Consider the following 125,158-nt stretch of genomic DNA (forward strand, 5'->3'; position numbering starts at 1 on the left):
GCAGTGGCCCTGTAGATCACGCATTTTAGCGCTCACTTTCATATTTCCATCATCTCTCTCTCTCTCTCATATAATATATATATTTATATATAAACAAATTACTTGTGTACTCATTTCTGTAGTATAACTTGTAAGTGTAGTAAATAAATTTCACACAGTTTACATTTTTACGTCTGAAGTTTGGCAAAATTATTTGGGTTGTTTGGACTCATATTTCAAGTTTTAAAAATGTTATGATTGCCCTGTATTTACATTGTTAGAAGTGACCAGAGGTGACCATTTTGCAGTGTGTTTTATAAAAAAAATTAACCCCCCCAAGGCATACATTTTTCATCATTCTCATTCCCGTCTTATTCACCACAGCAAACTACAACCGCCGACAGATATTAAGTCCAAAACCGATCATTAACCCTTGGTTAGGTTTAAAAATAAATACAGCCAAACAGTCAATGAGTCGTGTACTGTATTTGTATATTTATTGCATCCGCCACCCCCCCCCCACACACACACCCCCAATTTGTCTCGCCCGCACTCCGCAAGGGCCTCAGCGTAACGACCGCAGCGGCGCGTGAGGAAGGCGCGTTCGGTCATCGAACCTGCTCCTCTCGTTGCAGAGTTTAGAGCCAAGTCGTCATTGTTACGCGCACAACCGCACCGCAGCGCGCCCGTCGTCGGTCACGGCCCGGCGTGGGAGACAAACTCGTGCCGGTGGGCGTTTGTATAGCTGATCTACAAAATCTACTCTTCACATCACCCCGTTTGCATACCCGTCCGTCTATCTTATAAAGTGCCGGCAACCAATTGAGTCCATTGTGTATTCCGCAGCTTTTCATCTCACAATCGAGGTTCTCTTCCGTAAACTGGCCGAGATGTCCATACATTTTTTTTAAACTTTATTTTACTTTCTAGTTTTACTATTCTATACTCAGTGCTCTAATAAAAACTTATTTGTGAGGTATAATTTTCTTGGCAGCTTGCAGAACGTCCGCCACGTCCACTTTGTCGCCAAACTCCTTCTCGCGGTGCTCCAGAAGGACCCCCTGCGGACCACAATGTGGAGTTTTAACCGGCCTACGGTGGCATTTACGCCAGATCCTTAAGATCTGTCATAGGGTCCGTGTACTAGTACAGGCCTCGTGCACACTAGTAAAACATTTCTGTCTACAAGTACCACAATTGTGTCTCAGCCTTGCTCCCTAGCACTACCGTAGTACCGTAATTCCCGGCCTACAGAGCGCACCTGGTTACAAGCCTCACTCGGTACATTTGGAAAGGAAATACCATTTGGTACATACATGCGCCACAGCTGTGTAAAAACCGCATGTGCCCACATTGAAACTCACATTCAAACATGAGATATTTAGAAAGAAAGATGGTAGGCACCAATGCTAGCGCGTGGGTAAAAAAACAAATTACTGGTAAAAATCAGAGACATAACAGTAACACAGCAGCTAGCGTGCGGCAAAAAAAAAACAAAACAAAAAAAAACTTACCGGTAAAAATCACTGAGACACGCCAGTAACACCGCAGCAACACGTTAGTGTGGCAAAAAAAACAACAACAAAAAAACTTACTGGTAAAAATCAGAGACATGCCAGGAACACAGCAGCTAACGTGCGGCAAAAAAAAAAATAAAAAAATTTAAAAAAAGTACCGGTAAAATTCACTGAGACACGCCAGTAAAAAAGGAGCAACATGCTAGCACAGTGCTAACCCTAGCGTAGCACTAACATGGCCGGTAAAAGTCACTTCCTCGGCACATATATTCCATCGGTCTCTTAGCTTTTCCGCTCGAGTGCCCCCTTGCGGCTTGCACAAATTAGCCTCATCACTGCATAAACCGCAGAGTTTGAAAAACTCGTGGCTTGTAGGCCGGAAATTACGGTAGTTGTATTTCTAGGATTGCAGAAGCCATTGAGAGGAAGAAAAAAAAATTGCCAGTAAGATGTTCTACCACTGCGGACAAACCGCGCACCAGTACCCGGACATCAAGGATAATTAAAATTCTCGAATGGGTCACAATAAAACCATTTGAGCATTTATTCAATATCCAGCTAAACGTCCATGTACAAGTTACACGCTGTCCTTCAATTGAATAATAATAATAATAATAAGGGTACGGAATAAAATTTCTCAAAGGGCTTGTGATACTTCCCGCATTTGTGCTTTCTGCATCCTACCTGTTCTCCTGCTCCGATGACAAAGACGCCCCCCAGGATGAAACCCTCTCCCAACACGTTGCCCTGGTAGCCAGACCTCCAGGCCCGCATGAAGTTCTGCAGCACGCTGAGGCGCAGCAGCCCCACGGCGCCCATTTTCCCCCCGTAGAATTGTTTCTGTTCAGGAAAGATCGCGCGTCATTGGACTGCAAATCAATGACTACATCGAGATTGTGTCTGGAGGAGTTCGCATTCCATATTTTTTTCCCCCATTTTCATTTGAATGACTTCATGATACACTTTTTTCTGTCCCCTTTAAATGCGAGCTCGATGTTGAACTGTTTCGTGAGCCTTCTTGGCGGCGCTTGAGAGCAACTTGCTGACGCCACTGCTGACCTTTTGATCGATGTAAATGTCCCCGGCGAAGTGCGGCCTGAAGTCCTGGATCTCGGTGCCGATGCGCTCCTTCACCACGGCCACCAGGGGGACCCCGAGCTCTTCGAGCTGGGGCTTCAGAGAGGACAGCTCGGAAGCCTCCTGCGAAGAGACCGTTAAGAGTTTCAACGCGTTGCACTCTCGGAAAGCTCAAACGCGCAAGCTCACCTCTCGGCACAAAAATCATCCGGGCCGCCGCACGGCCATGATGACGGCGCCGTTCTTTTCCCACAGACTCTTCGCTTTGATGACCTTGCTCTCTGCAGACAAAACCAAGACACAAAGGCCTTAAATAATCACTTCTGAATACAAACACACAAAAAAAGGCTGCTACAAAGTCTTAACTTCAAGAGGAAAATTTTATTTTTAGAAAAATGATCGGCTTGGAAACTGTTGGGTCTACGGAGTGCCTTTTCCATTTCATAACTGTGGACCTGTAAAATTACTCAGTGATTGGATGTTAATTATTTGTATGCTATTTATTTATTTAATCACTCACATCCAATTTCAGGTTCAATGTGTTGCCATGTCAAAATAATTTGCCCAAAGCCTTCAGAATCAGTAATGTTGCCCAACTGCACATCAACCATTTGACCTATAGGGGGTATTAAACTACAAAAATTGCAAATGTGTGTCACAAGGCGTCAACACTACTAAAGAAAATATGGTCTAATTCAATTTTGTCTCAGGGGGGAAAAATATGTTCCACCCACCAAAATAAAAACATTCCAAAATATTTTCCAATTATGTCAAAAACGAAATTTATCCCCACGAAAATATTGTGTGATTAAAAAATATGGCACGTTGCTCGTCGGACTGGTCCATTTGTTTTTGGAAATTTTGACATTCACTTGGTAAAAATTAAGGTAATCCATATAATAACAATATAATAAGGATAATAAAAGTATTGGGTAAATCTGTACAAAGCTGATAAAAAATAAACAAAAAAATATGAAGAAAATGTCCTGACTTTTTGGGTTTGCTTGTTTAGTAAGTTAAAAGCGGATGCGGTTTGGTTGACATCCCAACAGCGACAACTTCTCTACATTATGACTTTTTCTTGTAAATATCAATACATATTTTTACTTTTTGTTCAGCCCAAGACGGGCAACAAAGTTAAGCGGTTCTTATCATACCGTCGCTGGTAGAGAGCAGGTCAGCATCGGCGAGATGTTCCAGCGAGGCCTCGCCTACTTTGGGGAGCGTCAGGCTCGAGTTGACCAAGAGGATGCCGGCGAGGGCGGCTCCCACGGCGCCGACACCCAGAGACCACATCCCCATCCCGACCAGGTCCGCGGGAAGCACGGACCCCGATGCTGCGCCGAACAGAAAAACACAGATGACAATGTTTGCATGACTTTCAGTGTGATTTTTTTTTTTTTAATTAACACCATTTTGCAATAAATCCTTCAGGCAAGGACATCAAATCAGTCTGGGACTTATCAACGTGACCTTCAACAGGCCACAGAGACAAAACTTGCTTGACTGAAGAAAGAAGAGGAGAAAAAAAAAAGTGTGAAGTCCAACTTGCTGAGAGAAAAAAAAAACATGGCTGGCTTAAAAATCATTGACATTGAAGTTCCAACAGTTTCTTTGATCCAGTCTCCGTCACCATTCACCCGAACTGGGAGGAAAAGCTTAGATCAAAAAATAATGGCTCATTGGCCACCAAAGCTGAAGTCGCCATCCGCCATCTTGATCCTCCCAAAACAACCATACCGACTTGTGCGTAAATCGCCAGTTTCGTGGCTGTGAGAAAACAGTCCACAGGTAAGTTAGAAAGATTTACTTTGACACTGTTAAAGTTTGTTTGTAAAGTTTTTTTTTTAAATTTTGTGATGCGCTTAATTCATTTGAAAAAGGTTTTGTTCACAGTTGTCGTTCACTGTTCACTCTCTGCTTCACCTTTATAGGCCGACAGGTTTTCGTGAAAAAGCGATGTAAATACTTTCCCAAACTTAATCAGTGGATAATAAAGAAAACACATTTTCTGTGAAATTTTTGATGAATTTCATAATACAGAACTCTGCTAATGGAATTTGATTTTCAAATGCGAGGAAACAAGTTTAAATTTTCTGTCTGAAATAGGACGTCGCAGAGACAACAAATGAACAATGCGTTTAGCATGTATTTGCCCATTGCGGGTCCTTATTTCCAAAAATATATCTGAACTGATTGACTACAAATTTAATGTTTTTATGACCAAAAAAATGCTTAGTTTTTTGCTGTTATGATGACAGTGCTTCACGGCAGATTTTGGGGAAAGTTAACGTCACGGAAATCGGGCCCTAGGTAATATGAAAGGTTTGTCGGTAGTCACAGTCTCGTACGTCTTTCCTTTGCACTTATCCTTTTTTGGCTAACCAAAAATCCTTCATGTTACCAGAATTGATAAAATGTCAAGCTCACACAACCAGTTTTAATTCTACATGCCAAACTTTGAGGAAAAAACCCTGCCATAATCCAACCTGTAAACCGCGTCCTCCACATGTTTTGGGAGTACCAAGATGGCAGCCAACTGGCTTCAACCAATCGACACACCGCTCATTTAGATGAGTGGTTTTTTTTACTGCTGCCGGTTTCCCATTTTCCATCATAATTAGTCCCTAACGGTGGCATAACAAAATTACACACAAAAACAGCAAAACACTGAGTGAGGCACATGCATGACGATGTTTTTTTTCTTATTTCCTGTGATTTAAAAAAAACTGACACCAAAGGTTCCCCCCACCCCTCATTGAGTCAGTATTGTTACACGGTTCAGCGCAGAGCAGCGTGGGTAGAACGAAACGGTTAACAGTCACACCGGTTCGGCGACTATCTGAACGTGCCGGGGAGCGGCACGACACATGGCTATAGAATCATTTGCGTGGATCCTTGCCTGGGGTGCGTTTTTCCGGCCCCTGATCGGCTTTGTCTGTACCGCTGTGAAAACGAGCAATCGGGCCTCTTTCAAAGCGCGTGACGTACGAAGGCAATGCCACGCGGACGTAGTAGGGAGGGGGGAGTTCTCGCCTCAACGCTGCCAGCATCGCCGCTGTGAGCGCTTCACTACCAACGCTGGAAAAAAACGACAACAACAAAAAAAAAGTATACCAAATGGATCAGGGGAAAAAAGGGTATCTCCTAAAGTTTAAGCAGATATTAAAATATGTCCCGGCACACCAAATGGTAAGCAAAAAAAAAAAAAAAATCAGCAGAAACAGGTGGTTACACTGATTCACAGCCACGAACAATTTATCCTTCAATGAACATGACACGTTTTAAGAATGCGGAATAAAGCCAAAATACCCGGAACGCCAAACGGTGTTGGTCCTCAAACAGATTAGAACCTGCACCTCCTGACTCAGGGTGACGTCGTCGCTATGACAAGCAGTGCTGCACTTTTATAACGTCCCACGATCAACTACAACTCACTTTTTTTCTCACGGTGACCTCACAATGACACTAAAATGATAGAAAAAGACTGCGGTCAAAAAAAAAAAAAAAAATTATATACTAACTCGTCTCCATTTTTCGTCTCTCGTCAATCACGTTCCCCCGAGATAAATCCCAAAACGTACACGAGGTGTCAAGATGCCGATTTGGAAATGAGGACAAAGAGTAGTGGAACAACTGATAATGAAGGCTTGCTCAATGGTAGAAGGGATTAAAAAAATAAAACACCCACAAAGGCCACAAGGAAGAGCTTAGATTGTGTAATTGTGCCGCCAGTCGTGATGTGTGCAAATTTATAGACCCTCATCGAGGTTATGTTTTGACTGTAGTAATATGAACCAATGTAAAACTGATCTAGTGTAGTAAATCTATTGAAAATATGTTTACTACTTCGCCACAATTAAGTCTTCACAATTTTTCAGTTAATTGACTAATGGACCAGGACTAGGTATCAGAGAGAAGAAAAGTTAACTAATTTGCGTCAAATTAAGGTCCTGGTAATGTAAATATTTTTGATTATATGACTGATGGCATTTAAAGCTGTTTTGTGACCGATAACATTCTTTGCCACGTAGATGCCCAAAGTGTAACATTTTTGAGTGCACAATAATAATATGGAACAGATTAAAAACATTTACAATAATTCATATCAGGGAAAGGGTACTCATTTGAATTTAATGAATCAAATAATAAGTAATATTTTGACAAGGCTGTCAATTACGACGAGTCGCGTCATTCGCTGCAGTTAAAAAACTTCAATCGCCACAGTTTCATCATTTTGTCAGCGCGACAGCTAGCTAACATTTTAACATTGCCCGTAGTCCCAAATAGCATACATTTATTGTGAATCAATTTCATTTTCTTGCTTTGCGAAATCGCACTTTTAAAATTAGCTCAAACCAGAACCGAAAGTGTTAAACCTTTAATAAACTCCTTCGCGGCTGCTAGCAACTCCTTCGCGTTAGCCTTGAAGTCTCTCGAAAAATATAACACACGCACACACAGTACTGGTACTTTTACTGCTTTTCCTTCCGCGTTTATCAGAAATAACTATTTTTATATGCGTGCGGCGAACTGACAAGTTAATTGTTTAGCTCCGGTTATAAAACGTTCAAATGTGCTCACCTGATGGTAAAGACAGATATGATTGAACCTGTTCTGGCGCAGGCGCACTAAGCGTCAGAGCAGGGAGAGGAAACTAATCGAGCGCAGATGGATCGCTCACGAGGTGGATAGATAGATAGATAGATAGATAGATAGATAGATAGATAGATAGATAGATAGATAGATAGATAGATAGATAGATAGATAGATAGATAGATAGATTAGATAGATAGATAGATAGATAGATAGATAGATAGATAGATAGATAGATAGATAGATAGATAGATAGATAGATAGATAGATAGATAGATAGATAGATAGATTCAGTGGGAATGTACAGTAGTAGTCACAACTCATTTATTATTGAATCAGATGTGTTTCCAAAACTTTCACAGTTTGTTCTCCCTCATGGTGTCTGGCTGGCCGTCCGGTTGCTAGCACACAAACATCCGAGCTGCTCCCTCAGAAGAGTTTAAGAGTCAGATCTTCATCAAAGCGCGCAAAAGGCCAGCACGGCGAACCAGAAACGACGAGGTGACAAACTGCCAAAGGTGGCCCGTTTTTGGCAGAATTGGCAGCGACATCATCGCACGCGCAGATTGATGTCAGGTCTAGCTTTTCATGTCATCTCGCATTTTGCGGGCCGTTCTGAGGACGGCTAGCATGTTGACTTTATCGCCAAACTCCTTCTCGCGGTGCTCCAGCAGGATACCCTGAAAAATGACACACAAACCCAAGAAAATAGCATTGGAAAAAATGAACGATGCTACACTGACACATTGAGGCCATCGACGTCTGTGCATTTTCAGTTTTTCGCAGTCGCAGAATTTGTGATCCACACACTCCAAAAATGACACGCTCACGTTAACCACCCAGTCTATCGATGTCATACACAAGAACAGCGACACATAAAAAAGGAAAATAAAGTTAGATTTTCCAGGTAGTGTCACAGGGACACCTGGTACTAGCTCTGAAGTTCGGACTCTGTCAGATCCACCTTCTTCTATTCATATATTTACAGGCAGTAAGAAATGGATGCTAAAAGAGTATCTGCCAGGATCAAGGGCAAAGTTTATAAAACAGTGGTGAGGCCGGCCATTTTGTACGGATTAGAGACTGTGGCCCTGAAGAAACAACAGGAAGCAGAACTGGGAGGTGGGGGAAATGAAAATGCTGAGGTTCTCGTTGGATAAGATTAGAAATGAGCTCATTAGAGGGACAGCCAAAGTTGGATGTTTTGGAGACAAGGTTCGAGAGTGCAAACTTCAATGGTTTGGACATGTCCAGAGGCGAGAGAGTGAGGAAATTGGTAGGAGGGTGCTGAGGATGGAGCTGCGAGGGAATAGAGCGAGAGGAAGACTAAAGAAAAGGTGGATGGATATGCTGTGGGAGGACATGAGGACAGTGGGTGTTAGAGAGGAGGATGCACGAGATAGGCTTCGATGGAAAAAGATGACACGTTGTGGCGACCCCTAACGGGATGAAGACTATTTTACGTTTATTACACTTGCATTATTTGCTTAAATATGACCTTATACATTTAATCAACGGATAAAGTGTTGCCCATTTGCTAATCAGATAAGGATGTGTTTTGGAGCCGGTGGTTGTCCTTGATCTTTGTACGCAAAAAACCGGCTGGCGCCATACTCCTCTCCCAGGCGTTGCCGTGGAGACGAACGACACCAGATTAAGGAGCGGAGAGTTACCATCCCGGCCCAGGATCTGGCTGCGGGGGGGCAGCCACTTCTACCATGGACCCATACATATAAAAACCTCGTGTTACTGGGCAGCTTTTGTCTTCTTCTTTGGCTATCCTGCCAGAAGACACACGTCTCGTGCGCGGCAGATACCTAGATAAGACCCGGACGTCTCTACTGCACATTCCTTTGTAATAAATCCATTTGCTGTTAACTTTTTTTAATCTTTGGTCATATCTTCCTCGACCCGTGAACACGCGTAGGGTTCAAACTCGGAAATCCCTACAGGGACAAACCGAAAGAAAACGAAGAAGAAGAAATGGATGCTAGGTACTTCCCCAGAGAGTGGAAAAAAAAGGACTGGGATGCATTAGTGACAAACAGCCCAAAAAGTCATCTTTTAAATGGGCCATGATGTTCACCTGATCTCCAGGCCCAATGACAAAGACACCTCCCAGCACCAGTCCTTCCCCTCTCAGGTTTCCCCTGAATCCTCTCCGGTAGGCTCGCCACAGGTTCCGCCAGACGCCGATTCGCAGGATCACGGAGAGGAACATCCAGCGCTCTTGAGGCCCGTAGAAATTTTTCTGCGAGGGAACGGAAAAGCGGCTTAAGGGCTCACACTTCCCCACAGCGAATTCCCGTTGCGCGCGATCGCAGACCTGCTGATCCACGTAAACCTTGCCGGTGAAGTACTTCTTGAAGCAGTCCAGCTCCTTGCCCAGGTTCTCTTTGACCACAGCAAAGAGAGGCACCTCCAGGTCCTGCAGCTGGGACTTGAGAGAGGACAGCTCGGCGGCCTCCTGCAAGAATAATCGTCGCGGCGTCACTTCCAATGCAAACGGTGACACAACCCCTCGTACAAACAGTGACACACCTCTCTGCACAGCAGTCATCCGGGCCGTCGGACCACTAAGACCACCGCGCCGCTCTTCTCCCAAAGACTTCCGGCCTGGTGTCTCTCATGAACTGAGGGAGGCACAAAAATACTTTTGCGAAAACTGCTTCTAAACCTTCGTTTCCTTTGTGTCCCTTGAGAATTTTTATTACAACATTGCCCGTAGAACCAGTTCAGGGTGTACCCTGCCTCCTGTCCATTGATAGCTGTAATATGCTCCAGAACTCCTGCGACCCTTGTCAGGATAAGCGGCTAAGAAAACGGATGGATGGTATTGCCCATACATTCGAAGCTTTTGTGATGATTATCATCCGACCATCTTTCCAGTGTGTAGTGCAGAGTACACAAATACCAGTTTTACCCCCACCATTTTCTGACTTACCTCCTCCGGTGGTTTTCAGTTCCGTGGCCTCCAGCAGGCGAAGGTCGGCCCACGTCGGCGAGGTCTGGAACCAGTCGCTGACGGAGCTGACGAGCTCGGCCACGAACAAGCCGACCGCCTTCAGCAGCGTGTTCACCGTCACCATGGCCGCCCTACGGCGCGTATTTCATTCCTTCCGAGATTCGCCGGCAAAAATGGCCCGTAGCGAGATGTTGCTCACCGGGACTGCGGTCGCCCACTAATGAGCGGGGGGGATCTGCGGTTTAAGACCCTCAAATGAGCCCAATCCGCGTGAAAGGCTCGCTTACGTGAGCACAGCATGACAGGAATTCAGGTGCATGACGTGAAACAAGGCTGCCGTTGAGCTGAGCCCTCGGGACCAGGCGCTGGTCACGGCGAGTGGTGGATTTAATATTATGCAAACGCGGGCAATAATCTAGGGCCCCCCAAGATTTTCGGGCAATAATCCGGGGCCGCCGAGATTTTCATGGGCCCCCAAACGTCGCATAAAAACTGATTAATACAATTTCTCAAAATGTAAACCGATTATAATTGAATTCGTCTTAATTCATCCATTTATGTGCATAAACAACAACAACCAGACGCTCTTGCCAGTATCTGGACTGTGTTACCCGAGGAGGTTTCTCATTTAGTTGCACTCAGTGTTCTAGTGTCTCCAGAGTACTGATCTAAATAAAAACACTGGATCGCTCATTGGCCACCAAAACTGAAGTCCCCATCCGCCATCTTGATACTCCCAAAACAACCATGCTGACCTGTGATTAACTGTGTTAATCGCCAGTTTTTGTGCCTGTGAAAAAACATTCCACAGGTCAAGTTAGAAAGATTTACTTTGACACTGTTAAAGTTTGTTTGTAAAAGGTTTTTTTTTTTTAATTTTCAGATGAGCTTAATTCACTTGAACAAAGTTGTGTTTACGGTTGTTGTCGTTCACTGTTCACTCTCTGCTTCACCTTTATAGGCCGTGAAAAAGCGATGTAAATATTTTCCCAAACTTCATCCGTGGATAAGCAAGAAAACACATTTTCTGTGAAATTGTTGAATTTTATAATACAGAACTCTGTAAATGGAATTTCATTTTCAAATGCGAGGAAACACGTTAAAATTTTCTGTCTGAAATAGGACGTCGCAGAGACAACAAATGAACAATGCGTTTAGCATGTATTTTCGCATTGCGAGTCCTTATTTCCAAAAATATACCGAACTGATTGACTTGAAATGTCATGTTTTTAATGACAAAAAAAAAGATCTTTTTTGCTTTTTTGCTAAGTTATGATGATACAGCTTCACAGCGTATTTTGGGAAAAGTTGACGCGGAAATCGGGCCCTAGGTAATATGCAAGGTTTCTTGGTAGTCTTGGTAGTTCTATGTCTTACGTCGCACTTATCCTTTTTTTGGCTTAACAACTTGAATTAAAAATCCTTTATGTTACCAGAACTGAAAAAAATGTCAAGCTCACACGACCAGTTTTAATTGTACATGCCAAACTTTGAGAAACCGTCACCCCCCCCCCCAACATAATTCAACTTCCTTCACTCGTTTTGGGAGTACCAAAATGGCGGCCAACTGGCTTCAACCAATCGACATACCGCTCGATGTGAATGTCCAGTCTCAGTGCTCCAGAGATCTTGACATCGTGCTGACTTGGATCAACGCTGACCCCTGCAGGTACCACGCAGTACTCCACATACGTCACCAATATTGAAATTAGGGCACCAACCGACATACAATGTACAGTACTGTATTACTTACGATTGTGCTCATCCAAATGCTTAATTAGTTATTTATTGATGAAGAACACAATATGCAGTGAATTAAAATGTTCTTGTTTACTTATTTTTTTCAACATTTTTCTTTTTTTAAAGGCAATTCCTCAATTTCCCTCATTTTTACACTACAGGCGCTTGCTAGCTAGCTAGCTCTTCCGCTAGCTGTGTCTCGTCCTCAGGTAAGCTAACTTCTATCTAATCTATCTAATCTATCTATCTATCTATCTATCTATCTATCTATCTATCTATCTATCTATCTATCTATCTATCTATCTATCTATCTATCTATCTATCTATCTATCTATCTATCTATCTATCTATCTATCTATCTATCTATCTATCTATCTATCTATCTATCTATCTATCTATCTAAGTTGAATCCAGCCATTTTAACAAGCTACTAAATTAGCTGTTTTGTTAGGTTACATCATCAAAGTTACTATATTGTGACGTCATCAGATATAGTGTAGTTGCATTGTCAGGGCCACATTGTTATATATGGATTATGTGCACTGTTGAAAAACAGCTCGTCAACGTTTTATAATTGTTATATATATATATATATATATATAATATATATATATATATATAATTATTATTTTATTTTTTTAAAACTAGCTTGTAGTGTAGATAACTTTGCAGGTTGTTGACCCGCAGGGTCCACTTCAGTGCATGGACGTAAAAGCAGCGTCGAGTTTGGTTTCACAAGCAATTTAATACACAAAGTGACCTTTATGATTTTGTTTATTTTTATTTCGTGGGTGTGCTGGTGTACACCCGGGCGCTAATCATCTCTTTTGTTTGCGTGTTTATCCGATTATCCTTTTACTAGTGCTCTGAATTGTCTTCCTATAGGGGGGACGAAGAGTGTACTAGTACACGGATCTCAAGCTACATGTCAAGTATATGAAATAATATTAGCAAATAGCATTAGCAAAAAGCAGTTTTGCGGCAGTCTCAATGAGGAATGCACTTTGGGTCCAAATTGTCTGGGATATACGATAACAATTTACCAGCTGCTGCGCTCCTTCTGCTACATGCACGGGACCCTATAGTAATAAAAATTTTACACAATATTATGTAACATTATATTACATACTCTATATTGTCAAAATAGTCTACGTGTGTTTCGCACAACTTGGGAGGTTCGGGGGAGGTCTTATGTTGGCACACGCACACAAAAATACACACAAACTGCACTTGGACTTCTGGTGGGAGGTGGAGCAGACGGCCAATCACGGCGGAGGATCTGCACCCCACCTCCCGTGCAGCCATTGGTGGACATCCTTTATTGTGCTATTAGTGGAGCCAATCAAAAGAGGACTTGGAGGTTGACGTCCAAGTTTTCCAACAATTTCTTCCCGTTGAAAGTAACGCAAAATTAATTTCACTCGATTTGTCAGCTTTGTTAAGTGCACGGGTTGCCTCTGAAGTAACATTTGAACATTTTGAACTGCTGTAAAAGTGGAAAAAAAAATAGTTGACCGGTGTCTGGCAAATAAAAACAAAATAAATTACAACTAGTTGCTCACCCTTCCATGGCCGTAATGGAGAAGGAGCAGTCACTGTCACCAAGTGGCGTTTTTTAGGTATATATAGACTAAATAAATGTTTGCTCTACTTTAGAATGAAATAGAAGATTTATTTTTTTTGCTTCAAGCTAAGTATAATCTAAAAAATGGAAACAGTTCCATACAGTAATGCAATTGGTTTACTCATTTTTTTGTATTTTTTTGAAAGAAGTTGTTTGTTCTTAAAATACTGAAATTTCTTAAACAGAATTTAAAAAAAAATAAAATCCGCCCAATTGATGAGAATTAAAATTCATGTAGAGTTTTTGCTCAAATATATCTATTTTTTTAAATCCTCAAATTTCATACGCAAATCGTTTTGCCTGGATGTTGTATTCACTATATTCTGAAAATGAGATCTTTTGGGGGAAAAATGCCCAATATAGTACGAGTCTACAGTAGTACATTAGTACAAATGTATTGTAAAAAAGGGGGAAAAAACAGTATATTATTGAAATGAAAAAAATTTGGGTTAATATTTTCCTCAATTTTAGTTTCCATTTTTCATATTTCACCTGAAATTTGGGAGTGCTTACTGGAATGTAACTTTTTCTCTGCCCAAATTTACTACAAATTTTTTTTCAAAAATGCTCCAATTCACCATTATAAATTACCCAATTTTCTATATATTTTTCTAAAATATTTGCAGTTAAAAAATGGCCAATATATAAATTTATATGATATATAAATCCAAGAATCTACAGAAACAACAAAAATATATATATATAGTTTTGCGTCTGAACTCTTTTTTTTTTTTTTACACATTACTCAAAAATAGAGTTTACTTTAGCTTCCATCAAGTTCCCAGTGGCTGATTTGAACCCGAATCAAATGTCCTTCCATTTAAGACGTCAACAGGTTCAGTGCACCACAGAAAATCGACTTTATTACATGATGAGCTGTTTTTTTCCCCTTCTTCTTCTTACATAAAACTTCGCACATCCCTCCATCATAACGCGCAAGCTAATTCATTGTCCGCGGAGTGTGCGGGTTTTTTTTGCGTTGGCGGCGTTAAACTGCGTGTCCTTGAACCCTTGAAGAGGAAAAACAAACATGGCTTTTACAACACGTATGAGTTTTATCTCATACATGTTTGTTGAAGTCAAAATCTGCTCAAACGAGACCGCAACCCTGACCTGAAACGAGTTTTACCCTTTCATAGATTTTGCGTTCGCTCCGACACATTTTGAGGCTGAAGAATTGACGCCTCTCAAACATCGGTCTCATTTTGCAAAAGTGTTTCATTTTTATGCAATAAGAACCAATCCATTCATTTTCTTAGCTGCTTATCCTCACGAGGGTCGCGGGAGTGCTGGAGCCTATCCCAGCTGTCAACGGGCAGGAGGCGGGGTCCACCCTCAACTGGTCGCCAGCCAATCGCAGGGCACGTAGACACAAACAGCCTCACTCACAATCACACCTTGGGGCAATTTAGTGTCCAATCAATGGTGCATGTTTTTGGGATGTGGGAGGAAACCGGAGTGCCCGGAGAAAACCCACGCAGGCACAGGGAGAACATGCAAACGCCACACAGGCGGATCCGGGATCGAACCCGGGTCCTCAAAACTGTGAGGCCAGTTCAGGGTGTACCCCGCCTCATACCTGTTGACAGCTCGGATAGGCTCCAGCACCCCCCGCGACCCTCGTGAGGATAAGCGGTGAAGAAAATGGATGGATGGATGGATGGATACTTTTTTGTCAAAAATTTTGTGGAGTTAAAAAAATAATAAATTTGTGTACATTTTTTTTCCTGCCCAAACGCAGTATTTTTTTTGCATTAAACAATATTGGAAAATATAGATAATTATATATATAGCAAATCAAATTTATTTGTGTAGTGCATTTCATACATGAGGTAACTCAATGTGCTTTAGATTATTAATAGTAAGTAAACTTTTAAAACGGGATAAAAATAATAAAAATGACAAAATATATATTTTTTAAAAAGACATTTAAAGCAGTGTACAGTTCAAGTAATATGATTAAAAAGTGGATATACTCTAAAAAGCATGAGAAAAAAAGAGTTTTCAATCTGGATTATATATTTAGATAATTTTTCAAATGCTCGAATACAGTATAAATGTATTTTTTGACAAATTTATTTCTATTAAAAAACATTAACCCCTCTCTGGAGTTAGTGTGAGTCGTTGCCACCGACTCGTTTAATGTTTGAAAATGCTGTTCAAAGCAACACAAAGGTCGTCGGGGTCTTTATCGTTCCGCTCCGCGTCCCCGCGAGGGGCCCTCACGCGGAGTCGTGTGCGTCAAACTTCACTTTGGACTTTCGACTCCATCAAGTCGCACTCATAAAGACGCCCGAACGTCGTCCGCCCGCCCGCAGCGCACTTCGTATAGACTTCAGCAGACATTTTAGACATTTTTTTTTTTCATCAAATATGAATATATACTCTTTATTGAACGCATAATCCAATACGTTTGTGTTTACAAACACAATGTTGCTCCTAATGGGGGCAAGGAACCATATTTGGTAATTTGAGCAAAATGGCAGTAGAACCATGTGACCTCTCCCAGCCAATCAGGGCAAAATAGTTACTGTCCAATTAAACACTGCACAACCGAGATATCAATGACATGGATACTCTTCTGCGTCACATCCTCCGTGTTGTTGTTGTTGTTATTATTATTATTATTATTAAGATTAAGATAATAATACAGTATGTAATAATGAGTTTTGTAAAGGCTCTGGATTTTTCTTCATATTTATGGTAATAATATGTAAGCAGCAATAATTATTTTTTATATATGTCCATCCATTCATCCATTTTCTTTTGCCGCTTATCCTCAGGAGGGTCGTGGGAGTGTCGGAGCCTGTCCCACCTGTCAATGGCCAGGAAGCGGGGTACACCCTGAACTGATTGCCAGCCAATCGCAGGGCACATAGAGACAAAGAGCCAAACTCACAATCACACCTAGGGGCAATTTCTATCCATCCGTTTTCTTAGCCGCTTATCCTCACAAGGGTCGCAGGGAGTTCCGGAGCCAATCCTAGCTGTCAACGGGCAGGAAGCGGGGTAAACCCTGAACTGGTTGCCACCCAATCGCAGGTCACATAGAGAAAAAGAGCCACACTCACAATCATACCTAGGGGCAATTTCCATCCATCCGTTTTTTTAGCTGCTTATCCTCACAAGGGTCACGGGCAGTGCCGGAACCTATTCCAGCTATCAACGAGCAGGAGGCGGGGTACACCCGGAACCGGTCCCCAGCCAATCACAGGGCACATAGAGACAAACAGCCACACTCACAATCTCACCTATGGGCAATTTCGAGTGTCCAGTTAATGTCGCATGTTTTGGGGATGTGGGAGGAAACCGGAATGCCCGGAAAAAAACCCACGCAGGTACGGGGAGAACATGCAAACTCCACACAGGCGGGTCCGAGATCGAACCCAGGACCACAGAACTGTGAGGCCGACGCATTAACAGCTGATACACCATGCTGCCATTTTTCACATTTAATTCACATTTAATATATTAAAATACAGTAACTTCATTTTCATGGTTTGCTGTTGATGCTAGCTTTGTATAAAAAAATAGTAATAATATATATGTAGTACAGTACATTAAAAAAAAAAAACAAAAAACGTCATCATACTGAGAGTTGTGAAAATATTTTGGTTAGCATATGTAGCTACAGCCCAGGAATAAAATACTGCAAACAGTTCTGTAACAGTATTAAATAAATACCTTAAAATGGATCAATTTTCATCGTTTTTTTTTTTTTTTTACGCTACACACCGAATAACGCGAGTGTACCTAATATTATGTCCGGCGAAGGTATCAGCAACGCGGGTATTTATTGAAAATGTGGGCCAGTCGATAGATAGCACTTATCTTTCACCAGAACCAGAACGAACTTGTCAGGAAAAAGCAAAAATAAGCTCGTTCGTCGTCAGTCATTAACAAACACTTTTTTTTTTTTTTAAACCTCTCCATCGCCATCCAAGACAAATAAGAGGCGGGTCGTCGCCCGTTACGCTTTCAACGGGTTCTGTTTGGCACCGCTGAAGTCTTCTCTGGTTTCATCCGGTTCCAATTGGGCAAAGTCGCAAAAGATACACAAGGGCAACTTATGATACATATTAAAAAAAAAAAAAAAAAGTCTACACACCCCTGTTGAAAACGATGACCAACGAGCGAAATCGATTCCAAGCTTACTTCTAACCCGTGCAACTCAATTGAAAGTCAATTTGAAATCTTTCGACAGGGGAAGTAAAAATACGCAATGTGGTTGCACAAGTGTGCACACCCTCTTGTAACCGGAGACGTGGGTGTGTTCGGAATGAACCAATCAGCTTCAAGCTCACGCGAACTGGGAGTCAGGGCACACCTGCCGGCGTTGCCTCTGATTGACCCCAAATAAACTTCACACTGCGCATACTCGACTTTCGTTTGGGTACTTAGTTACAGTTACTTCTAAACTGCGGGGTTGCTGTGCTCAAAATGAACTAAACTCATGTTAAATGGGGTAGCACGGTGGCGCAGCTGTAAAGCGTTGGGCTCACACTTCTGGGGAGTAGGGTTCAACCCCGGCCACGCCTGTGCGGAGTTTGCAAGTTCTCAACCCTGCCTGCGTGGGTTTTCTCCGGACACTCCGGTTTCCTCCCACATCCCAATAACATCCAATATTAATTGGACACTCAAATTGTCCCTAGGTGTGATTGTGAGTGCGGCTGTTTGTCTCTATGTGCACTGCGGTTGCCTGAAAACGAGTTCAGGGTATTCCCCCGCCTCCTGCCTCATGACAGCTGGGATTGGCTCCAGCGCTCCCCGCGACCCTCGTGAGGATAAGCAGCTCAGAAAATGGATTGTTGGATGGATAAATGTACAAAGAACCACTGTTCAAGAAGAAAAGGTAGAAAGCACTGTTTCATCGTCGTATTTATGTGCATCCGCAACTAATACAGGCGTACTTTCAAGTTTTTTTGTTGTTGTTTTTTTTCATATCACGAGGACGAGCAGGTTGATGATGAGAAAAATGGTTTTGAGTGCGTCCAGAGCAGAGCGGAGCCTGAGGCAAGCAAGAAAAACAGGTGAATGTGCTTTAAACTCAATTATTGCCCCTTTGTGATGTGATGGACACTGGCCTCCAAATATTGAATACTTACTCTTTTGTTGGTGTTAGTGTTGGTGTCTTTTGTAGGCTGAAGAATTAACCGTTATTTTATTTTATATATATATATTACTCCCAATGTAGTAATATATATGTAGTAATAATGTAGTAATAGAACGAATGTAATGTAAGTAGAACTAATGTAGTAATAATAATAATAATAGTAATAATAATGATAATAATAATACTACTATAATAAAATGTTTAAGATAATGAACATACAAAATAAAAGGACAAAAAAATGAAATACGACATTATAATTTAAAATGTTAAATATTGTTTTAGATTTAATTGTAAAAGAATTAATGCACAGATGAAATAAAAAATAACATCAATAATAATACTGAAAATATTAGTTGTCAGTTGATAGACTTTTTAAGGAAATATAAATTAATATGCCCTGAAAAATACATTTAAAATATTTGTTTTAATTAATTGAAATGTTGAGGAAAAAAAGGAATGAATAGACAAAGAACTAATAATAATACATCAGATGTCAATGGCAAAACAGAATGAAATATCCTAACTTATTTATTTATTCGCGGTTAATTAATTTGTGTCCTCACACCCTTCGTCAAATGTCAGATTTTAGTGATTGATAAAAAAAAAGTTTATTTTACAACTTCACATGGTGTCAGACGTCTGCTGACTCCCATTTAACACGAGTTTCGTTTATTTTGAACACATCTCCAGTTTCGAAGTAAGCAAGTGCAATTAAGTAACAGAGTAAGTAACTGTAACTAAGTACCCAAAGCAAAGTCGAGTGTGCTCAACGTGTAGAAAAGCCTGCGAGAACATTTGACGTTTATTTGGGGTTAATCGGAGGCAATGCTGGCAGATGTGTGCCGACTCAGTTACAAGAGGGTGTGTATACTTATGCAACCACGTTGTTTATGTTTTATTCCCTCCGCCTCTTTGAAAGGTTTTTGAGTCGTACTACTTTTAGGTCCCACGAATGGTGACAGGAAAGTTTTCTCGGTCTCATTGTTTTATGCCACAAATGAGGGGTGTGTAGACTTTTTAAAATCGTGAGTCCAAGGTGTGTCTTCATTTGACGCATGATACAAATGTTCGTCCTAAACGGCGTAAAACGTATTTTTCCAAGATTTCTCTTGCGGCCCACGAAGGGTTAATGGCCGCTCACCGCTTGCACCCGATCCCTCCCATCGACCCCCCCAACACCCACCCCCCGCCCCCCATTCTCCTGGAATGGACTATCCCACGGATTCACATGACGCGTGCATATGTGCGCGCGCGTGAGCCCGCGTATCTATATAAAGGCGCGTGCGGGCTCGTACGTGGAGTTCCGTCGTCCCCCCAGAACTCGTGTCGACTGCCTCGCTCTCCCCCAGGGAAGAAAAAAAAAAAAAAAACCCCACCAGACAAGCAGCGGGAATATAAAATTGTCAAAGATCAGGACTACTCGCCTGTGGGAATTCGGGAGACCCTTTCACACGAGCCCCCTCCCCCCCCGACCTACCCCCACCCCCCTCACACACACTGCCATAAGCTGCCCCCGTACCCGTCCCCCCCCCCCCCCGTAAGCATAAAACAAAAACAAAAAAAATGGGTGATCAGCCGGAGGACGGCTCGTTCATGTTCACGTCGGAGTCGGTGGGCGAGGGACATCCAGGTGAGCTTTCGCATTTCACACGCCGATTCGACGTTATTTTTAAAACTCGCTATTTACTCCCGAGGTCCGGCATGCTCGGTGCCCCATTCATTGCACAAGTGTCGGGGGCTCACTCGTATGCTGGGGGGGTGGGGTCGGGAGGGAGGGAGGTGTAAGGTTGCATGAAAAGAAAGCGACTTGGAAAAAAAAATAGTTTTCGCTCTACGTGTTAATGTTTGCGTACCGAAAACACGTTTGTTTAATTCATTGGTTGTTAAATTGCGAATGTGAGTGCGAATGCTTGTTTGTCGCCGTGCGCCCCGCGATTAGCTGGCGACCAGTTCAGGGCGTACCCCGCCTCCTGCCCGTTGACAGCCCGGGATAGGCTCCAGCGCTTCCCGCGACCCTAGTGAGGATAAGCGGCAAGGAAAATGAACGGTGGGACGGAAGTTAAGGTTCGCGTTCCAAAAACATGTTTAGTTCATTGGACGCCAAATTGTGAATGCGAATGCTTGTTTGTCGCCGTGTGGCCCGCGATTGGCTGGCGACCAGTCCAGGGGGGTTGCCCCGTCTCATTCTTCTCAAATGTTTTAAACGGAGTCCCAGCTTTCTTTTTTAGGGTAGAACCACTCCTCAAAACGTTTACTGTCGGTTTGCTACAACTTATCCGGAAATTTTTGGGGTCCAATACAATCACAACGGGTTCCGCTTTTGACGATTCGGGCCACTCTCCAGTTTATTTAATATTTTTGTAATCCACTGTAATATTAAGCACAGTTTGACCAACAACACTCGGGCCTGGCCGGCAATTTAATCATCCGTTAGCATCCCTTTTCAAATCGGCAAAAATCCAATGATATTGTACTTTTTTTTTTTTTTACAAATTAACACAACAAGCCATTCAAACAAAGATTGAAAAAAATCTTTACAAAATCAATGAATGGGTTGGCGAATTTTACAGATTTTTTTTCTGCTATATGTTCTGTTAAATATTCAACCTATTTATTGTCGTTAAGTTATTTTATGCATTTGATTTTTTTTTTAAACAAATCAGCCAATTAATCAGTGATCCAAATTTCATTCTGGCAAATATTGGCAAATAAAATCCACATCAGACGCAGTGCACTTAAATATAGAAAAGAAAGGTAATGTGCCTAAATGATTTATCAAAATGTATAACGTTGAAAAAAGTCTTCGCGATTGAGTGCAGATGTGTTGAATATTAAAGTGAAAGACAACTGAACTGTACTTTCACACTTTGAAATCATTGACCAGATGATGATTGATGGATGGATGGATGTTAAGGCATTGCATTCATTCCACTAGCAAAATCTTTAGCATTTCGCTCAGATCACAACTTATTAAAATACATCATTTGTTGCCATAAACTCACCACGCACCATTCGTAAAACGAGACCCACGGCAAGTAAATTGCGTGCTTGACGACTGACGAAATATATTTATATTCTATTTCACATTTTTGGCTCCCAAGCCACAGTTTGCAAGAGCGCCGACACTCGTCTCCGCGAGGCAGACGCGAACCTGCAATCAGCTGGTCGCATTCGTCGGACTTTTCGGATCGCGACCGTCGCCCTCCCCCTGTGACCCCCCCCCTTTCAAAGTGTCATAATCCTGCCAAAGTCCACGTTGCTACATCCATAATCAGTAAACACAGCGGAGTAAACACCTTGACCCGACTCGCAGATTATGTAACGCATTTGAGCCCAAAAAATTGAATTAACATCCCGATTGATTTTTGGGGCAATAAATCAGGGTAAACACATTGACCTGCTTAACAAACAAAAAAATATATATAGTTATAATAAAATACATACAATAATTATGTAATGCCAAAATGGAATTATGTTATAAATGTATAATTACATATCTGAATTATCGTCCCCAATTTTTTTTTTTTTAATCATCTGTATTTTTAACCAAGATTAGTATTTTGGAAACAGCATACAGCAAAAAAAAAACAAAAAACACAAATTTTTGTTGTGCCCAAAAATATGGATGAATAATTTTTCATTTTATTTCAACATTTTTTAAAAATTTGTATTGATTATTGATATATATTTGATATTGATTGTTTTTTTTTTGCCATGGCAAAATGCCGTTGCAGTACGGAGAAAGGATGGATGTTTCTGATGTAACCTCTGTGTTGGATTGCTTCATCATGGCGGGGTGGGGGGGTTGGGGGTGGAGTTGGGGGGGGGCCACAAAGAGCCAGCGCATTGAGTGTTGTGTTTAGTGTTGTGCCATTGTCCCGCCGCGCCGTGCGACACATTTCCGTTTATTCATTTTTTCCCCCCTGCCATAATCCATGTGCCACTGCCACTTCCTCATCGCTCTCCGATTTGTTTTCAGACAAAATCTGCGACCAGATCAGCGACGCCGTCCTGGACGCGCACCTCAAGCAGGACCCCGACGCCAAAGTGGCCTGCGGTGCGTAAAGCGGAGCGCCGCGAAGACCCCCCCCCCCCCCCCCCACGGGGTTCCATCTTGCACGGAACATCACTGGGATACGCGTGGGGTTCACTTCTCGGGGTTTTAAGCGTCACAAGGGCGACGGACCAGCTGAACTTACAGCTAAACGCTTAGCAGATGTTGCCACATCTCCGCAACGTAAAGGGTCGAAGTCTGAGCGAGAGATTTCTTTAAGATAGTTGTGATAGTGTTGTCCCGATATTTTGCAGTTCGTTTTTTTTTTTTAAAGTATAATTTTTTATGCAATTTGGAAGTATGTTGAACCTCCGTTTATCACGGGCGCTACGTTTCAGACCGACTTGCGAAAATTAAAAATCTGCAAAGTGGGGAGAGATTAAAAACATTTTGCCCCTCCGATATGTGTTGAGTGCATTTCAATGTATGGGAAAACCATTTAAACGTGATAAAAGAGGGCGGTAAAACGTTGGTCTCAGAGTTCTGAGGTCCCGGGTTCAATCCCGAACCCGCCTGTGTGGAGTTTGCACGTTCTCCCCGTGCCTGCGTGGGTCCGGGCGCTCCGGTTTCCTCTCACATCCCAAAAACATGCAATTGGACACTCTAAATTGCCCCTAGGTCTGATTGTGAGTGCGACTGTTTGTCTCTACGTGCCCCTACGATCGGCTGGCGACCAGTTCAGGGCGTACGCCGCCTCCTCCCCATTGACAGTGGCCGGGATAGGCTCCAGCACTCCCCGCGAAACTTGTGAGGATAAGCAGCTAAAAAAATGGATGGATGGGTGTTAAAAGAGACTTTTTAAAAGGAGCATGGAATTAGCGTAGATCAGGGGTCACCAACGAGGACCATATAAGGCGCCCGCGAGGTATGTTCTAAAAATACCACAGGCCACAAATTGTTACTATTATTTGTGCTTTCAATTTTGAATCTGACTTGCTTACGTGAATTAAAAATTGAAAACACCTGTAATGTCATTTATTACAATAAATACAAACAAAAATATTTTATCTTTGCCGCAAACAGGTCACGTAGCCCTTCATACGATCGGTGCTCACGAAGTAGCCCTCGGCCTCGAAAAGGTTGCCGAGCCCTGGCCGTAGATTTTGCTGTTGCGACCCACCAGAGGGAGACATTCACCAGGAAGGGGCAGGAGATGAAAGAGGAGTCGCTGGCTTCAAAGGGAGTGGTTGGCTGTTCGACCCGAAAACGTTTAGCCGAGAAATGGAGTGACGTGCTCGTTTCCCAGCCTTTGTCATTTACCGTATCGCCACATTGGAGTCATTATAAATATTTTTAAAAAATGTTACTTTAGTATGACTGTCAGGACTATCGTACAGTATATAATCAGGGAGCTTCTCAAGACTCACACTTCCCTACCCGGCCCCGCCTCTTAAAGGCACGCGCATGTACACAGACACTACGACGCAAATAGAAAATGTACTCGTGTGTAAAGGATCGGAAAGGGGACGAATGCTACAAAAACAGCGACGCTAAACTGCTGCATCCGATTGTGTACCGCAGAGACCGTGTGCAAGACGGGCATGGTGCTGCTCTGCGGCGAGATCACGTCCCGCGCCAACGTGGACTACCAGAAGGTGGTGAGGGACGCCATCAAACACATCGGCTACGACAACTCCGATAAAGGTGATTCATCCAAACGATACAAAACAAAAGACATTATCACGTTCACGTAAATATTGTCACTGGGGTTGGGTTAATTGTTGATTCAAGTCGATTAAACACGTTTAATGTTAGCTTAACGCAGAGGTGTCAGACTCATTTTTCTCGTGGGCCACGTTGTTGTTCCAGTTTCCCTCAGAGGGCCGTTATGACCGTGGAACAAAAATATTGAATCATCTCATCATATTTACATCATCAATTTACAAACTCGACTTGCGATCAGAAATCGAGGGTGATGTGTTTTTCAAGGGTTAGACACATTTCACACACATGAGGTCACACAAAAATGCTTGTAATATCTCAACTTTATCATTTATGATACATGACAATTTGACATTTTGGTAGATTTTTACAAGAATCATGGAATTGACACTGTAGATTTGGCTTTGCGGGCCACATAAAATCATGTGGCGGGCCAGATCTGGCCCCCGGGCATTGAGTTTGACACCCGTGCCTTAACATATTTCATATTAGTATTCCTGAAAATGGTGTCGAATTTTGTTTTAATGACGAGAGACTTTCGAAGAGAATCGGAAGGTCGAAGTCGGGTCAACCACCGGAGCGTCAAAATGGAGGGCGATATTTTCGTGGCGTGCTTGATAAATACAATACAAAAATTTGTACTGTGAAAAATGTATATTACTTGCAATTCGTGTGATACCGATTGACATGGAATGTCATTTATATTTATTCATATATTTTGTGATTCATTCATACATACATGAGACTTTCGCATATGACGGAATTATGTGATTATAATTCATGCATTAACGTTAAAGGTAAAACTGCAACGTAGGCCATGTCATTTTTTGGAGGGGAGGAGTGGGCGATATGTAATATTTAAACAAATATATTTTGGATGTAGATATCACGCCACCATTCTGAGATTTTTATTATTTTTTAATACAATTGCACTAATTTCCCTCACAAGTGTCGTAACGGCATCGGAACAAAATATTAAAATCTCTTCATATTCTTGTCATTTGTCGATAAGTGTCATGAAGAATTTAAATATTTCAAAACGCAGTACTTGACGTACACAAAACTTAACCGATGCGGGGTAAAATAAAAGTACAAGGAATGCAGATTGATTCAAAATTTGGACCAAATCTTAATAATTTTTGGGATTTTTTAAAAAAATGGTTGTCAGGTTTCGACTACAAGACGTGCAACGTCCTGGTGGCTCTGGAGCAGCAGAGTCCAGACATCGCCCAAGGGGTCCACGTGGACCGCAAGGAGGAGGACATCGGCGCCGGAGACCAGGTGGGCCAACGTCGAGCTCTCCCGCCAAAAAAAAACGCGGCCCGCTTCTCGTGCTTGACCCGGTTGCCGCGTGGTCGTCAAGGGCCTGATGTTCGGCTACGCCACGGACGAGACGGAAGAGTGCATGCCGCTCACCATCGTCTTGGCCCACAAGCTCAACTCCAAGATGGCCGAGCTCAGACGTAACGGCGTCATCCCCTGGCTTCGCCCCGACTCCAAAACCCAGGTGCGCTACTGGTTCCGGACCGGCCTGTGCGACTTTTTAGCCGAACCGCAAACGACATGGCGAGATTGTTTTGGGGCGGGGCGGATATCATTGCTTTGCTAATTTTGGCCAATATTTACAAAACTCTTGTTTTTTGTTTCTTCTTTTTAAATATAATTTAGACCACATTCTATGCTATTTAATTATTATATTTATTCATAGATTTTTAATTATTTTACATTTATAAGATGTATTTTTATACATTTTCTGGACTTATCTATTATTATTGATTACATATTATTACTATTTTATTATTACTATTTTTAAAAAAATTCAGCTTTTTTCCCCCATTTATTCAGTATATTTTAACATATTTTTAGTGCTTAAATGAACTTAAATTTGGCCCGGAAATAAAACAAAATAAGGTTTTCATTGTCAAAATGTTCCAAAAAAAAAAAAAAGAAAGATTATGGACGCAGTAATCATAAATCATGATGAAAGCATGCGGCTCGCACGCTAATGTTTTATCTGAATTACAACTTGAACGGAAGAACTTTATGTCGACGTCGGGCTTCACCAGTCACGTGCTCGTAGTAGACAAACGGACCCGTTTGAATGTGGCGATAAAGCCCCTCGTATAACGACTAATTCATAAAGGCGCCAGCGGTAAACGATGAACGGAGGCATGAATGCGTTTGCGGGGGTGGGTGGACGAGCTGACCTGGTGCCGTCGCCGGTCCCGCAGGTGACGGTGCACTACGACCAGAATGATGGCGCCGTCATCCCCCGGAGGGTCCACACCATCGTCATCTCGGTGCAGCACGACGACTGCATTTCCCTGGAGGAGCAGAAGAAGGTTCTCAAGGAGAAGGTAAGTCACAAGTCTTGGGCAGCCTCACGTCTTTCTTTTGGAGCAGGGTTAATTCAAGCTCAATTTATTTATTTACTATTCTTCTTATTATTATTACTATCGTGATTTCCGGCCTGCAGAGCGCAATTGGTTATAAGCCTCACCTGGTACATTTGTAAAGGAAATACCATGTGGTACATGCATACGCCGCAGCTGCGTAAAAGCCGCAAGTGCCCACATTGAAACGTGATCGATACAAAGCGTTTTCAAAGTTTTAATACCTTAACTTAGCTTAGCTTAACATAGCAACACCACGGTACCACAGCACGAACAAGGCCGGTGAAAAAAATACCGAGTTACCTAGCAGTAACACAGCAGCAACAAGCTAGCGTGACGCTAATGCTTGCGCGGCGGTAACAATGCCGGCTTAGAAAGAACATACCTAAATGACTGAGACATTGAGTAACACAGCAGCAACGCTAACGCTAGTGTGATGCTAACTTTAATGCTAGTGTAACAGTAACAGAACTGGCTAAAAAAAAAACATACCAGTAAAAATCACGGAGACACAGCAACAACACACAAGCACAGCGCTAACAGTAGCGCAGCACTAACAGGGCCGGTTAAAAAAAAAAAACATACCTAAATTATTAAGATGGAGTAGTAACACAGGACCAGCAAGCTAGTGTAATGCTAACGCTAGCACGGCCCCACGTAACTGGCCCAGCTAAAAAAAAAAAAACATACCAGTAAAAATCACGGAGACACGGCAGTAACACAGCAACACGCTAACATGATACTAACGCTAATGCAATGCTAACGCTAGTGCGGCAGTAACAGGTCCGGTAAAAAAAAAAAAAACATACCTAAATCACTGAGATGCGGCAGTAACACAGCAGCAACGCGCTAGCGCGGCACTAACGCTAGTGTGATGCTAATGCTAGCGCGGCGCTAACAGGGGCAGTTAAAAAAAAACATCCTGGTAAAAATCACAGAGACACGGCAGTAACAGAGTAGCAACACGGTAGCACAGCACTAACAGGGTTTAAAAAATATATACCTAAATCACTGAGATGCAGTAGTAACACAGCACCAACACGCTAGCGCGACGCTAGCGCGGTGGTAACAGGTCCTGTTAAAAAAGACATACCGGTAAAAATCACGGCAACACAGCAGCAACATGCTAGCACAGCGCTAACGGTGGCACAGTGCTAACAGGGCGGGTTAAAAAAAACATACCTAAATCACTGAGATGTGGCAGTAACACAGCAGCAAAATGTTAGCGCGACGCTAACGCTAGTGTGACACCAATGCTACTGTGACGCTAACGCTAGCACGGTGGTAACAAGCCCAGCTAAAATAAAACATACCCGTAAAAATGACAGAGACACAGCAGTAACACAGTAGCAACACGCGATCACAGCACTAACATTAGCACAGAGCTAACAAAGTCGGTTAAAAAAAAAAAAAACATACCGGTAAAAGTGACTTCCTCGGCACATATATTCCACCAGTCTCACTCTTACCTTTAATGCTTGAGTGCCCCCATGCGGCCGTTAGAAAAAATGCACAAATTAGCCGCATCACTGCATATGCCGCAGGGTTGAAAGCGTGTGAAAAAAGTCGCGGCCTGTAGGCCGGAAATGACTGCATGATTGCATTTTTCTTAATAAAAAATAATGTCGTAGCTAACGAGGTGACCAATCGTGTGCTCAGGTGATCAACGCGGTGGTCCCCGCCAAGTACCTGGACGACAAAACCATCTACCACCTGCAGCCCAGCGGCCGCTTCGTCATCGGGGGCCCTCAGGTGACTCCCTCCCCCCAAACCTGGCGCACGCCCACTCGCACCCGCCGCTCACGCGTTGTTCCTCAGGGGGACGCCGGCGTCACGGGCCGCAAGATCATCGTGGACACGTACGGGGGCTGGGGGGCCCACGGCGGCGGCGCCTTCTCCGGCAAGGACTTCTCCAAGGTGGACCGCTCGGCCGCCTACGCCGCCCGCTGGGTGGCCAAATCTCTGGTCAAAGCCAAGCTGTGCAGGAGGGTCCTGGTGCAGGTGGGTGTCGCCTCGGGAATTTCGGCTCACGGGACGAACCCCGTGTTTGCCGTGTGAAACTGGTTCTGACCCCGAAAAGTCCAAAGCGAGCGTAAACCTGCGACGGGAGCGCGGGGGTGTGTGCGTTTTAGCGCCTTTGACGCCGGCGTTGTGCGCCCCCCCCCAGGTGTCGTACGCCATCGGCGTGGCGCACCCCCTGTCCATCTCGCTGTTCACGTACGGCTCGTCCAACAAAACCGAAACGGAGCTGCTGCACATCGTCAACAAGAACTTCGACCTGCGGCCGGGCGTCATCGTCAGGTACGTGAGCGAAACGCCTCGCGGCCACACGGGGGCGCCAAAGACGACGGCGGCTTGACTTCCATTTCTTCCATTTGGTGCACATTTCTGAACGGCGTTACGTGTACCTAATATTCAGGGAAGATGATGAATGATCAATTTGGAAAAAACACTGAAAATGTCTAGGGTGGGGGGTCACACCCGTCCTTTGGGCAAGAATTTTTTTTAATAAAACATACTGCTAAATAGTGACCTCTGGTTACTTCTAACAATGTAAATACAGGGCGATCATAACATTTTGAAAAATTAACATATGAGTCAAAACGACCAAAATATTTTTGCCAAACAACAGATGTAAAAATGGAAACTGAGTGAACTTTATATCAAATAGGCTAGAGAGAGATGATGATGATAATATGAAAGTGAGCGATAAAATGCCTGATCTGCAGATAGGCCTAATCGTTGTCAATCATATAATATTTGAGAAATTTACGTCCAACTTACCTTTGCCTTTCCTGGTTTGGATACGCTCCTGGATATTTTTTGCTCCTCGGCTTCAATAATCGATCATATCGGAACACAGAACGCGCAGCTCTTTTTGTTCAGTTGGACATTTTGATACAGTTTTTGTTCCACTTTTTTTCAAGCCACGCCCACCCGAAACTGTTTTTTTTTTTTTTTATCAATTTCCCCGGCACGATCGTCATCTTTTCGCTCCAAGACTTTCGCCGTCCCGGAAAACGCGAAGACTCGCTCGATAACATATGCGTACGTATGTCTATAAGACATACATAATAACAGAATCCTTCTCGATAAAATGTTAACATCAGCGTGAAAATACCGGCAAAACGCTGCCAGAAATCGGAACGTTGCAGTTATTATAAACGGCAAATTTAACGCAAACAGATAGCAATGCTGTTTTCCGCCATCACAGCTGCGACTAATTTCACGCCGAGCGTTGCCGATAGATGGATAGTCAAGCCGACCCCACGCCAAATTTTGTCACCAAATTTACACGTTTCGCAACGACAGTTTCATCTGACAAAACACGGAATTCTGCGAATCTGACGGAAAATTCTCATCCTGAAATCGCAATCGCGTGGAACAATCTCGGCGTTGATGACTCCTCATAAAAATTAATAATAAAAAAAAAAGAATATCTAAAATGGCACAGACACTCATCATATTTGAGGTAATTTAAAAAAAAAAAACCTTGTGAGGATAAGCCGTTCGGAAAATGGATGGATGGAAAACCTAAAGTCACAAAATATATATTTATATTTTACCACATAATTCGAAAAAAAATCTAAATTGTAAACTTTGAAAACTTTTTTAATAATCTCCCAAAAAATTGTTTCGCAGCTCCCAAAACACAAACTCTAAAATGGCACAGATACTCATCATATTTAAAGATTAAAAAAAATAATAATTCAAAAAGAGCTTTTTGTTGTACTCAAGCCAAGTAAGCGCCTTCGTTTCTGTTATGCAAGTCCAAAAAATGAAACGTCTATAAAAACTTTCCAAGTTGCCCTTTTGCATCGTGACATTCTAAAAGCAAATGAAAAAAGATCTCCAAAACCCCAAAAAATAATATTTAATAGTCATAAAAAGGATTCTCAAGGCCTTTTGCTTTTAACTTGCCTTTCTAAAAAAAAAAAAAAAAAAAAAAGGCCCAAAGTGGCAGCAAACATCATCTTTTTTAAAAAATAAATGTTGCTAAGTTGCTTTGTTTTTATTGTATATTTCTACAAGCAAAAATTAAAAATAAATAGCACTAAAGCTTTGTCCGCCAAAACTTACTTTTTTTTTAAAACTTTGCAGAAATGAATAACACTCGACATCATATTTAATTATTTTTGCAGTTCCCACATTTTGTCTTCTGTGTCTTTGTTTTGCTCATTTCCAAAAAGCAGCAGCAAACAGCATCTTTTTTAAAAAATAAATGTTGCAAATAAATAAATAGCACTAAAACGCATCTCGAAAAATGAGCGTTTCAACTCACTTTTGTAAAAAAAAAAAAAAAGTTTTTTAAAGTTTGGGTGGTCGCTTCTCACCTGGTTGCGTCCGTTGAGCGTCTCTCGCTCTGACCTCAATGACCCCCCCCCCCCCCTCGTCCATCCTCCTCGCCCCCCTCCCAACAGGGAACTCCAGCTGAAGAGGCCCATCTACCAGCAGACGGCCACCTACGGCCACTTCGGCCGGCCCGAGTTCAGCTGGGAGGTCCCCAAGCGGCTGCTTCTCTGAGGCGCTCCGCGTCCTGGACCAAAACAACACCAAAGTTATATGAATATACACACATAAATATAAATATATATATATTACAGAATAGGATGATAAAGAACACGGAGAGACGTAACGTGAAGGACATCAAACGGGAGCAAAGACGTCCATCCTATTAAACCGTTGCGTGGTGCTTTTTTCTTTCTTCTTTTTTTTTTTTAAATAAATGAACAATCACAAACTCCTCAATGCTGTAAGCGTACGACCCCCCCCCCCCCCCCCGCGCGAAGGAGACGGATATTTTTTTTTGCTATTCGTGTAATTACCGCTAAAAACCAAAGCTCACCTTCTAGATCTGTGTATGTTTTTCTTTTATTTGTGTGTGTGTGTGTGTGTACTGCCAGAAAGGCGGTCGGTCGCAATCGTCGCGGTGCTCTCACCGAACAGGTCAACAAAACGTTCTCGAACGCGTCAGAACCGCTAGCGACGGGCGCCTGCCTCGAAACGGCGCGGCCGCGCTCGTCGATAAACGGAAAATTCCCCCATCAAATGGCGCAAATGGTCATATTTAATAACGCGCCTCGAATGTTCCTGTAGAGCAGCACCGAGAGCACAGGGTGTCAAAACTCAAGGCGCGGGGGCCACGCCCGGTCCGCCACACGATTTCGTGCGGCCCGCGAAGGCAAATCGTGTACGTCAAACTTCCGTGATTCTTGTTCGAATCTGTCCCAAAATTTCAAATTGTCACATCATAAATGACAAGCGTTTTTTGTGTTACCAAACATCAACAGTAGTGGAAAAAAACCATTACCCTTGATTTCTGATTCTAAAAGTACCGCAATTCATTAATTTGAAGTATCAATAAAGATGAGGGGGATCAACAATTTTTTTTTTAATGGTTTCACAGTCATAACGGCCCTCGTTTGACACCCCTGCCCTAGAGGTTGTTAGATTTTTTTTTTTTTTTTGCTATTTAATTCTTAAAACACTAAAACAACAATAAAAAAAAAAAAACACTAAAATGCTCTAATGCCAAAAACTATTTCAAAATGCCCATAAAAAAGTTGCTTTATGATGCAGGTCATACTTATTAATGTCCTTAAAAATTGTATTTCGCATGCAACCCCCCCCCCCCCCAAAAAAAAAAAAAAAAAATTCAACCGCCTCCTGCCTGAAGACGGCTGGGATCGGCTCCGGCACTCTCGCGACCCTCGTGAGGATAAGCCATTCGGAAAATGGATGGATGGAAAACCTAAAGTCGCAAAATATATATTTACATTTTTCCACACAATTAAAAAAAAGTCTAAATTGTAAACTTTGAAAACTTTTTTAATAATGTCCCAAAAAAATTGTTTTGCAGCTCCCAAAACACAAACTCTAAAATGGCACAGATACTCATCATATTTAAAGATTATTTTAAAAAAAATTAGTTCAAAAAGAGCTTTTTGTTGTACTCAAGCCAAGTAAGTGCCTTTGTTTCTGTTATGTAAGTCCAAAAATGAAACATCTTAAAAAGTTGCCAAGTGCCCTTTGCATCGTGACATTCTAAAAGCAAATGAAACGGGGGGAAAAAAATCCCCCAAGCGCTACAAAATCATATTTAATAATCATAAAAGGATTCTCAGGGTCTTTTGCTTTTATCTTGCCTTTCTAAAAAAAAAAAAAAAAAAAGGCCCAAAGTGGCAGCAAACATCTTTTTTAAAATAAATGTTGCTCAGTTGCTTTGTTTTTATTGTATAATTCTACAAGCAAAAATAATAATAATAATAACAAATAGCACTAAAGCTTTGTCCGCCAAAACTTGCCTTATTTTTTAAAACGTTGCAGAAATTAATAAAACTCGACATCATATTTAATTATTTTTGCAGTTCCCACATTTTGTCTTCTGTGTCTTTGTTTTGCTCATTTCCAAATAAATAATAGAAAAAGTCCTCATGTTTGCTTTCGGGGGCATTATGACCACATTTTCTTTATTTTTTTTTTCTTTATCATTTTATGTCTTAATTCTGGGAAAAAAAATGCTGAAGTGATCCAGTGTTCTCTCTTCTGTCATCTTTTTGTTTATGAAGTATTAACAAGACAATGTAAATAATTAAACCACCCCAAAAACAAAAAAAAAATTAAAAGATGTCAATTGTACGTGTACGGAGTGCTGCGTTTTTTTTTTTGTGCGGGGAAAGAAATAAAAATATGGAACATTTATATTTAAAATTGTTTATTTGTTGAACATTAAGGCATACACACACACAATCATCAAAACGGAATTTACAACCTCGACCTCTTTGGTTTGCTTTATCAAAGTAATAATAAGGCACGTAGGCAGCATCATTGAGTACTGGATATACATATTTAATATTTATCAGTGTGAGGTTTACAGCTTAATTAACTTCTTACGATTGCATGATATCTTTTTGCTAATATTTAAACACTGGCTGAGCAACGCAACCAGCGCACGATACAGAAGTGTTTTTCCATTTTTCATTTTTGTTTGAAAACCGTAAGACAGCAAAATATGCACAACGCGGTGACAGCAGGAGGAGGCGGTGGCGGCGGAACCGAAGTGAGTGGACCGTGTCGTGTCCCAACACTTTCCTGAGTGCAAAGATGAGTCCGTAAACCAGAGCAAATATTGAAGCTAAATGTAAAAAAAATAATAATAATAATATAAAAATAATAAAAATGGTCAGATTAGCAGAAACTGAATTGAAACCCTTAAGAGATCCTTAAACTTTTTTTTTTAACCATTTTTTTGTACATTGAGGCCCCTCGTGGAAAAACATTTGCTGCTTCATGCTTTGAAGAAGGAAAACTGGCACCATCTAGTGGAAAAAAAACAGAACTACAAAAGTGAACAGAAAAAATATGACACTGAGAAACTATTTTAGCAATGTAAGCTTATTTCTGTATTGAGGTGGGAAAATTGTAAAAATGTGGGAAATATTTTACTGCTTTGAATGGGGGGGGAGTGGCGCCGACTGGTGGGCAAAAAAATATTGAATTCTGTAACAAAAGATATGGGCTTTTTAAAATTTATTTCTTTTTATTTAACCACTTATTTCACGAATGAGGACCGCTTGCAGGAAAAAAAAAGTGGAAAAATGGTTCTGCATGCTTTGAATGAGGGAATGTAGCGCCATCTGGTGGATGATGGTTAAAAAATTGGGAAGTATGAATGGTCATCAGTTGTGTACTGGTGAAAAACGGGGGGATGCAACAATTAAATTACCGGAAGTGGCATCTGGTAGATGAAGATCAAATTAATAGAAATCCCAAAACATAAATTGTGTACATTTTTTTGTACCTGCATGCTTATTTCAGTCGCGAGCTAACTTTGCGGGAATCCACGAAAAACGTTTGTGACATTTTTGCTGCTGGGAAAAACAAATCTCGCCGTCCGTTAGACAAATGTAAACATGAACTGGATGTTTAAAATGGGACTTTTTTTTTTTGGTCACCGGGACTTGTGGTCTTATTTTATTTTTATATATAAATATTATACAAAAAAAAAAAGATCAAATATTCCTTGCAATGTATTTTGTAGAAATTACTTTTAGTTACCCCCAGTAAAAAAAAAAAATATATATATATATATAAAATAACATCCTGGCCTTTGGAGGATTTAAAAAAACCCAAATATTAATATGTGACATGTATATTTTAAGCTGGACAAAATGGGAAAACAAAATTAATATTTTCAAAGCAAGAGACATTTTAAGGGGGGTTAAGGCCAATCTTCTGCAATGAATACTTTGACCAGTAGGGGGAGCAAGTGACAACAAAAGCTTTTCCAGTTGAGTCCGCACAGATTTCGTGTACAGTACTCATGCAAAAACAAAAAAATATTTTTTAATTAAATACAAGCGACCGACTCGTGGAATGATGAATACAAAATAATAAGACGCGTTAGAAAAAGACAATAGCTGCATAGGTCAAGTTGCTTGGCACACCTCGGGAGTAGAATCTGACGGACTAAGTCAATCAATGAAGAGCAAAAAAAAAAATGAAATAAAAAATTTGGGCCACAACATTAGGTACACCTTATCTTGCCTTTCATCGTGTCCTTATATGGTCATTTGCATCTTTTTATACCGGCACCTTAACTTTTGGACGTACTGTAATGTACGCCACAATTGGAGGTAAACAAAAAAAAAAAAAAGGCGAGATGACAACCACGGGAAAAGGAAATTGGAGTTGACGTTGAAAACCCGACATTCTACAATACTTTCCTGCCTTGCTGTGTTGAAAGCAGTTGTCAGGCAAGTACCGCGATTCCCGGCCTACAAGCCGCGACTTTTCACAGTTAGCATGACCGCGCTAGCGCTAAACTCTTTCTGTGTACCGAGGCTTATCACCAGGTACACTCTGTAGATCGGGAATTACGGTCGGTACATTTCACCCAACACAGATCAATTATCTGACTGCGGTATGCTGCGTCGCGGGTGAAATTTCACTTAGCCGGGTTGCGGGTGAAAAAGGCACAAGTGGATAAATTGAGAATCCCGTGTTTATTTATTTCTCTTAAAGGCATTCGGTACTACCTCTCAAGGGGGAGAACGGGCTGGTCCTTCTCCAACTTCATTTATACTGAACGGCGAGACCGGGAGACGGTCGGAAAATACCTCCAACGGCGGTGTCGTTATCTGTGTAAGGACGTTCCGGCGTGGGTGTACCCAATGCTGTCTCCGCCAGACTTTCTGTAACAAAATACTGATAAAAAAACAAAAAGTACGATATTGCTTTTGATGAATGCGATAAGGTTACAATCAGGTTTTTGTTATTAGCAACGAGGTCGCAGGCACGCTGATATTTGGCACGCTGTTGACAGTAAAATGGCCGCCGTGGTCGCACGGGACGGCGAGGAATACCGTGTTTAAGGTACGGAGACGCTTACCGCACCATAAGCGGGTCGGGTAACCACCGGCGCCCGTGCGTGGGGACTCTGCGTCGTGTCTTTGGCACAGAATCGGGAACTGACCCAGGTCTGTCGGCAATGTTCGGGCAATCCGCCGCCTGGATCGCGTGGACTCGAACGCGGAGCGCACGCAAAACCAGCGATACGGTTGTCGAGGTGAACAAGTGTCCCCGTTTGCCGTATAAAAGGGGGACCTGTTATCGTGTAAATCGGAAAGGCGGGGCAGGGGTGTGAAGAGCAGAATCGCACCGTCAACAGAACTCTTTGATAATGATCCCAATCTCTAATGCTAACATTTAGATATTTTTGGCTTTGTTTTTTTTTTTTTTTTTTGGCAGACCAACAAGTGTGTAGGGGTGTCCAAACTTTTTCTTCCACAATCCCTCCACCCACACAAAACCCACCTTGAAATTGTTCAACTTTTAATCAAACCTGGTAAAATTAATCCAGTGTAGTTATTATATAGTTACTACTACAACTAGTGGCAAAGAGGACTGTGTCAGATTTTATTTTGCCAAAAGTATCGGTGGCTGGTCTCGGTAGCCTTTAATAGGCCCTGATACATTGAAAAAGGGACCGGTATTGCTGCGAGTGATTTAAAAATGGCCCCCGGTCCCTTGTTTGGACACCCCCGGTCGAAAGCGAGTAGATGACTTTTTTTTGGGCGCTCGTCACCTTGTTCAATGTGAAATGATTTGAGACAAACTCTTCCCAAATTTATCCATCCATCCATTTTCTAAGCCGCTTATCCTCACGAGGGTCGCGGGGAGTACTGGAGCCTATCCCAGCTGTCGACGGGCAGGAGGTCGCCAGTCAATCGCAGGGCACATAGAGACAAACAGCCGCACTCCCCGCGACCCTCGTGAGGATAAGCGGCAAAAGAAAATGGATGGATGGATATTGCATATATACACACATAACAGGTCCCTTCTTTTTTTATGTAATAATATTAGCGTTACAGTTATATACTCATCCGTAGAAGAATACAAAGTGAGTTTATTGCTTCCGTCCTGACCTTCCCCCCTCGCTCGCGGCCGCATTTTCAGTCGTGGCCGTCCAGCAGCCGCTTTGTTGAGCGCAAAATGAAATCGGGTGGGTTGGGGGGGGGGGGGGCCTCGCCGCAATCACCTGAAGAGGAAATCATCCAAGGTCACTTGCTGAGCGCCGGGAGAGGAGAACAACGGATTGGTCTTCGTCTGACGGACGCCGAATAAATGAAGGCTGGTCGCTTGCTTGTCTGGATGGAAAAATTTGGCTTGACACGTGTGCAAAATGCAGAGGGGGGAAAAAAAAATATGCTCTGACGTAATGAGGGAGGGAAAAATCCCGAGTTCAAATCCACACGTGACGGATCGGATGACTCGACTGATTTGACGGCGCCATCTTGGAAGCGTCATCGATCCGAGGGGAGGGGGGGGGCCCTACAGAATGGACGACATGTTTTCGGGTTGGTGCGGCGGCGAGCGCGGCCCCAGCGCGTCCATCTTGTTCTCCCCGGCCGCCGCCCCCGGGGAGCCCCCCCGGGCCAACACCGCCATGGTGGCCCCCGACATGCCGGCGAACTCGAAGGCGAACGTCCCGTAGAAGAGCATGATGGTCACGCAGAAGACCCATTCGAAGATGGCCGACGCGTGCTGCAGGGCGAAACTCTCCTGGCAGAAGAAGACGCCGCCTGGTGGAAAACGCCGTTCAGGAGCGCGGAACGACAGTTGGGGGCGAGCACTAGCGCAATATGACGTTAAATCCTCAACCGCAGATACATATATACTGTGTGTGTGTGTGTGTGCGTATATATACATATGTACAAATGTGTATATATACGTGTGTGTATACAGTATATATACATATCTGTGTGTATGTATACATGTGTATATAAACATATATATACACACACACACAAATATATATACAGTGTATATATATATATATATATATATATATATATATATACACGCACATATTTACACATATACATATGTATACACACAAATATATATATATACATATATATAGCATTATTGGATTATATATTAAAGTCCATATTTCGTATATTGTTTGCCATATTGCAATCCAGTGAATAATATATTTGCGGCTTCATTTCAATTTATGTATTATTGTATTAACATTTATTTATGATCTAAATGAATGAGAATTACTTCATCATTATTATGTTGTAGTATTACATCTTTTGTCTCCGTTAATGACTATTCCATAATGATTAGATACATGAAAGAGACAAATATGACAAAGCCTGTCCACTGCCATAAACCATGATCAAATAATAAACAAATATGTATTCCGCTTGCATATTACTTTGCCTGGTCGTAAATATTAGAAGCTACGAGGCAGCGGGGAGGGGAATCTACAAAGCGACAGCTCTTAACTTGGCGCACTCGTAAGATTAGCGACCATCAAAATGGCAAAAAAAGGGTCTTTGCGAGAAGAAAGCGAAGCCTCCGTCCTTACTGAGCCGAAGTGCTCGAGACGGCGAACGAGCCCCGAAGACGGCCCGACGCCTAATGCGGCCAAAGAGGATACTGAGCACCAGAGCGACGAAGGCCAGCAGGGTCATGCAGAGCCGCAGGTGGGCCACGTTGTACTCGCCCTGCGTCTTGGCCAGCCGGTACGTCAGCGCCGACTGCAGGCACACGAACAGCATGCTGGTGGGGAAGGCGATGCCCGCTCCGACATAGTGGAGAACTTTGGCATAGTCCACCTGCCACACACAGGGAGAAGGCGTTCCATCAGTGTCCATCCATGCTAGTTTCGTTAGCACGTCTGTGGCGATTTACATTGAGCAAGCCGAAACTCGTCTGACAAATTTATTTGCTGATGAGTTAGGATGGATGGATGATGGATGGATGGATGGATGGATGGATGGATGGATGGATAGATGGATAGATGGATGGATGGATAGATGGATAGATAGATAGATAGATAGATAGATAGATAGATAGATAGATAGATAGATAGATAGATAGATAGATAGATAGATAGATAGATAGATAGATAGATAGATAGATAGATAGATAGATAGATAGATAGATAGATAGAAAACTGTTGACGTAACAATATGAAGAGTTTGTTTTCAAAACGCGACCTAGGCATTTTTTTTCAGATTTACAAAACTCGCGCCAAAATTATCCACCTCCGAATGGATAATTTTGGCGCGAGTTTCGTAAATCTGAAAAAAATGCCTATGTCTCGTTTTGAAAACAAACTCTTGATCTGCTAACTTTGATGATGTAACGTTACAAAACAGCTAAGCTAGCTTGTTAAGATGGCTAGATTCAAGTTGCAAGATAGATAGATAGATAGTTTCATGTTTAGTTTAACAGCAAAAGTCTTTGGGCAGAATAACGAGCGCCACACATCACTCCTCGACGAAACCGAGGCAGCTAACGGTAATACATTACTGAAGCTGCTCACTTTTAGTTAGCATGTCTACAAATGATGACATGGGAAACATAAATTTGATTGCGCTCTGACGTGAATTCGCGAAGCGCAGATGAGAGAAGTAGCGGCTCATTTTCTAAGAAATAAGTACCGTCGCTGTTCTAAACCATTTTGATCCGAAATAAAAATTACTCATGTGACTGCAGCTTGCTTTCAGTGGGGGAAAAATGTTTTTTCACCCAAATTGTCCAAATTATCATCTTTCCGAGCTACATAGCAACAACGTGATACAGAGAAACTCACAGTTATTGCTCAGTTATCAAATGTGCCTGGCTCAAGGTGAATGAATGAACAGGATTAACAGTAACAATTGTCGACCTTGCGCATTTTTCTCGAGAACGACGCTCCCGCCGCGGGTTCCGGATGCTAAACGCAGCTGCGCTTTTCAGAATTCAGACGTTTCCCTACACATTGTTCACAACTTGTGTGTCCACCGACGGCGTGACCGTGCGCTTAATTCTACAAGTTCATTAGAGCGACAAGGAAGACGCTTCGGGCTCCCGAGATATTCGCCCGTTGACCCGGCGGGAACATGCTGAACATTCCTGTGCGCGAGGCTAATCCTTGAAGATTTACAGACGGTTGCGATATGAAATGCGGGGCGTGTCGTTTGTCCGCAACAGCCAGAGATGAATCAAAGGTGTTTGCGGCTTTTATGGACAGCGCTTGACAAATTTATCAGGCAATGCAAACGTCACAAAGTGCAGCTTCAAATTTATGAATAATTGTTCAATTTTTGCATTTTGGTTAAAAGAGATCGAACGTACCAATCCCATATACAAAAATGCAAACGCTACAACCACCATTACTACTTGTATTCACACAACTACTCACACCACCATCATTACTACGACAGTACTATCGTAATTTCTCGAAAACAATGCGCAATTTTTCCCCAAAAATATTTTCAGAAAGTCAAGAGAGCGCATTATATTTGGGTATGGAAAATATGGAAATGAAAAATAAAAAAATACAATCACATTGTATAGCCATATACTGGTACATAAAGTAGTAAAAAAAAGATATAGTTTTTTATATATATATATATAGTATATCGTAGGTATAAGGCCCTAGTTTGGACACCACCGGTCGAAAGCGAGTAGATGACTTTCTTCACCACTTATCCTCACGAGGGTCACGGGGAGTGGTGGCGCCTATCTGAGCTGTCAACAGGCAGGAGGCGGGTTACACCCTGAACCGGTCGCCAGCCAATCGCAAGGCACATTGAGACAAACAGTTGCACTCACAATCACACTGAGGGCCAATTTAGTGTCCAATTAAAGGTGCATGTTTTTAGGATGTGGGAGGAAACCGGAGTACCCGGAGAAAACCCACGCAGGCACAAGTACAAGGATTAAAAATACAATGCTAGCAAAATATAAATTGATTATTCCTAACATTTTGAGCATACGGAATGCAACAAATTAGTGGTGCGCGTTGTACATAGGTAGAAGGGGTTTCCTGATTTTTTTTTTTTTTTAGGTCAACTTTTGGGGTGCGCATTATACTTCAAGAGAAATTACGGTACTACTATCACTACTCTTCTTTTCGATGACCTCTCTTTGAGTAGAGACTCCCACAAAGGATGTATTTCTTGACCAGATTGATGGCTTGTCTTTATGTTTACAATACAACGAGAAGTGATACAGCGCATCCGATTTTTTTAATTGACGGCACGCCAAGTTCGCCTCGCAGGAGAGATGAAGTACTACACGATTCATTCGCCGGCGTGTGAATTGAAGCGCAGGCGCGAGCGTTTTACATGTGAGCTCGGTGCTGGCTTTTGTGACTAATTGCGATCATTAAGGGAGCGAAGGTGTAATGATGCAGAAGGCCCTCGCTGCTCTACTTACCGAAAGAGCGCGGGTGTGTGTTGTTTCCGCGCGTTTACAGGACAACGTGATCTACGGGGTGTTAATGGACACGATGATGTATTGGGCAGAGAGGCGGTGCCAGTGAGAGTACAAATCAAATTGATCTGAAATAATAAATCTGCCAAGTGAAGAGACGAATGTATTTCACTGGTGTCTACGTCATTCGTTTTGTTTCGTTCAAAAAATCAATAGCAATTTTATTCAATTCCAAAAATACTATGAGGATTTTTTTTCCCCCACCAAATCTTTAACAGGTGTACACAGTTGTGCCTTGAGTAATGAGGTACCGTAATTAATTTTTTTTTAATCACGCTTTTTGCCAGAAAAGACAGACCATCACTGCTTCATCTGTTGTCATTTCTGCATTTTGTGATGACATTTATGTAACAAGACTTTCTCCCAGATGTCCTTCAGCCTCTTGGTGGCAAACTGAGTCACATCACGTGCGATAGGCCCGCCCAAATACCATATCGTAATATTACAGCCTACTCCAAATTGTTTCCAGTCTTCCAATTATGACACATAATCACACACACTTGCCGTCAGAGGAAAAACAGGTTGTAAAAGTCGACTCGGTTCATCGACTACCAATTACAAATGGAGCTCATTTGAACGCAGTTGCTGACCAAAACACCAGCAGTGAGGCACATAACTGTGAATTAACGTCTTACTGCGTGCGATACATATTCCATACGCTATGCCGAGATGGGATCATTAATGACTATAAGTTTTACCGTCTAATCTCAAGGGATTGCTCTGCAATGTTGTGCGCATCCAATTTTGGTCCCCTTGCCTACTTTGGTTGTCGTCATTTCTCTACATTAGTCAACAAATTAATTTTACTTAGTTGTAAACTTCAGTTTTTATTGACGTACAGTAAATTGTAATGTTTAACATTGTACCGAAAAATACATTTGTACAAATTAAGGGCTCCCGCATCTGTAGTTGAGTAATGAGGTGTACAGTAGATGCTAAAGATAATGCTAGCTTTTGCTAGCTGTCGTTTTTCCATTTTACCATTCCCTGTAGAGGTTGACTGTAAATTTAAACATCAAACAAAAGAAATTATATGTTGTGTACAGAACAAAACCACATAACCAATTCAGTCTAACGAACGTCTGCTATCTTAATGCTATCAAAATTAGCTTCAATGTAGCGGGAATTAACTTTTAAACAAATTCTACCGTGTATATGTGAACACAAGCAGTGGCCGTACAGGCAGGAAGAGCATACAACGATACTCATGAGCATACAGTATAGTATATTCTTCCATCTCTGAGAAAAAAATGATTATTGGATGACGATTACTGCTGCCTAGTTTCATCGTCAAATCTGTGCGCCGTACCGTATCTCTGCGTTATACTGCCCCTGGTGGCCAAGGCGCTCACAACAGGAGCAGCAGCACAATGCCACTGAAGTATCATGATTCAGAAACTTTCATTCTTTATATTCTATTTAGTTATTAATATATGTTTTAATAAAGTACAATACTCTTGGTGTTATTTTGCTGATTGGAAATAACTCACGGGTGTTTCTGGGGGGGCTGGAAGAGATTAACGGCTTTTACTCATTTTAATGCAGAGGAGGCCCTGTAGCTCAGCGGTAAGAGCACTGGTTTGGTAAACCAGGGGTTGTGGGTTCGTATCCCACTGGGGCCTCCACTCCCTGAGAAGGGTTGCGTCAGGAAGGGCATCCGGCGTAAAAATTGTGCCAAACATATATGTGCGTTCATCTGAGATGACACGCTGTGGCGACCCCGAAAGGGACAAGCCGAAAGATACTTACTTACTTACTCATTTTAATGCAGAACGATGGTTTGTGAAAGTGTTTTGAGAGTTAAGAGCTGAGAAAAAGGCTAAAAAAATGAAGAAAATACACTATTGATAATAATTTCACACAATTTAATGTGACAAATATTACAATTTAGGTCTTCAATGACATCCCACCCACCGCTGCGCATACGCACTCAAATTTGATGTATTAGAAAGCAGCAACGATGCTCGAGCAACGTGGTGAAGACGTTCAAAACAGCCCCCCCCCCCGACACTGCCCCAACCGTCGCTCTGCCTGACAGTCAAAGCCCCCGTGGCCACGCCACAGCTGTCCCTCCCCCCGCCAGCCAGCACCTTATGTAACAAACTACAGCAGGCGACAGTGCGGGATATGTCATCACACATCTGCTGCCTTTTTGATCAATGTTTTCCTTCTCGCTGTCCAAATAGTCCCCCCCAACCCCCCCGCCGCCACCCCACCCCCGCACTTTGTTGCGTTCCATGATGGAGTGTCACTATTTATCCACCATCATCATTTACATCTCTATTTCCTTCCTCCGAGCGTGCCGAGATTGTACGCCAAGTTTAAGGGGCCGTGTTTGGTTAAAGATTGAGCCTTTAAGCGCACGGGTATGACCAAAAACGCCCGGCAGTTGTTGCCAGGCTCATGAGTAACTTCCCCCGCCTCAGGCTTTTGCATTTAAAAAAAAAAAAAAAAAAGAAGAAGAAAAAACGTAAGCTTGTCCTGAAAGGAGGGCCCCAAAGGAGAACCAGGAACCAGGTGAGGCGAACAGATCCCACAACCGCTGTACTTCTGTGGAATTTTCTGCACTGTATGTTACATATATTTTATTTCCACTGACTTTACTACAAGCCGCGACTTTTTTCATATGCTTTCAACCTTGCAGTTTATGCGGTGATGGGGCTAATTTGTGCATTTTTTTCGAACGGCCGCGAGGTAAGGTAAGAGTGGGACTGGTGTAATATATGTGCCGAGAAAGTGACTTTTACCTGTCCGGCCCTGTTAGCGCTGCACTTCTGTGGAATTTTCTGCTCTGTATAGTACATATATTTTATTTCCACTGACTTTTTACTTTTTCCTACAAGCCGCGACTTTTTTCACACGCTTTCAACCCTGCGGCTTATGCGGTGATGCGGCTAATTTGTGCATTTTTTTACCGGTCCGGCTCTGTTAGCACTGCGCTAGCGTGTTACTGCCATATCTCAGTGATTTTTACCGGTATGTTTTTTTTGGTTTTTTTTTGCCGGCCCCGTTAAAGCAGCGGTGCTACCGTTAGCATTAGCATTACGATGTTAAACTCTCTGTAAATATCTCGTGTTTCAATGTGGGTTTCAATGTGGGCACTTGCGGCTTTTAAAAGGCTGCGGAGTATGTACAGTATGTACCAAATGGTATTTCCTTTACAAATGTACTCGGTGAGGCTTATAACCAGGTGCGCTCTGTAGGCCGGGAAATACCATAATTAAAATAGCTGAATCAGTTCTACTTTTTTTCAGTATTCTTCTACATAAGTTTTTGTACTTCCACTTAAATACAGTGTACAAGTACTGTAGTTGGATACACGCATGTAAGCCGATTCCCATGAGAGTTTTGCTAAAGCGGCTCATTAAAAAAAAAAAAAAAATGCACTGCCGTTGGAGAAAAAAAAATGTACTGTTGTCTGTTCCTATTAAGGGAAATATGAAAATAACGCAAATCACTTGGGAATGATTAAAAAGAACATTTTTGTGGGGACTTCATTATCAGCGCAGCAGGTCCAACGTGATTGCAAAGTGTGTTGCAACAGCGTTTCCCCCCCCCCCCCCCCCCCCGGCGGGGGCCACTGCATGTTTTTATTTAAAAAAATCAATTCGGTTAATTTCGCAACATTTCCACGTCGTTGTATCTCCTTGTTTCCACATAATCGGAGATGGAAATTTCACGTAACATTCCCGTAACGCGCTCTCCCCCCTCCTCCCCCGAGTGCCCATCTTTCAAGGAAGCGCACAATTGCAGACATTCATCGAGGCACCGGGCCAGCTCTGCAAATATTTAAACTAAGCAAAGATTCCTTTAACAGAACTAACATCTACGGCAAGGGGGACCGCGACAACGCCGTCACGAACGAACTCATCCTCGGGAATGCAAAATAAATTTGCACGAGAGAGGGGATTGCGAAATGCGTATTTAATGCTTAAAAGGAGCAACAGTCAGAAGCTTTAGATTGAGTGTAATTAAAAAAATAATGAGATGAGCATAATCCCTTCCGTTTGAGTGGTTTCAAAAGGTACTTTTGGAGTGTGATGTCAACCAAATGATGTCCTCAAAAGTGCACGAACTCGATGTCTGTGCAGACGCCACATGACTTGGTTAGGTTTCATGTACTTCCAGTTATGAATTTTCAAAGAAGTCCACTTCTATAGTGTTTTTTGTGACGTTCAGGTTTGTTCCAATGTGATGAGTCACTAAGATCGGCGACCGCTTCCCTCTGAGCACATCCTGTTTGAAGCCTCATAAAGTCAATTTTTAGGTGTTATTTTTGCATCATAATGTCACAATACACGAGACGATGAGGACTGCGTAAACCAAATACTGCTAGTCACAAAAGTTGAATTAATATGTTGTATATAATTCATATTTTTGTATATTATATTTGGGGAGTGAGATAAAACTGCTTAGTATCACCGTGTAACAAGCTGGTAACCATCAGGTACAGACGAAGAGTCTCGTGAAGTGGATTTATTTTAGGAAGAAACATTAAAAAAAAAATGTATATATATATATACATATATATATATATTATATATATATATATTTATATATGTGTGTGTGTGTGTCTGCTTATAAGCTCTTGTTAATGAAGTTGTGCATAAAGTTCAGAAACATGGAAAAGTTGTACAGTTTAAATAGTGTCTATAGTGGGTTTTTTGTTTGTTTTTTACAATTCATTATTTCTGAAAATAAGTTTTTTCTCACACCTTGGACTTGTAATTATTCTATATAATAAATCCCGATAAGCCATTTAAATGTAAATAGAAACATCAAACTTAAAAGAGCAATAATTTTTTTTTTTTTTTTTTTTTTGCAAAGTAAAGTAGAATCTACTTTTGGGGTGGGGGGATCAAAATCTCAAGTCTGAAAGGTTACCCAGTGCAATCAGGAAATATTGACTATCAGAAAATGTGAAATGTGAAGAAAATTTCATACACTTGAAAAGTGCAGTTATCTTAAAAGTATTTAATATCTACTTGATCATTTGATGCAATTATTTTGCTTGCATCTAAATAGATGATTCCCACCCCCACCCCCCCACCCCCGCCCACCCCCCCCCCACCCCCCCCCCCCCCCCCCAGTGCAGACAAAGTAAACATTTGTTGGAAAACACTTTCTTTCAGAAAATCTAATCCACAAAATTTAGGCCAAACTCCATTTTGGGCCAATTCAGAATTCTAGGTTTCGCTTTCTGCAGCATTTTTGACCCGAGTGAGCATACCTGGAAGTTGCCCACCATGATGAGCCCGGCGGCACAGATCCAGCCTGTGGAGAGACTCGCCGTGTTGAGGACGCAGTTTTGGTGCTTCTCAATGACGTGGGCGTAGCGGAGCAGCACGATCACCATGACTGTGGAAAGAAGAGACGGATGAAGAGGGACAGCTGGGGGTCGTTCTCGAGCACAGGGGGTCTGGCAAACGCTACCGGGTCGTGCGACACTTGTCGGTTGGGGAATCCAAGCTCTTGCAAGAGCCGTTTTCAAAGTGTTGCACGAGTCCAACTAGCGGTAAGTAGGTTTGCTTTAGAAAAGGGGTGCTCAATGCGCCAGTCGATCGCAAAAAAAATCCAATGCATATTGAGAGTATCACATACAGCTATTCAGTTTGTGGCATTTTACAATGTGATTCAATGAGTGAGGGATGACTGGTTGTTTCATCCAATCGCACAATTCACATAGTTACTGTAAAAAAATGAAAGGAAGAAGCCACTGGTTTCTTTTAGGCAGCACACGGAACTTTCTCTAACAACGACCGCTGCTCCGCCACACACTCTTTTTCCTAGTTTACCTTACACCCCGCTCTTAAAGACGTACACTCATAACTACAAATGTTACAGTACTTATGGAGACCATCGATGTGTTTTATAATGACAACGTCCAAGGACACCCCAGCTTTAGTTAGCAACACAGTCTGGGCAACGTAGAGCAAAGACGAGAGAGACGTGCTGCTTATGTTTACTTTTGATATTAAAGGAGAAAGTTAAAAAAAAGAAATGCTGTCGTTTTAAGATGCAATGACTGTCGGAGTGTGTGAATAATCAAAGAAAAAGTTGTTGAACCGGCCGAGATTTTCTCTTTTCCAAGTGGGAAAGATCTTGTCTGAAGCCAAAGTAGAAAGTTCTGGATGAGATGGTGTGTGATGTTAAAATTCCACCTCGGCACAACCGGATCCAGGATGAAAGCGCAGACAATACAGTGCACAAAAAGCTAATTCTGTATTTTAAATATAGGAAGCAACATAATATTAACCTTAAAATGGTTTGGGACCATCTTCATCCCAAACTTCCAACCCCCCACCCTGTCGCCGGTAGCTCGCGAGGCTTGCTGCTTGAAAAGTAGATCTTGGGTTAAAAAAAAAAAAAAAAAAAAGTCCGGGCACCCCTGCTCTAGAAGTACATAAAAATCGATGAATAATAAGCATCAACCTTTACTTTCACCAGCCTACTTCGCCACTATTTTAATGTTGGTGGTTTTGTTGGTACTTGGAGACCCAAGTATCCTTTGAAGTGGTATTTGGTGTAAAAAGTTCAAGTACCACTGGTCTTATCAGATAATTTAAATAACAGAAACTACAACTGTATGAACACTTTGTTAGGCTTGTGAGTGTGGCTTTAGTTTTAATGTAGACTCAAGCGCAGTTTGTTTATGCCAAGAAACACACCCCACAAAAAAAATGTAAAAAAAAAAAAAAAAAAAAAATCAAATGAAAAATGACAGGATATGGAATTACTCTTGTAAGGCAGGAAAACGAGATGGCGGGAAAGTGTGCGGCACGTGTGGTTGGGGTCCTACATTTAAGATGAAAAGGTGCAGGGGGGGTTGGAGTACAGAACTGTTAAAGGGGGCAGATGACTGTTGATGGGCTAATGGGCTGTGACTAGTGGGCATTGTTGGCGCGCCGACGAGCAAAACCCCCCACGAGCTCCTCTTTGTCTGGAACCTTTGCAGCTCCTCCACTGCTGACGCGGGCTGACCAGCGTCGCGGTAAAAGTGGGCCACCGAGGTGAGGTGGCAGAATGAAAGGGGACAAGGAGCCCCTGGTGTCTTGACAGGGAGCCCATATATTGCACTCGCAGACCAAACTGTTGTCACTGCTTCTTTGTGGAAGCGGAGGGTGGGGGATCGGGTAGGGGTGGGGGTGGGGGGGTGAGGAGCGCTCTCGCCGCCAAACCGGCGTAGTCATGGCAAGCGTGGCCGCGCCGAGGAAGCGCTTCCCTGTGCGAAGTTGACCGCGCTCGCCTCCGCTTTTGGCGGGATGTGGAAATGTCAGCGCAGACATCTCAATGATGGGGCGCGTTACGTAACCTCAGCACAACCTCTGGGGAGGGGGGTGGGGACAATTTATCATTGTCGTGTTAGACTGCAGGTTTACGGAAGCCACTTTAAGTCTCAAGAAGATGTAACACAAAAATAAACGTGTATGTAACCCTGAAAATTTTGATTTTGTAATCAAAATAATGCCACACAGAAGCCACACCCCACTCAATTTACACCTCAATAAATCACAGCACGCTATCTTCACCAAACTGTGCTATCTGACTACAACTGTTTTGTCTTATCCCTTTTGTCCGACTTTGTCATCCTCTGATTTAATCAAGAACAATCTGCCCCAACCATAATCAACAGCAAAGGCGGCTGGTTGCATTTTCTCCAAAGGTGGATGCTGCATATTTCAATTTAAAAATACTTATAGAGTACAACTTCGGTTCTCGAACACAGACCCTTCCAGAAGGCGGTTCGAGAAGCGATCTGTTCGAAAACCGAATTGATGTTTCCCACGTCTGCATACAGAGGCTGCGTTATACACAATAAAAACTCGTGTCGTGGATCAGGTGGTCGGGCCGCGCGTTATGTTATTTCCGGGATTTTTTTCGCGGTGCGTTCAAATTCACGATAACAATGCGCGTCATGGGTCAGCTGGTCGGGCCATGCACGTTGTTATTTCCGGCTTTTTTTCGCAGTGAGTTCAAATTCACAATAACGACGCGCGTCGTGGGTCAGCTGGTCGGGCCATGCGTGTTGTTGTTTCCGTTTTTTTTTCACGGTGCGTTCAAATTCACAATAACAAAGTGCGTCGTGGGTCAGCTGGTCGGGCCGCGCGCGTTATGTTATTTCCGTTTTTTTTCGCGGTGCGTTCAAATTTGCAATAACAACGCGCGTCGTGGATCAGCTGGTCGGGCCACGCACATCCGAAAACCGATTTGTTCGAGAACGGAGGCGTTCGAGAAACGAGTATTCGCTGTATAATACGACACGAGGTGACTGCATTGCTCTCTATTATTATCTATATACAGTATTATCTAGGAATATTCAAATGGTGTGTAGTTTTATGTAATTTAATAACAATGCTTATCTTCCGTTTGCGCTCTTATGACAGTCATAAGTTACAACATTTCCTGTATGGTTAATAAAGGGTTTATAACATGAGCAGTATTGCCTGTCACAACATTGAGTCACTTCCATTATCTCCTTCTTGAAAAATGTATTTTAAAATTAAACTTTGAACAACAAATATTCCAAGCGTCATACTTGAGACTAAGTACGGGAGGCGTACAGGAGTAGTATTAGTGTGCACAATAAAGACATGTGGACCCCCCCCACCACCACCACCACCCCCATACAAAATGACTACCAGCTCTGCGAAATCAAGTGAAAGCAAGCTTTTTAAAGCAGATGTGGACAAAAACAACAACTGCCGTAATCGGGTTCAGTCGAAACACAATGGGCAAAATACACGTGTAAAATACACACTCAATCATTTGATAGGAATGTAAATGGGCATAATTATTCTGTTCACCTCAACAAGCTTGATCTTGTGCGTATTTGTCGGCTATTTTGCGTGAAGTCGCGGCAGAGTGATTTCCGTAACAATCATGGAAAAAGCAGCAGCATCTCCTCGTAAACAATCCCCCCCCCGCTGCGTAAAATGGGAAACATGCTGTTTCGCTGAAGGGATAACTAAGGCAACGGCAGTTTATTGCATTAGATTATGGCATTTCAGTCTCTCTTCTGCAGACTGGCAGGCTGTGGACCTTTTGCCGTCCCTACAAAATTAGTTTTTCATCATTACAGACGAGGACGTTTATACTTGCTGCTGTTCGTCGCTTGTGTAAAATGTCCAAAATTCGATGGAAGATGAAAGAAGTGAGGCATTGAAGATACATGTTTACATTTTTTGTTTGAGTGGATTGATTTCTCTTGAGTCTGGCGGAGTAAACATCATGGTGACGGGTTACAGATTCCTTCAGAATAAAATGTACAGAATCCGTCTAAATAGAACTGTAATTGAACTCCATCTAAAGCCTCTGGACAAGCTCGCTTGGTCTTAACTCGATTTATGGGAATAGAACAGCGACTGTCCGCATGATATAGAAAAGTTAAAAAAAGAAAAGTTGATGATATTAAAAATGGTGGGGCAAGAAATGCATGGCTCCAGATGGGCAGGGCGAGCAAGGCCTGAACAGTAATCAGATGAAGTGACTTGACTTACAATTACAACCTGAATTATAATCGTTCTTCAATGAAATTTTCATAATTTATTCCCAACAGTCTATTCTCATTTCTCTTTGCTGCCCTTCTTTCAGTACACGTGACATAGAGGTTGTTTTTATTTTTTTTTTTTTTTTGGTCAAAACAATTTTAACCGCTTTGTGTTTACATGTTTATCTGCGCAATCTGCACAGGATCTTCAAAATTTGAAGTGACAGAATCAGAAGCTGATCAATCAATCGAGTGACAAAATAACCAGCTTGATGCAAGCATGCTTCGACTCTTTTTTGGAAGAACTGTGCGAGAGTCTTCTTTTCGACTCAAGTGATGTTATACAATAGTGTAATTATGGCAATGGAATGAATAAAATCAGCTATTTTATGAAAAAAAAAATACCGTAATTCCCGGCCTACAGAGCGCACCTGGTTATAAGGCTCGGTACACAGAAAGAGTTTAACGCTAACGGCATGCTAATGCTAGCGCCGCGCTAACGCTCGCGCCGCATAAACCGCAGGGTTGAAAGTGTGTGGAAAAAAGTCGCGGCTTGCAGGCCGGAAATTACGGGAGTGAGAACAACTTGGAAGTCAAGCAAAAATCACAAAAATTGCGCTCAACTTTGTAGATTCTGTGCAACAAAGCAATACGTAATGCGTAACACTTAACACCTTCACGTTTGTATCAGTCAAAATATTATGTTTCCCTAAAGTTTGAAGTTACAAACATTACGTAACCACCTGTTAGACGACAAAGAATGGGACGGATTTTTCAAGAACACACACACACAGAGCTTTGATCACCTTCCAAATGGCGATCCAAACCAGATTATATGCTCTCTAACCTTAGGAAACACTGTCGGGGAATTCGATACGTGTGCTTTGTGTCACGCTCCAACAGCACAGACACTGTCGTGTACAAACCTGCAGTCACGTACCACGTAAAACAATTTAAAATACGGAAAACGGCACAATTGTACAAATGGACTGGACCGGACCTTGCAATTCAACAAACCTGACTGTTCCCAACTACGGGACCCATTTCAACCAAAACAAACTTGCATTCACTCCTGCAGGGGGCATGCAGAGAAATAATATGTGCGTAGTTTTTGAGAAATTTTACGGGCAAAGGGAAAAAAAAATAGGCTTTAGTGCGGCTAAATATTAACTTAACCTACCTCGATGGAGGCATAGCTACAGTACGTGCGCTACGACAAGTATTAACACGGTGTAACTGTAATCAGAGTAAATACAGTCAGAGAGGCTGAAGGAAGAGCAATCCCAAAGTACAGCGGGAGTTCTAAAGTTGAATATCTCTTGGTGAAAGTTTGTTGCTTGTTTCAAAACAATAAATACACTGGTGCCTTGATTTAAGAGATTAATTCATTCCACGACAACGCTCTAATTTAAAAAAAAACACGCATCCCAAATCCTCCCCATTGGAATGTATGAAAATAGCTTGATTCAATTGCAGGTAGGCCTTCATAAAATACCAATACATTTTTTTTATTGTTTTTTTAGATTTAGTACAGTATTGTACTTTATAAAAATATACAGTAAAAACAAATACAATGTAAAGAAAGTTTCTGCATCACGATTTCATGATTTAATTCATTCCGTGGCTCATCTTGACCACAAGCAAGCAGTATACACGCGTAGGTGTATACACAACTGCTCACTGCTAAGTAAGCTGCAGTTATAGTCATTTTTCACTGAGGATAACAAATACCAGTATGAGTACATTGTCTCTCAACATGTTGCTGCACACTGTGTGTTTATACATCTGGTCATTAAAGTATAAAACCACGACAAATAAGCTATCCGTTGATGGGAAACTTGGAAACAGAATCGTTGTGGTTTCGATGCCATGACATTTATGGTAGCATCTGCGCGGTCCCTTTTGTGCGTCACAAAAAGTTTCATATGTACTTTTATGGTCGGCATTTTTTCCTCTTTGTGAAACTCAGAGTTGTCAAAATTGTTTTCATCGTGGATCACATTGTAGTTATTTTTGCCCTTGGTGGACAGTTACAACACTGAACGTGCATAAAGTACACCAAAAATCACTCTTCTGAACGTACTTAGGTTTAACGATTATGGTTCGTCTAAACCGGGGGTCCCCAGACTTTTTTTTACCTCAAGATCTACTTTTGATATGATGATGATACTCCCAATCGTTTTAAGCTTAATGTTATGTTGCCTCCAATATTGAAAATACAGAATTAACGTTTTGTGTGCTGTATTGTCTATGCTTTCATCCTGGATTGTGCTGTGCCAAGGTGGAATTTTAAAATGACCCACCATCTCATCCTGCACTTTCTACCAGATATTTCCCACTCGGAAAACAACTTTTTCTTCGATTATTCAAATACTCTGACAGTCGTTGCATTTTAAAACAACAGCATTTCTTTTTTGACATTCTCCATTAATATCGAAAGTAAACATAAGCAGCATGTCTACCTTGTCTCTGGGTTGGGTGGTGTGGGGTGGGGGTGTAAGGTAAACTAGGAAAAAGGGTCTGTGGCGGAGCAGCGGTCATTGTTAGAGAAAGTTCCGTGTGCTCCCTAAAAGAAACCAGTGGCTTCTTCTTTTCTTTTTTTACAGTAGGTATGTGAATTGTGCCAATGGATGTAACAACCAGTCATCCCTCACTCATTGAGTCACATCGCAAAATGCCACAAACTGAAAATCTGCATGTTATACTTTCATTTTGCATTGGATTTTTTTTTTTTTTTGCGTGCAACGCAGAATATCTGCTAAAAGACTGCATCAGCGGTGCGCAAATGCGCACGCGCGCAGTTTAGAGGGAACATTGGCTAACGTCTTTTTTTGATTCGACCGTGACTACCTCGACGCCCTGAGCACCCCTGGTCAAAACATTGGGCGCAGCAAAGAAAAAATTATGCAAAATCAACTGGTTGTCTAAAATGTTACATTTAGTCTTGATTTATTTTAATAATATAATTAATTGAAAAAAAATTTAGAATTAATTTTAGTTTAGATTTCGTTTCAGGAAAATGCACTATTAATAGTTTGTACTTCGTTTCCTGGTTAAATGACAGTTTTTTTATGACAACTAACTATTTTTGAAAACAAGGAAAAACTGCGGTGTGATGTGGATCACCGGATCTGACACAACCCCCCGCCCCTGCCTCCACAAACCCTTGGCCTTGAGTTTTACATGTGCTTTAGATGCCAACCTTGGTGAAGTCTTCCAGAACTTGGTAATATCACATATGATGATGTTTAGACTCCCAAGTTTTTTTTAACTTTTGCACTACATTTTAACCAAAAATTACAGCTGAGCACCAAAACTGGCTTTTAGTGCATACAAAAAACCCCCCCAAAAAACAGAGGAGAATACAGAACCTCATTAGTTCTCACCAATGCCCAGCTGTGGCTAAAGTGACACGTGATTACACCTCATGAAAGGGTTAACAGCCCCCACAACAACAGAGTCAATGTTGTAAATTATGCGCAATGAATGTAGCTAAATGTATGGCTCAGGGAACAGCCCGGTTCAAGCCAATCAGAGGGAAGAGACTGCCTGTAAATCACGGAATATGCGACTCCTCGTGAATAAACATGGTGAAGAACTGACCACAGCGCCCCACCTCCTTCCCCTCATTCACACAAACACACGCACACATGCACACAGCTGGGAACCATTAAATACATGAGGGCAGTCGGAACCAGCGCTTACCACAAGGAACTGCACGTGTAGGCATACAAAAAAAAACGTTTGGACCGGCACATGATTTTATATCATGTCACGCATAGTCTCCCTGGGTCTGCAGGAGTGCACGCTTTTCCTGCATGTCTACATTTGTTTTTAAACTCGTGATCGGAATGAGGTTTTTTTTTTTTGGGACGTTTATTTGCTTCCTGTAATTAAAAAAAAAAAAGTCACAAAATCTTCAGATAGCGGTGGGTTAGCACATCTGTCTCACAGCTCTGAGGACCGGGGTTCAAATCCGGCTTTGCCAGTGTGGCGTTTGAAAGTCCCCCCCTTGCGCCAGCGTGGGTTTTTTCCGGGTATGCCAGTTTTCTCGCACATCCCCAAAACATGGGTGGGAGGATAACTGTAAACTCTAAATTGCCCATAGGTGTGAATGTGAAAAGTTGTTTGTTAATATGAGCCCTGTGATTGGCTGGCAACCAGGTATTACAAACCATTCATCCATTTTCTTAGCCGCTTATCCTCAGAAGGGTCGCGGGGAGTCCCAGAGCCTATCCCAGCGGTCAACGGGCAGGAGGCGGGGTGCACCCTGAACCGGTCGCCAGCCAATCGCAAGGCACATAGAGACAAACAGCCGCACTCACAATCACACCGAGGGGCAATTTAGAGTGTTTAGAGAACATTGCAAACGCCACACAGGCGGGGCCGGGATTGAACCCGGGACCTCAGAACTGTGAGGCGAACGCTTTCCAGCTGAGGCACCGTGTGCCGCCCCATTACAAACTAGAGACAGAGATATTGTAAGAATGTTAATTACTCCGTAATAACATTATCATCTCTGCTAAGTGGATGTACTGGATTACATTTTGGACACTGGATAAGCTCTTGACACAAGACAATCTTTCTATCAACCAGCGGATTTAATTTTGGTTTAAGGATAACTACAAAAGATTAAAAAAAAAAAAAACAACTGCTAATGACGGTGGTAATTGAGTTTGTGCTAGCATATACATAAATACAGTACATAAATCTTACCCATGAATGATCCTGTGCTGCAGATAAGGCTGAAGAAGCAGCTCTCTGGCGGAAGTGTCCCGCACTTACTGCAAAACGAGAGAGCGCAAACTTTAATGCCATTAATACAGTTAAAAATAAAAATTAAAAAATACTACATTGAACCACTGTCACATTACAAAAGCACCTGCAATAGGTGAAAATCTTCAACAGAGATTTTTTGTTGTTGCTGTTGTTGTTTTACCACTCGCAAATGATTTAAACACATCCATCCATTTTCTGAGTCGCTTATCCTCACAAGGGTGTGCTGGAGTCTATCCCAGCTATCTTCGGGCAGGAAATGGGGTACTCCCTGAACTGGTTGCCAGCAAATCGCAGGCCATATAGTTTAAACAAAAAAAAAAATGTAATGTTGGTAGTAAAACAAGACACATAAAGCATGAAAAAAAAATTGTATATTTAAACACCAAAAATAAGGCACGGTGGTTCAGCTGGTAAAGCGTTGGCCTCACAGTTCTGAGGACCCGGATTCGATCCCGGCCCCGCCTGTGTGGAGTTTGCATGCTCTCCCCGTGCCTGCGTGGGTTTTCTCCGGGCACTCCGGTTTCCTCCCACATCCCCAAAAATATGCAACATTAATTGGACACTCGAAATTGCCCCAAGGATTGATTGCGACTGTGGCAGTTTGTTTCGATGTGCCCTGCGGTTGGCTGGCAACCAGTTCAGCGTGTACCCCGCCTCCTGCCCGTTGACAACTGGGATAGGCTCCAGCATTCCCTGTGACCCTCATGAGGATAAGCGGCAAAGAAAATGGATGGATGGATAAACACCAAAAAAAACTGAAAATTTTGTTTCAAGAAAGTTGCTAGCTTAATACTAACTTATGTGCCGTAGAGGTGCAACTGAAAATAGTAGTTTACTGTAATTATAAACCTTAAAACGACTCATTTTTTTACTCAAGTAATATTACCAGTGACATAATCTGTCACAACTTTTTAAATTCCTTTCCGAGAACTCACATTTACAGAATGGTCTTCTGCCCCCCTCCTTTTTTTTTAAGAACACACATCTGCCATCCCGGTCTAAGTTCCTGTTGTTGGGTTCTTGCATTACTCTGTTTTATATGAGAGATTTCTTTTGTCTGTCTGCAATGTAGAGGGGCTCCGCTGTATATGAAATAGTGACTCTTCACAAACAACGTAACAGAAACCGATGGGATCCAAACCTTTTACACACACGGCTTCTCTTTCTATGAACAACAGCAATTGTTTCGCTGGCGGTCTGCTAAGAGAGACCGCCTGTCTGTGCCCAGAGCTGCTGCCCACCAAAAGCCAACTCAGCTGACTGCAGTCACATGTTCTTCAGTTCATATACAGTCAAATACAGTTGGCCACTGTATTTGACACTTTTCAACTAATCAGATCAAGTTTTTTTTTTTTTTTTTTAATTCGGCTTCTCTTTTTTTTTTTTTTTTTTTGGTGCATTGCTACCACAGAACTGTTCAAGTCATGTTAAGAAACCCAGAAATGTATCCTACTGTAGCCTGGAAAAATGAGTCTGTCCCCAGCGCCTCAGCGCAATATGGCTCAATAATAAAAGAAAATAAAAGAAAATGAGTGAATATTTATTTACGGCATTAAATCGGGCGGAGGTGACAGGGTGTTAGTGGTCAGCTCCTTTTGACACATGCATGAAATTCAGAATGTGTTTATAAAGGTTATACGGAACACATTTATTCAGTTTTTATTATTATAAATGGCAGAAAAGTGTGAACAAATGGGAGTATTTGCTGTACATTCAGCTCCAGAAGTTACAGTCTTCATATTGGAACATGACATTGTATACATGTTTGTTTGTCCAAAAATATGCATTCAAATTTAGCAAAGGGTTGTGATGTAAACTGAGAACTTTTGGACCGGCAATGTGTAAAATGTGTACCGTGATTTCCGGCCTACCAGCCGCGACTTTTTTTCTCACGCTTTCAACCCTGCGGTTTACGCGGTGATGCGGCGAATTTGTGTATTTCTTCTAACGGCCGCATGGGGGCACTTGAGAGGAAAAGGTAAGAATGAGAGCAGTGTAATGTATCTGCCGAGGAAGTGACTTTTACCGGCCCTGTTAGCGCTGTGCTAGCGTGTTGCTGCTCTGTTACTGGCGTGTCTCGGTGATATTTACCGTTAAGTTTGATTTTAACCCACCCTGTTAGCGTCAGCGCTAGCGTTAAACTCTTTCTGTATACCGTGCGTCTTTGTAAATATCTTGTGTTTCAATGTGGGCACTAGCGGCATTTACACAGCTGCGGCGTACGTATGTACCAAATGGTATTTCCTTTACAAATGTACTCGGTGAGGCCTGTGCGCTCTGTAGGCCGGGAATTACGGTATTTTCACATTGCAGCTGGCTGTCCTAGTGGCCGTCTGTCAGGCGGATTACGCAATAACTGGCAACCTCATTTTCACCAACCTGGTGGAGGGGCTCCATCATGGGCCAAGAAAATCTATTTCAGAGAGCCTCAAACAAGTCGCCCCCTTTTAGTTTCACCTCTGTTCATTTATATAACCACTTTGTTTGGTCTCCCATTATATTTATTTTTAATGGCATAAGGCGTGATATATTGGCTTTTCTTGAAAAAAAAAAAAAAAAAAATCATTCAGACATGTTACATAAACCGCAGAACTATCGAGGGTCTAACAAGCCTTTTTATGCTCAAAAATGAAAAGTTAAACAAAACAGCGAGCGCCTTGCCTTGGTTTGTGTCCAAAAATGCAAGGTGAACCCGCCGCGAGTCTGTGTTTACGTTGTTGCGTGGTGCCTGGCTCTGCCTCCACACCAGCAGGTGGGATACTTCAGCCCGAGGTCATTTTCCTACAACACGCACCCGCACGCTCATGCATGCATACGGTACACGTGCAGAAGGAGAAGTGTCTCCTTTAATCTGACGTGACTTTTATCCACAATGCGGCAACTTGGGCGTGGGACGTGAAACACAATGGTCTGGTGTTCCTGTTTTTAATCATCAGACAGACACGGCGGGGGAGAGAGGAAGACGTGCAGGAGCCGGGGAGGGGGAGGGGAGGAATGTGGGGGGGGGGGTCTCACTGACCTGATGAGAGGTACGTTGTCGAGCGTGCAGCATAACGTTGGTCCGCTCTGCAAATACAGCTCCTCTCCGCACGACTGGTTGTACAACCTGGAACAGGACGGGGATCACTCAGTTTGCGACATGCAAGTTGCCTTCACTGTATTGAAATACTCTACAGCAGGGGTGTCAAACTCATTTTTTTGTTGCGGGCCACATCGCAGCTTCGATTTTCCTCAGAGGGCCGTGATGGTGAAACCACGGAAAACCTGAATCGCCTCATCATATTTACACGTGACATTTATGAGCTAGTTTTGGAATCAGAAATCAAGCATAATGGGTTTTTCAACAATTGTTAATGTTTAGTCACACAAAAATGCTGATAATATCTCAACATTATCACTTATAATATGGGACAATTTGAAATGTTGGGACATATTTTCAGAAGAATCAGGGATTTTGACACCGATGATTTGCCTTCGCGGGCCACATGAAATCTTGTGGCGAGCCGGATCTGGCCCCCGGGCCTTCAGTTTGACACCTGTGGTCTACAGTGAGCCCCCCCTCCCCCCCGATAATAGCAGTAACTGCGTTCCAGATCTTCACCCACAAAAGAGTGATCGTACGTTATTAAAACACATTTTTAAAGTATTCTTTCACACCTGTCCTCACTCTCACCTTGTCAGAAAACACTAAACTATTGTATAAGATCAGTCTGTGGAGATCAAAACAAGACTCTCTGGCTCACGGTTCTCCAAATAAGAGGCAATGCGTGCGTGCGTCAAGCTGTCACAAGTTAGAATTGCCCATCTGTAAAGTATTTGGTACCAAACCGACAAAATCAACAGGACCGCATCTGTGTAGATTGTTAGTCATCCAAATCATGATTATCCAAGATCCTGAATCAAAACAACTCGACTGTTCTTGCTTGTTTAAGAAGATTGACTTCTTATACAGAAGACTTCTAAAGTTCTGGTTGGCGTTCAGGACGGTCCTTCAACAGGTGCCTCTGGTAACAACTACCCTCGTGTGAAATATAGCACCAAAGTGTTGTATATACAGCGAATACTCGGTTCTCGTCCGTCTCCGGTCTCGAACAAATCGATTTTCGGACGAAAATTTCAAGATTTTTTTTGCTTCTGTTTTTGAACGAAAATCGGTACTCCCACGCCTGCGACAAGACCCGGAAATAACCTCACGCGTGCGGCCCGACCAGCTGACCCACGACGCGCGTTGTTATTGTGTTATAACGTAGCCTCTGTGCGGAGACGTGGGAAATATCGGAAAAATCGGTTCTCAAACAGCCTTCTGGAAGGGATTGTGGTCGAGAACTGAGGTTGTACTGTACAATAATAATAACTTTATAGGTTAGAAAGAATTCCCACATAAGATACAAATAATTCCATTAAGAAAGGGAGTAGCAAAATGAACATACCAGTTATCCACAGGGCAGACATGCTGGTTGTACAAGGCCATCGCATACCTGGAGGAGGACAGGAAGTGGAATCAATTGAAAGAAATTGCTACAATCGTGTTCCTTTACGAGGGGTTGTTTTGTCCTTTGCCTTTTTTTTCTGGAAAGATGCTTCTTGATTTGTGAAATCTCGGCAGTCTGGTGTTTGCTACTCGAAACTTTTCACTCGCACACCCTTTCATCTTTTCCACCTTTTTCCTCTCTTCTCTCTCTTTTTTTTTTTAAACATGGTACCACATGGTCTCAAAGAACAAGCTGCCGCTCAGCCTACTTCTACTTCCTCGTTTACCTGACACCGCCCCCCTCCGCTCTTAAAGGGGTACACTCATAATTGCAAACAGAATACATACTCGCAACTTTATATCTCCGGGTATGCTAAGTGGACCACACCCGTAACTTTATATCTGCAGTCATGACTGACCACGCCCGTACATTTTCAAATGTGACTGTATATTAGTTAAGGAGAAATTGACAAAACAACCTCATGAACTGACATCCAATACATGATCTGGATTTTTTTTTTTTTAATTACAAAAAAAAAATCCAGATCATTTTAATTAAAAAAAAAAAAAAAATCACCATCCTTAAAAAGTGGTATCTAATATTTTGGTTACCTCATTTAAGGACAGAGAAGAGCGAATTTTTTTTTTTGTCTGTGTGTGTCTCCTCCATAAAAACCAACGGTGGAGTCCAGATTTTGTCTGGCAAAGTGTTTTCCAAACTTTGAGCTGAAGCATCTATTTTTCATGTTAAAAACTCACAGCACAATGCTGAACAAAAAAAAAGTCAACAAAAATGGTGGATACACTGGTTAAGTGGATTAAAAATGATACGTAATTTGTAAAAAATAAAAATAAAAATTCAAACCAATTAAGTAAACTCATACAATTTCCCACGGCATACACATCCTGACATTCTAACTTAACTGTTAAATATTACAGGAAAAATAGCATAAGAAGCTAACGAACAATTATTATTGTTTTTGTTTCAGTGATTCACACTTAGACTGTTGCGCTTGCCTCCAGACTTCATTTCCTGAAAAGATAAAATACTGATGCAATTTACTAAAAGGAAACTATGTACTCTGTTGATGTTTCATTGAAGTGGACATTCAATCTGTTTTTGTTTATACAAAAGATAAGAAGTTTGTTCCCGTGCTGTACCCCCGCCACAAATAACATAATATAATATAATAACTAAATAATTTAACTAAAACATTTTTTAAAAAACTAAAAAAAATACACACACACATACAGTACATAGCTCCTACCAAACAGTGATTTTACCGTCTTATCTGTGTGATTTCATTATTATGATCTGCCACCTGAGGGCAACCATAACTATGATGTGGTCCGTGATGAAAACAAAATTTGACACCCCAGCTTTAGGGCCAGGCAACCTGCCATTTCTTATTGCTCCGTTCCCGACTCAATCAGGTTGAAGACAGATAAGAGCGGTTTGTTTCGAGTCAGACTCGGGTAAGTCTGGCCTCCGTCCAACAACCGCGTTGACTTTTGGTCAGGTCGCTGAGCAGCTCCGTCATTCAGAAGTCAGTGAGCAGAGGACCATTATCTACAAGATAAAGACCACTACTGTTCTTCAGATTGTTGTATCACGTAACACCGTCATTGACGTAGAATCTGTAAGTGCTGCTGTGTTCGTACATGCACCAGCCCCACGGAGCATAGATGGAAATGAAACTTAATAAAATCAAAAGGTAGCAGCGGCCTGCTGATCTTCTTCAACACACTGCAAGATATATGTCTGCATCAAGTAAACGCCTCACTATTCACAAATACACTGATCAAAACCTTCATTTTCTAAACAACAAAAATCATAGACATACCATAACAATTAAGAATGTCTCGAAGGCCAACACAGTGTCTATGGCGTAAACCATCATCTTCTGACACGCGCACCTGCTCCCCACACGTAAAAAAAGCTGGACGCAACCCGGTTAGATTGATTGTGCTGTCACACGCTGACACAACAGAGACCACGGCGGTGTGATGTACGAGTTAAATCCCCCCGAGAGTCGAAATTACAATATTGGGGGGAGAATATGTCTCGAAAATGGCGCAAGAACCTCGGAGTTTAAACCACAGATGCACCTACAAAGACACCGTTCTGAAATGAAAGCACTGGAGGCCGCAAAAGACGGGAAGCGTAGTCGACTGACAAATATATTCCTCATTACCCTAAACCTATAATAAATGAGATATACCGTAATTTCTCGAAAATAATGCGCAAATTTTTCCGAAAATTATTTCAAAAAAGAGCGAGAGGCTGCGCCCAAACCAAAACTCTTGGGATTCCAAAACGCCATGGATGGCACAGAGGATGACAAGCTCTGGGAGGAAAATAGGATCACTGTTCGTGAATTCAGGAGGCACCAGAACTGGACCGGGTCCACAAAGGTACCTACGATGGATATTTTTCAGACTGGAGACGAGCCAGATGTTGCCTTTGAAGTCTTGGCCAAGGATGTGTAATGTAAAGGAGAAACTGCACTGTGCACAAATATTTAATGCAAAAAATGTTTAACTCAAACAGTGAGATTATATTACGGCTACATAAGCACATGCAAAATGATTATTATTAATTATTGTTGTACGGACATTTTTTTTTTTTTTAAACAATACAACTACAAACCTAACAGAATATAAATACAGATCATTCCTTATATTCTGATCATATGGGCAGCGGCAAATTGGTGGTGCGTGTTGTACATTGGTAGAAGGGTTTTCCTGATTTTTTTAAGTCAACTTTGGGGGTGCGCATTATACTTGAGAAATTACGGTACTCTAATATTGTTATGACGTGTAAATGTATATAACATATATTCATAATCCATTTTTCTAAAAGATCTAATCACGTATAAAAATGCGGGTTAGAAATCAGGGCACAAATTGCGCCTTAACTTTGGTGTTCCATTACAGCCCAACAAATTTTATTGCCAGCTGGCTTCTACTAAGCGACTCAAGGGGGAGTTCCAGTTCTCTTTTATCCCCCCCCCCTTGCCATTCATCACTGGCGCCCTTCTAACATCCAAAAAAAACCACTAAAATGACTAGAAAAAAGGTTCATCTTCGATGCTCTTTGAACTGAAAATTAACACGTGATGAATGTTTGAAGTGGACGTTTGTGCACACGAGGCATCCCCCCCCCCGCAGCAGAAAATGTTTTCTTACAGTCATGAAGAAAACTGCTTGAAACAGAAACGTAAGATTTTGCCTGTGAGGAGGTGACAACTTCAACAAATGTAAACTGTTTGCATGGTCGAAAGCCGCGACGAAATGCATGTGCAACCTTTGAATAAAGCGAGCGCTCGCTCAAGAAAGAATGTTTTGACATAAATTAGTACATGAACCCACTGGCCTCAACCACCAAGTATGTATAAATGACTTTTCTCCCTACCTCAATCTGTCGTTGGATTGGAAAACGGATTTGAATATTTGGTACCAATGGGCTGCTCATCGGAAAGGTAACGTTCGCCTCGGTGTACCGTGAATGGCGTCACTCGGACAAGCCAGATGGCGTACTTAAAGCGCTCTCGCCGAGTAAACCCACAGGTGAGCGTGAAATATGGCCGCGGGGTAGCGAGCTAACAAAGCTCTTAAACCTTTTAAATGCTCAGCTTGAACGCATCTCGACAAAAATAAAGGAGAATATTACCAAACACGCAAGATTAGAGAGGGGTTTACTATGCAAGAGAAGTGACTGTGGGTGGCTAATATTGACGTACGATTCCGATGGTTTGGTCCCTGCGTGAAAATTTGCTCAAATTGACGTTCTCATAAAGCAACAACATTACAAAATGAGCCATCTATTGCGGCTCAGCGGCGGTCATGAATGTTAACTGCATCATGCCGAGGAAGAGCGGAGGATTTTATTTTATTTTTTTTAAACTTATAAACAGAACATTTGAGGTGGGCTCTGCTAAGGTCAACAGTTCCAAAGGCCTGCACAAAAATAACACGGGGAAACCACAGGAAAAGGGTGTGATCCATGAACTATGAATTCATTGAGGCTGGATATGTTTCTGCGGTCAGTAGCCTGTTCCCGCGAATTTTGAGAGCCGAGGTTGCAAAATTCTATCGCATCGGTGTCAAAATCAAGGCCCGGGGACCAGACCGGGTTCTTTGATGTGACCCTGAAGTGTCAGCTTGCTGCAGTTTTTCTTTGACTTCTCCTTTCATACACCAGTTATCGCTGAATAAAAATCACACGAGGGCAACAAAGTCATAAATTACGATGAGGTCTTATTAAACTATAGGTGGATTAACACTTAACATGCTGACTTAACAAATATTACAGTAACATAATTAAACTACGTAGCATAGATCACGTGCAACATTTTATTTTTTTTCTTCAGATTACTTTAATATTCATTGAATCACCGTAATTCCCGGCCTACAGAGTGCACCTGGTTGTAGGTCTCACCCAGTACATTTGTAAAGGAAATACCATTTGGTACATACATAGGCCGCAGCTGTGTAAAAACCGCAAGTGCCCACATTGAAACCCAGATTCAAACATGAGATATTTACAAAGAAAGACGCTACACAGAGAGTTTAACGCTAACACCGCTGGGCTAACGCTAGCACTGTGCTAACAGGGCAGGTTATAAAAAAAAACAAAAAAAAACAATCACTGAGACACTGCAGTAACACGCTAGCGCAGCGCTAACAGGTCGGTAAAAGTCTCTTCCTCGGCACATATATTCCACCGGTCTCACTCTTAGCTTTTCCGTTCAAGTGCCCCCTTGCGCCCGTTAGAAAAGATGCACAAATTAGCCGCATCACCGCAAAAACCGCAGGGTTGAAAGCGTGTGAAAAAAGTCGCGGCTTATAGGCCGGAAATTACGGTACTCAATGCTGCCCTTTGCAATGGACTTGTTTTAACAGGTTTGTTTAACTCAGCAATTTTTGGTCCTCATGTTGAGCATCTTTTCAAGAACACGACCGCCCGCTAGAAAGAAATTGTTCAAAATTAAACGTTGCAAAACGTAGCAATTTTTTGACATTTGTCACTTTTTAATTAAGTTGTTTCTTGTTGGGGCCACCATGCAGCTTGATGGTCCATTTTAAAACCTTAAATCAGGGAACACTAAAAAATGGATCATTAATTAAGGGATACGTATGTATGAGTATTTCCACTGAAGGAACATTTTATATTTATGATGGGAAAATTTTAAAAATAAGCATTTGTATTATTTCTCTGGAGGTTGTTGCAGTTTCAAAGCTTGTTTAGTGTCAGGAGCAACAAAGCAAAGGAGGAAAAAAAACCCAAAACATTTGTTTTAAGTAACGTCACTGCCATTTATGTTTTTATAGGCAAACGGGAGATTTTATCTTCAGGCCAGGTCCCTCAGCCATAGATGCTGCATGTCCTCTAACACCATCCTGGACTGTTTAAAGTTCTGCTGAATACACACAAGACCTTCGGGCCGGCATTGCAGTCTTTACATTATGTCCCTGCGGCATTTACTTTACTCCCATACAGTCGCCTACGGTGAAAAGACCGAGTTACGCAACAGGTCACATCATTTGACACTGCTCTTCGAGAGGGGAGGGTGAAAAAAAAAAAAAAGGGGACCCTTGACTACTCCTCGAAACAAGGCGTCCTTGTCGGTGCGACAGGAAGGAACCTGTGGTTAAAACTAGTTTGGGAATAGAGTAAAAATGTACATGATCTTAAATCCAGGACAGTTCTGCATCCATATGCAGTATGCTATCCTCCTTTTGCTTGAATTATACAACCACAACCAGTGCACCCTGTGAGATCATCAGGTGTGCCACAGAAAATCATCCATCCATCCATTTCCTTTGTCGCTTATCCTCACAAGGGTCGCGGGGAAGGCTGGGGCCTATCCCAGCTGTCAACGGGCAGGAGGCGGGGTACACCCTGAACTGGTCGCCAGCCGATCGCAGGAAACCGGAGTGCCCGGAGAAAACCCACACAGGCAGGGGCCGGGATCGAACCCGGGACCTCAGAACTGTGAGGCCAACGCTTTACCAGCTGATCCACCGTGCCGCCTGGCATATGTCAGACTCAAATAAAACATTTTCGACCAACGAATTGTCATTAATAACATTTTAATATCCAACTGCATGTTTTCCCACATAGTTTTGTCACAAATTTCACAAAAATGTACCCCAATGTCTCAGTCTGCTGCCTAATATCGGACCATTTTTATGAGCACCGAGTATGTTACAGAGTTACAGTCACGGCACCCCTCGCCGAAAATGATTAACTACAGTAACCAATTACGACAAAGCATGCAAAATATGTGCCTTGGATCAATAAAATTTAGGAAACACTGGCATATGCAATATCAGAAATAAATGGAATAGTGGGCGATCTACACCCGCACACCATTACAACAACCATCACACATCCCAACAAAAAAAAAATATTCTTCACTCTGTTTCTTTCCTCTTTCATGATGTACGAAAATCTACTTAATGCCTCCCACCGGTCAATTTTCCATGTTTTACGCCATTATTTTTTAACCTTGGATGTGACTGACTAGTCCGGGTCGTCAGCTGGGATGGGTTCCAGAACCCCGCAACGCTCAACAGAATAAGCGGTGCAGAAAACGGCTGGACGGCGACCTTCTTAACGCTGATTTTGTTTTAAAGCTCAACAAATCACAGCCCGATCAATACTGTACTGTGTCTTGTATATGTACCTAATCTTTGCTATGCCATTCATGCACCGACGTGATATTCTCCATACATCGTACTCCGTACACTTCTGCGAATGTTTGGATGGGAGCCATCTTTCTCTCTCTCCCCGTCACTCCGTCCTACGGTTTGCATTCCTCTTCTCATAACAGAGCGCATAAAACCGGAGCTGTCGGCCCAAACATGACGAGGAGGCACTTATTCCCTTTCAGCGCACAAAAGCAAAAGGTAAGATGGAAATGCTGTCATGCACATTTCTCTTCTTTAAAAAAAAAAAAAAAAGTGATCAGGAGACCTTCTTCCTGCCAAGTTAATCCACGTGCAATTGCCATGACTCCCAGGAATTCAGGGTAAACACGCAGCGTTGCCGTCTTGGATGCGGGAGAGGCCGAGGGATCACCGGTTTTGTGTGACATACAAGCCCCAACATTTTTATGCGCCACTGACTGCTTTTATGGATCATCATTTAAAGGTCAAGTGTCATGAAATGGATGATTTTTAGTGTTAAAAAAGGGGAAACGAAAAAAAAAAAAAACGGCAGCCGGTATGGACCCATCCATTTTTTCACCACAAAACATGATTTTGATGAATATGGCTTTTTGTAAAAGCCTCTCGAGGGATTTGTTTTCGAGAAGAAGCAGGAAGTGACGTACGGGGCACGAGCGCCCTCCGGCGGACTCGTTTGTATCTATTAGTTTTACCTGCGGGAAGCTAGCTCGTTGTTCCTTCGTGTTAGCCAAATTGCCGGCTCATTGCATTGCTGGATATTGCCCGAAAACTCGGGAGGATGGATTTACCCTTCATAAGTTTCCAAGAGACCCGGTTCGTCGTGAAAAATGGATTGCACAGGTGCAGAGGACGAGAGCTTCGTGGGTCCCAAACGACAGATAGGTGTGTGTGTATACAGCTACAAAAAAAAAATAATAGTTTGGGGCGGACCACGTGATCCGTCTCTCATAATGTAACAAAAGATCCGCGTAATTATGACAGGGGTGCTAAATGTATCGATGTGTGCGTCGGACGGCTTCTGCGTTGGCTCGCGGAAGGCGGCGGCTATGAAGAACGCTGCCGGCAATGTCGCACTCAGCTGGGTGCGACGACAACGCCATAAAGCGGCTCGGCTCGGCGGTGTTGTTCATCGCAGACGGCGGCAGCTACGTACAACACCACGGACGGCGGCGGCTATGAACAACGCTGCTGGCAATGGCGCGACAACGCCGTAAAGCGGCTCGGCTCGGCGGTGTTGTTCATCGCGGACGGCGGCAGCTACGAACAACGCCGCGGATGGCGGCGGCTATGAGCAACCCTGCCGGCAACGGCGCACTCACCCGCGTGCGACGACGACGACGTAAAGCGGCTCGGCGCCGTGATAAGCCACCTTGGAGCCGAAAATGAGCCACCCTGGCCGACAAGGCTGTCTCAACTCCGCCGCGGATGTGGATCGGACGGGGAGGCGGTTTGGCCGTGATCCGCATATCATCTAAATGTGGCTCGAAACGATAGGGTAATATTGCCTCTGTAACTTCACTCGGTTGTGTAATGTTCTCTTCTTCGAAAAGAGCTTTCGTGTCAGAAGGGGCGTGTTCGTCTCCCACAGTAGGGGCCACAGCGTGTTTTCAAATGCGGCTGTCCGGGGTGACATCACGGACAGAGGATAACAGCCAATATGGCGACCACTTGGATGTCGTCGAATGACACTTCCGCAACTTTGCGCATGGATGACACGCTCTTCGCTCATATTTATTTTTTCGTACGGACATTGAACTGAATAATGTTATATCTATTTTTCATAACTATATCCATTTTAGAATGTTTATAGGGATGACACTTGACCTTGAAGTGCCATCATCACCTCATTTGCGAGCCTGTCGAAACATTTGACGCAGATTGTGCTTGGCGCGTGAGCATGACCTGCTCTTTTTCTTGGAATTTGTAAGCGTTCATTTTTTGTGCCTTTTTTAAAGACGCTCCCCAAAGACGGGGGATTTCGTCAGTGCTGTTAAAGGCATTTGATATGAATTAGTACTTCGTCCTCACTAATAAAACAATTAAGCGCATTCGTATGACGACCAAGGTGCACTAGTAATGTTTTGTCTACCGCTGGCACATTTCTGCACAGTGGAAGGACAATTACTTGTTACCCATGTGGCAAAAAATAACCACTTGTTGACATGAGTGCACTTCTTGTGAGGAAAGCTGTTTTCAGCATTTATTTATAATATCTAGCATATACTGTAAAGCGTTGGGTTTGCAGTTTTTGAGGACACGGGTTCGATCCCGGCTGCGCCTCTGTGGAGTTTGCATGATCTCCCTGTGCCTCCGTGGGTTTTCTCCGGGTGGGCACTCCGGTTTCCTCCCACATCCCAAAAACATGCAACATTAATTGGACACTCTAAATTGTCCCTAGGTGTGATTGTGAGTGCGGCTGTTTGTCTCCATGTGCCCTGCGATTGGCTGGTAACCAGTTCAGGGGGGTACCCCGCCTCCTGCCCGTTGACGGCTGGGATAGGCTCCAGCACTCCCCGCGACCCTCGTGAGGATAAGCGGCTAAGAAAAATGGATGGATTGATACTAGTATGCTATTTGTGAGACAATTCACATTGAAGAAGTAGGATACTAATAAGACAGTCGTTCTACTAGTGTGTGAGTCATTCACTTATCAGATGATATGAATTTCCAGTTTTAACGTTCATACATTGAGGTAGATATGAAAGATTTCAAATAAATGCTCTAAGGCACAGGTGTCAAACTCAAGGCCCGGGGGGCCAGATCCGGCCCGCCACACGATTTCATGTGGCCCCGCGAAGGCAAATCATCGTTTGTCAAAATATTACCCAACGTTTCAAATTGTCATCTATCATAAATGATAATGTTGAGATATTATCAGCATTTTTTGTGTGACCAAACATGAACAATTGTTGAAAAACCCCATGATGCAAGATTTCTGATTCCAAAACGAGTTCATAATTTCATGCGTAAATATGATGAGGCGATTCAGCATTTCTATGGGAAATCGTAGCTACAATGTGGCCCGCGACAAAAATGAGTTTGACACCCCTGCGCTAAGGTGATCTTGAAAGACTTTGGGGTGTTTATCTGACCTCAAACGCTTCAGATGTGTTTTTGTTTGCTTTTATGCTCAATGATTACAACAACAAAAAATAAGAATAAGAATAAATGAAAAGTGAATACTTACACAACCCAGATCCCAGTGATGGTCAGTGCTGGGAGGCTAACAGGCAAGATGACCCACAGAGACATGGCAGGCACCACGAAACCTCTTTCCTCTTTTTCCTCTTTGACCACCCGAGCAGTATGTGCTCAAGTAGTTCTAACATTTAACTGTGCGGGGCTGACATCTGCACGGACGCCAAATGAGTCATTGTAACAAGTCGGGGGGCACTGGAAGTACTTGTCTTAGCTGTTGAAAAGGAGAAGGGGGGGGGCAAAAAAAAAAAAAAACAAGCACCGTTATTACTTTGTATCGATTTTGTTTCTGCTTTATCGTCGAGCACAAGGAGCTCAAGGGCGAACCGACCGCCGTGTGTGCGGATTAGTTGTCTTCAAACTGGATATTAAGTCACGTTTTCATTCAATAGTAGCGATGAATTACGGCGAATGCTCTACGGCGTGTGGTGCCGCAAGCTAGCTAACGAGACATGGCGAGCATCAGTGGCGAACCTGAACACTTTTTACTCACCTTCCGCCGCTTCGTTTTCGAACAAGTGGTGCTTTTTTTTTTTTCCTCCCACCGGAAGATTCTTGCTTAACTTTTCTGTTCGTTCACTTGTCCCCTCGTTTCTTCGTGGTGCTGAAAACCACCAATGGGACGCGGAACGGGTAGTTGCTGTTTTTTTTGTTTTGTTTTGTTTCTTTTGGAGCTTCTTGGAAATCCCGGTTAGACGTTTTGGCGATTTGGAGACGAGGGGATGATTCGTGCGGCGTCACCGAGCAGCCCCGACTTGCTCGATCGGAGCCACGAGACACTCCGGGCTCCACAGCTGTTTTGACTCCGCCCACCCCGCAACCTGTGCGGGCGACGTGTGCCGGGACGTAAGCGCGAGGGGGCGCTCTGGAGTCAGCCAGACGACGTCAAAATCATTTTTGCCGACTTCCACTTTTGTTCCAATATTTAAATAAACAAATGCTTTTATTTCGTGTTTTTATGTCATCCATCCATTTTCTTTTGCCGCTTATCCTCACGAGGGCCGCGGGGAGTGCTGGAGCCTATCCCAACTGTCAACGGGCAGGAGGCAGGGTGCCAATCGCAGGGCACATGAAGACGGACAACCGTCGCACTAACAATCACACCTAGAGGCAATTTAGGGTGTCCAATTAATGTTGCATGTTTTTGGGAGGAAACCGGAGTGTGTGTGTGTTTCTTTCGGGGTCGCCACAGCGTATCATCTCAGATGAACGCATATATATGTTTGGCACAATTTTTACACACGCAGGCACAAGGAGAACACGCAAACTCCACACAGGCGGGTCCGAGATCGAACCCGGGACCTCAGAACTGTGAGGGCAACGCTTTACCACCTGCCCCACCGTGCCACCTTTTTATTTCATACTCCAATAAGTTTTGATATGTTTTAAGTTATACTGCGGAAACAAATGTGTAATGGCATAATCATTTTACCGCACGTAGCTAATCTGCACAATAAATTGATGGATGATTAGTTTAAAATCTGAAGTTTAGTTTGTTGGAAAAAAAATTAAAATTGGAGCAGCTGGTAAAACGTTGGCCTCACAGTTCTGAGGGACCGGGTTCAATCCCGGACCCTGCCTGTGTGGAGTTTGCATGTTCTCCCGGTCACTCTGTGGGTTTTCTCCGGGTGGGCACTCCAGTTTCTTCCTACATCCCAAAAAACATGCAACATTAATCGGACACTCTAAATTGCCCCTAGGTGTGATTGTGAGTGCGGCTGTTTGTCCCCATGTGCCCTGCGACTGGCTGGCGACCAGTTCAGGGTGTGCCCCGCCTCTTGCCCGTTGACAGCTGGGATAGGCTCCAGTGCTCTCCGTGACCCTCATGAGGATAAGCGGTGAAGAAAATGGATGGATGGATGGATGGACTTCTGTGTGCTGCAAACAAGAATGAGCATCTTTTTTTGTGTGCTAGAGCAACCACAGTGAAGGATTCTTTTCCTATTTGACATTAAAGACAGGTGACAAATTTCTATTAAAAAAAATGAAAAATAAATTTAAAAAACACACACAAAAGGGCATGTGCCCAAGAGATTGCTTTTATGGAGTAGAATGGCGAAAAAGAGTTAGCTTTAATTTATTTTCATTATTCCACAGTACCACGTGGACCGCCCTATACATTGACTATAGGCTGATAATAATGCAATTATATGCATTTAAAATAAAATAAGCCTTCATCCCTGGCAGCGGTCTACTTCCCTAATATTACCATTAAAAACAAAAATTAAAAAGTACATTAGCCCTGACCAGTTTAGGTGAGGGCCAGTAGAAATAAGTTGTGCATAGGTTTGAATGGGAAAGTCGGTCTGTTTATGTCCTGCGATTGGTCGGCGACCACTCCAAGGCGTAACCCACCTCTTGGCCAAAAGTCAGCCTCTCCCTGGCCGCAATGATAAGGACCGTAGATATTGGAGTAGAAAATGGATGGATGGATGATTATCATTAAATAATTGTAATTTAATGCTGGAGCCAGCAGGGACGATCCACAACTCATTCAACATTTGTCAGTTTAAATAATATTTATTAAAGTTGCAGTCATTTCACAAATTCATATAGGTAAACCTGCTCTGTGTAAGGATCAATTAAGCGATAAATCCATTGAAACTGGAAATTGCATAAATATCGTGTTGCTTATCGATCGAATCAAGTGGGGTACACGCAACAATTACGACATATTTTTACATTTTTTCTCTCTTTCAGTCCAAGTGAGCAAACTATCAGATTCTCAGATGTCTCTCACGAGTATCCTGAGTGATTGTCCTCTGTTGTGGCGTGCGCTGCCTCTCACTGGTCAGCCTTAGTACTGCGCCAGAGTTCAGGAAACACCAGGGTCAGTGTAGACATAGTGGATTGCTGTTTATTTTTGCACACCACCCACCATAAGATCAGTAAGCGCAGCAGTTGATTTTCTTCACTTGTGGTATCCCTCACGTACAAACTAGTGAAAATGTTGAAAAACTACCGTGTGTATCCAATTTGAAACAGTACTCAAGTGTCTACAGTCTAATGGTGCTACCGTAGCCCCACACACTGAAGGCCGGGTACAAAGGTTCAGTAAAAGTAGCGTGGACCTGGTGCAGAAGCTGCATGGCGTCGGACACGCTATAAAACCCCAGCACCCCCGCCGCGTGATCCAAGTAGACCCCGATGCGAGATGACCTCGACACGGGTAGGTCCAAGCTCTTGTTGTTGTGCACGAAGGAGAATTTGGACTCGGACAAGTAGAGGCTCCAGGATTTGTCGTTCCAGCCCAGGCTGCACAAGTTGTTGTTTCCTTTCCGGAAAATGCTCCTGTAGGTGACCGCCACGTCAATTTCTGATCCCTTCCAGCTCACCTCCCAGTAGTAGCGACTCCCAGCCAGGCCTTCTTTGCATAGCACCTTGAAACCAAGAGAAGGGGACACAATATCAGCTCCCGAGTTTAAGATACTTTTGAACTGTAAGACCCCCAGATTTCTGCTATTCACAACATGGTCCCATCATCCGCTGACCGTGAGGAACTTTATGATGTAACCCCCCCCCCCAAAAAAAAAAAAAAAACACATAAAACTTGAGAGTGGATGGTTGGATGGACACATAAAACACATGATACAGTGGGGGTGCAAATGATGAACCGCGATGTATCCTGAGTACACAAAGTATACGCGCTAACCTGCTGCCAGTGGTCAAACCGTTCCGGGTGATCAGGGTAATTCTTGGGCTCGCTCTTCATTGTGGCGGTCCGGTTCCCTTCAGAGAGGTGAAGGTTGCGGTGCACGGTGTTGACGTCCAGAATCGGCTGGAAAGAATCTGAACGGAACGACAGAAGCCATTGTCGTCGACCTTACGACCAAGATACTTTGAAATTGCCGTGGCGCACAAACGCCAGGAACACTTCGTGAAGATGTTTTGTTTTGTTAGGGCGTGTGAAGGGGGTCTTGGGGTGTACCAATTCCTGCTGCGCGTTAAAAATTGTTTAACACAATGGCTTTTGTTATAGCATTGCATAAACTAGTGTTTCCCAATCTTTAATGCGACAAGTTACAGAAGCATCAAACAAACATATCATCAAAAAAAAAGTGGATAAACTGATACACACAAGTACTTTCTGCCATCTAATGGAAGAGCATTTACCCAATTCTTCTGCCCTTCAGTGGCACACAAAAATTAAGAATACTGTACATTCATTATAATTAATACATAATTTTCTGTCGCGATGCAACAATACTAATATTGGTGCCTACGTTATACGCCTGTACGCTACTCATTACCTGGAAAAACACACTCATGCCCTGATGTACGCACTAATACTTCAAACGCAGACGACAACACCCTTGGGCAATTGCAAATCGTGTTCTACAGGGGTGTCGAATTCATTTTTGTCACGGGCCACATTGCTACGATTTCCCTCAGAGAGGGATGGTGAAACCGTAGAAAAGCTGAATCGCCTCATCATATTTACACATGAAATTTATGACCTAGTTTTGGAATCAGAAATCAAGCCAAATGTGTTTTTCAACCATTGTTCACGTTTGGTCACATAAAAATGCTGATAATTTCTCAACATTATCATTTACGGTATATGACAATTTGAAATGTTGAGACATATTTTCACGAGAATCACAGATTTTGACACCGATGATTTGCCTTCGCGGGCCGCATGAAATCATGTGGCGGGCCGGATCTGGCCCCCGGGCCTCGAGTTTGACAACTGTGCTCGACAAGATGGATGATGAACGCCGTTCTGGCGGCGACAAAGGCGGCCACCACCTCGCTAGCAGCGAGTTTCAGAACAATTAAGTGAAATTGGATATCACTGGCATCGGTCGCGTGCTGACAGTGGTTTGCGCATCCACCTCACGGTCACCGGTTTGGAATTCTCTTTCATGTTGACGTGTTTGACAAACCAGCAACTGTTGCGTCACAGACTTTATTGGAGTCAGTCATAACTGTTGCTCAAATGTCAATGGCATTTATTTATTACACTTCAGAGTTGTGGAGCGTCAGAGCACGTTCCTACACCAGTCGCAGGGCACACTTAGAGACAGACACCCATTCACGCCATCTCTGAGAGGGAGGTGAACCCAGCACTAGTGAGGATGAGCACTTCTAAACCTCTCTCTGGCGCGTTCTGAATAGCTCTCTCGAGTTGCTGCAGGGACACCTGTGTTTGTTTAAAGCGATTACGGTCTGTGGGTTTGTTTTCTCCCAGTTACCAAAACTTGTTCTGTCAGGTGTGTTATTATTGTAATACTGGTTTTTAGTTCCAGAGTCACTGATGGTGTAGTTGTACACACGCCTGACTTCGGTGGGGGCCGCGTGTGATCAATCCCCACTGAGTGATGGTGTCGATTTTCACCCTGCGACTGACTGGTGACCAGTTCAGGGTGTGGTCTGCCTTTTTGCCCGAAGCTAGCTGGGATAGGCTCCAGCTTTTCTGTGACCCTTGTGAGGTTAAGCGGCTTGGATAATGGATGGATGGATGGTTTTTCGTTCCTCCACCACTGTAGTACCATCTGAAGAGCCATGATTAGCTGTTTTCTAACAGAACAAATCCCACTTTGTTCTTTAGGATCTGTTTTTTTTTTTTTTTTTTTTTTTTTTTGGGGGGGGGCTTCATCTTTAGTTCCACAAAATAGGAATAAAAATTGAAGAAAAAGATGAACATAGAGAAAAGGTGTTCCAATATGTGAGGTAAATGATGTTTACACCTGATACTAACTGCTTTTCTGAACCGCCCGGACTTCCCAAAACAGTAAAACTGCACATTTAAAAATGGCCTTCTATTGCGCAACAAACCTGCTCTCTTGATATAACACACCGGTTACGTGGATGGATTATCTCCCCAAAGGAAAAGTAAACACAATATGACTTATTTATATGACTTACATCTCAAAAAATCCTCTCTCGTCTTTAGTTCTTCAATCAACCTTGGCTCGGTGAGAAACGATGACTCTCTCCTTGTTTTTTTCTCGCTTTCTTGCGTGACGTAGACTTCTTTCACTAGTGACAAACCAAGGAGAAAGTGACGGTTTAAGGAGAGAAGACAATTAATGGCGTGTCAAGCCGATGATAAATGTGCCGACCTGCTGCGGAGATTTTCGCCGTCTCCCTCTTGCTGACTTCCTCCACTTGCAATTTCAGGGCGGCGATGGCTCTCTTGGTGGCGTCGAAGGAGTAATTGGGCGCAACGCTGACGTTGTTCAGGTCCTCGTAACCCGAAGGGCCGGACAGAGATTGCCAGCTCTGGTAAGACACGAAGTGGAATGTATTGATGACGTCATTTCAAATCTACGTAAGTATTTGGGGCACAGGGGGAACTATAAATACAGCTGAGGAAAAAAATGAAGAGAACACTGCAAAATGATCAGTTTCTCTGAATTTGTTTACATTAAATGACCAGTTTTATTCTAAGCTACTCTGAACGGACATAATTCCCAAATTCCAAATACAGCCTTGCCTTCAGAAACACATTTTAATTCATTCCATAACCCCGCTAGAAACTAAATGCACTAAAATCATTTTTCCTGATTGAAATGAATGGTAACGCTATCAATCTGTCCAGAACCGGAGGAGAATATTTACAATACCCGAGACCTGTTGCGCTGTTGGTTGTCACAACAGACGAGCGAGATATTCAAAGAGGTTATTATATGGAATACAAACTGAAAAGACCAGAAAATATCGATGGATTTCGGCAATTAAACATGACGGACGGTGCCCAACCAAAATACACACACGCCTGTGTAACAATCACTTCATTTCATGTCGAAATTATTCTTCTTAATCTCAAATAACTAAAAAGTATTTAAAATGCCAAATTGGCTCATTTGAGAACAATGCGTGTTCAAAAAAAAACCTGTCTGTCGCAGACATTTACGGAGGTTAAGTGTGGCCGCAATCGCTTCCGTGTACGTTCCGTAGAGACGACTCTGTTCTTTTTTTTTTTTTTTTTCAATCATTGTTAATGAAAGCGAGTTCGTGTATAACCAGGGGTCATTTATTTAAATATTGGTATTTGTATTGAATACTAGCTGAAAAGATCGATGGATTCCGGCAAAGGTTAACGTGTGGCCGAACACGCTTCCGCGTTCACGAGCCGTCAAAACCGTCACTATGTCGGATTTATTCCTGATGAGAATAGATCCAGCAACCAAGTATTCGTATACGTCCAGACTTTTATATGCTTTCAAACTCGTCCGTGTAAATCTCGATGACTTACTCACCAGACACGTGTAGATCCAGTCGTCCAAGATTAATTAACAGTTCAATTTCTTATCGGCGAAAACATCGACTTCGGCATTAAATACAGGTCATCAATGCCGAGTTTATCTAACTTTTCCTCTTACCGTCATTTATTTTCACCTTCTAAATGTCTGACGGTATCGGACAAGACTCTGGGCGTCAAGCTACAAGACATATTGCCGTGTCGCCTCCAACCGACTTACCATTGAGCACTGCTTAGCTTGACCGGCAATATGGCGAGGTAAACAAAAGTCACGTGATTTGATGACGCAGTGCACGAGCGCTATAGTTGTGCCGCTCCTTCTCATTTACCTCCCTTGGCCACTGGGAGTCAGTAGTGGACATGCAGACACAAACAAAGAACACCAGTGCTGCTGCTACTGCTTCTTCTTCTACAGAACTACTTCTGTAAGTGACTCAGTCAGACGCTCCGATGAAATATTTGTCCTTTTTCATAAAGGATGAAGAACATATGCCTGTGAGTATTGTTATATTTATTAGCTCCGTACGTGTATTGCCCTACCAATTGTGTTATAATATCTGATGCTTCTAAAACGGCATCTAGCAATATTAACTGTCAATGTTGTTTTGCATTTTTTTTTTTTTACGCATTAAGCTAAACAGACCTTTTTAGGCAAAGCTATGTGATTGGTGGAAATCCAAAATGTGTCATTCTCTTCAACTTCAACTGTGAGTGGCATTAAACAGCCCAAAGCCTCAATTTTTTTTTTCCCAGAAAAATTGTTCAATATTCGTCCAATCTTCTCTTCTCTTTCAAGGTCATGCGCACCTGCAGAAAATGGATGTGGTCATCAGTGTGGGACAGCTTCTCCAGGTCGGTGTGTCTCTTCCTGAGCAGGGTGATCTCTTCCTCCAAGCGGTCCAGGAGAATCTCCCCGCGGTTCACCGTGCTCTTCTCGTGCAGGCGGACCATCTCCTTGACTTCGTTGTACTTCCTCTCTACGGAGAGCAGGAGCTCCGTGAAGATTCGCTCGTTTTCCTCCAGGACCGACTCAGCTGAGTGCTGACGTGATAGAAAAGTCACAAGAAGCACAGGCCTTTATTTCGAGTGGACATTCAATTCTTCTGTAAGACAAATAAACGCCTCCCCCTCCACCGATGCTAATGAATAAGTATCTGTGGTGTGGATGGTTGAACACAAATAGTGGGGCAACACATATAGAGAGATAATATAACAATAGTGACTGACAAATATTCTTTATCCTGTGTGAAGGACCAATATTACTGAGGATTTTTGGCCACCTCCGTGTATGTCTATATTTTACTACCCCCTTGTGGACAACACACACACATACACCAGAAGGAGAGAGTGAATTTAAGCAGAAACTTTTGAATTCTCAACATTCCATTTAATTATGTCATTACGGTACATTTATATCAAACAAAAAAAAAAAACACAGCCTTATGGTGTGCTATTTTTCATCATTAACATTTAATTGTAGGGGTGGGGCATAGGCTGGAACCGATCAATGGTATTTCTATTCATTTCAATGGGGAAAGATGATTTATGAATTCAACTTTTACCTCATTCTATCGCAAAACGTTTCCCGGTGACAGTAATTGAAGGACGTTACCTTCACAGCTTCCACGGCTTGTCGGAGATCCTGCCACTTTTTGACCCTCTCGTCAATCCTGTGCTGGGATTTATGCAGTGTGGTGCCGAGTTGTTTCTATGGGGAAAAAAAAAATAATAATAAATATATATATATATATATATATATATATATATATATATATATATATATATATATATATACATAATATACATAATATTACCATCAAACACATTCTCCCACAAAAATGTTAGGGATGCTGTGCTAATCTAACATGAAATTTATTATGGACATAATTTAAAAACAATAAGCAGTAAGAGTGTCAAACTTCCATCCATCCATTTTTTTTGCTGCTTATCCTCACAAGGGTTGCGGGGAGTGCTGGAGCCAATTCCAAAATATGAACAGCATGATCGACGGGGGACGGCACGGTGGGCTCAGCTGGTAAAGCGTTGGCCTCACAGTTCTGAGGACCCCGGATCGATCCTGGCATCGCCTGCATGGAGTTCGCATGTACTTCCCGCACTCTGGTTTTCTCCCACATCCCAAAAAGGTGCAACATTAATTGGACACTCTAAATTGCCCCTAGGTGTGATTGTGAGTGCGGCTGTTTGTCTCGATGTGCCCTGCAATTGGCTGGCAACCAGTTCGGGGTGTACCCCGCCTCCTGCCCGTTGACAGCTGGGATGGGCTCCGGCACTCCCCGCGACCGTCGTGAGGATAAGCGGCAAAGAAAATGGACGGATGGATGATCGACGGGACTGTTTAAGTACCATTTCTGCTGTTTAGCTCCACGTTAGAGAACAGCAAGTTGTACAAAAAGTACATTCAAAAGTGTATGAAAGGTCAAATTCAATTCATCTGATAAATGTGCGAGTCTATTTTTTTTGGGGGGTAATGTTGAAATATCACCCCAAATTCCGACATCCCCAACTTTTTATGATTAGCGTGGAGTCACCTCACCTGTTTCTCGGTCCTCTCGGTTCCAGCCGGAACGATGTCGTGGTGCTTGTGCTCGTCCATCATGCACAGGACGCACACGGACGTCTGGTCGGTGCGACAGAAGGCCTCCAGCAGCTTGTCGTGCTGAGCGCAGATCTTCTCCCTCATCTGGCCCGTCGCTTTGACCAGCTTGTGCTTCATCAACGCCGGGTAGTCGTAGTGAGATTGGAGGTGGGTTTCGCAGTAAGACGCCAGGCACACCAAGCAGGACTTCTCGGCCTTCTGCTTCCTGGTGGTGCAGAAGTCGCACAGGACCTCGCTGTGTTTGGCCTGCATCCTGTTCTGGTTGCGGCCGGTGGAGCGACGGGTCCTATCCTCGGCGCTGTATCGGTCTAAATCCAGAGTGCTGGGGTGCGACATTTTGCCTTGGAGTCAGAAATGATGTCCTGTTCAAATTAAAGTAGGGAAAAAAAAAACCAAAACAATAGCGATATAAAAACAATACAATTGAAGGAGAGGTCTGGTGTGATTTCCTGACGTTAACGGCTTCAATGAAACTGTGTGACTGACACAGTGGGTGACAGAATGTGAGCTATGTGCTCTGTTCGCACTGTAAAACCAGTATTCCCACTCGGGAGAATGGGCGGGTGCGCTACCTGAAACTACGACAAACAACACGTGACTTTAAATGTCCACGTACTCGCTAAACAACACAGACAGAAACCAGAGACAAAAATGATACCCATGTGATTTTTTTTTAAAACGAAAATTGGTAAAATATTCTTTGCAAATGTACTGTACCTTAAAGGTTACATACAACTTCACTGTACTTAACAAATATACTGTCATGGATTGAAAAATAAAAGTTAAAGCCATTGTAACATTTACAAGAATTAAACAATTGGTTATGATATTTATTACCAGTGTTGGGTAATAACTAATTACATCTAACTACATTCTGTAATTTATTTACTAAATGTATGTACTGTACTGCTATTGTAATCCATTACATCATTGGGATCAAATGTGTAATTAAAATAGAGTTGTTTATAGAAATTTCCATGCAGCTATTTTTCACATAACTTCCTCGTTCTGAAGCCGATGCTTGTGATTGGCTGTCGCTGGTCATGTGGATTTTCACCGGAGTCCCAAACATGCCGTATTTTTCCAAAAAGCCACATTGTCGGCCAAACTATTAATTTGTTAGAGATTTTGAAAAGGTTAGAACAATGACTTTTGAATAGTTTGTTTTTCATAATTTTTTAACTTTTATTTTTAATGGAACATTTGCTTATATGGTTTGTCAGAAGAAACAATGTTGTGAAATTGTGCACATTTTTGGTCAACATGGTATGGTGACTTTCCGCATGCTGTATACATCCATCCATCCATTTTCTTAGCCGCTTATCCTCACAGGGGTCGTGGGGAGTGCTGGAGCCTATCCCAGGTGCCAAAGGGCAGGAGGCGTGTACACCCTGAACTTGCTGCCAGCCAATCACAGGCCACAGTCACACTACAAACCTACCGGCAATATAGAGTGTCCAATTAATGTTGCATGTTTTTGGGGGATGTGGGAGGAAACCGGAGTGCCCGGAGAAAACCCACGCAGGCACGGGGAGAACATGCAATCTCTACACAGGTCCTCAGAACTGTTATGCCAACGCTTTACCACGGTTCTGCCTGCTGTATACATATAATCCATAAAACATTTGATCACTTCAACCACGTTTTGTAATCAGTATACTGCATAATGTGGTTAAATCCCAAAACATTATGGCAATTTTAATCCACTTTTTACTTTTTTTATGTTTTTTTTTTTCAACAAGATGGGATAAAAGCTTCCCCACCGCCATTTCATCATCGTTCATTCATTGATACTGATGTTAACATATCCCAAAATACAAATCCAATCCACCATTTTCTTCTACTTTACACCTTTATGATGTCATGTTAATATGATTACAAGTGTTTGTGCCCCTCGGATGCCCGGAATAAGGAAAAGCATCTTTTTTTTTTTTAAAATATTAAAACTAAGTGAAAGACTACAACAATACACTTATAAATTATGCGTTTAAAATCAGTGAGTGTTTTTACAGACACCCTATAAGGGGAAAACGCTCACAAAAAAACAACATTGATCCACGGAACACCTCTGATTGTAAAATGTTATAAAGGCTGCTTTTACTTGAAAGATCCCGAGGGCCCGTGCCCACTATGATGTGGCCGGTTTCGTACCTTGACGCGCTGCTCCCCGGCTGCAGGAGGCGGTAGCGACCCGCGTGGCGTGTGGAGACGACAACATTTTACTCGTCGCTAAAGTGCGTCGGCGCCCCAACGTTGGCGCCAGATGAGCACAGTGTGGAGCCAGCTCGGCGTAGCGCGATAGTGGATCAGCCAGGACGCCGGACGCAACACAACGACGGATCAGACCCGACTCAAAACAAGCCCGACTTTCTCTTCTCTTTCTATACACGCGAGCGATCCCTTGGTTTTGTTTCATAGTTCCACGCCAGAATAAGGAACAAAGGTGGGTGGGTGCATATGCCTTTGCAACATATCAAAATGGGGTGATATTGTGCCCCTTAATTGCTGGATTATTAACAAATATTGGATCATCTCATGAGGCGAGGGGAGCACCGAGTTGGGGAAATGAGTCCGATCGTTGCACGGATGCTTGCTTAGTTCTGGTCTTTCGTGCAGCCTGCGAACTCTTGTCATGGAAAAATACAGGGCCTCGACCCCACTATGCACATTGTCCCATTATTATTGTTATATTATTAGAGTCCTTAAAAGCGAAATGATCCCTCCCTGTCTCGTTCTCTGTCGATTGTTTATTTTATAGTCGTTTTCATAGTTGCAGTCCTGCATTAACGATGTCGTCCGTGTGGAAATAACGTCCAATTCCATAAGCGCAGGATAGTGTGGTGCAACGGTTTGTTGAAATAAAAAAAGTGCTTTGATGTTCAAAGTCTTCACCTGGGGCTCCGGGTGGGTACCTGCGAGCCGGTGCGGTGGCTAAGCCGACGGGTTAGCTTTGGCACCGCGGCTACGTAGCCAACACGCTAACGTCGACCGGAGCTGGCTAGCCAGTGAGGCCGCCATTGAACGCCGGTGCCGCAGTCCAGCGACACCGGCGGAACGTGCTGAATACAAAGTTTGAACCGAGCTGCGGTGTTTTTTTTTTTTTAAAGCTTAAAACGGTTATTAAAATACGAGATGTGTTCATGGGTTGTAGCGCTACCTGTGCGGTCGTTTCAACCGTAAAAACAACTTTTTACTAGCTTTCCCCTCCCTCGCTGTTAGTCATCTTTGTCCTAGCTGAACTCTTATTAGCTTGCTATCTTTAACATTAGCTTCCGAGACAGAGCCAGATCCTAAATATTATTATATTACTCGTTGTTTTTCAAAGATAGATCTTTGACAAGACGTTCGTGTTTTCTCACATGGAAGACGCTGGGCGGTTGACTTATTTGGACATGGCTCGGGGCTTTGCCGCCTGCATCCAATGCGGTTTGGGGAGGGCGGAAGCTAAGTTGGCTTACGTTAGCTCGCGGCAGCCATCTTAAGCGAGCATTGTAGCTGCTGCGGTGGCACGACAAGATGGCCTGTTAATAAGCGCCGAAGAGGACCGTTTCCGTGTCGTCGACCTCGCCCTTGATTCGCATCGAAACATTTTTCGCCACCCCTCATTTTCGTTAGGTTTTCCCTGGCGTAAGTATCACGGTCTGTCACTTCACGTCCTTTGGTGTTTTTTTTTTTTTTTTTTACATTTGCTACGAAGCTAGTTAGCGTGGGTTGCTAAATGGCGACCACTTAGCGGCTAACAATGCTGCGGTGGCGTTAACCAGTTCCCTCACGACCGTAGCCAGCTAACTAGCGGCTACCGAGAGCTATTCGGAGCCGTTCCCGGGGAGAGGCTAGCGAGCCGCTGGTGCGACGTTTTTTTGAAATAATAAAACGCCACTTTGACAACGCCCGGTGCTGAAAAGTGGATGCGGTGTCGGCTGGCGAACAAAGAGACGCGCATCATTGAAGCGGTTTAGACCGGCTGGGCTGTCGCTTTGCGGATTAAACGCCACTCGAGGGCCCCCCCATTACAATTTTGGCTACTTTGATGCTGTTTAGCTCGTCGTAACTGCTAACGTAGCCTGCTAATTGACGCGTAGCCTGCATATTTGCTTTGGAGACTCGGAGGTGGGTTCGCCTGCTGTCCACTACAACGCATTTCTATAATCTTAACTGTCAAAAAAAATATATATGCGAGTATTTGTCATTGGGTGCCCCGTATTGAGCAGATGTTACGTTAACATAACCTCCGTTTTTACGCCGTTGTTGACAATTCCCCCCCCCCCCATTTACTCACACTTTGTGTTTGCGTGATCGTGGGTTAAAGACGCGATAAGTTGTGACCCGGTTTTCTTGTCATGATTGTTGGAGGAAAAGCATTAATCAGAAGTGTAAATCAAAGCAATACGCCTTCGTTAATGTAGATTAAAACGAGATGATTTATTTTCAGGGCAGATATAGATTATTAGGAGTTAAGTAGTTCGTCAGATGATTTTTGGAGCAGATATATGAGGAAATATTGTCAAAATCAGCAGCATGCCTATAAAGTTAAATGAAGAGTTGCAGCGATTAATTGACAATTATTTTTGATTCTTTGATTGTCCAGTCCTTCAGTGATGAGTCATATAAGTAGCACCCTAAAGTTTTGCACAGTACATTTTCCAAAAGTTCCAACAGAAACTTGTCTTTCACTGGTTGTTGTTTTAAAACAAATTGCACCATTTCTTTTAAACTGAAAATATATTTCCCTGAAGTTTACCAAGGTTTCTCCATCAGATGTCTCTGCATCAAACACACCGCCTGGTACTAAAAAAATTATGCGTATATGACAACTGATTTAGCTACATTAGCATTGCATGATTTATTCACTCTGCTGTCACGTAAATTGATCTTATAATTTAAAGTTAAGGCGCGTCCCGCGGGTTTGTTGAGCGAGAGAAACCTTCGTTGGGGCCTTTCCTTTTGTGAAGATGTATATTAAAGCAATAAGATGAGTCACGGAGCCTCCTCACAGTTCAACTATTCATTAGTTGATGGTAGACTAGACACCGCCGCGATTCTTTTCTGGCTTCTGTGGTCGGACTGGACTCAACCAGTCTTTGTTCAGTTCCTGCTCATTTTTTTTTTTTTTTCCCCTTTCTTCCAAGTTTTCCCTCTGATTATGATGAAACGTCTTTGCTGTTCTTGTTTTTCTCGACCTCGCATGCAAAGATGGTAGAATAAATATTAAAGTTGAAATCTTTTGCAGATATCGGAGCGTTCCTGTGATCGCCACGGGAACAGATCTGGCTCAACTCCTCTCTTTATTTTTATTTTTTTATTATTTCCCCCTCAAACAAGCAATCAATCAAAGACACTTGAGGCAAGTATGTCCCCCTCGGAGCGGAATGGAAATTTTAAAAACTTGTCACACGACTGCTTCGTTGTTTTTATTGTTTCAAACAACTGCCCGTGAACGTTTTTATCGAGTTTCTTACCGGTATAGCGACACGGCAGATTTTTATGAGGCGCAGGCGGGCAAGCGCACAATTTCAGCGTGGCTAGCTGTATTAGTTATGCGAAACGCCAACTGCAAGACTCGGTCGACTTGTTCTACTGAAGCTTTTTGTTTTTCTAATGGTGCTCTGAAGCCAGTGATGCGTAATCGTCTCTCGAAGGGAAATTGAGATCTGTACTTTGTTTCAACAAAGGGAAATTTCTGCTAGTTTTCATAACTCACTGAAAATAATACCGACCTCCAAGAGTTGTATGCCCTATTCCGCGCAGTTCACCATTTCAAACTCGACAATATGGTTTAACGTTGCTACGTTGTCACCCTCATCCAGGTCTGCGCGCTGACAAACGGCACCGGCGCCGCGCTCGACCGAACCAGGATCGATACCCAGTTTCATACGTAGTCGAGTTACCGTCCGGCAGAAAAAACGGAGGTCGTGGGGCTGGAGTGTGTGCTCATGGCGGAGTCGGAGACTGAATGTGACACGCCCGGCCTCGACACGCTTGGGTCGGAGTGCGTCATAGCCCACAGCCATGTCGACCTGCACTATGGAGCCGAGACCGAAATCATGACCGAGGAGAAGCGCGGTCTGGAGTTGGAGATCCACGGCACCGAACTCAAGATCCAAGGGCTGGGGACGGACCTCGGCGCCGTGACGTGCGTGGACGCCATCGTGGAGACGGACCACGATTACATCAAGGTGGAGCACGACGACATGCACTGCTTCGCCGGCGCCGAGATCAAGACGTCGTCGGGCGAGGCGCTCCTCGGGGAGGTGCTGCTCAAGGCCAACGAGCACGAGATCAAAGTGGAGTCTGACCACGGCGGCGAGCTGACGGTGGAGTCCGAGAACGGCGTCATCATCCACGAGGCGCACGGCCTGCAGTGCAACGAGTGCGGCGAGATCTTCGGCAGCATCTCCGACCTGCACCAGCACTTTGAGATCCACAAGGACCTCAACCCGTACATCTGCGTCCACTGCGGCGAGAGCTTTGCGGTGGAGGCCAGTCTCAAGCAGCACATGAAGATCCACATGAAAGAGAAGCCCTACGTGCCCCCGGGCGTGGAGATCATGGGCAAGGACGTGATCGACGCCTTCAGCCTCAAGTCCCACCAGATGATCCACCTGCCCGACAAGCCGCACCGCTGCACCGAGTGCGGCAAGAGCTTCGCCGCCGCCATCACCCTGCGCGAACACATGAAGATGCATTCGGAAGACAAGCCCTACAAGTGCACCCAGTGCCGGAAGAGCTTCGTCCGCAGGAGGCACCTGAAGAAGCACCAGGAGGTCCACGCCCGCGAGAAGCCGTACACGTGCGGCCAGTGCGGCAAAGGCTTCGCCACCACCTCCAACCTGAAGCAGCACCAGAAGACCCACGCGGCCCACGCCGCCGTGGTGCTCAGCGAAAAGCCCCACCGCTGCGCGCAGTGCGGCAAGTGCTTCGCCGCCGCCGCCACCCTGCGGGAGCACCAGCGGGTCCACTCGGGCGAGAAGCCGTACAAGTGCAACATGTGCCGGAAGAGCTTCGTGCGCAAGCGCCACCTGAAGAAGCACCAGCAGGTCCACGCCGGGGGCAAGCCCTACACGTGCAGGCACTGCAACAAGGGCTTCAACCACTCCTCGTCCCTGTCGCGCCACCACAAGACCCACTTGCAGGGGCCCGTGTTCTCGGCGCCCCAGCCCGGGAAGCCCATGGCCTTCGGGAGCCCCCCCAAGCAGAGGGTCCACCTGCAGGGGGAGAAGCCCTACATGTGCCACCACTGCGACAAGGGCTTCAACCATTCCTCGTCCCTGTCGCGGCACCAGAGGGTCCACTCCGAGGGGAAGGGCTACACCTGCGGCCACTGCGGGAAGGTCTTCAACCACTCGTCGTCGCTGGCGCGGCACCAGAGGGTCCACCTGGAGATCAAGCAGGAGGCGGCCCCGCAGTCGCCGCCGCTGCCCCTGCCGCTCCCGTCGGCCGAGCAGTACGGCGCCATCCCCTCCCCCAAGGTCTTCCCCAACAACGCCTTCCCCAAGCAGCACCTCCTCTCCGAGAAGCCCTACCGCTGCACCCAGTGCGGGAAAGGCTTCAACCATTCCTCCTCCCTCTCGAGACACCACCGGATCCACTTGGAGTGAGCGCTCGGCAGACGAAACCCCCCGTCCCCCACCCTCCCGCGCGCTTCTCGTCTAACTCTTTACTGCCTCCGCCGCAAGACCAGTCAGGCTGACTCCTATGGATGTAAATGTGGTCGGAAGACGGACGTGACTGGAAGGACTGATTGGTCGTCGGCTTAGATTTTTTTTTTTTGTTGTTTTTCTCGCTTGCGCAGGAACTCTATTTTGAACACTTTTAAAAGGAAATAATGAAATAAAATAAAAAATAAAAAAGTTCCCCAATCTTTTTGGTTGAACCTCCGCTCAGAAAGCCACAGGAGCGCGTTCGACTCGGTTCGTTCGATGCCGTCAACTCACCGGAACTCAAAACGATTCATCCCCCCCCCCCCCCACCCTTGTAATCCTGTGTGAAGCAAAATCCTCTGTAAATACATGTCGATTTCTTTTATATATGTATAGGTGACTAGTGTGCTGTTCTCCCCCCCCCCCCCCCCCAAAAAGAAAAATGACATTTTTGATAGTAAGACCGACTGAGGTTGTCCCACCCCACCCCCCGGCTCCCCCTTTTTCAGACTGAGTTTCGGGTGTTCAAAAAGCCGCAGTTGAATTTGCCACAGTGTATATTTATGAGGTTATTTTCTTGTATGTCGACCACGGCGCGGTATTGTACAGAGAGCAATATTGGCTTGACGCCCCCCCGACGCAATAACTTTCGCCCGCGAGACAATTCCTGAAAGAATAAAAAACACCTTCTGGTTAGCATATTCCACCAGTCTCCTTTTCTTGGCTTATTATTATTATTTTTTTTTTTTATATTTCTTTTCCCTCCTGAGACTAAAACTTAACCTGTTCATAGACTCGGTAGCAGTTTACTCATGTCGATTATCATGAGCTGATCTAAAAGAATTGTGCAAACTAAAAAAAAATGACAAAAAAATATAAGAGGAAAGCAGACTTTTTAAAGACTGGTTTGCGCTTGGCTCACGTTTAAAAAAATAATTTTACAAACATATTTTTTTAGATATGGCTTGGGTTGTATGGAAGGGAGCAAAGAGATGTTTTTATGGGAGAGGGCACGAGAAGCAATATTTTTCCCCTTTTTTTTTATAATTTTTGGCTTCAATGTGTAGCATAGCGTTTTCTTGTGTTAGCTAGGTGCCTTATTGCATGCTGTGTAGAAATGGATGCAGAGCGATTAATTGGTGAAAAAAAAAGTAAAGGACTTTTTTTTAAAAATTCTCATTCATACCCTTAACTTTTTTTTTTTTTTGCTTTGATGTATTCAATCATGTTTACACTGTCCTTATTTTCCCGTTTCTGTTTATTGTGAATGTCGAAATTTTTGAGAGGAAAAGAAAAATGTAAAGGAATCCATGCAGGCTTCTCTTAAAGGGCAAACCTTGTAACATCTTCCCACTTTTTATTATTATTTTTTTTTCTGAGTGGCACATATATGGATTAATAAAGGTCGTTGACTCTCCCATGGTGTCCTGCGAGGTTTTGATTTTGCTTGTTGCCCGTTTGCGTATCGACCTTGATTTTTGCACTTTCGAGGAAAGTCGCACGTGAAACTATTTGTTGCACTACCTCGGTAATCCTGCAGGTGTCGCTCTTGCCCTGTAAAACCGCGCTCGGTGCCTGCAGGTGTTGACGCATCTCCTTTGCCCAGATTTACTAGTCCAGACCACATGAGGAGGAATTCCTGACCTTTCCCACACTTGTGGGTTTACATTCCGTCTTGGTCGGTTGAGGTTCACTCTCAAGGCTGTAATCAGCTTTTATCAGATGTCTGGGTCCGCTTCACATCTTTATTATAATTGTTTTTTTTTTTTTTGTTTTTTTTAAAACATGCTTTTTGCACACTTTTATTTTGAAAATGAATACCTAATGCAGTCGATTGAAATTCTGCAGAATATTTTTTTTATGTCCCACAAGTTAATTATGTAAAGATGGCTAAAGAATGGTGAAGCTATGATGATGCTAATGGTTAATTGTTCAAAATATGAAACCCCTTCGCATGAAAACATTAATATGGCGTCATTTACAGAGTACACCGCACACGCGATATCTTCACTTACAAATCACATCACCTCACCAAAAACTACGGTAATTTCCGGACAATAGGGCGCACCTGATTAAAAGCCTCACCGGGCACATTTGTAAAGGAAATACCATTTGGTACATACATACGCCGCACCTGCCCACTTTGAAGCCAGATATTTACAAAGACGGTACACAGAGTTTTAAACACTATACACCGCCGTAGCTTAGTGGTTTAGAGGATCGGTTTGGTAAACCAGGGGTTGTGAGTTCGCTTCTCACTGGGGGCTTCACTCCCTGAGAGGGGTTGCAGCAGGAAAGACATCTGGCGTTAAAAACTGTGCCAAACAAATATGAACGTTCATCTGAGATGTCACACTGTGGCGACAACTAACGGGACAAGCTGAAATAAAACTTAACTCTTACCTTAGCTTTTCTTTCCAAACAGTGCCTGCGACGCGGCAGCAACATGCTAGCACAGCGCTAACAGGGCTGGTTAAAAAAAAAAAAGACAAACCTGTATAAAAAAATATCACTGAGACGCAGCAGTAACACAGCAGCAACATGGTAGCACAGCGCTAACAGGGACGGTTAAAAAAAACCAACAACATACCGGTAAAAATCACCGAGATGCGGCAGTAACATAGCAGCAATACGCTAGCACAGCACTAATGCTAGCGCAGCGTAACAGAGCCGGTTAATTAAAAACATACCAGTAAAAGTCACTTCCTCGGCACATGTATTCCAGCGGTCTGACGCTTACCTTTTCAGCCCGAGTGCCCCCTTGCGGCCGTTAGGAAAAAAATGCATAAATTAGCCACATAACCGCATAAACCGCAGGGTTGCAAGCGTGTGGGGGGGAGGAGGGGGGGAGAAGTCGCGTTTATAATTCGGAAATCACGGTAGATGTGCGTCATCGTAGGCTATCAAGACTGTACATGGAATTAAGATTTTGGACGCAATGTCAGAGTTACAGCAAAACGTTGGCGAACTATGCAAAAAAGTTTGATGCCTCACAAACTTCAGATTGAAATCCAACAGGATAAAGTAGTGGAATCGTACTGCGCATGTAAAGCAGAGAGTATTTTTTACTTGGAAAGATCACGAATAATATCATTGCGGGTGTATTCATTTGACTTGGCTCGTAATTGAACCCAGTACTCCGTCTTAAAAGTCCGATGTGATACAAATAGGTAAATAGACATTTCTCTTGCATGACATGGCGCATTTATAACTCTTCGGCATAAAACATGACACACTTCATTCAGCAGGTCAGTGACACGCTAACAAAGTGAAAGTTGTTCACTTACCTTCGAACATACAGCCCTGTTTTTGTTGATATTGTCCACATTTAGTTTCACGTGCGCTCTTCCGCTAGCCTTAATCCATCGTAGAAACTTCGTCAAGTGTGTTTTAGACTCTGGAAAATGAATCAAGCGGCCCCCTTGCAACCTGGCAGGATATCTTTCTTCAGAATCGCACGTTTCCCATCTGAGGACCATTTTCTTCGTAACGTTAACTTTTCCGAGCGCCCGCTACTGACAACCAGCATTGCTTGTGGGACAACATGGCGACAATGCGGCTATCTGATTGGCTATTCTTGTACGAGTGATTGACAGGTCCGAAAGGTCCATTGTTGGTACTTCCTCCAAAATAAATGACGTAAAAACAAGACAGTTTAAGATATTATCCAACTTTATTTGTGGTTTTCGATTCCTACAATAATAAAAAGTTACAATTTAACCAAAGAGGAAATGTATGCAAAACTATACACGGTCAACCCATAAATGTTGACGCCCCACCTACATTTAGCGGGTACGCAATTTTGTCTAGGAACGTACACGGCGTATCATATTTGAAAATATTTACAATAGGGACAAATATACACGCAACATCTGTACGAGCAGTTTGCAAACAGTTGCACGGAAATTGAGGTGAAAGCAACCCGACGGGATTTGCGACGTTCCCCGCGTTAGACGTTCATGACGGGCGTGAGCTGCAGCAGCGAGTTCTGCGGTCGAATGCCGCCGCTTTTGGGGTGCAGCTTGTCCAGGTTCTGGAGGAAGCCCCGCCTCTTGAGACCCTCCAGAATGACCGTGTTGCTCGATGCCAAACTTACGTGGGTCCTACATGGGTGACGGGGTTGGGGAGGGGCATATTTGATTGAAAAAGATTGCATTAATAAGGCGACATATTTCCATACATTCCCGAATGGAAGGCTGCCTCGGCGAGTTCAAAGCGCTCCGCCTTCTCCGATTTTGAAATTCAAGCGCGGCAATTACGCGTCATTATTAAAATGATTCCCCGCTGTCCAAATATTGGGCGCCGGCGTTCATTCCAAGGTGTTTATTCAGCTTTATTGCCTCGTTTACTTTTTAAGGAAAGAAACATAATTTGGTGAAAGGCCAAATGCGGTAATGCGGCGCGGAGGTGGAAGCCCGCTCGGCGGTGTTTATTTTTGCCCGCGGCGATCCACGGGGGAACGGCGTTCAATTCCGGCGTGAAGCCGCAAATACTCGGAGCGATGTGTAACGTGAACACCAGCTGCGATGTCAACTTTAACCTCGCGTTCAGTTTCACTTTGTCCCAGTTTTTCAGTCATTTCGGACATCGCCGGTCTCGGAAGTCGGGGTGAGGCACGGGAGTGACCGTTGGGGCGAATTTGACTTCTGATTCTTCCGTGGCGATTAAAAAGTGAAGATGTTGGGTCAGAAGAGTCGGACAGCAATCGTAAATGATAATCCGGTTTCATATTTGCGAAGGCGAATCCTTACGCGGGTGGTTAACAGGAAGTTGGGGGATCACGTGAAAGACAAAAGACTTACCGTGGAGAATCTATCCCGCTGTCTCCTGTAAAGCTGTGGTTCTCGACTGCGTCTCCATTTTCCAACGCCCTGGGCCCGCTTAGACCCCCGCCGGGGGTTCGGGAAACGCCCGTCTCGTGGTCTTGTTCTTCCTTCAGTTCCGCCGCCCGGCGAGCCGACTCGCCGTCACCCTCGTCTGGAGACTTGCGGACAGTCTCGGCGTCCGATTCGACCTCGCTTGCTGGGCTGTAGTCGAAGATGCTACTGTCAAAGGCCTCCAGAGGTCCAGGGTGGTCCGAATCCAGGCTGGCCTCATGTAATCCTTTCTGGACTAGGGCTTCTTTCCCAGAGCTTGGTTCCTCTTGAGGGGATACAGGACTCTGCTGAGGGTGCGGACGCCCCCACGTAGTTTTCTCTGGTCTACTGGGGCTCAGCGAAGCTTCCCTCTGGGTGATTGAGTGGCTGTCGATGGATGAGACTTGTTGATGGTGAGAGCTGGAGTCGTAATAGCGACTGCGGGATTCCTGACGCTTGCTTTCGGTATCGTACTGATGATACACCAAGCGGGGATTAAGGTACTTTGGTATGATGTCCTCCTCATTCAAGCACAGGGAACTGCAGGTATCTTCGTCGTGGCGACGGTCAGCTCTCTGATAGAGTCTGTAGTCATCGTCGGTGTCTGTTACTGGGGGAAGGTCATCAACTTCTGGTTCCACCACCACACCCACAGTTCCTTGCCCTTTAGTGTCAGTAACTGTTCTTATGTCCTTTGCGTATTGACGTGTTGAAAGCGGTTCGAGGTTCTGGGAATCCTGCGTTTTATGTAGTCTGAGCGAATGCTTCCGTTGTAAAGAGGATTTGAGCCAGGCTTGAGTTAAGTTTGCATTGGAACTGGCGTCCTGATGGACGTCTGCGAGGCCATTGTCCAAAGTCTGGTTCCTGCCATCTTTCAGTTGGGGGTTTTCCCAGCTCTCCGCTCCGCCTCCTTCGATCCGACGTCGAATTTTATCATCGATCCTCAGCGTGCAGCTCTGTGGATAAGATGAGCTGTAGTCCGGCGGCAACTCTCGGCAAAGCTTCAGGTCGGGTCGCGACAGGCGATCGCAATTGGCATCCCTCTCCTGGTCGCACTTGTCTTGAGACGTGGTGGATTTCGCCGTATGTTCTGCTTCCGCTACACCCAGCTTGGTCTGATGAGAGTCCCACGGTTTGGAACGATGACACGTTCGTTCTTTCCTCCCCGAGAGCCTGCCCTCTTTCGGTTTTCGTTGCTCCCAACTAACTGCAGCAGGAAGATTTCCGGTTTCCGGAGCATGGAAAGGGTTTTCAATGCGTTTCTTGTAAAGTGATATACCGTCCAGACCATCTTCGACTTTTCCGGGTTCATCAATTGGGATTTCCACCGGCAGTCGGGTGGGGATCAAATCTTCCCTGTCTGGATAGGCATTGGCACATACGGCAAGCTTGTTCTTGATCCTCTCACGTTGCTTTTCTCTGGAAGAGTGGACCCGCCACTTGCTACGAGAACTCTTCTGAGCAGATTTTTTCGCCGGCCTGGAGTGGTGGTGGTGGTGCCTCGGTTTTGAACTCGTTAGGATGTCCGTTGACATTCCCTTGTCAACGCCTTTGTCCGCGGCCTTCTCCCGCCTCTCTTCTAGCTTCTTCATCAGAACCGTGTGACGTGTCAGGTTGTCAACCGTCAGTTCGGGGTTTATGCGCTTGATGATGGCGTGTTCCAGGTCACGGGGTAAATTATTGAGGTCATCCTCGTCTCTTACTGGCCATTCCTCGGGTGGGAACTGCCCTGAAAACGCTGCGTACTCCTTCTTTGGCTTCTCTTTTTTACCCCCGTTCCTCCGGAACAAACTGAGTCCAAACTTCCTGCCCGGTTTGTTGTCCTTCTCTTTGCGGGAAACGGCGTTGATGGTTCCTGCGGTTTTGCCGACCTCGCTCGCCTGGCAGTCTGCCGCCGTGGAGGTGGACTGATGCTGGACCGAGGTCTTCTGATCCAACGGTCGAGGCCACTTTAAGCTTTTGGCGGTGCACTCGCTGACGGAAACCGAGACCGAATGCTGATCGGGCGCCGCGGACGGTAAATTAGCGGCGGGGTCACCGGCGACCGGCAGAAGCGGGCTGAAGCAGCTGCAAGACTTGCAGTGAGCCGTCTGAGTGCTCTCCACGCGGATGTCATTGCTCAGAAGGTAGGTAATCGGAGGAGGTGAGGGAGGGTCGTCTGCTGAGTCCGAAGTCCACCAGGACTTCTCTCTGGCCATGTTGCTGCTGATAAAATAAGTCTGAGGTGTGACGATAAAGTAGCCCTCGCCCGTGTGGTAAATTTTCCTCTCCTTGATCAGAGTGCCTAATGTGTTGTAGAGAATGTCCTGAGTTGGGATGGTTATCCCTGAAAACCAGACAAAAATGTTTACGTACAGTAAGTAAGAACTTGTAATGTGAGACATGAGGACTTTTGCAAACCAAGGACTCCCCGTACTTGTAACACGTTCTGCCGCTTACCTGGATGCGATCTGCTCATGTGGTTGACCAGAGTCTCCTGGCTGACGATAATTTGGGACGAGTTCATGTCCGAGATGACCGAGCACAACACCTCTGCCAAAGGAATGAACTGCGACTGGGGGACGGGGGACATCTGCAAGGGGGACAGGTCGCCTGGAACACATCACACCGCAAAAAAAAAACAACAAAACAGCGGATTTTGAGCTAGCGCAGGTGTTATCGCACACAACCGCACCTGAATTCAAAACAATCCTTTAAATTTTGTCCACTAACCACTTCTTAAGCCCAGAGCACGGTGGTCTATTTACGCAAGCTACACGAACCGCGAACGTCTGGCTGCTACGGACATTCCACCAGCGGCAGGACCGACCGCAGGATTCCGACTCTCCCACAGCGGTGACCGCAGGTCGCACGCTGAGCGGATCGCGTATCTCGGCCCGTGTAACGTCAAGACTCGCGTGTCACGGGAGGTCTCCTTGGAAAAACACCACCGCGCAAGTGAGAAAGAACCTCTGGACATATTTTGCCTTTTTGTAGTCTGAAACTGGTTTGATTGCAAGGTTGACCACATCACAAGCTTGACTCACGGAGCGGACGGATTACATTCTTACGGGATGTACTGCATCTGGGAAAATGGAAATGTGATATAAGGAAATTCATTTCTGATTCACAGAAGTTGCCAAGTGGAGTTTTCTCATCAGTGCAGGGGGTCTTCGGTTTACGACTGTCGCTAGTTTCTCCAGTGATCTAAATACTTTTTTTTTTTTTTTTTTTTGGGTGAACGTTTTACATTACACATGGGCAGGACGGTGATGCAGCTGGAAAATGTTGGCCTCACAGTTCTGAGGACCCGGTTTCAATCCCGGCTCCGCCTGTGTGGAGTTTGCATGTTCTCCCCGTGCCTGTGTGGGTTTTCTCTGGGCGCTCCAGCAACATTAATTTGACACTCGAAATTTCCCCAAGGTGTGATTGTGAGTGTGACTGTTTGTCTCTATGTGCCCTGCGATTGCCTGGCAACTAGTTCAGGGTGTACCCCGCCTCCTGCCTGTTGACAGCTGGGATAGGCTCCAGCACCCCCCCGCGACCCTCGTGAGGATAAGCGTCAAAAGAAAATGGATGGATGGATGTACTTCAAATAAGCCCTATGGAAATAATGCACTGAGAGCATGTGGGATGATTAAAATATGCCGTTTCTATATTGCAGTCTCACCTATTGCAGATGGCTCAGGAAGATATCCCCCAAAATTAAGGGGGGGCTGTATGATAATAACCAATTTTAAATGTTACTCGAAAATTTAGAAATGCTCTGAAATAAACCATAACGCGGGTGAATGATTTGACACGACAAACGCGATGAACGTCGTGGACGTAGTGCAAGTCGGACTCAAGTAAATCAATGACAGCGCATAGATGGACTCAAGTATGCGTGACTGTGTGTACATTGTGACTGCAATATCTATAAAGTAGAAAAATATTCGTCAGAAAAGTCCAAATACTAGAAAAAATAGAAAGGTACGAGTAAATAATTACAATTAAAAAAAAAATGAAAAAGAATACAAAATGATATACAGTAATCTGAAAACAATTAAAAAATATTGAAAGAATAAGATCAATAAATCAAATAGTGTATATCACAAAAAAGTATACACAAAAATTGACAAAAAACATTGGGGAAAAATATTTGAAAAAAAATGCAAAGCATATTACCAAACCCTACAGTGATCCCCAAAAAAAAAAAAAAAAATTAAAATTTAAAAAAAAAAAAAACGAAAAAAAAAATACATATACACACACACATATATATATATATATATATATATATATATATATATCTCAGTGATACTTCATGAATCATCTTTTAGTATAAAAAGTTTTATTTTATCATCAAATTATTTTGTTTACTTGAGAATGGCCTCTCATCGCGCCACAAAATGATACCTTGAGCATTTCCCGACGTTTTTTTTAGTTTCCGCACGTTTCCATTTGACTTTCAGCGTAAACGTGTCACATGCCCCCCCCCCCAAACAACACAGCAAAGCCCCCACTTGATGTAAACTAAACATTCACAGCCGTCCCATTTGAACCACTTACGCGCAAGACAGGGGAAAATAAACAACACATCACATAGTATCTGTCACGGGGACTTATACTAACGAACCAGTGGATGAATACAGTTTTTTGTTTTTTTGATTGTGCCGTGACATATATATAAAAAAAAAAAAAAAAAAGTGATGCAGAAAACTACGCAGCTTTGGTGGACTCATAATTTTGTCCTTATGTAAGTAAAAACAACACAATTAACAGCACTTAAAGCTCACGAGGCTTATAGACAGGGGGGGGGGCTTTTTAATTTTTTTTTTTTTTTTTTGTCAGACTGATCCCACAACACATGGAGGGATTGTGTCCCCCCCCCCCCCCCCCCTCCCCGACTAAACCTCAGAGCGGCTATCTCCCTCCGGCTCAGCCCGGCCCGTGAATTAGCGCTGCTGACTGGGCTCGCCATTGTGCTGCGCTTCCTATAGGGATGCGATGCATAGGAGCCAGTCGGGTGACTGTGCAAATAGGGATTGGGGAGGGGGCGGGGGGCAGGCGGGGTCAGAGAGATGGGCGCAGAGGGGAGGGTCTGCATCAACTAACATCAGAGGGATCAATCATCACCCCACAATCCAATTTTTCCCCTCATGCTGCTCTTTGACCATTTGTCTTAATTCAACCAGAGACTGGATTAAGGCCCCCCCGCCCCACACACACACACCCTCTTAATACTATAAGAATTATCAGAACAACTAGTACAGTATGCAGAAAACAACATGAAAAAAAAAAAAAGGAAAAAATTTTTTGAAAAAGGGATTAAAAAAAATTATGGAATGAAAATAGATTTGGGAAAAAAAATTCAATATCTGGAACACTTACAATAGTATATCAAAACAAATATTTGGAAAAACAGAAAAATACAAAATAATCCCAATAAAATCTTAAATCATACAAAATGTTTGAAAAATACATAAAAAAATACAAATTAATAAAAAACATGAAATATTTTTAAAAATACAAATGAAAAAACAACAATATTAAGAACGAATACTTGTTTAAAAAAAAAAAAACATCTTGCCCAAAAAAGGACAATCAGGCCAAATATTTGACAAAAAAATACAAAAATTAGTATAAGTATAAAAATAGGACAAAAAAATACAAAAATATTTTAAAATGACAAAATATAAAACTATATTTATAAAACAACAAAAACAGAATACAAAAAGTAAAGGAATTGATTGGGAATAAAAAAACGTCTCATCCACCCAGAAATCTGGAAAACAACAATTTGTTAATAAATATATTAGTAGATATTTTTAAAAAAGTATACAAGAGAAGACAAAATATTTTTTATAAAAATAAAATACCAAAAAAATGTTAAAAAAAAAATCAAATGGGAAAAAAAATTATGAAAATGCACACGTTAAATAAAAACTAAATACAGTATATAAAACAATAAAATACACATCTGAACTACTAAAAGTATAGACAAAAAAATAAAGTATTAAGACTAAAAAAAACATTTGACAAAGAATACAAACATTTAAAAAAATCCATGTATTTAAAAATATTTGTAAATATCTGGAAAGCTACAAAAAATAAAATATTGAAAAAAATATTTGCAAAGAAAAAAATCTTTGACAATACAAAATATAATGGCAAAAAGGCAGTCATATTTTGTGCAGTTTGTTTCCTTTTACGGTACGGAACCTTAACAGGCCAGACAAGTCCGACACTTGTGATTGCGCGCTTCCGTTCTCCGGGGGTGTTCCCACTTTACTATGCTTGTGTAATCCAAGCGCGGGCCACAACGCTCTACTCTTCTTTTTTTTTTTTTTTTTTTTTTGTCACACGCAGCATGAATACGCCGTTTGCTGGCCGCCATGGCAACAGCGGTGTCAGCAGGCAGGCAGTTTTGGGTGTCAAGCGACGGAGACGGATTCAAAAAGGCCTTCACCTGACTTTGTTGAAGTGGGGGGGGGGGTCAGGAGGGAGCAAGTTACTTGACTTTTCCAGATCTTAAAATGTACTCTAATGCAAAAAAAAAAAAAAAACAAGTCTACATCAGTAGACCTCGACGTGATATTTCAATTTAAAAAAAAAAAAAAAAAAAAAAAGTCCTCCATTTTCCACATGAGGATAAACTGCTCCCATGCGATTGAATGGGGTCGGGGGCGGGGGGGGGGTGTCTTGCTTCTCTTCTTATTTGAGTCTTCTGACCCTGATGAGCGCCACATGGCCGTCTCGGTTTTATTTCATCACTCAACTCCGACAATAAGGCGCAAGACAATTGCAGAAGACAGAATAGCCAACGTTTCATATTTTAAAAGAGACAGGGGAGGGAGGAACTCACAAGTACTAGCCAAAAAATATATATATATATTACTATTGGGAAAAATAGAACAAATTGCTATTTCGCGTTGTGCTGCTGACTGCGACGTGCGTTGAGGTGACTTCCATCACACACGCCGCTCGTATCAAAACACGAAAGAAACATCTGTACATCTGCATGAGTACATAAAGTATTTCTGCCACCTCAGGATTAAAATCCCCCCCCCTCCCTCAAAATACCTTATTCCAAGCCCAACGGCGTACACAGCGTCCGCAATGCGGCATTGCGCGTCTGCGCAGGACATTTCCAGACTTTACGAGTCTCTCGCGAGCGCGCTGATGCGTCTCTCGCTGCCAAAAGCGGCCTCGTAAAACTCGGGAGTGCGCAAAGCAATAAATAACGTGGAGACGCAGCAAGCGTGCGTGCGTGTCCCGTCGACGGGAACGCAACTCCGAGCAGTGATCCTAGCGCCCATGCTAACGGCCGCGCAACATGTCACGAGGCCCGGCTGGTCCGATCCCGCTAAACGAGGCGACGTTTAGTTGCGAAGGTAACGATAAGAAATATTAAGTCATTAACGAAGACTGAAGAATGACATTAGCCCTGTTGCGCTAGCATTAGCTTAGATGTCTGCCGTCACTAGAGAGCACTAAAAAATGTTGGTCGCCATGGTAATTCTAATAATATAATTCAATAATAAGCCCTTAATAATAATATCAGCATGTATAAATTTCTGAGCAGTAATGTTAGCCCTGATGCTAATGCTAGCTCGTCCACTCCATAGACAAGGTAGATGTGGTAATAAGGAAAAATTAATAACACCAGACAATAGTGACGTTAGCACCAATGCTAACACAATGAATGCCCTGGTTGGTCGATTACTATTTAAAACCACCGAAAAAACATTGTTAATTTATCAATTTTGCGATTACTGTGAGCAGAGACATTAGCACCAATGCTAACTCCACCGCAGGGGTGTCAAACTCATTTTTATTGGGCGCCACATTGTAGTTACAGTTTCTGTCATGGGGGCCATTATGACTGAAACCACGAAAATCATATTTACACATTAAATTTATCAATTACATTTGGAATCAGAAAATCAAGGGTAATGTTTTTTTTCAACTATTGTTGATGTTTGGTAACACAAAAATGCTTGCAATACCTCAACGTCATCATTTATTTAAATTTTGGTTCAAATTTGAACAAAAACCATAGAAGTTGATACACATGATTAGCCTTCGCGGGCCACATAAAATCATGTGGCGGGCTGCATCTGGCCCCCGGGCCTTGAGTTTGACACCCGCGCTCTACCGCAACAGTAGCTGTGCCCTGGATGGTCCATTTAGGGGAAAAAAAAAGGCCATTTAAAGTCACTCGTTAATGGAAAAAGTAAATAAATTCATTTTATTTCTATAACTCTTTTCACAGAACGTACTCTCCAAATGATAAATCTATCGGTCGGTTTACATAATTTTGAAGTTACATTTTGCTCGTTATCGCCCATCTTTTCACGCAGGATGACGACTTCTGTTAAGGAACCCATAAAAACACGTACAATCACTACTTTACTGTTTATTGACGGATTTAAAGCGCTTAATAAACAGCAATATTCCCCCCCCCCCCCCACTCTGATAAATATTGCAGTGGCCGCGACGAAATCAACAATGACTGATTTTTCATTCAATCTTAAGCGTCGGTACGCCTAAATCGAATCGGGAAGCGCTCAAAAAGTAAGTGCGGGGTAGGAACAACTAGTAAAACAACCCGACTGAGGAGTTTAGTGTTGTCCGCCATCACCGTGGAAACCTGCACTGTGGTGGCAACCAAAGCCAAAGAAAAGGGAAGAATGCGCAAGTCGGCTGGTATCGCGGAAATCTGGAATCCCGCGACAACCTTTTCGGACTCACTTTGCAAAGCGTTCTGATTCTGCTCAAGCCGTAAAGCGGCTAAGTGACACTTGCAGTGCCCCCCGCCTCCCTTTACTGGTCCACTGCATATTTTACAAATAAATTAAAAACATTGCATGCAACGGAAGGAATTTTTTTTTTTAAATACAAATAAAAAAATATATCATAAGAAATAATAAAATACAGAAAATTTTCAACCATTAAATGTCGAGATTTTTGAAAAATGGAAAAGAAAATTTGTAATTATTTTTTTTTAAATTAAAAAACAAACTAAAGAAAATTTAGAATTTTACGAGATAGTTATTACAATACAATCAAATATAAATAAAAATCTGACTCAAATTCATTCTCAATGATGACGGTATTATTCGGTTCTCTGATTGGTTGGTGAGAGCAACTGTTCTATGGGCAAAATATTACGTCAAATTTAAAAAAAAAAAAAAAATTTCAACATAAAAGATTGTTGGATGTTACAAAATGCAGTCATTTCAAATGCATTAGCAGTGAGACTATATCTATAAACAGATTTTAAATTAATCCTCGGAGGTCCTTCATGACATCAGCATAATTCTGCCGTCTGATTGGTTAATCAAAGAAACCGGCAAACCGCATCTGTCGCGATCTGCACACAATACATCTAATAATCAGCAACTTTGGTGATGTTATTTGATAAAAAACTGATTTCAAGCTGCTCCAGAAAGCGTTTTTTTTTTGCGCAATACTGAAAGATTCTCGGCGGCACGGTGGATCAACTGGTAAAGCGTTGGCCTCACAGTTCTGAGGACTCGGGTTCGATTCTGGCCCCATCTGTGTGGAGTTAGCATGTTCTCCCCGTGCCCGCATGGGCTTCCTCCCACATCCCAAAAACATGCAACATCAATTGGACACTCAAAATTGCCCCGAGGTGTGATTGTGAGTGCGGCTGTTTGTCTGCATGTGCCCTGCGATTGGCTGGCGACCGGTTCAGGGTGTACCCCGCCTCCTGCTTGCTGACAGCCGGGATAGGCTCCAGCAATCCCCGTGACCCTCGTGAGGATAAGCGGCAAAGAAAATGGATGGATGGAAGATTCTAGAATTGCGAACAGTCGGACGATGCCAGGTAAGGAATTCCCCGCCGAAGCAACGGCCTGCCGCTGACTTCGCCCAGTGCAAAAACTCGAGACTTGAAACAAGACAGACTTGCCTTTGAGAGGTCTGTGTGAAATGTGATATGAATGCAAGGGGGTGGGGGGGGGGGGGGCAGTTCGAAAGTACCGCTTTTGCAGCTTTGCCAGACACTCAAGGAAGCAAGCGGCACACTTGATGCCGTTGCCGTCGTCGTCGTCCAATGTTTTTATCGTCACATCCCGCAAGTCGGAGTCGGGATGCCGTCTCGGGCTCCAGAAGCTCCAGAGAGTCCAAGGAGTCGGGTGGAAACAATTATGTCAAAATTCGGACGTAAAGGGACACGAGAAAGGGCCGAGATCAATCAGAGTCCAATCGAGATTGGAAAAAGATGTGAAGGGAGAAAAGAATACAAAAAAAATAAAATAAGAATACAGCGCGGAAAGCATTGGGGCGGGTGGGGAGTTTATAAAGTCACAGGATTAAGAGAATAAAGTTGAAATATTATGAGAATTAATTATAAGTTGGAGCTTAAATCTTATGAAAACATGATAAAGAATAAAGTCGGAATTTTATGTGATAAGAACATTAATTTTTGGAAAATCAAGTTTACATAAGGACAAAAAAAAGGAAACTAAAGTCTTAATTTTTTCTGAAAATAAGGTTGTAATGCTGATTTTTGGGTTGGGAATTTTGGGTGAATTTTACATGAAAAACCTAAAAAAAAAAAAAAAGAGTTTAATTTTGAGATAAAAATTATTAATAGAACAGGAAAGAAGCCTAGATTTAGGAAGAAAAACAAAAAAAGTTGTCATTTTATGAGAAAAATGATGCAACAAGAAATTGTCCTAAATTTTACAAGGGTAAAGTTAGCATTTTCTAAACATAATAGTTGAGAGCCCCCCCCCTCAAATAAATCAAGAAAAACACAATTTTACAATTTTTTTCCCCCAAAAATAAAGTTCTAACATGAAAAAAGCCAACATTTTGAAAAAAAATGTAACAAAGCTAAACATATTTTGTTTTATGAGAATATATTGATTAGAGAGCAATATTCATATAAAAAACTAAACTAAGCATAAAGATCACGTTGTATGAATTTACTGTCCTACGTACTTTGAGAAAAAGTTACATTTGGAGGGGGGGGGGACTTACAATAAAGTTGTAATTGTATGAAATGAAGCAAATAGTAGTTAAAACATAACGGACTGATGACTACCCGTGGACATGAAACTTATCGTGGCTCTGGTGTTTTTTATTATTATTATTTTTTTAATCTGGTTTAAGTCAGTCACAAATGTTTCACAGATCATTTCACTTCAGCTACCGTTAGGAATAAGTTGGAAGTTATTATTAGCACGGCCCTTTGTCAATGATTCCCCGAGTTCGAATGAATTTGCAGGTCAGCCTAATCACTCCGTCGTCAACTTGCATCACAACTTTCTTTCTCTCTTTCTCTCTCTCTCTCTCTCTCTTTCTTTTCCTTTCTTTCTTTGAGGAGTCGCTGAAGGTCAAGTGTGTGAAGGATCATCTTACACTTAAATGTTTATTCGGCATTCCCTCGATTTTCACCTCCGGCCCGAGTGTCGGTGTGCGAGATCCCGACCACACGCACACCAACGACCCCCCCCCCCATCCCCCCGACCCCCCACCCTAAGCCCCTTTAATCAAGAGCGATGGTCCTCATTGGACACAGATGGCGAGCGTTTCCTTTGACGTTTACCGCCTCGCCTTTCACAAAATAGTCTCCTTCCAAATGTTATGCACGTTCAAAGTATAATAAAGTACAATGGTAGCGTAACCACATGCATTCATCTGAAATCACCGTTCTCCATTAAAACTAATGGAAATGCCATTAATCCGTTACGGCCTCAAAGACTAAAAAGATTTCTTAGGGCTAATGTGGTTTTTAACACGAATAATAACGTCCTGCATTATTGTACTTTATGAAAAACCTATTGCAAATAATCTGCAATAATATTTGTGGAGGGTGGCACGGTGGAGCAGCTGATAAAGCGTTGGCCTCACAGTTCTGAGGTCCCGGGTTCAATCCCAGACCCGCCAGTGTGGAGTTTGCATGTTCTCCCCGTGCTTGCATGGGTTTTCTCCGGGTACTTCGGTTTCCTCCCACATCCTAAAAACATGCAACATTAATTGGACACTCTAAATTGCCCCGAGGTGTGATTGTGAGTGCGACTGTTTGTCTCCATGTGCCCTGCAATTGGCTGGCGACCACTTTGGAGTGTATCCTGCCTCCTGCCCGTTGACAGCTGGGATAGGCCCCAGCACTGTCCACGACCCACGTGAGGATAAGTGCCCAAGAAAATGGATGGGATGGATTAATGGGTAGCATAACCACACTTATAACCCCAAGCACTCATCTGAAATCACCGTTCGCCATTAAAAAGAACGGAAATGCCATTAATCCGTTCCACCCTCAAAAAATAAACAAATTTTCAAGGTAAATTTGGGTTAACAGAAACATTAGCACCCTGCAATATTGTAGTTTGTGAAAAAAATAATCTGCAATAATATTTATGGATTTTTTCCAGTGGATAAAGGATATATCCGCAATTGAATGTATGTGTTGCCATCACTTGCCCTGAAGTTTATACGTAGTAGTAGTATGGCATAGTATACACGGACCCTGTCGTTAATTGTGAATATCTTCGGGTTAATTGATGGCCATCAACATAACGTTGGGGAAAATAACTTTTAAACCAGACCCAAAAATCTTGACTCAGCGGGGATACATCCCCAATATTTGCTTTTGGGCGTGGGTTCTCACTTAAAAATAAGTTGTAAAAACATGTTTTTTAATATCTTCTTCTAACACTTGCGTGACAATCGTGTTAAAACTGCCCACAGAGCTAAAAAGGAACCATTTATTTTATGATTCCATTGCTTCCATGTGGAAAAACCGCCAGTATCGATACCGACACCCGTGTATATAGTATTTCTGCAAAGCTGGCACAACTCGCTGCCGTTTATACAAACACACAAGAGCGTCACGAGAGCCGAGGGGTGTTTTTGTAGTCAATTTACCGTCATATACTGTTGCTAAGTCGTTTGTCAGGGGGAGAGTGAGAACGAAAACAAACCCTACGAGGGAAAGCCCAGCTGCTGCTGACATGGTTGCACAAACTCCTCCATTGTTTATTTTGGCCCTGCGACCATTACGGTTCTGATTACCATTACAGGACACGCCCGCTATATCGCGATTCGTCGTTCTTACCGATACGGTAAAATGGACACAATCGATATAAAAATGTTTTTAAAAATCTACACGCCGATGTTAACGTACCAGATTTTTGGAAAGTCCTGGAACAGCTGAACTTTATTTGGGGTTAATCAGAGGCACTAAAAGGGCCAGCTGTGCGCTAACATTTCACAAGTCTGAACGTGATTGGTTGTTTCTGAACACAGCAAGTTTGTAACTAAATAAACACGTGACGCTAATGCTAGCAAGGTAGGCGTCGCAATAAGGAAAAAGTAGTAACACCAGACAACTATTTAGTGATGTATTAATGCATACGTAACGTACCCGTGTGTAACATCCATCGATCCATTTTCTTTCCCGCTTATCCTCACGAGGGCCGCGGGGAGTGCTGGAGCCTATCCCAGCTGTCAACGGGCAGGAGGCGGGGTACACGCTGAATTGGTTGCCAGCCAATCGCAGGGCACATGGAGACAAACAGTCACACTCAATCACATCTTGGGCCAATTTTAGTGTCTAATTATCCATCTATCCATTTACTTTGCCGCTTATCCTCACGAGGGTCGCAATTAATGTCACATGTTTTTGGGATGTGGGAGGAAACCGGAGTGCCTGGAGTAAACCCACGCAGGCACGGGGAGAACATGTAAGCTCCACACAGGCGGGGCCGGGATCGAACCCGGGTCCTGAGAACTGTGAGGCCGACGCTTTACCAGCTGAGCCACCGTGCCGCTCATGAGTAACTTAATAGTAACGTGACGTAAAGAAAGGCGCAAAAATGTCAGCGAAAGCCTTCTAGAACAGCTTAAATTGATCTGGGCTAATCAGAGGGACTTTAAAGTGCGAGGGGGGTGTCGACCCCCATTTAACATGAGTTTGGTGAATGTGATTGGTAACTGGCAATTATCGGCCCAAATTATTATTACCATATATGAAAAATGTAGTCAAATATGCAACACACATTACACAATTGCTTAAAAAAACAATCCAACAAAACATTCATACGAGCAGGCTTTATATAGCGATTTCAGTCATTTTCGGTGGGAGAGCATCACCCCAAAAAAATATGGCCCACCATGATTAATGTCAGATACTGCACGGGTGTTTGTTCGATTCCGAAGCGACCCGACCCCACGGCAGCTTGTTAACAAGAAGCCTTCGACCTCTGACCCTTCCTTGCTCAATTAGGATGGCGCAAACCATTTTCAGGCCCGGTGGCCTGCTGCAGGGGTCCGTCACGGTTGATAAGCTAACATCTGGAAGAATTATGACCGTTACTGCGGCGCTTTGAGACTGTGAGGCGGCGCTTTGTGTGGAAAAAGTAAGACAACTTCAGGAGGAAAGCAAAAGGGCAGGAGAGAGGAGAAGAGAGATCCCGGGAAAAGTTTTAAGAAAGCATTTCAGGAATGCTCGGCTAAGCTAAACGCTAAGCTAAGCTCACATCGGGGGTTGGAGGAGGATGGTTTTGCTGTAGGTGGGACACGGGATACCTCGTTACACCTCGCTTCTAAACCGCATAAATGTTTCACAAAAGACTAAATAATGGAGAAGCACAGAGCAGCAGCTAGCGGTTAGCGCCTACAGAGCTATTTCTCTCTACTCGGTCGCGATACATCAGAGAAAATGACTCAAATGTATATGTTGTAAGCGTGTTATGAAGCATTCGAAAAGCTAGTTGAGAAGTTAGCATTATAAAGTGTGATACTCCTCTTCAGAAGAGAGTAGAAAAAAAAAAAAAGGATTGAACACAAATGGTTCCGCAACAACAACACGTAGACAAACAATATAAGGCTTATTTGGACATTATTATGAATACCACACCCCACGACAAAATGATTAGCGGCTCCAAAGCAGCAAGGACTGCTTAGAACTTTATTGGGATTCATAAGGGGCGGCACAGTTCTGAGGTCCCGGGTTCAATTCTGGACCTGCCTGTGTGGAGTTTGCATGTTCTCCGCGTGCCTGCGTGGGTTTCGTCCGGGCACTCCGGTTTCCTCCCACATCCCAAAAACATCTATCTATCCTCCTCTTTTTCTTAGCTGCTTATCTATCTATATTAATTGGACACTCTAAATTGCCCCAAGGTGTGATTGTGAGCAGCTGTTTGTCTCCATGTGCACTGCGATTGGCTGGCAACCAGTTCACGGTGTACCCCGCCTCCTGCCAGTTGACAGCTGTGATAGGCTCCAGCACTCCCCGCCACCCTCGTGAGGATAAGCCACAAAGAAAATGGATGGATGGGATTCATAAGAACGCATCAATAAACGGTATATGACTCTGCTTTTCTGCCTCATAACCCCCCCTAAGAGGCCAAGGCACTTCAGAAGGTGCAGCATTTACTAACTAAGACCCACCCCTCCAAAAAATGTACAGATAATGTATTTGAAAACAAATATTCTCTTTGGAAGTTCTTGTGAATACTATTACTTTGGCTACTTCTGTATTCAAGGAAAACAAAGTGTAACAGGCAGTTGGCCCGAAATCCTCTCTGCATTCCATTCAAATGTACACCATAGACAAACATTAGCGAGAACCGCTACCCTCTCGGGTCGCGGATAAAAACGATTCTACTGCAGGAACGCGATATTATTCTTAAAGCAAGCGCGCGAGGGGGAGGGGGGGGAAGAAGACCTCCCGAGGTCAACTCCCGTACAACCGAGGCGCGTTTCCCCGCTCGGATAATGGCCGATGCATCAAGTCAAACTTCCCCTCTCGGGCGTTCTTTCCCACGTTTTTAAAGATTCGACTGAGGACGCTGCGATAATTCAACTGAATCACGTGTGTCGGACACCGTGACGGAAAGGAAGGATCCATACGCTGACTTATTCTTCTTCCTGCTGCAGTGTCTTTTTTTTATCATGCCATCTTCCCTTGTGAGGACACAGTAACACGATAGCTTTCGGCTAAAAACATGAAAAGAAGAAGCCACTGGTTTCTTTTAGGCAGCACGCGGAACTTTCCCTAACAACGCCACACTCTCTTATTCCTATCTTACCTTACACCCCGCCCCACGTACACCCATAATAATTACAAATTTGACAGTACTTATACGCAGCTCATCAATGCGCTGCTTTAGTTAGCAACACAGTCCGGACAACGTAGAGCAAAGACGAGCTAGATGTGCTGCTTATGTTTCAAGATTAATGGAGAACATTAAAAAAAAGCAATGCTGTTGTTTTAAGATGCAATGACTGTCGGAGTATGTGAATAATCGAAGAAAAAGTGGTTAAACTGGACGAGATTCTCTTTTCCCAGTGGGAAAAGTCTGGTCTGAAGCCAAAGTAGAACGTGCAGGATGAGATGGTGTGTAATGTTAAAATTCCACCATGGCACAGCCTGATCCAGAATGAAAGCACCCCACTCCCCTGTCGTCGGTAGCTCGCAAGAAGCTGGCTGCTTGAAAAAGTAGATCAAGGGGTAAAAGAAAAGTCTGGGCACCCCTGGACGAAACATTTCCAAGGCGGTGTCGGGTTCTTCTTCTATTGTTCAGGCCGCAGCCGTCTTGGTCAAAATGGTTATTTATTGCCAAGGCCATTCAAAGTGTAACCTTGCCCTTTTGGTGTCGCGGAACCAAGTCATAACACCCCCCCCCCCCCGAAAGTACGCGTTTGGCGCTTTCCACCTTGGCTCACGAGTAAATCGGCTTCACGGCAGAGTCGGTTAATTTCACTCGGCCGAGCGCACGTTCAAGCTCATAGTTCATATCGATAATTAAATGCATTTTTCACAAAAGACAGTAAACAAGTAAAAAGGCAGAAAAGCTGCCTTAGACAGCCATGATGTAAAAAAAAAAAAAAGAAAATTTAATCAAGTACCACTTATTTTTAAAACAAATAAATAAATAAAATCAAACTTTCACAGGGCGGCCTGTTTGACAATCTGTGCTTGCCAAATTCCTACTAAATGGCTGCCTGGTCCGCTTTTATTGGGGAGGAACCAAAGGGGGAGAAAAAAAAAAAAAATCTAGTGATTTGGAGCCAAAAAAGAAAACAAAAGGGGAAATGAAAATAAAACCTCGCAATTAATCGTACGCTGTAAATCTTCGAAAGGGCTTCGCCTGCTGGGGAAGGGACTTTGGCCAATTCCTCGTCCCCCCCTGTGATATTTTATGGTATAGCCGCACCATGTCAAGGCCTGACATCAATCTAAGAGTCCCCGCTGGAAGAGAGCAACTCGTCTCTGGGTTGCGGGGGTGGGGGAGGTTCTGGTGGGGTGGGGAAGAGGCTGCATTAAATGCAGCAGTCTGCCGTCTGGCAAACTAGCAATTCAGTGCCGGCCAATTTTCTGCGAGGAGACCGAAAAGCAGCTCGTTTCCGTACGAAATCGCCGGCGTTGAGGGAAGCGGCCGTGAAAACAGCGTCTGTTGGGCTACAAAGGGCACGGTAAAGGCGCTCGTGGGCCTGATTGTCGCCTGTAGGAGCACAAAATGTCTCACACGGGGATGACATGTGGAGCACCCCCACCCCAACCACCCCCCCGTCAGCCATCACATCACACCCCGCCCGCCACCCTTCACATTCCTCCGCGACTTGTGTGAGACGCTACCTTTAAAACAGTTTGCAACTCGCAGAAATCACGCTTTTATTGTGTACATCTGTCATTGGAAAAAAAAAAAAAAATTGTTCTGGTCTAAATTCTGGCGACGTCGGACTCGGATTCTTCCATATGACGTGACGATCTTATAATTCCTGATTGTCGAGTTTCAGAATATGAAATTAAGACGGCGTATCCACCCGCGAGGCTGTCATCGGCGGGAAAAACGACGCAGGCGGGCCGAGTTATTATCACTTAACTCGGGGAGGGTGACGTCACGCCGTCATCAGGCGACATGAAAACATATTTCGGTACATTTCGCTGGGGCGCGATACAAAAGCTTCTTTGAAGGCGGCAAACCTTATGAGAAAGTTTATTAAGCATGGTAGCATTATATCGAGAGTTGTTTTGAATATTTTGGTTCGGAACTTAAAAACAGTACATGCATCCATTCATTCATCCATCCATCCACTTTGCCGCCTATCCTCACAAGGGTCGCGGGGAGTGCTGGAGCCTATCCCTGCTGTCAACAGGCAGGAGGCGGGGTACACCCGGAACTGGTCGGCAGACAATCGCAGAGCACATGGAGACAAACAGCCGCACTCACAATCACACCCAGGGGCAATTTAGAGTGTCCAATTAATGTATGTTTTGGGGATGGATGGATGGATGGATAGATAGATAGATAGATAGATAGATAGATAGATAGATATATAGATAGATAGATAGATAGATAGATATATAGATAGATAGATAGATAGATATCCATGCATGCATGGAAATTTTGGTTTTTGAGGAAAAAAAAAGAGGTTAATTTTATGGCTTTGACGCCTTTTTGTCAAATTCGTAAACGCATGTTGAAGTGCCAGTGCGAAGCCTCACAAAAGAATAAAACATGACAAAACATTATACAGTACAACCTCGGTTCTCGACCCACAATTCGTTCCAGAAGGTGGTTCGAGAAGCGATTTGTTCCGAAAACTGAATCGATATTTCCCATTACAAGTGTAGTCGTGGGTCAGCTGGTCGAGGTGCGCGCATTATGAGATTTCCGGGTTTTGTCCGGGGCGTTCGAGAACCGATTTTTGTTCAAAAACAGAGAGAAAAAAAAAAAAAATAATAAAAAATAGAAAAAAAAAAAAAAACCCTCAAAATTTTCATTCGAACACCGATTTGTTCAAGAACAGAGTATTCACTGTATATGTATTTACACCATGTATACAGTCAACAGGTAGTTACAACTTATTACGTTTATTAAATTTTTCAGTTACGAGCCTTTACTTGGTTAATTTTTCACTTTGTGTTGGAAGTCAAAACTTGTCAGTAACTCTGGTGAAGTGGATTTTAGCAGCATTTACGGTATTTATGCAGCATTTATGGAACGAGATAAATGCAAAATGAAAAAAAAAAAAAAAACTAGCAAGGAGTCGCTTCAGGCCACAAGATAGCGTAGTGTTGCACTCAAGACCACACTATCCAAGACCAGAATGAGACGAAGACTTTTGGGAGTCGAGATTGAGTCAAGACCGAGACTGGCAGAGACTGCGACAATACCAAAAATCACAAAACAAAACAAGGTCTGAAAGTGACAGAGCATTCTCTATCAATTCAAATTTCTTATCGATAATGATAAAATAAAAAACACTCCCCGCAACTTTGAGTGCAATTTACAAAAATCTTCATTTTTTTTTTCACCCAAATCCTTCCAAAATACACACACACACATACATATACATATATATACATATATATATATATATATATATATATATATATATATATATATATATATTTGAAAGTGATATACAAGTGCTAAAGCTAGTTTACAAGCGCTGCTAATGGGTCAAAGAGTAGAAAAACATTTCCAACTTAGTTGATATTGTGTTCGCTATAGCTAGCTAAGTATAATAATGTTGAAATTTATTGTCAAGCTAAACAAACAAAATATAATTACATGTTCTACAAAACTGTTGGATTAACGTTTGCTAGTTTAATGCCAACATAGAAGGCAAAAGGCCGTTGATGGGCTAACGAAACGTTGCTATGTTGCTAACGTTTTAGCAAGAAATATTGGCACACAAACAGTGCAGTAATTCATGTAGACCAATAATTCGCAGGTATATATTCTCTATTGTGAAAAACAATTCTTACTGCACCATATTATGAAGTTATGACCATCTTTTTGTGTATAAACTTGTGTGCTGCACCCTGGTGGCCAAGGCGCAAACACCTGTAGTAGCCGTACAAATTGGAGTTGGAACAACTAATTAAACTCTTCTTCAGCTCCTATTTTTTATTTTCATTTAAATCATTTTTAAATAACCTCGTTTATAAAATGTATTTGCCTATATTTAAGCACTGTCTTAATCTTCAAAGCGTGCATCATGTCACAGTAGTAGACGTGCTAATTATGTTACCTATTTTGAACCGGTAGGCTACTTGTGTGTAAAAAGTTTTCGGAGCACTGTCGGACGGGTCGACCGGCGAGTGCGAAGTCTTCTTACCCACGGCTCTGATGACGAAGCCGGCGGCTGACTTGAGGGCTCTTCGCATCCACGCTTCCCTCAGCACCTCCAAGCTAGCCGCGCTTCCCCGGATGAGAAGCACCAAGTTGTCCATCCAGCCCTGGAAGCGCACCTCGCCCATCGCCCGCACCAGCCGTCGATTCCAGAAGCTGCGCATGTTCTGCGCCTTGAAGTCGGCGAACACCTCCGGCCCGGTGGCGGGGGTCCGGCGGCTCTCCTGCGCCGGCTCCTCCTCGTCGTCGTCGTCGTCGTCGGGGCCGAAGACCACCGCCAGGGAGCCGGCGGCGGCGGAGAGCTGCACGATCCGCGGCGGGTGGAGCGACATGTCCCGCCGCACTCTGAAGCTCCAGAGAGGAGAGTTAAGAAGATTCGAGACGACCGATTTGGGCTCGCAGAGTTCTACTGCGGCGTCTCCCCCCAGGAAACATAGCCCGGGCAACGGGAGCGGGGGGGGGGGGGGGGGGGGGGCTCCCTCAACGCGAGGGGGGTCCTAAAGGGAAGGAGCAGAAGATCAAAAGAGGAGGAGGAACGAAAAGACGTGAAGAAAAGAGAGGTGGGAGGGGGCAAACACAGGTGGACCTCCCACTGCTTGCAGGTGTGCCTTATTTCCCATCATAATAAAACTCTTTCAAAAAGGACAGCAACCATTCATGCAAGCAAAAAAACACATCTTAAAATTGTGCATTAAAAATGTACGACGCATTTTGAACATTGTTGACGAAAAATTGTACTGTAACTAGCAATACTGATGTCCCAAAACATACGCAGTCAACTAAAATGTATACAGCAAGAAAATATTTGAAGCTGAAAACATAACAGATGGCTTTATTTGCCATCACTATATATATATATATATATACATATATAAAAAATATTCACAATTTTCTTTTCCTCAATTATATGCTCATCTGCACATCCGGCGTGCTAACGACAATGACTCATTATTTTAAAGATTTAAAAATATGAATTAGAGTATTCCCTAATTACAACATAGTTCACTATACACGACCTTGCTATTAAATTTTTTTTTTTTTTTTTTTACAATTTAGCAGGCTTTTTTATTAACCTTGTGTAGAATTGCACTCCATTTTGCTGAGAGCCATTCCTATTATTATTATTATTTTGCTTAAATATCACAACCACATTAAAGTGGAGATTGTTTAATGTATATCAAACCATGGATACAAAATGTTCATCTTTATAAAAGAATAACATTAAAGATCCTGTTCTCTGGTGGCACAGTGGCGCAGCTGGTAAAGCATTGGCCTCACAGTTCTGAGGACCCGGGTTCAATCCCGGCCCGCCAGTCTGTAAAGAACAGCATCCACCCATTTTTCTTAGCCGCTCATCCTCACAAGGGTCGCGGGGAGTGCTGTGGAGACTATCCCAGCTGTCAGCAGGCAGTTGGAAGCGGGGTACACCCTGAACCGGTCGCCAGCCAATCGCAGGGCACATCGAGACAAACAGTCACCCGCAAAATCACACCTAGAGGCAATTTAGAGCGTCCAATTAACGTCGCTTATTTTTGGGATGTGGGAGGAAACCGGAGTGCCCGGATGAAACCAACGCAGGCACGGGGAGAACATACAAACTCCACACAGGAGGGTCCGGAACTGAACCCGGGACCTCAGAACTGTTAGGCCAACACTTTCTAGCTGATCCACAGTGCCGTCCACCACTTATAGGAAGAGGGGAAAAAAGACAAACTTGGATTTAGCCAAATAAGTTAACAAAAAAAAAAAAAAAAATCTTAAAAGATGAAAATTTTGGTGCCGAAAAGTTAAATCCAACAAAAATGCACTCTGGCAGTGACTCTTTCAGATGTCACCGCGCCGAGAATCGCCGCTTTCGACGCCAAGTGAGCTTCAGCCTCGTATGCGGAAATCTTTCCAGAAATGTGACTTTAGAACTTCCACTGCAATTATTTCTCCCCCTTTGAGCATTTATTCTTCCAGAAATTTGAGTTCTATCTGGGTTATACCTACAATAAACCATTCCAGACTTCCCCCCGCAACAATTGGTGATTTCCTGCACGGGGAAAATACTGGAATTGTAAAAAAAAAAAAAAAAAAAAAAACTCTGTTAACAATCAAAAGTAGATCAGATACGCAGTAGAAAAAACACACACACAGCATACATGCTATACCGATTATTATGGAATATGCATTAGGGGGAAGTTAACATAACCGTTGCCATTGTTTGATACAAACGCGGTCCAGATGAAAAATGTTGTTGTTGGACAATATCGCTTGACCGTCGGGGTGGACCCTCGCGGCGAACGTGGTGTCTTTCTTCCGAAAAGGTTCCGTCTGTCGGTGGGAGCGATTATCAAAAAAGTTGAGCCCTCAGCTAGCATAATTAGCGCAAAACGGCACCCCGAGCCCCCCCCCCGTGGGTGGCTCACCCATTTCCATACGCTAAGTAGTCTCAGGTGTTCGCGCGGGGGCCGACGGGCTTGACGCGATCTCCGTGTCACTAACTCCGCTTCGAACATCTGGTCCCGCTCGGAGAACTTGGCTCTCGGGATCAAACCCAAACACCCCCCCCCCCCCCCCCCCAGAGGGCAACCAACGTGCCAGGAACGAATGTGACCCCAACAGTCAGGCGACACGCTCCTTGCGCAGTTTTACCATCTCAAACAAAATGTCTTCCAACTAAACCGCAAAAAATTAAAACACCGTCGGAGCTGATTGTCAACATCATCGCAACAGGAAGACAATCGGACCACAACCAGGATCTGACCGCAAGTCTGATCAAAGGTTTTAAGTTTTCTTTAGCGCTAGCGGAGATGGTGCGTGAAGTTTTGGATTTTCTACCAAATTCTTGTCCGGACGTGGTGTACAAATTCCACCTTAGCGGCATTCGGTCGGTTTTTCAGGCAGGTTTTGCCAACCGAGTGACATTGTGAGTTATTCTTTGGGCTCCTTAAAATTTCGAAATATGCTGCCTTGGCGGCACAGTGGAGCAGCTGGAAAGCTTTGGCCTCACAGTTCCGAAGGTACAGTTCGATCCCAGCCCTGTGCCCTGTGATTGGCTAGCAACAGGTTCAGGGTGTACACCCAGCTTCCTGCCTGTTGACAGCTGGGATAGCCTCCAGCACTCCTAGAACCTTTGTGAGGATAAGCGGCAAATAAAATGGATGGATGGATGATTTAGGATGGTTGTCCCAAAAATGAAACTCTCAACGGGTAGGTCCACGGCACGGTGGATCAGCTGGTAAAGCGTTGGCCTCACAGTTCTGAGGACCCAGGTTCGATTCCGGCCCCGCCTGTGTGGTGTTTGCGTGTTCTCTCCGCACTCCGGTTTTCTCCCACATCCCAAAAACATGCAACATTAATTGGACGCTCTAAATTGGCCCTAGGTGTGATTTTGAGTGTTTGTCTCGATGTGCCCTGCGATTGGCTGGCAACCATTTCAGGGTGTACCCCGCCTCCTGCCAGTTGACAGCTGGGAATAGGCTCCAGCACTTCCCGCAAACCTTGTGAGGATAAGCGGCAAATAAAACGGATGGATGGATGATTTAGGATGGTTGTCCCAAAAATGAAACTCAACGGTTAGGTGGCGGGATAGGCTCCAGCACTCCCTGCAACCCTAGTGAGGATAAGCAGCTAAGAAAATGGCTGGATGGATATGCTTTCTTTTCCCAAACCAGATTTTCTTATTAAAAATGATACACATCTCCTGGATAGTGATATTTTCTCCCAGTAATCACACAAGCGGAGGCAGATGAGGTGGCTCGGGCATCTGGTTGGGCGCTCCGTGGCAAGGAGTTCTGGGTATGTTCCACCGGGGTGGGGAGGCCCTGCAAACTTCTTAAAAATATTTATTAATGAGTAATAAAATATGGTGGGTTTTTTTTCCCCCTTCTAAAAAACTTTCCCTATCATAGAAATAGTCTCATTTATTTTATTGATCGAATCGGGATTTATCTTTTGAGGTTCTACGACGTGGACCTGGGAAAAGATTCCAGTTTTTCCAGGTTGACGGGTAACGTACCTAACACATGGCCAAATGTGAATTTAATAGGACGACAAAGATGTTTTTGGAAATTTCATACCGTGGCTCTTTAGGTTCACATTTTCATCTTCCCTCCTCGCGCGTCACGACTACATTTTCTGGTTTCAGCACTTAAGTCTCAGCCAACATCAAAGCAAGTGCTCAGACGTGCATTTGTGTGCGCGTGTCCAACCAGGAAGTCGGTAAAATCCTTCATGCGAGGCAACAAATCAGCACCTTTTGAAGCGAAATCAGAGACTGAAATTCGCTTAAGACATAAATGTGGATTACTAACGTCTACGATTGACTCATGTTGGTTTAATAGGTCGCCCAGGAGGGCAGGAAGGAGGATGAATTTGAAACCAAGACGAGACAGAAAGAGAAAAGTCTTTAGCAGGTGAGAAGTGAAGGGTTAAACCCATTTCCTGACGCAGCACACGCACACAAAGGCCCTGTGGACATGCGGCGTGTCTCCGTCATGTGTGCGACATGTGCAGCTGCACCCTCAACGTCCAAATGTCGCGTTTATAGCGAGTCAAGCTATGCAGCAGTCGGGAGCGCTAAAGCGATTTGGGTTGTGTTGCCACAACAGGGCGGGCAAAATGTAAATACCGTAATTCCCGGGCTACAGAGCGCGCCTGGTTACGAGCCTCACCGAGTACATTTGTAAAGGAAATACCATTTGGTACATACGTACGCCGCATCTGTGTAAAAGCATCAAGTGCCCGCATTGAAACACCAGATATTTATAAAGACGGTACACAGAAAGAGTTTAACGCTAACGCCGTGCCAACACTAGCGCTAATGGCAGCGCCGCGCTAGAGCTATGACTAAGGCTAGCGCCGCGCTAGAGCTAGTGCTGACACAGTGGCTCCCAAAGTGGGGTCCACGGACTCCCAGGGGGTGAAAATGGTCTTTCCAGGGGGTCCGCGACACGATGTCTGAGACAGAGTAACAATAAAATATTTTTCTGAAGAAAATAATTTTTTTTTCTTGTCTCACATCTTAGCTATCCAATTTTGAGCTCTTGAAATCCGCCGGAAGCTAATCATGATGTGAGAATTGCCCTTTCCGGTGTTGAAACACATTTTGATTTGTGCAAAAATGAAAAGCAAGAGCATGTGACCCACTAAAATTGAGTATTTCTTTGCACCGGAATGGCAAAGCTGTGTCTAGCACTACATTATTGGCGAAAGTTGAGGTCGGGGGTCCGGGGGCGTTTTGAACGACTCACTGGGGGGTCCGGGTCCAGGTTGACTTTGGGAACCACTGCGCTAACGCTACCGTCGCGCTAGAGCTAGTGCTAACACTGGCACTAACGCAGTACTAAACCTAGTGCTAACACTAGCGCTAATGCTAGCGCTAACACTAACAGGGGCGGTTAAAATAAAACTTACCTGTAAATATCACTGAGACACACCAGTAATAACACAGCAATAACACGCTAGCACAGCGCTAACACTACCGCAGCGCCAAGAGGGCCGGTAAAAGTAACTTCCTATTCCACCGGACTCATTCTTACCTTTTCCACTGGAGTGACCCCCTTGTGGCTGTTATTAAAAATGGACAAATTAGCCGCATCGACGGATAAACCGCAGGAATGAAAGTTGTGAAAAAAAGTTGCGGCTAGTCGGCCGCAAATTAGGGTCCTGTGGCCGACGGTGTTGGCTAGCTAATAAAACGACAACGGAGGAGATTGGATTGAAACTACATCGATTAGTCGCGTCTAGGACGTCGCGCTTCAGAGAGAGCTGCGGTTTCTGATACGGGTTTTATGGGCACTGGCTCAGGGCGGCATTCCGCAGGGGATGGTAACGACGTTTACTGAAACATCATCAGTCGTGTCCTTGTGGGTGGCGCTATTCTTGCTTCTTGGCAGTTTCCACTTAAAACGAACGCCTGCACATGTCTCCGGATGCTCAACTATATTCAAAAAACGACAATCAGTCGTGCGATGCACAAGTAACAGACCAAAAATAACCGCGCCACGTGACCTTCGCATTTCTCGTTCCACTTTTTTGTATTTACAGGTGGCGTCGCCTTGGCGAAAAACAGACCACCGAGCCGTAACGCCTGAGCGGCTCTTAAGCGCTCCCATGCGATGACTTTCTCGTGACTTTACGAGGCGACGCGGAAAAGCCGGCGTAAAGTCACGAATAAATGCATTGATCGTATAATCTTATAAAACGGCAGGACCCCAGCCAGCTGTGTCGCAACGTGCGCGGCCGTAAAAATTAATCATTGACGACCTGGAACACTAATAAATGTGGAATATTGGGAAAACAAAAACCTGTATCTAAATATTGATACCAGTCAAACGAATTGCACGTAAGAACCTCAGTTTTCCTAAGCCTTACTCCCCCTCCCCAAATGTTTGTCAAATTTTTATGGGAAAAAAAAAAACAAAAACAACAAAACAGCATTTTGCAGCCATTAATTTGCCGAAGTTGATGTGCATTCATCCAAAACACTTCGAAAGGACAGTGAATACTCTGTTCTCGAACGTCTCCGTTCTCGAGCAAATCGGTTTTGGAATGAAAATCGGTATTCGAACGCCTGCGGATAAACCCGTAAATAATTAGCTGATCCACTATGCGCATTATTATGTATAACGCAGCCTCTGTACGCAGAAATGAGAGATCTGGATTTGGTTTTCGAACAAATCTGTTCTCGAACCGCCTTCTGGAACGGATTGTGGTCGAGAACTGAGGTTGTACTGTAGTAGGCATTCAACAATGGGAATAACAAGCCTCCCGGTCTGCTCGGCAATACTGTCCTGTAAGTCAGGGTAAAATTTAAAAAAACAGTTCCAATTTCTTTGGGTGCCAAGGGTGATTACTTATTAAAAAAAATAATAAAAAAAACCAACCCTAAAATAAAATAAAATAAAAAGTAAGGCTTAAAAATGGAAAAAGAAAGTGTGGTTTAAGTGTATTACACTGTTTAGTTTTATTTTTATCCATTCATGCATCCATCCATTTTCCACTCATCCTCACGAGGGTCGCAGGGAGTGCTGGAGCCTATCACGGCTGTCAAGGGGCATGATCCTGAACCGGTTGCTCGCAAATCGCAGGGCACATGGCGACAAATAGCCGCACTCACAATCACACCTAGGGGCAATTTAGAGTCTCCAATTAATGTTGGATGTTTTTGGGATGTGGGAGGAAACTGGAGTGCCCGGACAAAAACCCACACAGGCACGGGCAGAACATGCAAACTCCACACAGGGCGGGACCTAAGAACTGTGAGGCCAACGCTTTCCAGCTGACCCCCACCATGCCGCAGTTTTATTTTGTAAGGTCTGACTTTTCCCCACAATGTTACATCGATGTTGCCGCAACTTGTCAGATTGTTGCCAAGCAAAGAAGCTTTCAATAATTCAATAAAGGACTTGGAAAAATGCCCCCCCACCCCTCCCTTCTAATCCTCCTTGCTATATATTACAGCAAGAGTCTATAAAAGGAAAAAAATGATGTTAAACATGAATTCATCCACTTCATTCGTCATATGTATGGAAGCCCAAAACCAAAATCCGTTTCAATCAGCTACTGACGGTCGCTGCTGCCGCCTGCCATGCGTCACCCCGCACCAAATTACGGCCGCAGACAGCACACAGCTAAACGGAAACAGAATCTTTTGACACCGCTTTGAAAACCTTGGTGGTCATGCGACTAAGAAAAAAAAAAATGCTGCACATGTGCTTCATTAGCGTGACGCGCTACGTGCACAGGAATACAAAAAAAAAAAAAAAAAAACAGCACGGGCGAGAGTAAATGATTTACTGTATACATAAATATACAAAGACCAGATGCGTGAAGGAGGAATGTGCTTCCTTCCATAAAGTCACACAAAGACAAGCAGGAAGTTCATGTCGCCACCACTTCCTGCTAAGATACACGGGAAGTGATGGAAACGGTCAAGGTCGCGGGAGGCCAATAGCGGGAAAGAATGCAGAAACAACATGTCGGGTATTCCATCTAGTTTCTATTACCTTTGTTGTCAGTAGACATGGATAAGTCGGAGTCCATTCCGGCTAACGTTGACGAAGAGGTGAGGTTACCGTGGACTAATCGACAGCCAATCGCGGGAGACGTAGGGACCGGCGACCTTTCGCACTCACGCCTACATACAATTTACCGTAATTTCCGACCTATAAGCTGCGACTTTTTTCCCCACACGGTTTCAACACTGCGGCTTATGTGGTGATGCAGCTAATTTGTGCTTTTTTTCTAACGGCCGCAAGGGGGGACTCGAGCGGAAAAAGGTAAGAGACCGATGGAATATATGTGCCGAGGAAGTGACTTTTACCGGCATGTTTTTTTTTTTTTTACTAGCCCTATTTTAGCACTGCACTAGTGTTAGTTCGCTAGCATTAGTATTGTGCTAGCTTGTTGCTGCTGTGTTACTGCCGTCTTTGTGACTTTTACCGGTATGTTTATATTTTTAACCGGACCGGTTAGTGCTGCGCTAGCATTAGTGCTGTGGTAGCATGTTGGTGCTGTGTTACTGCCATGTCTTTGTGACTTTTACCAGTATGTTTTTTTTTTTTTTTAAACTGGCCCTGTTAGCATTTCAATAGCATTAGTACTGTGCTAGCGTGTTGCTGCTATGTTTGCTGTCATATCTCAAGTGATTTTTACTGGTATGTTTTTTCTTAACCGGCACTGTTAACGCCACATTAGCATTAGCACCGTGCTAGCATGGTGCTGCCGTGTTACTGCCGCGTCTCAGTGATTTAGGTTTTTTTTTTTGTTTTTTAGTGCTGTGCTACCGTGTTACTAATGTGTAGCTACCACGGCTGTTTTTTTCTTTTTACCAGCCCTGTTCGTGCTACCGGCTAACGCCTTTCTTTCTAAATATTTCGTGTTTCCATGTGGGCACTTGCGGCTTTTACACAAGTGCGGCAAATGGTATTTCCTCTACAAAAGTACTGGTGAGGCTTATAATCAGGTGCGCTCTGTAGGCCAGAAATTACGGTAGTCTTGATGGATGTTGTTGGAACGTGGGAGGAAACCGGAACACCGTGAGAAAATGTACACACGCGCGTTAGGAGAACATGCAAACTGAGCAGAGATTCAGACCCGGAACCTCTGGACAGTGGGGCTGATGTGCCAACTGCAAGTCTGCCGTGCAGCTTCGATGTTAACATTTGCATGCAATTTCCTACAACTAAATTGAGATGAGAACCCACATGCACACGATGCTTGTTTTGGCCCGCGTTTGCAAAAACACGCCATAGGAAGCGTTTGCTTTTACTGCCAATGATATGCTCCGCTGTCATTATCTTATTTAGTGACAAATGAGCCCTTGGGGTGGGGTGGGGGGGTTCATGCAGAGGCAATTAAAGAATATCTGCCTCCCCCCCTCCCCCCCTCGAAGTGCCTGACTTGAATACTGTTCTTTGTCCAACTATTGTTGGGCGTCTGATATGTGACACCGGCTTCAGTTTGGTCTGAAATTGTCTACGGTTGCATTAATTTGTCAAGCAAAGGAAGCAGCTCATCATTCATGGACGACGACACCTCAGGGCAGATGAGGTTGGGGGGGGGGGGGGTTGGTTTATCAAGCCCTCCACGGTCAGGGGAGGTGAGGCGTCCGCTTGCCTTTGCGCTGGTGAACGCCCCGCAGGCACCCTGTCAAAAAACAAGGGTGCAACTTTCTCACAGTGAAAGCCAGTATTCCCTGAGAGGTGGAGTGCGGGGGGGTGCAGTACCACTCCACAGGAAGTAGGCTTCTTGCGGTGAGGTCCGCACGACGAACAGGGGCCCCTCTCTCTCGGCCATGAGGGACCTGCAGAAGGAGCCTCTTATGTATCAATTACCTAAAATACCAAACAGGCCCAAAGAGGGCGGTTGACTTGTTTGTTTGATTGCGGCGACCGGGGAATTCTGGCAAAACCTCTTTGGGGTGAACAACGAGTGAGACGGGGATTTATGGACCCCGCAGGACGCGTAGGGGATCTCTTTTGGTCCTCGTCGGATGTATCACAAATTCATTAGCAGAGTTGTGACTTTGCAAAAGGGGCAATTGAATAGATTTCTGTTGACTCGCTCTGTCCTTTCGATGCTATATAGGGCAGCAAAGTCCAAACTGCCAACGCAGGAACCATGACAAATATCTGTTGGCTTTTGCAGCAACGCTCCCCCCCAACCATTGGGCCACCATCAAGAGACGGACCGTCTGTGGGGCGCTCGATCAGTACGAGGTCTCCGTTGAAGATAAAACGCTTTTGCTTTTGTTCGTCAGTTGACTCGTATCTCAAGGCACCGCTCTACTTCTTTTGTTGTATTCCAAACTTCATAGGGGCCCCTGGCACTCTACGAATAACATTCCCATTCATCCAGATCAGGGGATCGAATCGATCGCAACTGGACTCTTCTGTTCGTCTCTGAAGACGTTTTGTCTCTCTTCTGAGCAGACTTCAATTTCTGCGACAAGGCTTCAGGCATAAACAGTTGTCTTGCACACAAACAGTAGAAACATCTATGTTCCTTTAAGCACACTATGGGTTGTTTTCACTGACGTTACACTTTTTTCCTGAATTAGCCACACACCACTGCGCGCCGCCATTTAACCTCGCTACCGAACACGTACCAGTGTGAAAGTCTATGGAATTCTCTCGGTTACTGTTTGTGTTTCACGGGCGTCTCGGGACTCAAGTACACAAGAGAGGACTTGCTAACCATCAGAGAGCCTTCTTCTGACTTTTTTTCTAAAACTCTTGCCAATTCGGTGAAGCTTTTTCCAGAGTTGCTAGTCGGCACGCTCTTCAAAGCCTCACGATCCGGTACCGAAGTCCGGCTGCGTAAGCGGAGACGTCGACTAGTGCTTCAGACGAAAGACTTTGGATGTTCTGCGGCTAGGCACTTCACGGAGACTTGGCTTTGTGGACGATTGCCCGACGCTGCTATCCCACTGCCCGGTCTCAACCTCAATCGTGCTGATGCGTCGCCGAGCTAAGCTAACAAGCGTAATCGTCACTCTTGTCAGATGGCCAACATTACATTTAAGATCCTTTTTTGTTAGTCACTGGCAAGATTCAATAATTTTGTGATGATTTCTGTCAGAGTAAAAGATCAAGGGCACAATACTGCGCTTTTGTGACGCAGTCCTGAGTCCTGTAATGTGTGTATGCCACATAGCCTAATAGTCAGTCTGGGCTTGATGTGCTGTCGGTCGAGTCTTCAATAAATGCGGTTAGATACATAATGTCATCCGGGTTGCCTACGTATGAGTAACGGAGCTCAGGTATCGAAAATGGCCGCCCCTCGAGGCAGCCCAACGGGTGACGTCGCGTCAAAACTACTCATTGCAGCTTAGTGATGCGTATTATCCAGATTCTGAATATTCAACCAAAGCTACTGGATACAAATGTCTTGCATTTTCACAGCACAATTGCCAACTGTCATTTTTTAATAAATGTCCACTTTGTTTTACAGTCAAAAGACCCCATCGCCTTTTTTTTAAATCCATTTTCAGTGATAAAAAGGTACTGTGTACAGAGCCGCTGAATTCAGATATTGCACACAAGACACAAACTTGTTCTGTTCCCCCTCACGTTGGCCAGGATTTGTCTCTTGTAGTGTCCGAATGGTAGGCGGGATGACCCGAGACTCCCGACAAAGAGTTGAAAAGGCGACACTGCGAGCTCTGTGTGAGGGGACGGAAAGCAGCTTTTGTCATGATAAGTACGAGTGTGAATTTTTGGCATGCACATGGGATGGATTGGGCGGGGGGTCGGGGGAGGGGGGGCCTGATAATGGAAGCGAGTGATTAGTGATTAAGTGCTGAGTGATGAGAATCGAGATAAGGGAGAAAAAGAACACAACTGGGTTCGAGGTGGGACCAAAACATACATTTGGTACCTGTCCCTGACCAGAATCCACATCGTGATTAGAGAAATCAATACCGCACAAAAACTTTTAGTGTAAGAACACGTAACTGTGCCATATCATACTCACCTGGAGCAGTTTAGAATCATCTAAAATCATAACAGAACGTTTACATCAATGTATTCATGTGAGTAGATGGCCAAAGACGTGTTTGGTTTTTGTTTGCGAGTTAAAGTTGGCTGTAACGAGATTTGCACCAACCGACCAATTACAGGATGGGAAAATGATGATGTCAGCAAGGAGAAATTTAATATGACTTAAAAGTCGCAGTCCAATTACTGCTGTAATCTATTTTAAGGGCCACTGGTCAGCACTACAGACTCTCAAGGCGGTGGGCAAATTTGACTGACATGGCAACAAACTCCTAAATGAGATTTAAAAAACAAAAAACAGTGCAGCCAAGAGAAGAGATCAAATGACAAAAAAAAAAAAAAAAAAAGACCGTAAATTAATAAAATTACCTTGCACAGATCAAAGATAATACAGTACTGTGCATTGAGTGCACTGCTGCATCACAACGGACCTTTCTGGTGGCGATATTAAGCTCCGCCCCCTTAGCCATGTCCTACAATCTTCCAAAACGGCGACTGAACAGAACAGGTTTGAAGTCGATTATCGCGTATTCCAGATAATATTGCGGTATGTTTCTTGCCAAATGCGTCAGACTTGTGCCAAGAGAGTTCTACAGAGAGGTCTCAACTATTTCACGCAAGGATATGTACACGGA

At 43.6% G+C, this 125,158-nt stretch overlaps 7 protein-coding genes and 1 long non-coding RNA gene across 19 annotated transcripts; 3 read left to right on the top strand and 5 right to left on the bottom strand.

The window, feature by feature from the left end:
* Window positions 1-484: 484 nt before the first annotated feature.
* On the bottom strand, window positions 485-7,271 carry LOC133509378 (peroxiredoxin-like 2A). 4 transcript variants are annotated; one of them, XM_061836258.1, is made up of 8 exons: window positions 6,953-7,139; window positions 5,886-6,041; window positions 5,476-5,654; window positions 3,731-3,910; window positions 2,763-2,854; window positions 2,556-2,696; window positions 2,181-2,336; window positions 485-1,040 (listed from the first exon to the last, which is right to left on the bottom strand). In XM_061836258.1, exons 3-8 carry the CDS (start codon window positions 5,624-5,626, stop codon window positions 945-947), a joined length of 816 nt encoding a protein of 271 aa, XP_061692242.1. In that variant the 5' UTR covers window positions 5,627-5,654; window positions 5,886-6,041; window positions 6,953-7,139; the 3' UTR covers window positions 485-944. The 4 variants fall into 4 exon arrangements, with proteins under 4 accessions (XP_061692242.1, XP_061692243.1, XP_061692244.1 ...); XM_061836259.1 differs by lacking the exons at window positions 5,886-6,041; window positions 6,953-7,139 and adding an exon at window positions 7,158-7,250; XM_061836260.1 differs by lacking the exon at window positions 5,886-6,041.
* Window positions 7,272-7,377: 106 nt separating this feature from the next.
* LOC133509383 (peroxiredoxin-like 2A) lies at window positions 7,378-26,647 on the bottom strand. Of its 2 annotated transcripts, none has more exons than XM_061836274.1 (6): window positions 26,535-26,647; window positions 10,114-10,369; window positions 9,711-9,802; window positions 9,496-9,636; window positions 9,256-9,420; window positions 7,378-7,849 (listed from the first exon to the last, which is right to left on the bottom strand). In XM_061836274.1, exons 2-6 carry the CDS (start codon window positions 10,256-10,258, stop codon window positions 7,748-7,750), a joined length of 645 nt encoding a protein of 214 aa, XP_061692258.1. In that variant the 5' UTR covers window positions 10,259-10,369; window positions 26,535-26,647; the 3' UTR covers window positions 7,378-7,747. The 2 variants fall into 2 exon arrangements, with proteins under 2 accessions (XP_061692258.1, XP_061692259.1); XM_061836275.1 differs by lacking the exon at window positions 26,535-26,647 and adding an exon at window positions 12,918-16,382.
* mat1a (methionine adenosyltransferase 1A) lies at window positions 10,272-31,279 on the top strand. Of its 5 annotated transcripts, none has more exons than XM_061836270.1 (12): window positions 10,272-11,866; window positions 12,001-12,083; window positions 18,449-18,528; window positions 22,591-22,668; window positions 24,187-24,309; window positions 25,496-25,608; window positions 25,691-25,834; window positions 26,559-26,684; window positions 28,380-28,472; window positions 28,539-28,721; window positions 28,888-29,021; window positions 31,142-31,279. In XM_061836270.1, exons 3-12 carry the CDS (start codon window positions 18,462-18,464, stop codon window positions 31,242-31,244), a joined length of 1,164 nt encoding a protein of 387 aa, XP_061692254.1. In that variant the 5' UTR covers window positions 10,272-11,866; window positions 12,001-12,083; window positions 18,449-18,461; the 3' UTR covers window positions 31,245-31,279. The 5 variants fall into 5 exon arrangements, with proteins under 5 accessions (XP_061692254.1, XP_061692256.1, XP_061692255.1 ...); XM_061836272.1 differs by having other exon boundaries at window positions 10,272-11,803; XM_061836271.1 differs by having other exon boundaries at window positions 11,855-11,866; window positions 12,036-12,083.
* Window positions 31,280-35,016: 3,737 nt separating this feature from the next.
* zgc:154058 (Transmembrane protein 150A-like) lies at window positions 35,017-70,958 on the bottom strand. 2 transcript variants are annotated; one of them, XR_009797322.1, is made up of 9 exons: window positions 70,623-70,958; window positions 70,119-70,343; window positions 60,195-60,242; window positions 58,784-58,870; window positions 55,702-55,769; window positions 46,729-46,856; window positions 38,671-38,848; window positions 37,261-37,804; window positions 35,017-35,927 (listed from the first exon to the last, which is right to left on the bottom strand). XR_009797322.1 is itself a non-coding variant. In XM_061836273.1 (8 exons), exons 2-8 carry the CDS (start codon window positions 70,181-70,183, stop codon window positions 37,554-37,556), a joined length of 825 nt encoding a protein of 274 aa, XP_061692257.1. In that variant the 5' UTR covers window positions 70,184-70,343; window positions 70,623-70,958; the 3' UTR covers window positions 35,017-37,553. The 2 variants fall into 2 exon arrangements, 1 of the variants encoding a protein (XP_061692257.1); XM_061836273.1 differs by having other exon boundaries at window positions 35,017-37,804.
* Window positions 70,959-72,640: 1,682 nt separating this feature from the next.
* LOC133509380 (tripartite motif-containing protein 16-like) lies at window positions 72,641-82,239 on the bottom strand. Its single transcript, XM_061836265.1, has 8 exons — window positions 82,105-82,239; window positions 79,891-80,315; window positions 78,949-79,044; window positions 78,144-78,377; window positions 76,195-76,354; window positions 75,998-76,111; window positions 73,782-73,918; window positions 72,641-73,509 (listed from the first exon to the last, which is right to left on the bottom strand). Exons 2-8 carry the CDS (start codon window positions 80,287-80,289, stop codon window positions 73,126-73,128), a joined length of 1,524 nt encoding a protein of 507 aa, XP_061692249.1. The 5' UTR covers window positions 80,290-80,315; window positions 82,105-82,239; the 3' UTR covers window positions 72,641-73,125.
* Window positions 77,561-78,406, top strand: LOC133509384 (uncharacterized). Its single transcript, XR_009797323.1, has 4 exons — window positions 77,561-77,831; window positions 77,970-78,043; window positions 78,133-78,188; window positions 78,279-78,406. It is a non-coding gene; the product is annotated as an uncharacterized LOC133509384 (long non-coding RNA).
* si:ch211-198a12.6 (uncharacterized protein LOC563253 homolog) lies at window positions 82,194-88,310 on the top strand. Of its 3 annotated transcripts, none has more exons than XM_061836262.1 (3): window positions 82,195-82,396; window positions 85,184-85,297; window positions 85,761-88,310. In XM_061836262.1, exon 3 carries the CDS (start codon window positions 85,887-85,889, stop codon window positions 87,549-87,551), a length of 1,665 nt encoding a protein of 554 aa, XP_061692246.1. In that variant the 5' UTR covers window positions 82,195-82,396; window positions 85,184-85,297; window positions 85,761-85,886; the 3' UTR covers window positions 87,552-88,310. The 3 variants fall into 3 exon arrangements, with proteins under 3 accessions (XP_061692248.1, XP_061692246.1, XP_061692247.1); XM_061836263.1 differs by lacking the exon at window positions 82,195-82,396 and adding an exon at window positions 82,455-83,580; XM_061836264.1 differs by lacking the exon at window positions 85,184-85,297 and having other exon boundaries at window positions 82,194-82,396.
* Window positions 88,311-91,247: 2,937 nt separating this feature from the next.
* Window positions 91,248-112,995, bottom strand: stox1 (storkhead box 1). Its single transcript, XM_061837678.1, has 4 exons — window positions 112,523-112,995; window positions 94,889-95,041; window positions 92,396-94,775; window positions 91,248-91,696 (listed from the first exon to the last, which is right to left on the bottom strand). Exons 1-4 carry the CDS (start codon window positions 112,866-112,868, stop codon window positions 91,543-91,545), a joined length of 3,033 nt encoding a protein of 1,010 aa, XP_061693662.1. The 5' UTR covers window positions 112,869-112,995; the 3' UTR covers window positions 91,248-91,542.
* Between the last annotated feature and the right edge of the window lie 12,163 nt (window positions 112,996-125,158).

The sequence above is a fragment of the Syngnathoides biaculeatus genome, chromosome 12, assembly GCF_019802595.1.
Source record: "Syngnathoides biaculeatus isolate LvHL_M chromosome 12, ASM1980259v1, whole genome shotgun sequence".
In the NCBI taxonomy this organism is placed as follows: Eukaryota; Metazoa; Chordata; class Actinopteri; order Syngnathiformes; family Syngnathidae; genus Syngnathoides; species Syngnathoides biaculeatus.

Coding starts and splice junctions, on each gene's coding strand:
- mat1a (XM_061836268.1), top strand. CDS start 18,319: ATGTACAAAGAACCACTGTTCAAGAAGAAAAG. Junction 25,835..26,558: donor GCCCCGACTCCAAAACCCAG/GTGCGCTACTGG, acceptor CCGGTCCCGCAG/GTGACGGTGCACTACGACCA. Junction 29,022..31,141: donor CGGCCGGGCGTCATCGTCAG/GTACGTGAGCGA, acceptor CCCTCCCAACAG/GGAACTCCAGCTGAAGAGGC.
- zgc:154058 (XM_061836273.1), bottom strand. CDS start 70,183: ATGTCTCTGTGGGTCATCTTGCCTGTTAGCCTCCCAGCACTGACCATC. Junction 58,871..60,194: donor GTCTGCCCTGTGGATAACTG/GTATGTTCATTT, acceptor GTCCTGTTCCAG/GTTGTACAACCAGTCGTGCG. Junction 55,770..58,783: donor GACAACGTACCTCTCATCAG/GTCAGTGAGACC, acceptor CTCGTTTTGCAG/TAAGTGCGGGACACTTCCGC.
- LOC133509380 (XM_061836265.1), bottom strand. CDS start 80,289: ATGTCGCACCCCAGCACTCTGGATTTAGACCGATACAGCGCCGAGGAT. Junction 76,112..76,194: donor GGCGAAAATCTCCGCAGCAG/GTCGGCACATTT, acceptor GTTTGTCACTAG/TGAAAGAAGTCTACGTCACG. Junction 73,510..73,781: donor GGTTTGACCACTGGCAGCAG/GTTAGCGCGTAT, acceptor CTTGGTTTCAAG/GTGCTATGCAAAGAAGGCCT.
- si:ch211-198a12.6 (XM_061836264.1), top strand. CDS start 85,887: ATGGCGGAGTCGGAGACTGAATGTGACACGCCCGGCCTCGACACGCTT.
- stox1 (XM_061837678.1), bottom strand. CDS start 112,868: ATGTCGCTCCACCCGCCGCGGATCGTGCAGCTCTCCGCCGCCGCCGGC. Junction 95,042..112,522: donor CTTCGTCATCAGAGCCGTGG/GTAAGAAGACTT, acceptor GATGTGTTCCAG/GCGACCTGTCCCCCTTGCAG. Junction 94,776..94,888: donor CATGAGCAGATCGCATCCAG/GTAAGCGGCAGA, acceptor TCTGGTTTTCAG/GGATAACCATCCCAACTCAG.